This window comes from Eublepharis macularius, chromosome 12 (genome assembly GCF_028583425.1).
Source record: "Eublepharis macularius isolate TG4126 chromosome 12, MPM_Emac_v1.0, whole genome shotgun sequence".
Classification (NCBI taxonomy): domain Eukaryota; kingdom Metazoa; phylum Chordata; class Lepidosauria; order Squamata; family Eublepharidae; genus Eublepharis; species Eublepharis macularius.
Window position 1 is genome coordinate 79285462 of NC_072801.1, and position 121896 is coordinate 79407357.

General features: G+C 50.6%; 2 protein-coding genes across 2 annotated transcripts; both read left to right on the top strand.

Moving 5' to 3' along the window:
• Positions 1 to 52892: 52892 nt before the first annotated feature.
• Positions 52893 to 98710, top strand: DLG4 (discs large MAGUK scaffold protein 4). The gene is made up of 21 exons (XM_054995150.1): positions 52893 to 52937; positions 66671 to 66736; positions 82364 to 82417; positions 83354 to 83404; positions 83876 to 84000; positions 85218 to 85387; positions 85778 to 85914; positions 87469 to 87613; positions 88050 to 88188; positions 88576 to 88732; positions 88821 to 88923; positions 90829 to 90943; positions 92626 to 92802; positions 92917 to 92953; positions 93736 to 93763; positions 93982 to 94029; positions 95375 to 95476; positions 95577 to 95749; positions 96525 to 96634; positions 96973 to 97064; positions 98506 to 98710. Exons 4-21 carry the CDS (start codon positions 83375 to 83377, stop codon positions 98610 to 98612), a joined length of 1995 nt encoding a protein of 664 aa, XP_054851125.1. The 5' UTR covers positions 52893 to 52937; positions 66671 to 66736; positions 82364 to 82417; positions 83354 to 83374; the 3' UTR covers positions 98613 to 98710.
• A 6664-nt stretch (positions 98711 to 105374) lies between these two features.
• On the top strand, positions 105375 to 121582 carry LOC129340411 (asialoglycoprotein receptor 1-like). Its single transcript, XM_054995200.1, has 9 exons — positions 105375 to 105540; positions 110769 to 110873; positions 111941 to 112066; positions 112236 to 112331; positions 113158 to 113229; positions 115987 to 116079; positions 116894 to 117042; positions 117195 to 117301; positions 119913 to 121582. Exons 2-9 carry the CDS (start codon positions 110804 to 110806, stop codon positions 120061 to 120063), a joined length of 864 nt encoding a protein of 287 aa, XP_054851175.1. The 5' UTR covers positions 105375 to 105540; positions 110769 to 110803; the 3' UTR covers positions 120064 to 121582.
• The last annotated feature ends 314 nt before the right edge of the window (positions 121583 to 121896 follow it).

Genomic DNA, 121896 nt, shown 5'->3' on the forward strand with positions numbered 1-121896 from the left:
GGGGGGCGTTGAGGGATTGGGGGGAAAGGTGACACTTAGAGCCAAGCTACAAGTGACGAATGACACTTGAACGGCAAGTGAACAGACTCACGTGTATTCTTCACTGTTCACTTGCACTCCACTTGCACTCCACTTGGTTGGAACGCAAGTGAACAGGGAGGAATACGTGTGAGTCTGTTCACTTGCCGTTCAAGTGTCATTCGTCACTTGTAGCTTGGCCCTTAGGAAGAATAATGGAGGTAGGTCAGGAGCTAGAGAGGACGTTGAGATGCTATGTGCAGTTGTGTGGAGGAAGGTTTGGCAGAAGTTGAGTGTCTGTTTGCCAGAGGTTTTATAGGCTGCTTTTCAACAACCTCCAACCAGTTTACAAAATATGAACAAATACAAAGGACTGAAAACCAGTAAAAACAAAAAATAGATCCAGTGTTGTATAGCGGTTAGAGCATCAGACTACAGTCAGGGAGACCCAGGTTCAGTCTCTCAGTCGCTGGATGACCTTGGTGCAGATGCACTTGTAGCCAACCTACCTCACAGGGTTGTTGAGAAGATGAAATAGGAAAGGAGAGAACCTCCGCCTTCCAGAACAGCCTAGCAGAGGGGACTTCTCCCCACTCCTCCACGAAAGATCACAGAGAGCCAGTTTGGTGGTGGTTAAGAGCACGGGACTCTAATCTGGAGAGCTGGGTTTGATTCCCCACTCCTCCGCTTGAAGCCAGCTGGGTGACCTTGGGCGAGTCACAGTTCTCTGGAGCTCTCTCAGCCCCACCCACCTCACAGGGTGTTTGTTGTTGTGGGGTAATAATAACACTTTGTAAACCGCTCTGAGTGGGCATTAAGTTGTCCTGAAGGGTGGTATATAAATCAAATGTTATATTATTATTATTGCCCCTGAAGCTGCCCAGCAGCAAGGAAGACAGTTTGCCCAATTCTTGCCTGCTCTTCAGAGCTGCACCCATTGCCCCCGCCCGCCACCCAGGGTGGGGCCTGCTTAACTGTACAGATGGCCAGAGACGGGTCACTTGGCCTGGCCCCGATCCCCTCTCCCATGGCCACAGACCCAGGTCAGCACCTCCACACCTGCAGAGGGGGTGTCGCAGGCTGGGCGGCACCTGGCTCTGTCCCTGGTGAGTCTAAATATAGGACTTAATCTAAGTTCCGTAATGGCCTCTGAGCTGGGCCCGGGAGCAGCCAGCAATCACACTCTGAGGGGACTGGCAGGAGCTCGGCACACCGGGGAGGTTTAAAGCCACACCCCAGGCGGCCGTCCTGCTTTAACCCTCAGGCCCAGATTGGCCTACCCTGCAGGGTGAGGTGGAAGGGGATTTTTCCAGGCCTCTTCTGTTGGGAAGATGCTCGCTTTTTAAACTCGGAACTGGGGAAACTCCTGTTATGGCCACCAGCTGACTCTCCTGCCTGCTCTTCTGCCTTTTGGGTCTAGACATCCAGGAGTTCTACGAAGTGACAGTTTCAGAAACCCGCCCCACCACCGCCACGTCTTCACGGAGGCTTCGGTCTAAGGTACACCCTTCTTTCTCTCCTTTGGCTTTTTCTTTGTCCTTTCACTCCACTCTGTGCAGCCTCAGAAAATGCCTCATGGCTCAGCCTGGGAGTGGATAGTTGCCTATAAGCTCATACAAAGTGCATTTCTTTAATCAACAAGAAACTACAACCCATCTCCACCTACCTGGGATCGGCGTCCAGGCCCTCAGTGTTTACACTCATTTGTTTCTTTTTGAGAAGTTACTGCCTGAGTGGGAAAATGGATGCCGGAGAAATCTCTGCAGGTCTTGTTGTGAAGATACTAACAACACACTTCGTAAACCGCTCTGAGTGGGCATTAAGTTGTCCTGAAGGGCGGTATATAAATTGAATGTTATTATTATTATTTTTCTGGACTGCCTCTCTTCTGCTGCCCTCCAGGGCCAGTCCAAGTGTACAAGCAGGGTCTGTGACACACCGAGGGTGTGTGTGCTGGTGTGCTGCAGGGGCTCCGCTTGCGCCCATCAGCCCCCTGGCCTTGTGTGGCCACAGGGGCCTGGCTGGGACCTGTCTGGTGATGGCGTGGACTTTACTTGGGCTGGCAAAATAGTAAAGAGTCCAGTCGCACCTTTAAGACTAACCAACTTTATTGTAGCATAAGCTTTCGAGAGCCACAGCTCTCTTCGTCAGATGCAACTTTATTGTAGCATAAGCTTTCGAATGCCACAGCTCTCTTCGTCAGATGCAACTTTATTGTAGCATAAGCTTTCGAGAACCACAGCTCTCTTCGTCAGATGCAACTTTATTGTAGCATAAGCTTTCGAGAACCACAGCTCTCTTTGTCAGCGAAGAGAGCTGTGGCTCTCAAAAACTTTTACTACAATAAAGTTGGTTAGTCTTAAAGGTGCTCCTGGACTCTTTACTACTTGATTTTAGTGCCCCCTCTTTGCCCTCTGTCTGTCTCCCTGCCTCTTGATATGCCAGCCATGTCTTTTGTCCCCGACTTGGCCCCCCCCCCGCCTTTTCATCTCCATTTTGCTCCCTCAAGACTGGTTCCGCCAGAAGCAAAATGTGCCTGAGAAGCTCCGTGGCCCCGTCTCTCTTGTGAGAGAGGCTGCAGCTGAGTGCCCTTCTGCTGGACTTTGCAGTCCCGTGTTTCCTTCACAAGTCTCTGCGTGTGTGTCAATGCGGTGAGAAGCAACTGCCCATTGAGTGGGACCAGCTCTTTTTCAGCAGCTCTGGGGAAGACTCCCAGTTGCCTTTGAGACAGGGAGGGTAGCTGATAGCACCGAAGAGGCCGTGTGGAGTCACTGCCTGGGCTGGAGGGGATCTTTGGAGGGCACACCTTCAGCCCCCCCTCACCCTCTTATTGGAGGCCAAGCCAGTCTCTCCTTTGCCATGCCAGGGCACCAGCAACCCCTGCCCCCCAAATGCAGACTCGCAAGGGGGTGCATATTAAGGAAACAACTCCATGATAAGAAATGCAAAAATAAAGCCAGAAGAGGCCTGGGGTGATGGGGGAGGGAGGTTGGAGGGTGAGCTGGGAGGGACCCTTGGGGGATCTTCTCTCTAATTGAGTGAGCTTCTGGTTAATTAATTTTTAGCACTTCTGCACTGGCAGAACGGAAGGAGGGGAGGGGGCGGGAGTGGCGACTCTTCCGTCTCTGGGGCTGCTCCAGCTGTGATCCCAAGGGGCCCATTTCACTTGCTGGTCTCAGCCATAGCCAATCAGCAGCCGCAGGAACATGTCCAAAGGAAGGAGCGGGGCCAGGGTCCATCCCTGACCAGCTGATTCTCTTGATATGTGAGTTTGTTGTTTCGGCGGTGGCTGCCTCGCCTGTTCCTCTTCACCATGTAACCATCAAATTCTTTTGCCTGTGCTCATTGCAGTATCTTGTGGCAATATGTTCCAAAGACTAATCTCTGGTTTGGGGGAAAGGCTTTTCCTTTTGTCTTCAAACACCTCCACCCCATCCTGCTGTTGCTGAACAGGGGATATTTCCCAGGGGCCTCTTCCCATCTCCCCAGCACCCTCAGGTGCAGGTCCTTTCAGGGGGAGAGAGAATTTATGCCTGCCGCTGTTGCAGGGTTGGATCTTTGCCCGGGTCCAGTTGGGCCAAGGCTGGACTCACTGGCCACTTTTGCATGGGCGATTTTTGCCGCTTTTGGCCCCCTACCTCTTGGGGGTTTCTTCCGAATTCCAGACTATTAACTCCCCCTTCAGATTTCGATGCGGCATTTCAAGGGTTCTCTTTGAAGGCTTCTGCACTCGGAAGAGAACCCTTGAAACGCCGCATTGAAATAAGAAGGGGGAGTTAATTGTCTGGAATTTAAAAGAAACCCCGAAGAGGTAGGGGGCCAAAAGCGGCAAAAATCGCCCATGCCAAAAAGGCCACTCTCTGTGGCAAATGCAAGGGGCAGGCCAGTTTATTCAAAAGACAATCTGGGAAGAATTGGAGGGGGGGGTGCTAGTGAGGCCAAGACTGGCAGATCCATACGCGGTAGGGCAGAGCCTGTGAGCATCGTGCAGTGAGTGTTTCATTTTGCTATTGAGAGCGACTCTAGTGTAGCGCAAACAATTTGGTTAGCCTGATGCTGCAAGAAAGGAAAAGACCGAAAAGGTGTTTTGTGGCAGCAGTTTAAAGAGTGATGGATTTATTGTGGCAGAATCTTTCATGGGCAATGGCCAACTTTGTCAGATGCATGAAGTGTGCTCCCAGTTCACTGACAGATAAAAATGTATGGTGTTAGAGGAAAAACCATAAAGAGCAGAATCCAGCGTCCATGCAACGCAAGAGGCCCCGCCTGTGGGATTTCTTTCTGCATAGCAGTTCAGCTCAGTAACCTTTCTCGAGCAGCAGCCATCAGCGGTCTTTGTGGGATTTGCTAACTTAACACCCCAGTAGCAGGAGAGGAAGCCACTTTTCCAGCTATTTATTTATTTATTTGTTTGTTTGTTTAATTTACAGTCCGCCTTTCTCACTGAGACTCAAGGCGGATTACACAGTACGAGATCAGTACGATCAGTAACAAGTACATTGCAATACAGTATCAAGGACATTTCCATAAACAATGCCATAGGGTAAATAGATACAAGTTTAAAAGACATAGTATTAGCAAGAATCCAATACAGAGTAGAAAAAATACTGAAACGGAACATAATCATTTCCAGGACTGACATCAAAGAACAACCTCAGTTGGGACAATAGTTTCCTTTCCCATCACAAGCAGGGACTTGTCTTCCTAGCTTGACTCTGGTAATGAAATTGCTGAGCAGTCGGGTCAGAACGGATAAAAGGAAGTCCTTCTTCACCCAAAGGGTGATTAACACATGGAATTCACTGCCTCAGGAGGTGGTGGCAGCTTCAAGCACAGACAGCTTCAAGAGGGGACTGGATAAACCTATGGAGCAGAGGTCCATCAGTGGCTATTAGCCACAAGGGATAGATGGAACTCTCTGTCTAGGGCAGGGATGCGCTGTATTCTTGGTGTTTGGGGGGGGGGCAATCAGTGGGAGGGCTTCTAGTGTCCCTTCCCCACTGGCAGACCTCTTGATGACACCTGTTTTTTTTGGCCCCTGTGTGACACAGAGTGTTGGACTGCATGATCCAACATGGCTTTTCTTATGTTCTAACTCATCACATCCTGTGGCTTTGCAAATGGCTGGTGCCCTAGCATGGCTGAATGGAACCTCCATGCTCAGAGGCAGCGTGCTTCTGAATGCCACTTACTGAGGGACAGCAACAGAAGTGGTGGGTCTTCTCTGGGCATCTATTTTGCCACAGTGGGAAGCAGGATGCTGGACCAGGTGGGCCTCTGCTCTGACCCCCCCAGAACTGTGTTTAGGCCACAGATTGGATTGTTGGCACTTAATTGTCTGCTGACTCCCCCTCAGTGCCTTGACACGTATGCATGCCATAGCGGAGTGGTGTGTGTGTGCGCGCGTGTGCATATGCATGCACGCATGCGTCTTGTGCCCAGGGACATGCTTCATGCGTCTGATGTGGTGGGCTCTGGCACTTGGCACCACCTGCTAGTTTTTATGGTGCCACAAGACTCTCTTGTTTAGCATGTCTCTGTAGCCACGACCCAGCCAGTCTTCAGTTTGCAGAGGAGTTAGCTGTGTTAGTCTGTGGTAGCAAAATCAAAAAGAGTCCAGTAGCAGCTTTAAGACTAACCAATTTTATTGTAGCATAAGCTTTCGAGAATTCTCAAAAGCTTATGCTACAATAAAATTGGTTAGTCTTAAAGCTGCTACTGGACTCTTTTTGAGTCTTCAGTTTGATTCCAGACTGAAGACAACACTTCCAACTACTTTGTCAGACTGCACAGGGAAGCCATTGAAATTCACAAGCATAAGCAAAACTTCAACAGGAAAGAAGAAACCTTAAGAATGAACAGAGCATGGGCTCCAGTTCTGAAAAACACCAGGCCAACAAAACACTCCACACCCGACAATAGCCCTGCAGAGAAGATTAGCACATCAAGCACCAATCCATATGCAAAAGACCCTCCTCAGGATACAGTGAAGCCTCCCGCCATTAGCATTCCACACCCTGGGAAACTCCTACAGGATGACTCAGCTCAACCCCACCCCTCCTGAGTAGATATAAATGACCTGCCCACACCTTTTCCACACTGTGACACTGAGAGATCTCTGTCTTTTGGTGCTACACCTCTGAAGATGCCAGCCACAGCTGCTGGCGAAACGTCAGGAACTACAATGCCAAGACCACGGCAATACAGCCCGGAAAACCCACAACAACCATATTACAATTTTGGTTACTGGTGTGGCATGTGACTTGTGTGTTTATCCTGTTGGCATGGAGTAGGGAAGGCAGGAAGCCAAGGGCTGAGATGGAAGGAAGATCAGGTTTCATCCCTTACGGAGCAGGCGGGGCCTTTGAAGGAGCTGCCCAAGGGGAAGGTTTCCACGTAAGCCTCTGGACACAGTGACCGGAAGGCCGAGCTGGGTTCTCCCTGCTTCACCAAAGCATCTGGCCTGGCCGAGGCTGGACAGCAGAAGACAGGGCTAGATGGGCTGTTGCTCTGAAAGTAAGGGTTGGTTCAGAAGACGGTTTTTGACCCCAATGAGTCCTTGGCCCTCGATCTTTCACTCTGCTTTGAGGCTCGGTTTAGAGGCCAAAAAAGCTGTGGCTGCGCAGACCGATGATCTCTGCTGACAAGTGGACGAAGGCAACGTGTTGCTGATGGAGTCTTCTCTTTTTTTGTCAGCAACTTGCAACACAGAATATGGGGAAGGGAGTAAGTCTTTCTGGTAGGATTCTCAGTTGGTGCCAGTCTTGATTCTCTGCAGGGGCACAGGAGTTATCATTGGAGAAGTCAAGTCTTCTGTGCAGCGGTTATAAAAGCAATCTATAAATACATGAAATAAGAAGAGCCCTGCCGGATCTGATCACCGTCCATCTGGTGCAGCGTCGTTTTTCACACCCTGGCCAACCAATTGTCCCGGAGGGCCAACAAAGAGGGCGCGGAGGCCGAGGGCATATGGCATCCTATCACTGGGAGGGCATATGGCATCCTAGCATTGGGATTCAGAGGTTGGCTGCCTCTGAATATGAATATGAAGGTTCCCATGGTTCATAGCCGTTGATGGACCCTCTTCTCCAGGAATCTGCCTGACCCCCTTTTAAAGCCATATGAGAACCTAATCATGACCGTTAGCCCACGGCATCGCCCCAGGCTTGGTGTTCTCCAGTGCCGCTCATTATTTATCTCATTAAATGAGCTCATCTAGCCTTCAGAAACATGGAGCTTGGAGGCTATTAGTCAGGTGGATGAAGGGAGCAAGTGAAAACGGAATCCAGCCGGTGAGAATGGCGGTGATGCTGGTTGGCAAGGCGGGTGTTCTGGTGGAGACCGACTTGCCGGTCTTGGCGAGTGTGAAGTCTTTGTGGATGGGTCAGGTCAAGTGTCTGGGAGCTCTCAGGAACCCAGCATCAGTGGGCACACAGGTCGGAGCTGTGACCAGGGGGGCCTCTGCAGATGAGCAGAGTGCTCAGGCAGGTTCATATGGGAGTAGACAGTGGTCCTTCAGGTCATCTGGTCCCAAGCTGGCTAGGGCTTTAAAGGTCAGTACCAGCACCTCAGATTGGCCCTGGAAGCTGATTCTAATCCCGCGTAGGGGGAACAAGACTGGCATAGGTGGTCCCTCCAGCCCACATGAGTCAGCCTTCAGTTGCAGCATTTGGTACCATCTACCGCTTCTGAACACTCTTCAAGGGTATCCATGCATACAGCACATGTGTGTGTTATGTGCCATCAAGTCACCTCTGGCCTGTGGCAACCCTATGAATGAAAGACCTCGAAAATGTCCCATCACTAACAGACTTGCTCAGATCTTGCAAACTGGAGGACGTGGCTTCTTTGATTGAGTCCAGTCATCTCATTTTAGGTCTTCCTCTTTTCCTCGCATTATTGACTTTTCCAGAGAATAGCTGTAATATAATCTAAATATTATCAGGGCATGTACCATGGTGGCAAGATTATTTTTTTCTTTGCCGTCTCAGTGAATTGGGATAAAATGTTTTAAATAAAATAATAGGCAAACTATGGCTTGTTTGAGCTATGATTAGTTTGTGAAACTAGGATTTGGTTTGTCTTGACAAATGCTAGTTTCTTGGCCTCTGCACTCATCCATTGCATTTCCCTGTGACACAAACCATGATGAGGCCAGAGAATGAAGCAGCAGGATGTTTGTGGTTTGCATGTCATACTATAGTTAAGACTAGCTACCCTCTTCAGACCACGGCTTTATATTCTGGATCGAAATCCGGCATTCAGATGTTGGACAGCTGTGCTCAGGTACTGCCTGTTCTCTTGCATGTTTCACTTCAGTGAAATTTGTACAAGAGAAATGCCCCATGGATTGTGCCTGATGAGTCAAACCTTTCTCCCTCTGTGTGCCTTTTCCAAAAAATGCAGGTTGGATCTCTCTCCCCAAAGGGCTGGCCTCACCCCTGGGTGTTAATGTGCTGGGGTTCCATTTAACAGATCATCTAAAGAAAAGTGTGAACTGAACTGCTGGCACCTGAAACTTAGTTTCAAGCCTTGTGAATGATCTGAGAGCAGCCGTAAGTGGGCCGTGACCCCGCATCAGCATGGAAGGAGCTCTGAGCTTAACTAAAGGGGAATGGAGCAAAAATGGAAGGGGCCAGGGCCCTCTTGAAGAATACCCACTTGGCATGCAGCAGACCCCCTCCTCCGTCCTTGGCATCTCCAGCTAAAGGATCTCACAAAACAGGTCTTGAAAATAGACCCTGGAGAGCTGTCAGAGGAGAATATATATCTTTTGTCAAGGGCACAGAGCTGGTAGCCTGTCTGTTTGGCTGAGGGATACATACACACGTACATCCACCAGCATTTGAGCACACTTCCCCCCCCTCTCTGTTTCCAGCCGATCCTTTTTTGCCTCCCCCTCACTCCTATGATCAAGGCATTTTAACTGCATTTTAAAACGCTACTCCCACCCCAACATCCGTCAGACCATATATTTCTGTCTGTGTCTCTGAGACATGCATGCATTTTCCTGGCAGTTGGTCCATTCTCCTCTTCTTCCTCATCCCACACCCCAGATCCAAATTTAACCCTATTTCATCCTACTGGGAAAAGGGGGGGGAGGGGAAGAGGGTAAATCTAGGGAGATTGTGTATGCAAAGAGGGTGCTGTGCCCCTCTCCTGGCTTTCAACCAAACCCACTTCTTTCTGATCAATGAGAGAAGGGCAGCCAGGTGGAAAATTAAATTCTGTGTGTGCCTATGATACTTGTCACATTTTCTCACACGCACACTTGTGATGCCGGTGTGTTTTCCTACCCTTCCACAATGCAGAAATTCCCACATATTCCCTCTTCTGTCTTTCCTTTTCCCTCACAATTTTTGTTTGAGCCTTTTTTCATACTAGATTGATTCCCCCTATGCTATGTGTATTTATATGAGAGGAATTAGACACATCTAATTATTCTTTCAGTCACTCTCAGTTATCAATAATATTTATTCTCACACTATTCAGGACTGTTTCTTCTTTCTTCTTTGGTTACCTCTGGCACGGATTTGGTTTTTCGGAGATGTTCTCCCCACTTCCCTTCTGAGGAATTGAACATGTGCCATCTCCCCCTCCTCCACTGCACTTACACACACACCTAAAACTTCTTGAACTTCGCAGTTCTGGACTCTCCTAGCCCTTGGTGAGGGGGCTGGGAGATGAGTGTGTGTGTTGTGCGTCCATCTGAGTGTTAAGGGAGGCATTCTTACACATAGTTGAAATATAGCGTCTCTTCCCTCTCCCCGCCATCAGCCCCCCTACACTTCAATCTCTTCTGGCACTTGGAGAGTTAACCTTGGGTGACGCTGCTACCTCCACACACCGCCCACCTCCCTCGCTGGCTGAATCCTTTCCAGTACTGTAGAGGTTAACCTTTTCTATCTCTTTTTTTCTCCCTCCCTTTTTCTCTTTGTGCCCCCTTCTCCTCCCCCCCTCCATATTCCCCGTCCCTCTTCCCCCTCCTCTGATGGGAAACTGCAAGAGGCTTCTGCTTCTCTCCACCAATTCACTCCCCAGATCTTAGAAGGCATACCTCTTCCTGGCCTTCCCCCAGCCTCCCGCCTCCCCCCTCTCCCCCCCTCTCCACCTCTGCACCTCTCCCCGGCTGCCCATCTCGAAGGGAGAAAGGATTCTCGGGAGCAGCCTGCGTCCTCTCTTCCCTCACGCCCTCCCCTTCCTTTTCCACATTCTGTCACTTCCCCCCCTCCACTCACTGCAAGCCTCTCTCTCTTCCCCCTCCTTCCCTTTCCTTCTCTCCTTTCACACACGCTGCCTTTCCTCCTTGCACACTCGCACATCCTGCAACAGCCTCCCCCCTCCAGTCAAATGTCAGCTTCTGCACCCTTAGGAAACATAAAAGGGTAGTGGGGTGGGACGCAACAGCACCAGCATCCCCTCCTCCACGTTAAAGCCAAGGCTACCCACGATCAATTGGAAGGGGGCAAGCAATAACCCTGAACCCCGGAATATCTGATGTTCTACAGACCTTTCCCAGCTAGGTGCTTGAGTCAAGGAAGGGATGGATTGTTTGTGTATAGTCACTACCAAGGTAAGATTGGGGAGGGGGGGCTAGATTTGTCTTTGTGTGTGTGTCTAACTGTGGTCAGTTTTGCTCGCCTCTGCAAAGAGTGGGGGTGGGGGGAGAGAAAGCTGTACAGAGTAAGGTGTGTGGGAGCGGAGGAGGTTGAAGGGAGAGATGCTGTTGCTGACTTGGGTGGAGTGGGGTGCCTTGGCACTGCCAGGGTGCCAAGGTGGTCATTGGTGTTGTGTATGGGGGAGAGATGGAAGACTGCCGTTGCTAGAAGTGGGAGGAAGGTTTCAGAAGCCAACCTCCCCCCGCTTCATGAACAGTTTCCATGGAGCTGATGATTGCGTGGGTTAAGGCTGTTTAGGGTGATATGGGGGAGTTATGGGGCTGGCAGAGCTTTGACTGTGGGGTAGAATTGGCCCTCTCGGTAGAGGGGGGCTGGGACTGTCCTGGGTGCTGGAACGAGGGAGCTGCCCCTGGTGCTGAAGCCTTGGTGCTGTCCGTGGTGCTGAAGGCAGCTGCCGGGAGGCTTGTGTTCTGTAGAGCTTGCAGCGAGGGATGTGCTCGTGATGGTGCTGGAGCACTGGACACAGCACCAAAAGGGCTGAAGCTGGGTGCAGCTTTTGTGTGGGAATTCTCATTACAGAGATCCAGGGGTTAGCGGGACTGGAGCAGAAGAGCACCCCCCTTCCACTTTGAAATAGATTCAGGAGAGTGGTATCTGCTACCTAGAAATAGGGCTAGGGAGAAAGGAGCTCACTCCATAACTAGGGGAATGGCTGAGGGTCCCTTGCATTTTTCTGTCTTCCTAGCAATGGGTTGAGTCTTCTGCCATCTAAGAGGAAGACTTGAGGAAAGGGGGCCAGGGAGGGATGCTTTGGCAAAGTGGTCTTGGTCGGGAGATGGTCAAGAAACCTCAGTGCAGAGCTGTGTCAGTCCAAGTATTATGGGGGTGGTGGCCCTCACTACTGGCCAGGGCCACTGGGTTGTGAAAATGGTGTGCATACACAGAAGAGGAGGGCTGCCTGCTAGATTTGGGCCTTGGTGGACTTGCCAGAGTCTCAATGGAGTCGGGTGGGGGATTTTTCATTTTGCTCAAGTTGCAAAGACACCAGTGGCAACGGGGAGAGAGTTCTTCTTGTCTGCTGTAGATCCCTGTGGTATGGGGAGATAAGGTTGCTATCTCTGTATTTTTACTGCCTCCCAAATCCTCTTCCAGATGTTCTCTCCAGCTTTTGCTTGGCTTCCTTTTCTGAGGAGGTGTCATGGAGAGCTTCAGGCCTCGTTTGGGGCCTGGTTTTATATGGTGGTGTTGGATTGGTATCTTCTTCCACTACAGCCATGGAGCTGTCCTTTCTCTTGGACACTGTGTTAGAAAGCCTTCCCATAGGCATATGGTTGACCGCGTGGGCAATTCAGTGGGGTGAACAGGAAAGAGATTAGAGGCCTGTCTATGCCAAGATGGGCAGTGAGAGGAAGGGTGGGAGAATGGGATCGGCTTTGAATGCAGAAGGGATGGCCAGGAGATGGGAAAGAGCGTCAACTGAGAGCCACCCTTCTCATTTCTAGGTATTTGGCTGATCACAAACTTTCATTACTTCCAAGGGCAGGAGATGAAAGAACCAGAGAGCATCACCTAGAAAAAGTGTGGAATGCCAGGTCTTAGAGAAAGCAGGGCGAGAAATTATCTCCTTTTGAAAAAAAGAAACCTCTTTGCATTTGGTTGCTGTCTGCTCCATGGAAACATAGAGCAATTCGACATCCCATCGGGCCTATGGAAACAGAATGATTCAATCCTGATTAATCAGGGTGAGGCAAATGCTTAATTATAAAAGAAGGCAAGCGGGGAGAGAGAGCGAGAGCGAGCGTGTGGGTTTCCAGGGGTGCCCGGCGAACAGGTGTTTGATTCAGACTGGGCTTGTTGAAACGGTCGCTGTTCCTTGGGGTTCTTGGGAGGAAGGGGGTGGGGAGCACATCACAGAGGTGTATGTGTGGGGGGAAAGGAAGCCAGAAATAGCACAAAAAGGAGCCATTCCGTTCCGCCCGTCAAACACACGCAGTGCGTGCTAAATACCACACTCAAACTGTACTTGAATGCTGATTTCAAGGGGGGGTGCCTTGCGTGCCTTGTAGGAACTGGTGGTAGAAACTGCAGTGGTTGTCAGCTTCCAATTGGTTAGAGAATTGGGGGGTGGGGGTGGAATTAGAGAGGTCTAAATGTGAGCTTTGAGGTGAAGAAACAAATAGGTTGTTTTTCCTATAAGCTTGCTTGGAGGGGGAAGAGTTGCAGGGTGTCGATTTGAATTGGTCCAGAATAATTGGGGTGGGGGAGGTCAGCAACAGAATGGGGGAGTCTGAATTTTGCTGTGAAATGTTAAAGGGTGTGAGAGCTGTTATAGGGCTTTGTGCAAGGGCAGAGTTTCCTATTGGGGTGTGTGTTTCATTTTGGGGTGACAGGGTTGAATTGTCCGTTTCCAAACGGATTTGGGTGGGGGGCAGAGTTGGCAGGATCATTATAAATTTAATTCGGGGGAGGGCAGAGGTGCTACAGATGTGCCTGAACTCCCCCTGGGTTGGGAATTTAATGCATTTTTTAAAAAGTAGTATTTGAGATGGAGTCGAGAGAGACTGTGTGGCGTGCGTTAGGACTTGTGGAGAGCAGCCAGCGGGTGTGAGCACCAATTAATTTGGGGATGCCGAAGCATGGTTTGCGGCATGGCAGCACACCCTTCATGGAAGGAAGTCATTTGTAGGGGGCTGACTTCCACTGTTGCAAGCCCCCCCCCCACTTCATAAACTGGCAAGGCCCATTAATAATGGATGTAGGCAGGGCGGGATTGATCGGAGGCCGTTTCTTGCAGCGGATCTGTCTTGGCTTTTACCGGATCTTCTCAGGACTGGCCTTGAATTTGTTGCTGGGCAAGGGGGGGTGGGGGGTGGAGGAAGGTTCCCGTGAGGTTTATTTGAATGGATGTTGGCTTCCTTCCTTTCTGAGCTCTGGGCTGAGGAGGTGACCGCAAGCCTCTTCCTCCTTGGTACCTGTTTGACATCAGGTAGATCTTGGCTCAGCAGGGTAGCAAAAAAGCCTCCTTTCAGCATCCAGAAGAGAAAGCAGACTCCAGAGAGGGGCACATGGAAGGCCAGAGTGGACTTTGGGGGAGGTTTCATTCACAGAAAGGTGTCGGAGCAGGTGATGTGGGTGGGTCCAAAGAGGGGTTTTTTTTCCGGAAAGGTGCCTCCTGCCGTCACTTCAAGATGTGTTCAGAGTGGCATCTGGCTGGGTTTTTTTTTTCTTTCAGTCATTGAGTGTGTTCTGGAGAGAATAGAAGAGTTCTTTAGCAGCGGGAGTGGATTTTTGCCAGTGTGCCCTGAAGCCTGTGTGGAGGTGGCAATTTGGAAAAATCTAGACAGTGTATTTTGTTTTCACCAAGCTTCTCTTTTTAACTACCTCTTTATAACTTTGATAGTTTTTCAAAGCAGTTTGTGACCAAATTAACAATAATTGTAATACAACATTCTAACAACTGTTAAAGCAAAATCACAATGAAAATATAATAGGAATGCTGTACAATGAATGGGGCAGGGACACAACATACGTTGACCCGAAGAGCCAAGCTGGAGAAGACCGCATTGAGCCCATGAGAAGAGGCCTTAGAGCACATCAGGGCTGTGGAGCCAGGACTACCACCTGGCCTTGTCTGACTGGCAGCGGCTCTCCGTGGTCCCAGGTTTTTCCCAGTATTGATTGCCCGACAGGTCCCTTAAGGGAGGTGCCAGGGATTAAATGGGGTCCTTCTGCCACTGAGTCATAGTTCTTGTCTCTTCATGAGACCACAAGCCACCTTCCACCCATCTATCTCAGCCTGGTCTGCTTTGTTGGTTGTCAGCTGTTCTCCAAGGTCACAGCTGGAGAAGGGTGGGTCTTTTCCAGCTCTTGGGGCTGGAGCTGCTGGAAGCTGCATTCAGGACCCTCCACATGCCGAGCAGGTGTCCTGCCACTAAGCCAAGTCTTATCTGTCTCATTCAGTCTTGTCCCTTGAGGTTGGCAACAGCTTTCTAGGATCACCTCCCTGCGATGGGAGATCCTCTAACTGGAGATCACAGCTGCTGAGCCTAGGGCCTCCTGCTTGCCAAGACTGTTCTCCACAACAGGGCCACCTTCTCTGACTAGGCCCAGTGGCTACAGGTGGCCTGGATTCCCCCCTGCCCAAATGCTTAGGGGTGGGAGATGGCTTTCTTGAGCCAGGTGGAACAGGTATAGGTAGGTGACATGGCACAGGAATTCAGCGGGGTTTCCTCCAGGGCTTTGAACATATTGCAAAAAAAGAGGCTTGTCTCTGAGCTGGGAAATCTCAAACTGACATGGCCGCTTCAGAGATGGTTGCCAGACGGTTTTTAAGGGACGAGAATTTTATTTTTCTTTAGGAACATGGAAAATGGTGGCTGGGTATTTTGTCTGTACAGGTAGGAACTGGGTGTTTGTTTTTAAATCCTTGTAGTGGATCAATACTTTCTGAACCAGACTAGATGGACAGTTTCCGCAAAAGGGGGGGGCAATTGCCTCCCCGAAAGATTCTGGGTGTAATTCCTACATAGAGGTTCTACACTGGCTCCTTCAGAGAATACTGGCAGATGCACAGAGATTTCCAAAGGGGCTCTAGTAGACCCAGGCTGGAAGGTACTCAAGGTGGAAAATCCCAAACCATCTTCACCTTCTGCTACTGAAAACAGGGCAGAATATTCACCTCTGCAAGCCCCATTGTGCCCCCACAGAGAGCAGCGCACCCGCAAAGCAAGTCGCGTATGAGTCGTCTTGGTCTAGAGGAGGGATTCATCCTCCCCCACGCTGTCCATGGGCATGGGTTCCCGGAAACAGCATGGCAGCCCTTTTGTTAGCAGTTTGGGTGGGGGACATCCGGTTGGTGGGTGACACTTCCGTGTGTGCGTGGCATGCCTGTGTGGCTTCCACCATTGATAAGCCGGGTAGGGAATGAGTCATCGGTGTTGGTGATGGTGGTGGTGGTGGGGTGTTTGTGTGTGAAACTAAATATAGGAGAGACATTGTGAACCAGGAAAATGCTTCTGAGATGTGGTGAGCAAACCGGGATTGGCCTTTGGCTGCCCCCACACAATGGGTGGGTGGCTAGGAACTGCGGTAGACCCAAGAAAGGCTGGAGGAGCTTTTTATGGGCTTGGGAGGGGCACAGGAAAGGTTGCAATAAACACCCCCAAGGGGCATCGCCTTTGAAGGGAGGGCTCAGGCCCATTGTTCGAGCCCACGAATGACTTCAGGAAGGCTGTCGCCCTGGCGTGTCATCTTAGAAATGATGCTTGGACTGTGGTTGCAGCCTGCAAATGCCTGCCCGGATAGCCAACCCCACAGGTATAGAAGTATACAAGCAAAGTGGTTTGTGTTGGTTTGTTTTTGTCATTGGAGACTTCCATAGCCTGCTTTTCCTGTTGGATCCCCAAGCCACGGTGCAGCAAGAACCTGCTATTCAGAACCTGTACTGCAATATTTGAAACTGCAAATCAGTTTAAATCAAAGCCACCCCACTGAATTGTAAAACCAGCCATCTCCAGTGCATTGAAATATTAACTAGTATTGTAAGCTACTCCGCCATTTGGCAACAGGGGAAAAAAATTCTTTTAGCTGGCCTTCAAATTACAAGTGTTTTCTGCAGCTGTGGAACAGCTAGGGGGGATGAGCCCACGTGGGCCTCCCGGAGGAGCACATTCCAGGGGCGATAGACACCGGTGCTCCTCTCCAACCAAACTCTGTGCCAAGAAAAATGACTGGATTCTATGACCCATATAGATTATAGGAAATAAACAGATCTATACTCTCCTCTCTGCCTAATGTTATTTTGCTTTAGCTAGTCCATGGGGGAGAGGAGGCAGAGGGCTACGAAGTGGCTGGAAAACCCCAGTGCTCCATTAGAACTGACATCCCAGCCCTCCCCCTTTCCGCAGCTGCTCATGCACTTTGGAGCCTCTCTGGTGTCCAAGGGACTAGCCACTTGATTTCCAGAAAGGCCTGAGAAACGGCCCTTTGGATGCGGAATGCGCCTGTAGCTCCTCTTTCATCGTCCTGCAAGGAGCGGCTTTCGCTCTCTTCCTACCTCCTTCCACTTGTGTTAGACCCTGTGTGGAAGGTCAGGCAACTGGCCCAAGGTCACCCAGTAATCTTAATGGAGAGCAGTGACCTGAGCCCAGCTCTCCTCAGTTCCAGGCACTTCACCACACTTGGAATATTATGAAGAATAGCTTGCAAAACTGTAAAAATGCAAACTGCAAATGTTTTTTTTTAAATGTCGTTAAAAGTAATCTGTGACCGATGGTTTCTTTCTGTGTTTAGCCTTTTGAGGGGGGGGATTGTTATTTTCTGCTTTCTGACCTTCATTACAATATACTTTAATGTGTAATGTTTACACATTAAAGTAGCAGGCGAAGGGTTCCAAGGCACTTGAGCGTCACGTCTGTAGGCACCTGGAATCCAGGGGGCTTGCGGAGAAAAGCCAAAGTCAAAGCCAGCCTGAAGGGAGAGACCCCAGATCGTTGGTAGAGAAAGACCCTAAGCTCAGCCCTGGGCGCCTCCAGTTAAAACGGTCTCAGGCCCACCCATCCCTTCTCAAGACCCTGCTGTCGACCAGCTTCGACCAGCCGTCTTCAACCCTTCCAGAAGCAGGCCTATTGAGCTGCAAGCCCGACACCACAGTTCTGGAAGAGGGGCACCAGAACTCTGTGGTCCACAATGATGTCAAAACCAGGCAGTAGCCAAAGGGAGCTGGGGCAGGAAATAGCAGCGGAGCACCAAGTGCAGGATCGAGACACGGGCCAGAACCCGGAAGGACGGTCCCCGTTCCTGAGCTGCTGCCTCCTTATCAGTCTGCTGTTGCTTCTCCACACAGGTGCTCAGAGAAGCAGGCCAACCACCCAGCCCAGGTTGCCAAACCCCTGGGCAGGCAACGCTGCGCTGCACAGACAGGCGGTCTCTGGCTTGGGCGGCTTCATAAGCTTGGGGCGGCTGTGGCTCACCAGCGGAGCGCCCAGTTTAGGCCCGGGAGGATCAGGCCCTCCTGGACAGAAGGTTTTCAGGTACCAGACAGGGAAGGAGAACCAGGTCAAAACAGAAGCATTCAGGGAGCTCAGGCCAGGCACGGCCCAGCTTTTGTGGGCTGTGCTACCCAGTAGTGGCACTTGTGTGGATGGTGGACTGCGTAGCTATGGACACATGTTTTAAAAAATTAAGTCTGGGAGCCACGCTGACTCCAAAGGGGGGTGGAAGGGGTTGTGTCCTCCCTCCTTGTTTGGCCTGTGTGGAGCTGCCTTCTGGCAGAAGAGGCTGTGCCCTGGATGAAGGCTCCACATTTAGGCGACTTGTGTGGTGGCGTGGCAGGATCCCCCAGGTCCATCTTACTGATCCCGGTGCCTTCTCCTGCATCGAAGGAAGGCATTGCCCTTACCTGGACAGGTCTTTGCAATCTAATCAATGGTTAGAGCATTACTTTTCTTAGACTCAGAGGAGTTAGCCGTGTTAGTCTGTAGTTGCAAAATAGTAAAGCGTCCAGTAGCGCCTTTAAGACTAATCAACTTTATTGTAGCAGAACGCTTTTGAGAGCCACAGCTCTCTGCATCTGACAAAGAGAGCTGTGGTTCTTGAAACTTATGCTAAAATAAAATTGGTTAGTCTTAAAGGTGCTACTGGACTCTTTACTATTTTCTTAGACTGGCTCTCCTTGTAAGAGAAGGTTGTCCAGAGACCGTAACGCTTTGACCAGCCCTTGAGTGGTTCATACTTCTATTATCCGCTTTACTTGCTTTGGACTGCTAGTTTTTGAGTTGCTCAGATCTCCCCTTCAGCAGACTGTGCTAGTCTAATGGAACAGCCCCTTTAACCACTGAGCTGCTGTAGCGCAGTGGTTAAGTGGTTTGGCTGCGAATCAGCACTCTACTGGTTCAAATCCCACTCCCGCCATGAGCTCAATAGGTGGCCTTGGGGAAGCCACTTCTCTCAGCCCCAGCTCCCCAGCTGTATTGGTGGAGAGTGCCTTCAAGTCATAGCTGAGTTATGGCGACCCCTGGTGGGGTTTTCATGGCAAGAGACTGACAGAGGTGGTTTGCCATTGCCTGCCTCTGCAACCCTGGTCTTCGCTGAAGGCCTCCCATCCAATTACTAACCAAGACCGACCCTGCTTAGCTTCTGAGATCTGATGAGATCAGGCTCACTTGGGTTATCCAGGGCAGGGCTGCCAGCTGTATTGTGGGGATAATAATAACACTCATTTGTTCACCCCTCTGGGTGAGGCACTAATCTGTCTAGAAGAGCGGTATATAAGCGCCGCTGTTGTTGTTGTTGTTATGAGTTAAAGGGGGCTGTTTGGCCATCTCTGTGGGTTTGAGGGGCAACTTTTGGGGAACTTGAATGAGCAGGTGGCTTACAGTGTTGCTGATGCCACCTGGGCTAAGGAGCGGGATTGCTGAGCGGCTGGGGTTCCTGTCTGTCTCTCTGCAAGGGAACCCCAAAAGTAAGCCTGGTGGGAGTCATTCCCAGGTTCTCTACTTGGAATGAAAATGTGCAGACAAAGCAAAGAGGTGCACCTTTGGAGGGCTGAATCCTTCGTTTCTGTGGCAGGCATTCGCTTTCCCAAGAATGCGGGATTTGCCTGAAGAGGGAATAGAGGAGCAGAAATAGGGGGTCTGTATCAGGGACAGAAAGCGGGAGCAGGCTGCTCCGGCTTCCAAACCTTGAATAAATGCTTTCTTTCCGCTCTAACAGACGTGTGATGCCAGGCACAAATCAACAGGCAGAGCTTTGCAGCGGTGGGAGTGCTTCACCCGTGGGCTTCAGCCTGTCGTTTTGCAACTTGGGCTGGGTTCCCTTCAAGTCAAGCACAAGGCAGGGAGGGGACCCATTCCTGCCCCCACTGAACGTCTGTGCTCTTTCCCAGGAGTACGCCCCTCATTCCTGCCCAGCTGTACAAGGAGCGTCTTGGTTTCCATGTTCCAAGGAAAGAGCAGGGGGATCCCTGGTCTCTGTGGCAGCTGCTGTGTGTTGGAGGACCAGCTGCCCTGCCAGGGCATGTCTGTAGGCACAGGCCAGGCTGTGTAACTTGGGCGCACCACAGGGCAGTGAGGGGGTGCCTTCCTGCTGGAGAGGCCCCTGAAGGAAATAAGAGATTGGCCCAGGTGACGCCTCTTGGTATGAATGGTGTTGCAGTTCTCCATGCGCTGGTGGGCCGGAAGTGTGTGTTTTCCATGCAAGCCTCTGTGAGGTGGGAGGGCTGTGTGAGCACAAAGGGAGATGAGTGTGAGCTATTTCAAGAGAGGGCAGGCTAAGCCAGGCCCTGAGCAGGAGCCTTGCGCCAGACGCGAGCTTCCTTACTCCCAAACCATGATGAGAAACCAGCCAGCTCAAGATGCAGCGAGAGGCCTGTTCCAAGGGGGCAGGCGTGCGCCCTGTGGGTTGCATCTGTTTCCCCCCCTCCTCCTGAGCCAAGCCCTGGTGGCAGGGCTGAGGCTCCATTAGCCCCGTTCCCGTTTATGCAGCGCCCAAACTGCGGCCTCTGTCCGTCTACATCAGGCCCAATCCGGTGCTCTTGTGCGGGGGGCAGGGGGTGTTCCTATACTGGGCTCCATAAAGCAGGTCTGTCGACCTTCCACTGTGGCACCTTTAACTGGGACTCAAATCCACCACATGGGGTCCCCCTCCTTTGGCACTGGGGGGAGGAAACCTTTCCTAAAAGAGTTCAGATAGAAGTGGGATTGGAGCCCGTTACTGAAGGCCTTCCTTGAGGCCTCCGGAGCCTGTGTTTCCTACCGCTTTATCTGTCTTCTTTCTCCCACCCCCGTCTCCCCTTCTTTCTTCTTCCCCCGGTGCCCCCCATTATCTCTCTCCCCGGTCCAATGCACCCTTACGCCACGGAACCCCACGCCTCCCCCACCTCCCCATCAATCTCTGCTGCCTTTTGGGTGCCATGGCAACCTGGAATAACTGGAATGCAAATGCTTTTGGGGGGGCTTATTTCAGGGAATGTACATCAACAGACCCCCCCCATTCCACTCCCTAGACCTTTCAGCCCCACCTCTTGGTGACCACCTGTTCTTTCCCTCCACAGCCCCAAACAAGGAGGGGGGGCTTGCCAGTGAGGGGGGGGGCTGCTGGAATGGGCTTAGGGTTGCCAACCTCCAAGTGGTGGGTGGAGATCTGCCAGAATTACAACTGATCTCCAGGCCACAAAGATCAGCTCCCTTGGAGAAAATGGCTGCTGTGGAGGGTGGTGGTGATGGCATTATTTATTTATTTAATTCGATTTATACCCCGCCCTCCCTACAGATGGGCTCAGGGCAGCTAACAACATTAAAAGATACATTAAAATCACAAAAACATAAAATCAATAATAATTTTTAAAAGTCATTAAAATAGTCCAGGAGCAGGCTATTTAAACAAATATTGGGAGTCCGTATACGGGCATAGCAGATGGCCGAGGGCAGTCCCAGAAGAAGTGGTGGTCTTAGATGGAAGAAGGAGGACACCCGCTGGCACTCAGCCGAAGGCCCGGCGGAACATCTCCGTTTTACAGGCCCTGCGGAACTGTAACAGGTCCCGCAGGGCCCGGATCTCCAGCGGGAGAGCGTTCCACCAGGCCGGGGCCAGGGCAGAAAAAGCCCTGGCCCTGGTTGAGGCCAGACGGATATCCTTCAGGCCGGGGACCACCAGGAGTTGCTTGTCTGAAGAGCGCAACACCCTGCAGGGGACGTAATGGAAGAGGCGGTCCCGCGGGTATGCAGGGCCCTCCCCTCCCCAAATCCCACCTGCCCAAGGCAGTACCCCAAATCTCCAGGAACTTCTCATCTTGAGCCGGCAACTCTACTTGGAAGGGACCCCATTCCTGCCAGTTTTCAAAAAAGACAGCAGGATCCCTTTGTGTCTCCTTCTCAGACAAGTAGTGACCCAGTTCCCCAGGCCTCTGGGCTTGGAGGTGGGCCACAGGTCAGCGTGTGCGCTTGCCTCTTCCACTGAGCTCCGGCATCCTTTCTTTACTAAGGTGGTATTGGCGCTTGGTGTGTGTGAGGGGAGCTCTGAAGGGGAAAATTGGAAAGGCCGGAGTCTGGCACACGGAAAGCCACATTAAGGGTGCTGCTGCTGAGCAAAGGGACGCTTTCACCAAACGGCCTGAAGGACACTGCTGAAAAGGTTTGATGGGCCGGGGAGGCAGCTGCAGAAAAGGCCCTGCTCCGAGCATCCACCACAAAATCATAGCAGGGGCCTCTGCTGGCCATCTCAAGGGCCAAAGACGTTCCTCGCACAGGAGAAGGTGCTCCAGCATATGAAGTCTTTGGAGCTCTTGAGTTTGTGAAGAAAGATGGTTCCGAAGGGGACAGAAGAGGCTGACAAATTTATGGGGGGGGGGGGGGTGTAGAGAGAGAATTGTTTCTCCCTCTTTCAAAACAGGAGAATTTGTGGTCACTTAATGAAACTGGTGAAGAGTAGATTGAAACTGGGCACGCACAAAAGGTCCTCCTTCGCATAGAGTCATTCATGTGTAGGACTTCCTGCCACAGGATGCAATGGTGGCCATTAGCTTAGCTGAATTGAAAAGAAAATTAGACCAATTCATGGTAGAAGAGAGGTTTCGCAGCCATGCTTGGTGCACTTCTTTAACGCCAGTTGCTGGGGGAGGGCAGCGGAGGGGGCTGTTACTATCCTGCCCTGTCTGTGGGCTTTCCAGGGCACCTGGTTGGAGGAGAGATGCCAGACTAGGTACGCCTCTGGTGTGTTCTTGTGGGGCTCCTCTTGCAGGGGCAGACGTAGAGACCCGGGTGACTTCTCATGAGCACACTGTTTAAGCCTTGCATGAAAGAAAATGGGTTAGAAAGCTGAATCTTCTTATGGTTTTCATTTCTGACCACAGAGAGATGGGGGAGGGGGGTTGTGAGAAAAGCCACCCATGTTTTGAAATTCTTCTAGTTTGCTTTGAAGCATGAGAGTCTGAATTCAACACCTTGAAAAGTAAGATTCACTGTTTTAAAAAAAGTTTCTAGTCCCTGTGAGTTGCAGGAAAAACATGCAGATCTTGCCACATCTTTACGTGGCTTTGAAACTATTTGGGGAGGGAGAGTAATTCTGATCAAAGCATATCACTTCTGGAATAGTGTCATCTCAGTGCCTTGGTGGGGGGGGGAGGCCCAGGGCACCAGCAGCCAAAGCCTGGGCCCCTCCCTGACACAGTGGGGTCCCCTCCCTCTGGCCTGCTGCCATTTCGAGCAGCCCTCTGCTTGCCCCCAAGCGTCATGCTGGGCTCTCAGTGAGCGTTCCTAGGAGGGAGGTGAAGATGGCTTCTCAGAGATCATGCTTTGCCAGAGGGCTGCAGTCCTAAACTGCAGTGATTATTTTTGGAGAGGAAAAGGACCCGTAGATCCTTTTGTGGCTGTTCCCTGTAGCTGTAAACTAGTGGAGGGGTTTGTTTTTATACCAGCCAGTAGGGGGCAGTCTCTGTCGTGTTAGTGACAAAATGTTGTCAAGTCTCAGCCAACTTATTGTAAGCCCCTAAGGTTTGCGAGGCCACTTCTGCTCAAGTGGTTTGCCATTGCCTGACTCTGCGTAGTGACTCCGCACTTCCTTGGTGATCTCCACGTACTACTAACTAGGGCTAACCCTACTCGGCTTCTGACATCAGGCTATCCTGGGCCATCCAGGTTGGGATTAAGTATATAAATTAATGTAATAACTGGCATTTCGACATAGTGCTTCACTTTATCTTCTTATACTTACAGCAACAACAATGCTCTAAGGTAGGACAATGACGTTATATATTGCAGATGGGAGAGGCTTAGGTTGAGAGCGCATCTTGCTGAATAGATCCAGAGGAGTTAGCCGTGTTAGTCTATAGTTGCAAAATAGTAAAGAGTCCAGTAGCACCTTTAAGACTAACCAACTTTATTGTAGCGTAAGCTTTCGAGAACCACAGCTCTCTTTTGTCAGATGCATCTGACGATGCATCTGACGAAGAGAGCTGTGGTTCTCAAAAGCTTTACTATTTTGCATCTTGCTGAAGGAACTCATGGCAGAAGCAGGGGCTTCTTGGTTCACAGCTGAATCTTAAGCTACATCATGCAATTAAAGTGAGACATTCAACTATGCGTGTGTGTGTGTGTGTGCTACAATGTTATAAGAACAATGCAAAGAAAAAAAAGAAAGAAGGACCAGAATAACACATACAACAAACGATGCAATAAAAGGGAGTTACACGATTAAAGAACAGTGTGGTTTATTTATAGTCTGCCTTTCTCGCTGAGACTCAAGGTGGATTGTATGGCATAAAAATGTATGAGAGATCCAGTAAGCAACGCAATAGGACTAGGTTTACAAAAATTGGAAACAGTGCAAACAAGTATTGGATGTGATATGTCAAGAGACACAGAAAACGGAATTACAAAAGTAGAACCCAGCAGAATAAGAACAGGATAGTAATACAAGAAATGTTTGAAAAAGCATACACAGAGGCATAGACTGTTTCTCAAAAGCGCCTTCCTGAACCATTCTTTTTTACTGTTGTCCCTTTTTAAAAACACCTTCTTAAACAATTGTGGAATGACAGAATTGTGGGAGCTTTCCTGACTTCCTCAGGCAGGCCATTCTACAAAAGGCCTCAGCAGAGAAAGCACAGGTATTAATTTGGCAGCTGTTATTTGACCCACTTATTTATTTATTTATTTACATTATTTATAGTCTGCCTTTCTCACTGATGCTCACCTACATAGTGTAGGTTAAACAGAATCAACAGCCTGGGTCGTCCAACAAAACATATCAGTAGAGCTAGGACTGCAGAAATCTGACAACAAGAAAAGGAATGAAACAGAGTTCAAACAACCTGAAACAAAACAGGAACAATTTAAACATGACATGTTAAATGATACAGAAATGACATAGTAGGAGCATACCTACAACAACAGGCAGAGCACAGTAGTATAGTCTACAGTCCCCACCCCTTCAGAGAAGCATCTTTCAGAACCATTTCATTACTGTATGGCCCTCCAACCTGTGTAAAAAAGACCTTCTGAATCATTCCGTTTTGCATAGTTTGCAGAAAGCCAGGAGAGTGGGGGCTTCCCTGACCTCCTCTGGTAGGCCATTCTAAAAGGTGGGGACCATCGCAGAGCATGCACGTGTACAGGCAGCTGTTGATTTTGCCCATCCGTAGGGTGGCACCTGCAAAAGTTCCTGTTCGGAGGAGCGAAGTTGCTGTGGCAGAGCATCAAGAGAGGGGGGCAATCCTGCAGATATGATGGACCGAGACCATTTGCAAGGTGGTGCCCTTAGAAGGCAAAGCTCCCTCTGTGGAGAGGCAGTCCTGTTAGGTATGTGGGCCCAAGGCCTCGAAGGGGTAACCGGTATTTGAGTTGAACCCAGTAACTTATAGGTAGCTACTGGCCTGGAGCGACTGCAGATCTGGTGCCATGTGCCTCCTCTGCCTAGCTTCTGATAGTAACTGAGCTGCGGCATTCTGTGACAACGGGAGTTTCCAAGTTGACTTCTAGGGTCTGCATCCAGACTGAAGGAAAACGAGAGAAAGGCAGTATAAGCCTACGGGATGTGTGGTGTGGTGGCGGGCCAACCCCAAGGGTTCCTGGCTGAAGCAGGTTGCTTGGATCCTCTCGGTTCCAGTCTCAGGCTCGGTGATGGGATGCCTTGGTCACCCCAGCGGATGACTTGTACAGGGAGGTGGAGAGAGGGGATGCGACTCTCTTGATTTTCCTGGCCCTCTCAGCAGCTCCCCACACTGTTGATCATGGCATCCTTCGGGGACTGCCTTCCTCGGCTGGGATTAAGAGGCATGGTTTTGCCCTGGTTCTGGTCCCAACTGGAGAGAAGGTTTCCGAAGTGGGCACTGGAGGCTGCCGTTCAGGCCCTTGGCCTCTGGCCTCTGGGGTCCCGTGAGGTTCCCTCTTGTCCCCCGTGCTTTTCAGCTTCTACACGGCACTCCTGCATGAGGCCCTCTGGAGATGTGGGCTGAGCTGCCATCAATATGTGGTTGACTCTCAGCTCCGTCTCGTGGTTTCACTGGATCTGAAGGAAGTTGTGGAAACCTTGAGTACGTGCCTGGGGACAGTTTGGGGCTGGATGAGGAATTTGAGGACCAATAAACGGAAGCTTAGTCTTGGCAAGATGGTGGTATTACTGGTGGTTGGAAGGCTGACACGGGATGTGGGTTTCTCTTGTTCTGGGTAGGATTACTTTCCCCCGTCAAGGGCAGGTTTGCAGTCTGGGCATGCTGCTGGACTCAGAACTCCCGTTAGACGAGCAGGTGGCAGCAGTGGCCTTCCACCAGCTTTGGGTGGTGAGCCAGAAAATATCTGGCTAGTGTGGCCTACAGCTAGATTAGATTACTGCAATGCGGCCAATGTGGGGCTGCCCTTGTAGAGTGTGCAGAAGTGACAACTGGGGCAGAATGCTGCAGCCAGAATTCTGGAGGGAGCGGGTCAAAGGGATCATCTCGCTCCAGTCTTGACTCCTTATTTGCCTCCAGGACTGATTCAAGGTGCTGGTATTGCCCTTTAAAGCCCTATATGGATTGAGGCCTGCATACCTTAGGGACTGCCTATTCCCATATGAACCTACCTGAATGCTCTGGTCATGTTTGGAGGCCCCTCACCACTTGAGGCTGAATGGCTGAACTCAAGCAAGGGCCTTCTTGGTCATGGCACCAAAATTATGAAATTCCCTCCCCGGGGAGATTCACCTGTCCCCCTCAATTGTTGCCCTCTGCCAGCGGGCAATGCCTTTGTTGTTTTTACTGGCACCCCGTTATTGACCCTCCTTCTGGTTTGTTTTAATTGCTAGTTTTATATACATTTATCATTTGTAAAAGTTGGTGTTCAATCCCTTTTAATTATTTGCCACATGGAGAGCCCTAATTGGGTGGTATGGCCACATAAAAATGTTTTAAATAAATAATCTCACCAATAAACAATGCATAGAGAACATAAGAAGAGCCCTTCTGGATCAGACCCGTGGTCTATCCAGTCCAGCATCCTGTCTCACACAATAGTAAAGAGTCCAGTAGCACCTTTAAGACTAACCAACTTTATTGTAGCATAAGCTTTCGAGAACCACAGCTCTCTTCGCCAGATGCAACTTTATTGTAACATAAGCTTTCGAGAACCACGTCAGATGCAACTTTATTGTAGCATAAGCTTTCGAGAACCACTGCTCTCCTTGTCAGATGCAACTTTATTGTAGCATAAGCTTTCGAGAACCACAGCTCTCTTCGTCAGATGCATCTGATGATGCATCTGACAAAGAAAGTTGTCGTTCCCGAAAGCTTATGCTACAATAAAGTTGGTCGGTCTTAAACGTGCTACTGGACTCTTTACTATTTTGCAACTATAGACTAACACAGCTAACTCCTCTGGATCTGTCTCACTCAGTTACTCTGGAGGGCCAAAAACAGGGCATTAAGGCCTTCCCAGACGTTGCCTCCTGGCTCTACTGTTCAGAAGTTGACTGCCTCTGAATATGGAGGTTCTAGGGTTGCCAGCCTCCAGGCAGTGGCTGGAGATCTCCCGGAATTACAACTGGTCTCCAGGCCACAGAGATCAGTTCACCTGGAGAAAATGCCTACTTTTGAGGGTGGACTCTATGAAATTATGCCATGCCAAGGTCCTTCCCCTCCCCAAACCCTACTTTCCCTTTAGGAACTATGGCTAGTAGCCACTGATGGGCTTGTCCTCCATGAATCTGTCTAATCCCCTTTTAAAGCCCTCTATTCTGCCCTGTGGCAGCATGTTGTGCAGTATGAAAGAGGTGGGGAAAGAAAGCTGCCCAGAATTTCCACAGGCAATTAAACTCTAACACCGTTACCTTTATGGGGCCTGTTCCCAAAGGTGCTGGGAGCAAATTTTAGACCAAGTCCCAAAAGCAGGTGCTGTGGCTGAAATTCTGATTCCTCCCCCATTAAAAGTCCAGGGGAATTGCACAAGAATGGCAGCCCTGTAATACCAGTTCCTCAGGTGCCTTCTTCAAGCCCTCTCTGCCCCTTGGCCTGCACTCCCCCTGGCACCGCTGGGCCTGGCTGTCCGAATGCCTCTGGCCCGGCTGCCTGCTGCACGTTTGGATAAATAAGTGGGGAACTCTCTAGGGCCCCAGAATCTCAACAGACCAAGCAGCTCCTGAGAAGTAAGAGGCATCGCACTTCTCCAGGTGGCTTCTGCCCTTTGGCCTGAAATGTTGCTTGGAAAGCCCGCCAAGCAGGGACCCAGGCCTGGTGCCTCTTGTTCATTGGGCTTGCGGGTGCAATCCTCCTGTGAAGACCTCTTGCCAATGACGAAATCCTGATTGGTTAATTGAACAGTTTTATGGAACTGATTTTAGCCTGCCCGAGAATGAAATGATCCGGCGGGGGGGGGGGCTGTTCCTTGTTTTCTAAGTAATGTCTGTATGTATGGCTGCATGCACCACTGGGGCGGGGGCACCCCCTCACCCACGTTGGACTATTTCATTTAAGATGGGCATTAAAAATCTGCCATCTGATCAGTTAGGGAGGGGGGCACCTTAGGTTTTTATTACATAATTTTTTTATTCAATCTAAAATTTTAACAATCTATTAAACACGTGTACAATAATAAAGTACAATTTTAACAATCTATGTAGTTAACATATTTATACATTGATAGCATATGTGTTACATCATTGTCTCATTTTACTTTTTTCTTAAATGTATACGCTTCTTTAGCATTGTGAGGACAAAGTATTTGAAGCTTAAATAGTGGTATAAGCTTAAATAGTGGTATACATTCACTAGGTATACATTTTATTATTTCAAAGTTCTAGTTTCAAAAATTTCCTATATGACATTATTGCACCTTGTGAGTCTTTGATAGCAAGGTAATCTATAAATGGCCGCCATTTTTCTGTAAAGTTTATTACTCTAGCATAGTCAGTTGATTGCTGTATGATACTTGTCATTTTTTCCATTGCTATAAATTCCCATACTTTATTAAACCATGTAGTTGTCTCAGGTGGGTGAGATTTCCAACAAGAAGCAATAGATGTTTTAGCTGCTATTAAAACAGGGGCGGGGGGCTTAGTTGATCGGAAGAGTTTAAAAAAAAACAATTGGGCCTAATAAATGATGAGGTTTTTGTGGCTCAGCTCAGCAGCGCCCGTTTCTAGAGTCTGTAGCCCGTTCCTTGCAGATGTGGTCCCTGCCTGTAGCAAACAGTTGAAAGAATAAATGATATTTGCAAAGTTAATGAAGCTGAAAGATAAAGAAAATTCAACACTTTTAGATGGCAAAACTACTCGGGAGTTGGGGCAGGATCTTCTGTCCCCTTTGGTTGAGGTGGGAAGCATTGATAGCATCTTTGCGAAACAATAACGGTGATCTACCATGCACAAGTAACACTGTCCTTGGTTATAATTTTCATACGCTCTTTCCATGCCGATGTCTTGCTCCGCCTTCACTTCCTTAGAGTGGTGCTTTGTTCAGAAGCATTGGTATAATGTCCTGCTTTCGTGTTTTCCCTGCTTTGCTGTGATCTTTCCCAAACTTGGTTTGGTATGATCTTTTTGGAAAGATCACAGAGAGCCAGTTTGGTGCAGTGGTTAAGAGCAGCCGGACTCTAATCTGGAGAGCCGGGTTTGATTCCCCACTCCTCCACTTGAAGCCAGCTGGGTGACCTTGGGTCAGTCACAGCTCTCTCAGAGCTCTCTCAGCCCCAACCACCTCACAGGGTGTTTTACTGTGGGGATAATAATGACTCTGAGTGGGCATTAAGTTGTCCTGAAGGGCAGTATATAAATCAAATGTTGTTACTAGTATTAGTATTATTATTCAAAGTGCCTTTTGACACTGTGTGGATGAGAATGTGTGCATTTTTGCATGTCTTCCCCACCTTGGTGCCGTATTTCTTGTCTTAGCACCTGCAGCGGCCATTTTTCCCACATACACCCTAGAGGAATTTTTTCAGACTTTGTGGAGGGAAGTATCAGGAATTGTTAGATCACTTTAGCATTATAACAAACTATTGCCTTGATCTCCTAGTTCTTAGATTTTATTTTTTTTAAAAAAAGCATCTCTAGCCCTTTTTGTTGTGGTGTTATAAGGAGAAAGGAGGAGGCTACTCATTTCCCCCTTCTACATCCACAATAAAAATACAATGACAAGTTGACTGGTGAAAAAGTCCAGTGAGAAGCTGACCTCACAGACAGGTTCCTCTGGAAGCCAGTCATCCCTAGAGATGAACAGCCGTGCAGTTCTTCTGTGCAATTGCTCATGTCAAGGCTGCTGCTGTTTGTTGCTTCTGAAATGTATCTCACAGCTGATTTCCAGGGTGTTTTCATTTGTTCATTTATTTTTTATATATATAATCAAAATACATTGAAGCCTCAATACTCAATAGGCACAAAACCTTCTTGGCACAAAAGCATCCTAGTTGCCAACTGACCCTTCCTTCCTTGTGGGTGTGGTCTGTGAAGGTGATTCTCACAGAATGTGTTCCAAGAGGGCTGGACCCCTGATGCATCCTGTAATGTCCCTGAGGGGGAGTATCTACTTCTATATGACACCCCCTTGTTTAAAATCCTCTCAAAAGGCCCTGCTCAGAATTTCACCCCTGGGAAAGCAAATTTGGTGCCTGTCCAGTGCAGGGCTCTCTCAGTGGTGGCTCCTGCATTGCAGAATCCTGTCTATTCTGCTTGCTGTGTTTCAGAAGCAGCCAAAAAGGCTCTTCTTCCACAGGTGGTTGAAGGTGATGGATTTGTGACATGTCCTTTCTGACGAGATTGGTGTTTTTGGACGGATTTCCTTGTGAATGGCTTTGGGAACTAGAAAGTCAAAATGTATTGTCGAAGGCTTTCACGGCCGGAGAACGATGGTTGTTGTGGGTTTTCCGGGCTGTATTGCCGTGGTCTTGGCATTGTAGTTCCTGACGTTTCGCCAGCAGCTGTGGCTGGCATCTTCAGAGGTGTAGCACCAAAAGACAGAGATCTCTCAGTGTCAAAAAGTGGTATCAAAATACCATGTGTAGAAAGAAGCCTGCTGTGGTGGGGGGAGTGCTGATATTGTGTGTGTGTGTGTGCGTCTCATTTTAAACATGCAAATTATATTCTGGGATTTGCTTCCTTTAAAACCTATCTTTTGAATTCACCCCTTTAAACCTCCTTTTAATTAATGGTGACAACTTCAACAATAACTTGTGCCTTTCCCCCCCAATGACAGCCCAACTAAAATTACCTCCTTGAGAATTCACAGTTAATGAACAGGAAATGTCAGTATAAGAATTTGGGGAAACAGACAAACCCAGTGTCACAAATACCCTAATGAACTTTTACTGTTGAATTTGTTTCTGTCAGAGAGAAAGCAAAATGTACGCTCTGGCATGTGATACATCTGGGATGTCTGGTGAGCAGGCCTTTGGTGGGAGGAGATCCCTCAGGCCTGCTGTTGCGGAAACTGGCCACACAAAACTGGCAGCATTTTCCAGAGCTGCGTTCCTCCTGCTGAATGAGGGAGGCCCTCAGGACTTCGTTTTACCCGGGCCTAGCCTGAGACTCGGGGTGAACAAACCTGATGCATGCTAGGGGCGGCCAACTGAGAGCAGCCAAAGCTCCCCCTGGTGTTTTGAAAAGGGCCCCACACACCTGAGAATTAAGCTTTAAAAACCACGGGGCGGTCTGGACCTAGAACTCCCAGCACACCTCTGATCTGGCCCCCCGTATGGTAGGTTTGCCCTGGGAAGCCTCCAGTTTCCCATGCTGTCTAGCCACATTTCATGAGACACAAAAGCACCGGCCCTCCCTCTCTTGCCTGGGGCTGGGGGGGGCGTACTCCAGCTGAGCATGGATGCTTCTTGGCCACCCTGACTAATTCTGCAGGCAGGCTTCTATGGATCCACTGGTGAATCATGCTTGCATCTAAGGGCAAGTTATATTTTTGTGAGATCTCATGTCTGTGATGCTTTAACATTTTATACCAAACTTTCCGCTCTGTCATATTTAACTGTTTTCTCCAAACTCTCTTTTTCCTTGGGACCAATGTGCATCAAAGCCAAGCTTCTTTAGTACTCTACTACACTATTTCAGTCCTTTTGTATGAAAACAACTTAGTCCCTGAGGCTATAACAGGAATGCATGAGGGCAATTGTTTATACAATCAAAAGACTACAAAATCCATGATTCAGTGCAATTATAAGCTTGTGTGAAACTAAATCTGTGAAAATTGCTGGGTTGTCTAAAGTTTGCAATTGGCAGTGGATATGGAAGAGAAGTACAAATGGAACCAGTCAACACTAAAAGAGGCAGGGAGATCGAGTTGTCAGGGCTGGGGAAATAGGGTAGAGAAAGATTGCCATGCAAATATGCTCCCATATGTACCTTCGCATCCTCCTCTACCTTTTTCACCTCAAAGGCTAACCTTCCATATATCTGCCTCATCTTACTGATGGGATGAAGTTTGAAAGAGTTTTTTTTTAATTGCCTGAAGTTTTCACCTGTCCAGAGAAAGATTTCCCTGTAATGATGCTTCCTAATACTTTCGTTAGAAGTCAACGTGTGCTGAGATACCGTGGTGGGCTAAGGAGTCTTGCAACACTCAGCATTGAAGATCAGAAAAGACAGAATTGCATTTTCACCTTTCTGTGTTTGTTGAGGCCTATCCTGGGCTTAATTTAAAGCCAGAGTTCTCTCTTGATGCCTGGGGTTGACCTTGGAGGGTTTTTGAAGCAAATTAGTACCTCTGAGCATGTGCTGAATGTCATCTCCATCCACTGAGCTACTGCAGTCCCTCTGACATCCAGAGGATGCGGCTTCCAAGATTGCTTGTGCTCCGGTAGAAATTAACCATGCCAGGAACGTTTCCTTTACTTTCTCAGCGGTGGCTCTGCTGCTGGATTCAGTTTTCAGGCTTCTGAGCCTAATTCTCATCAGCTGATGTTTGCAAATGCTGCTCCTGTTTATATGAAAGTGTTCTGTTCGGTCTCAAATAAGTCCCGCTTGTGTTTAGGGAATAAGATTGTGGTGGCAGTGGGATTCTTTTAAACAGAAATTGGGTTTCCTTCTGCCGATGGCTTTGAATCCAGGTCAGCTTCCTGGTCGAGTAGTTCTATGTAAGTCTGTTGCAGCCACAATGACACGGTGCCTTATGGTGCCTCAAAGGTTACCTAATGTATCCTGGCAGAAGGCTGTGGTGAGTTCATTCATGCTGGAGATCTTTAAGGCATCACAGGACTCTTAGACGTTTTAGTTTTGAATTTTGAATCAGGAGTAAGGCAGAAGGTTTCCTTTGGGGCCCAGACTTGACTGCGTTCTGATCCCTACATTGATTGAAGCCTTACGGAGTGTGTGTGTGGGGAGGGGGCTTGGTGTCCACTTCAAAAGAGTGGGATATCCCTGTGAGTCACTTGCACTGAAAACAAGAGTTTTGTGGCACATTTTTTGTAGCTGAAGCAGATGCTTCTTTCGCCGGACAACGGAGGGGATGAGCTTATAGCACTATAGACAATGGGCTGGAAATACAAGAAAAAGATCACAGTAGCCACTTGCGCTAAGTTAAACTTACTGTGGCTGTTTTCACACTGCTTACCAGCCATGGAACATGGTGCTGAGCTCCCGGAATGACAGCGTCTTCCTGGCGCGACTTCGTGCGAGTTGTGCGAGATCGCGCCAGGAAGATGCTTTCGTTCTGGGAGCTTGGTGCGATGTCCCGTTGCTGGTAAGCAGTGAAAACGGCCTGTGTCCCCACTTGGATTTCTGCTTGTGCACGATCTTGTGCATCCCATTTCTGGGCACTATAATATGTACAGAAGGAGGCATTGGATGTTGCACAAGATCTTTGTTGAAGCAGAGCTGCATTACGTCTATGCTTCTGGTCAGGGCTTTTTTTGAGGGAAAAGAGGTGGTGGAAATCCATGGGTTGCCCTTGGTCACATGGCTGGTGGCCCCGCCCCCTGATCTCTGTGCTGAGCGGCACAGAGGGCAATCTCAACTTCCCTCTGTCTGGAGATCAGGGGGCGGGGCCACCAGCCATGTGACCATTTTCAAGAGGTTCCGAAACTCCGCTCCACCGCATTCCAGCTGAAAAAAAGCCCTGCTCCTGGTCATACAGTGCTGGATCCAAGCTAGTGTTCAGGGTTTACATTTTTTACATGTTCGTAAAATATACATTTCTGCATTTGCTTATTTGGCATAAACCAAACCCGTATAATCCCATAACTTCAAAAGGCAAGAAAGTAATCATGAAAATTATTTATGGATTGTCATCAGCTATTCTTGTATTATGAGCCACCAATTCAAATACATGATATTTTTTCTTCATACAAAAGTCAAAATTGTTAATTGGGGGGCTTCTGTGCAGAAAAGCATTGAAACGTGGGTGCATAGAGCTTGCCTTTGAGCTGGTGGAGTGGGGGGGCAGTCTTCTGTAACATGTGAATTCACGACTGTGTGTGTGTGTGTGCTTGGCGCTGCGACACGGATGAAGACCTGTTGTCAACACGTGCTTGCTTGTTTCTTACTTGTCATAATTGTATTTCACAAACTGGGTATGTATATATTAATAGATATTTTTGATTTGTATACTTTATGAGTATTTTCTTTTAGGGATGAATGTTTTGATTTTTATACGTGTGTGCTCTCAGTTTCTGTGTTCGGAGGTAGGCCTTTGCTTTCCTGCAGCATCTCGTTTTTAGGGGGTGTTTTTCCCCTTGGGTTCTGATTGTTCCCTTCTTTCGCTGTGTCTCTACGTGAAGCAAAGACTATCTTGTCTTGTCCCTATGATTAGATGGTGGATGTAGTTGTGAACTAGCACACTTTTAACACAGCTGGGGGTGTCTCTTGCTCAGTGGAGTTTCTTCTGCCTCGATTCCGTCTCACGGCAATAGTTCGCTGCCGGTGGCACGACATCTGTATATGGTTTGCGCTCACATTATGTTTGTAGTGGAGGCGGTGATAATGATGATCCCCCCTTGAACCTTGTGTTGTCTCTGTTGTTTATTATATGTTTAATATCTAGATGGTTTCTGAGTTCACTGCTCAGAAACTCTGCCCTGCCACAGCAGTCAATGGCTATAGCCATTTGCCAGGGGAGAATCACCTGGGTTAGTCATATGTGAACACACACCATGTGGTGTTGCTTGAACCACAACATGAGGAGGGGGGGAGCCGTTGTTACCCTTCTGATCTGAAGTTGTCGTAACAACTTTTAATAGGGCAGATTGACGAGTAAAAATCTTCTGCAGACCCCCGGCCTGGAAAACTTTGGAAAAATTGGAAAGCATCTGATTGGCCCCTCCCTGCCCCATCTCTTAATGGTACATTTTAGCTGTTTATTTGGTTTCCAACTTTTGTGAACTTAGTAGCAAGGTTCTGAAAAGAACCAAACCAGTTCAGAGTTTGGTTACAGCTAGACTTTACACACCTTCAATCCCAGAACCTATTTCCTGTTGCAAGGTTCAATCCTAGATCTGCAGAGTGCCCCTGTAAAACCTAATCTGGGTTCAGTGTTTGCTGTTTTAGAAATTCAGTTCTTGTTCCCATGGCATTGTCTGTTTTGGAACAGGTGGGAGGCTGTGTTGGTCTGCAGTAGAAGAGCAAGATTTGGGTCCAGTAGCACCTTAAAGACCAACTAGATTCTCATTGTATGAGCTTTTGAGAGTTAAAGCTCCCTTTGTCGGATACATGGGGGGGGTCTCTTCGTTAGATACATGGAGGGAGTCACTCCATGTATCTGATGAAGGGCGCTTTGACACTCCAAAGCTCGTACCCTGGGAATCTGTAAGGTGCTACTGGACCCGAATCTTGCTCTTTTGATTTAGAATAGAATTCCTTGTAGGAGAGTCAACTTTACATTTTCACAGATTACTTCTGCAGGCAGTTCTCTGTACTGCCTCAAACTTTTTCTTTGAGGGAGAGGACTTTTTAAAAATTTCACCAACAAATGACATATTTCAGAACCTGACTTGTAGAAAATTTCTATATCTAAAATACGTAAAAGTCCCCTTTGAAACAAGTTGGGTCTTTTGGAAGAAACAAAGAGACGTGGGTCAGTAGCATATTTCTGAGATGTGCGGAACGTCACTTTCCTGCCCGGCCAAACCAGTCCACCGAAGCTCAAAAAATGGCACGTCCAGCAGGATTCCGGCGCTCTGTCCGTCTGCTGCAACAGAAACAAAAAAAGAGTTTTGTGGAACCTCAAAGACTAACAGACGGACTGAAGATCAGTTTACTATTTTTAAGCACTTTGGCAAAAGGTAGAATTTGGGGTGACATTGGCTGGAAACCAGGGCAGCAAATCTCCTCGTGATCAACCCACAACAAAAGAGAACTTGGTATGTATCCCTTTGGTATCAGATCCCCTGTGCGTGTGTGTGTTTGTGTGCATGGCTGTCCTGTCAGACCACTGCAGCAAAACCAAGGGCTCCGTGGCACGTCCAAGATTTATGGCAGCCAACACTTCCATGGACAAGTGCCCAGTTTGTTCCAAGCTGACTGGCAGTCTACCTGGGGTGCAGCAGCCACACTTGCTTGGGGGGGGGGTGTCCCTTGGTGAGCTCACAAATGCAGCTGGTTCTGGGGTGGGACCATAACTCTGCAGCTGCAGGAGGAAGAAGGAGACTTGATGAGCGTTCGCTGGAGATATGCGGGAAGGGCTCCTTGACTGATCAGCCCCCTGCTGTCATATTTCCCTCCACCCCTCCCGCCCCTTTGGCTTCTCTCTCTTTTAAACCTCCTTTCTCACCAGCCTTTGGCCTCCCATGTTTTTTATAGCCAACCATTATTTTTTCCCCTTTTCCCTTTATTTTTTAAACTGGTTTCCATCCCCCCCCCGCCCTGCTCCATGCAGGAGCCTGTCGCCATGACAACCCCAGAGCCCTAGTGGCTTGGTTGCTAAGCGACCAGGAGACAGCAAGGCCGGGATGGATGGAGGAAATGCATCAATGCGGATGAGGAGGGAGAATGAGGCTGGATCCACCCCCTTGGTGTGGGGAGGGGGGAGGCTGCAGGGGGTATTCTTGGACACCTCCCCCCCCATTTTCCTGAAGTTAGTTTCTAAACTAACTTTAGTTTCTAAAGCCTGATGGGTGGGGTTTGAAAATGGCTTCTCCAGGCCTGAGGGTGGGGTGGAGGGGGCAAGGATGCCCCCTTTGGGGCCGAAAGAGGGGATTGTGCCTTTTGCTTCTTCATAGGGAGGCAACATTAGCGTGGAAATGGCAGGGCAACCTTATCCTTGAAAATAGTGGGGAGGGGTCTCCGGTTTCCCTACCTAAAGATTCCGGTCCTTGTAGGAAAGCAAGGATGCAGGTAACCAGGTAGCCCTAGTAAAAAAAACCAGGCGCTCGTAATTTACCCCCTCCCTGTATCATCAGTTTTCCTGGTGGGGGTGCTGGCCTCCACCTGATCCTCTTGTGAGTATACGCATAAAACCTTGTGTGCATTTTATAGGGACGCAGGCACTGGCCTGTAGCCCGCAGGCATCCTCTGCCTCTTTCACACACAGGCACGCCTCTCCCCCACCCAAAATTTCAGGTATTTATTTGGGCAGGTAACTCAGATACTTCTTGGAAGGCTGTGATATCGCCTAGCTTTGTAGTTCTCTGCACACATTTTCTCAGTCGACCCTGCCGACCACCTTGTGAGGTAGGTTGGTATTACTTGTGCATTATGGGATGGTGATGGGTGAGAGCAAGAGGCTGGGTGCAGTGGCTTGCGCAAGGCCACCTCATGAGTTGGTGTGGGGAAGGTGCACAAGTTGGGTCCAAGCCACGTGACCTTTTAATTTGCACCCATGCCCAGTGCCTGGGTGCACTCCCTGAGAAGCAAATATGAAGGCAGGTGGCTTCAGGTGTGGGGAGAGGCAGTGGATACCCGTTATGAGCCCAGGTTGGGTCTGAGCAGAACTGTGGTGCCCCTGTGCCACAAAAGCCACACAGCTCTGCTTGCTCCTGGGCCGTTTTGACATCTAGATTGGGCACCTGGTGGGCTACAGGTTGTGCCAGTCTGGTTGAGCAGCTTGTGCCTATGAGAGATGGCAGGGAGGCTGTTCTCTGGTCAGAGGAAAGCCCCAAATGAAAGCAGGCACCTGTCCTGGACGCAGGCTTGTTTTGTACGTCCTGCAGTGTAGCACAAACACACACACAGGCAGTTTTCTTTCTCACACACTGGCACATAGGATTTTCCATTTACTGTTGCACCTGGATTTGCGTGTCTGTGCCTCTTGCACTCTTTTTCCTTGAAGGAGCATTCACACAGGCATGTCCATCACACTGCGACTGCAACATCAAGAAGGAACTTCCATACAGGAAGCGATTGTGGCACCTTGTGGTAGCACTTTTTACAGTTTTGGCCCTGCAGGAGGCTTAGCGAGGAGAGGACCGGGGGCTGTAACAGGCCCCTGTGTGTGAATTCCCTGTGGGTGCCCCCCTCACTCCCAGCCTTGTTGCGTACGGCTCCGTTCTGCAGCTTGTTCTCTCTCTCACACACATGCACATTTCCCATGGTATTCTTGCCGCATGAACTTCTGCATTCGACGACGTGTTTTGCAGGATCCTTGAATATCCTAAACATCCGCAAGGTCTCATGCAAGCAAGACCCCCCCCCCCCCATGCACATACATTCATACCCTCAATATCAGCTGCAGCACCCGACCACTGCATGGGGTTCGGAAGCCCCTCTCCCTGCCCTTTCAGAGCCCGATGGAAGGTCTAGCGCCCCCCCCCCCCCATACACACATCGCATCTCTGCCGCTGCATCCTCCCCGAAGCACCGCAACGGGTCTCCCTCCCGTTCTCGCGCGCACCCCCTTCCCTCCCAGGGTTGCACCCCCCCCGTCCCTCCCCCCGTCCCTCTTGCATCAATTGGAGCCGCACAGCCCCGGCACCCTTCGCCTTTCGTCCCCGCATCAGCGCAGCATCCTGGGCTCTCGCACGCTCACCCACAAATCCTGCGACTGGCGCACACCCACACTGCATCCCTCGCGAGGCGCCCACAGCCTCGGCCCCTTCCCGCCGCCCTCCTCTGCCCGCCTGCCCGCATCCCTCCCTCCCGCTCTCTCCCTCTACAGACTCGCCTCCCTCCTTCGCCCTTTCACGTTCCCTCCGTCTAGTCGTGACGATCAAGCCCCCTCCTCCCTCCAGCAGCCCCCCCACAACGCCCCCCATCTCCGCCCCCCCACACCCCCATGAAGACGAAGAACAGGCTCTCTTCCATGTGTCTCTGTGTGGTAGGTGTCGCCTCTTCTATCTTTGTCAGGACCCCCCCAGCCCCCAAGCCAGAGGAACACCCCCCTCTTTAACCCCTTCTGCCAACCCCCCCCCCCCCCCAGCAACAGGTCCAGGAAAGGGAGGGGGGCCCCGGGACACACGCAGGTGCCCTTCTGGATGGTCAGGCTGGGGGGAGAGAACCCCCAGGTGCGTCCTCTCTGGGCCTCCACTGGAAAAAGGTGTGTGAGTGTGTGTGTGTGTAGGGGGGTAGGCACAAGGCCACATGTTCACCCCTCCCCAAATATTCGGCATCTGCTGTGTGACATATTTAAGTGTGCAAATATATCCCAGGAAATATATCTATTTTCAACTGTATTGTCTTATTATTGATAATGCTGATCATGATGATAATATGGTTTGCTAATTCAGGATGAATCCTTAAACGCCAGGTCTCTTTCCCTGGGAACGTCAACACCAAATCTGACTTTTCTGTGCTCCCCCCTCCCCAAATGTTGCCCGCAGCCTCTTAAGGCCCCCTGCGCTTCTCACCCCACCACAGCTATTCCAGCCATCAAAATCCTGGGGCCTGGATAGCCCAGGCATCTTTGGCACCCCCAAAGCCAAGGCGGTCATTCCATGCTGAGCCCCAGAAGGAAGGCCGTCTGGGCAGGCACTCCTCCCGTGGACCCCCCTTCCCAGGAAATTTACCTTCCCATTTTCTGGCTCCAAGGGCATCATTTCTTCCCCCTAACCCAACCAAGTGCTCAGGTTTTGCCCCCAGAGTTGTTGGGAGCCCCCCCCTCACAGGTATAGTTAAACATCCTCACAGATACTTGGCTCCAGTGCACGCCTCCCCACCCACTGTTGCAGACACACCCTAATCCCCCCCCCCGGAAAGGCTCCCTGGATTGACTTCCTCTTTCCACAGGGACCCCCCCCCCTAAAAGGATCCCCTTTTAATATAAGCAAAGACCTTGAGCAAATCACCTTCAACTCCCCCCCCTCCGATACCTGTGCTATAGCAACCCCCAGACCCATCCCTGGCCACTGGGACAGGCAGTGCCTGCGGTTCCTGCTTTTATTGACCTAGCAGCCTCCACTCCTCCTGCGCTCCCCAAAGGGCAGGCATTGCAGCTGGAGACTTGGAAACGGGTACAGCTTGTGGGTTCATGCCAATGAAGCCTTGGAGTATTTCTGCTGGCTTTGTGTGTTGCATTAAAAAGCAGCAGTGCACTCTCCGTTTGACCAGTTGTGCTGGTGGCGAGGCGCTCTTGGGTCAGGAACTCTGGTGGGCAGCCGTGTGTGGCTGGGATGGGGTGACTTTTTCCTTATCCCTGCCCCCCCCAACACCAAATCCTCTGATATTCTGCCATTTGCTTTTCTGGTTTGTAAGGTCTCAGCAGGGGATGTTGCCAAGATGCCCTGTCCCCCCCCCCAAAGACACACACCCTTGGGATAGGGCTGGGTAAAGGACCTGCCGGGCCGCCTCGCTTTGTCTACAATGTTTGCCAGGTTGATAAGGAAATCCACTTTGCAAGATTCTTCCTTTCCTCACTAATTGATAAATACTTTTTTTCCAAAATTTCATTCATTAACTGAACAGGAAATTAAGAGTCTTCTGAGGCGTCTATATATGATTTGCACATTTCCCAGGTGAATGATAAATTTATGTTTCTGGCTGAAACAAAAAGTTTTGAAGGAGCAAATACATTATCGGCAATCATCATATAAAACTGATGTCAAAGGTGGAAGGTGACGCTCAGCCTTCCCCCCCCCTTTAGTTTTTGCTTTCCAACTCCTGTTTGCGAGGAAGGCCGACTCCGTTCCTTCCGGTGACAACTAAGTATTTCTGTTTTGAAGGGAAATGTTGGCAAAATCAAACGGCTTACATGGAATATTTGCAAATATTTCAAAGCTTCCAACGGAGACTTTAGTGTATGATTTTAAAAAAGCAAACTATTTTTTTTGGGTCTGATGATTGACAGTCTTTTTATTAATAGCTTTGTGTAAAATCTACCAAACATTAAATGGAATAATCATGGGTTTGTTTTCAGACTTTTATCTAATTCCAGAAAAAAAACAGTTGTAGAGACTTCAAAATCAAGCACTATATACTTCTTACTTCTTTAAAATATTCATGGGCTGTCTGTCCTTGAGGAGCCCTACAATCATACCTAACACTCACCATACTATGTTAACAATAAAACATGGAATCATTATAAGAAAACAGCAGATCAGATACCGTGGCCTCCAATAAAACTCTGAGAGAGAGTGTGCGCATGGTGTGGGGAGCAACTGCCCAAAATAGCAAGCATTTCATCTAGTGCCAGGCAATTGGGGGGCTGTTCTATAGGTGCCACCACCGAAAGGCCCCGCCAGAAGAGCTCAAGCCTCTGATAACTGTTTAGTCATATCATGCCTTGTGTGTGTGTGTGTGTGCGTGTGCACTGGGACTGTCTCTCTGTCTCTGGACTGAGTTGTGCTTTTCTATGCCATCTAACTGTTCCTGTTACCTGGGGATGATCTTATTTTCTGGGTCCTGACTACAGCTTTGCCTTTGGTGGAATCGGGGCTTTTTTTCAGCTGGAACGCAGTGGAACGGAGTTCCGGCACCTCTTGAAAATGGTCATGTAGCTGGTGGCCCCGCCCCCTGATCTCCAGACAGAGGGGAGTTGAGATTGCCCTCCGTGCTGCTTGGCAGTGTGGAGGGCAATATAAACTCCTCTCTGTCTGGAGATCTGGGGGGGCGGGGCCACCGGCCATGTGACCATTTTCGCCGAGGGCGATTTAAACTTTAAAAAACTCCCCCCTCGTTCCAGCTGACCCAAAGTGACGTCATTGTGCGGTCCTGAGTTCCACCACTGAGTTCCACCACCTCTTTTCCCAGAAAAAAAGCCCTGGGTGGAATAATAGGAGTTTTTGTTGTTGTTGTTTTCAAGTATGTACACAATCTGTTTTTTGATGGCTGGGCTTTTTATGGTATGTTAATTTTAATGCTTCTTATGCTTCTTATGTTTTTATGTGTTACTATGTGAGTCACCTCAAACAGGTTTCTGGAGCAGCAGCATATTCATTTTTCAAATAAGTAAATAAAAGCATAGAGTAGATCTTCCTTCCCTTCCTCTCCAGAGAGTGTGTGTGTGTGTGTGTGTGTGTGTGGAGAGAGGAATACGTTTTGAGTCTGGCACAAGTAACTGCACGCACATGGGTGGGCAGTGCACCATGCTCCTTCCCTCCCCTTCCCATAAGCACCTCTCCAAGTAATAAATGTTATTGAATATGTTAGAATTGCAACAATTTTATAAGAAATGCAAACAGATCTATATTGTGAGGTTACTTTTTTTTTTTAAGATCCAGAGGAGTTAGCCGTGTTAGTCTGTAGTTGCCAAATAGTAAAGAGTCCAGTAGCACCTTTAAGATGAACCAACTTTATTGTGGCGTAAGCTTTTGAGAGCCACAGCTCTCTTCGTCAGATGCATCCTAATCTGGCGATGCATCTGACGAAGAGAGCTGTGGTTCTTGAAAGCTTATGCTGCAATAAAGTTGGCTAGTCTTAAAGGTGCCACTGGACTCTTTACTTTTTTTTTTTTAAGGCAAGTGTTTTAGTCAATTTTCTTGCCATGTCCAGGTTCAGAATCGAAATAAGATGGTTGCTTCAGGCAGCAGATTTTTGGAATCACCAAGAGGAAGGAGCCATATCAGATACCCTGGAGAGTTTGCCTGCACTAGCGCCCCCCCCCCCCAGCACACTTACCTTCCTTTTCACACCTCTCAAGGTTTGCCTCTGGTTCTGGGTTGTTTCCCTTCCGTGCAGATTAAACACTGTTTTCTGTTCTCAGTTTAATCCCAAATCCACTCTCAAGGACAGCTGAGCTGAAGCAGACTCTTCTGCGCGGAGGAGGAGATGAAACCCACTTGGTTTGCTCCCCCGCCCTCATTCTGCACCCGCCAGACACCTCGGCAGAGGAGTCAGGCCAAGCAGACAGACCGGTCAGGTGCAGCCCCTGTATTCTGCCCCGTATTTTTGTATGGGAGTGTACTTCATAATGGTCCGTCTCACTGAGGTCTAGTAGTTAGAGGTTTTCAAATGTGTTCATATGTAATCTGTTCGTGCGCCTGCCTGTCTTGGTCCAAGTTTGTCAATGACGCTTGACAGCTGGAAGTGAATGTGTGAATAAACTGCCTCTAAAAGCATGACTTCTGAGGTGACGAGAAGTAATTTGGAAGTTCTGGGATTCACACATGCAGGTTGTGAACGAGGAGCACTGCACCATGTCCAGCTCTTCGCTCAGGGTGGAGATCTGGGCAGCGCCAGCCGTGCAACCGTCGCACCGTTGTCTGTGCTTGTGTAAATGCGGTTCTTAAATTGTGCAGTGGTGCCTGGGATGCAAGACTGTCTGTGTACTCGCTACTGGGAAGCAGCGCTGTGTTTTGTGGGTGTTGCTGCATGGGGGACGCAGCTGCATCTCTGTGGCCTGTTCGGCTGGAGGAGGGGGGGGGTGCTGCTGTGTCTCATCTCCATGGGGGGGGGGCTGCTGATTAACATCAAGGATTTATAAACTTAGATTAGCCTACGCAGACCAGGACAGGCGGACACAGCTGTGGGAAGGAAGGACACGGAAAAGAGAAGTTTGCTAACTCATCTCCCCTCCCCCCCCCCCTCAACAAGGCAGTCCTCTGATTTGAACACACGGTCTCTTTCGTCCCATAGGTGGAGGGTATCTAACCGCTGATGAGTAAAAGGCACTCTGTGCATATTCAGACTCTTCTCTCCAGCAGGGTCAAAGAAGATTAAAGTTATGAGTAAAATGGAGAACAGTACAAATGCTCAGGTAGGGAGATGGAAGTTGCACCCTTGAAATCAAGTGGAGTTGGGCATCACTTCCCTGTCCCCCCTCTTAAAATCTAGTTTCAGAACTTAAGTCTTGGAATTCCAGTTTTGCTATTTGGGGACATATCCCTATAATCTGCCATGATTTCCCACTGCAAATCTCTCTCTCTCTTCTCTCTCTCACACAAAGTTTTTGCAAAATAGGAGAGTAAGATCTGCACCACCTCTGTTTGAGACAGGCCAGAAGTGTGGACTTTGCGTTCTGCCTGAGTCCTGTAGAGGGAGCTGTGCACCCAGGAATAATTGCCTCCCCCCCCCCCATTTTCAGAGCAATCCCATTTCATAGATCCCTCTGGGGTACAGGATTGTTTTGTATCTTGGAAAGGTAAACTGCATTGGAAATGCAAACATTTGTATATCTCTCTGTAATCACGCACGTGTGCGTGTGCGCCCAGGTGAGTTTGCAAGGAGTCTTTCTCTTGCATGTAAAAGTCATTTGTGAGGGTTGGAAATAGCTAATCGTTGTGTGTGCTGCATATTTGTGTTAACTGAATTCATCAGTGTAAATTAGTTCTTTGGCTCCTGGACAGAATCAGTAAACTGCGTTGTGGTTTGAAAGTAGATTTCCGCTCCGTTCTGGACTTGTCCCTGCCAGACCTGAGTGACCTCCCAGTCAAAACAGGCTGAAGTTTGCAAGCCAATTTGTTCTCATTTAGCAGCTTCACCTCTGTGGTGCTTGCTAAGGTCTTCGGTGGGGCAGCTTCAGAGCAAAAGGCCTTTTGTGAAGTGGATGACCCCCTCGCAATCTGGCTTTAGGCTTGGCCGTGGCATGGAGACAGCTTTAGTGGCTCTGGTGGACCAGCTCCGTCTTGGATGACAAGGGAGTGCAGGTTTATTGCTGCTGCTGCTGCTGGACTTAGCAGCTGCTTCTGAAACAGCGGGCCATGCCGGGTGCCTGGACTATGGCACTGGTATTAGAGGTCTGGCACTAAAATAGCTGGTCTCTTTTTTCTCTCTGGATTAAGGAAGTGACCACTGATGATGTAAACTTTGCAGGAAGCTTTTTCTGGGCAGCTCCATGGGACTCCGTATTGTCGCTAATGTTATTTATCATCTGTGTCAGTCCATTGACTAAGACTATCCACAGTGCTGGGGTGGGCTGTGGCCCTGTATGCTGATGGCCCTGAGCTTGGTAAACATCTCGTTGCATGAGCCTCTGGAAACAGCCATCTCCATTTTAGGCCGTTGTCTGAAAACTGCCCTCAAGCAGCTGAGGAATCCTGAAAAGAGGAAGGTGCTGGTTGGGAAAGCTGAAATTCTGGAGGGGAGAGGGGGAGATATGCTGCCCACCTTGGATGGTGACGCTTTTGTCATTAACAGAGTCCATTAAGAACTTGGGAGTTCCATTGAATCCAGTCCTTCTGCTGGAAAAGCAGGAAAACCAGTGGCAGAAAGCGCCACTCACCCACCGTTCCCCTCTTTCAGACTTAGTTTAGCCACACTAATCTATGCTAGGGTTACCTTGAGTCCGGACTACTGTAACCTGCTCTACATGGTGCTGCCCTTGAAGACAACATGGATGCTACAGAGTGACTGTAGAAAGGGTTAAGCATTCTGAACCTAGATCCAGAGGAGTTAGCCGTGTTAGTCTGTAGTCACAAAACACCTTTAAGACTAACCAACCAGTAGCACCTTTAAGACTAACCAACTTGATTGTAGCATAAGCTTTCGAGAACCACAGCACTCTTCATTAGATGCATCGATGCATCTGACAAAGAGAGCTGTGGTTCTTGAAAGCTGATGACGCATATGACGAAGAAAGCTGTGGTTCTCAAAAGCTGACAATGCACCTGATGAAGAGAGCTGTGGTTCTCAAAAGCTGCTGATACATGTGACAAAGAGAGCTGTGGTTCTCGAAAGCTTATGCTACAATCAAGTTGCAGAGAAGTTAGCCGTGTTAGTCTGTGGTAGCAAAATCAAAAAGAGTCCAGTAGCACCTTTAAGACTAACCAATTTTATTTTAGCATAAGCTTTCGAGAATCAAGTTCTCTTCTTCAGATGCCTGATACAGAGACTGTATCAGTCTCTGTATCAGGCATCTGAAGAAGAGAACTTGATTCTCGAAAGCTTATGCTAAAATAAAATTGGTTAGTCTTAAAGGTGCTACTGGACTCTTTTTGATTTTACAATCAAGTTGGTTAGTCTTAAAGGTGCTACTGGACTCTTTACCATTCTAATCCTGTCACTCTGAGTTTAAGAACATTATACTGGCTGCTAATTTGCTTCTGTGATCAATTCAAGGTACAAATTTTAAACCCTTTTGCCCTGGGTCCCTCATCTCTGCAAGGCCACCTCTACCACATTTGCCTTACGCTGCTAAGATCACTCGAACTGGAGCAGTGAGTGGTTCTTTTGTTCAGGTCTACAAGAAAGGTCTCTTCCATCTTGGGCTTTCTCAGTGACTTCCAGAGGATGTGAGGAACGCCTGACCTTGCCCAGGTTTGGGGGGCTTTTCTCTTCCCCTGAGTGGATGCTGAGGCCTGCTTCCTTCTTGATGGAAAGAAATGTGAGAGATACATATCTAAAATAAATTAAACGCACTGCTTTTTGCTGAAAGCAAATGATCCTTCCTTCCCAATGCTATTGTTTAGACTAGTGGTCTTCAACCTCTCCAGGTGTGGGAAGCACATAGCATGAGACCCCTTAAGCTGTCAGCTTTCAGTCCTGTGACATCCGAGTCATGTGGAAGGAAGAGGGGGAGCCAGAGTTATGCTCAACACTCCTGGCCAGGAGATCTGGCACGAGGAAACACTAACCAAGCAGGCAGACCCTAGTGAGGAACAAGCCCCTTCCCTGGTCATCAGTGTGCATGCAATGGTGGGCAGGACAAGACATGGCTTGTTGTCTGCACATGCACACCAGCAGTGAGTCTTTCCAAAAGGCAGTGAAAGAAGATGGCCCTGGAGGACCTCCGTAACCCACTCCAGGGTCCCCACTCCAGGGTCTCAGGCAGAAAAGAGCCTCTTGCCTCACCTCGAACCTGAGCCTCGTCACTGGAGGTGCTGGGGTGACAGCAGATGCTCCAAGCCCCGTAAGGTAAGTCAGGTTCATGGTGGTGGGAGAACTGAAGGCTGAGAGCTAAACTACAAGAGACGAATTATACAAGGACGTTCACGGGAAGGGAGTCGCAATGTTAGGCAGGAAGCCGAGTTTGAAAAGACAGATCGGAAGGCTCTGGCAATTTCCCCTTGCTACAGAGCCAGCAAAGCTGGCTCCTCAGGGGGTTTATTTCCTCTTTGCCTGCTAGTAGGGGAGGTGAAACTGGCAGAGCCTTCCGGAGGTGAAGCGGAAATCAACAAACCCCCTGAGGAGCCAGCTTTGCTGGCTCTGTAGCGAGGGGAAATTGCCAGAGCCTTCCGATCTGTCTTTTAAAACTCGGCTTCCTGGCAAACATTGCGACTCTCCTCACGTGAACGTCCTTGTGTAATTTGTCTCTTGTAGTTTCTCTCTGAGAGAGAGAGCAAGTTGTCCAGCAGGTAGTTCATAGCTCCTTCTTTTAGCTGCCAACTTTAAAAAGCTGGGCTGGGCCAGACTGGGACAAGAGAGAGGAGGGGGAACTGAGGCCCACATGGTTTAGCTGGTGGTGAGGGGCAAAATCCCTGGCCTGCTAGGCAGGTGGCAGAGCTGTTTACGTTTGGATTCTCTGATCTGTAATGTGGTAGCTGGGCGCTAGGGTGCCCTCTGCAGGACCAGTGCCAGGGTGCACAGCCACTTCAGTGTGGCTCTTTCAGGGGCTTCTGTTGGGCAAGGAGTCATGCAACCCACCCACCCCCCAGGCCCAGTGGCGGAGGGAGGTGTCCAGTGTTTAATATCTGACTGTTCCTCCAGCATCTCTCTGTAGTTCATGCCTGCATGCTAACAGTCTTCTAGGCAAACCAAAATGGGACATATTTATAATTTCCCCTTACACAAAGTAATAACAGATCTGGAAACGTGGAATGTGGTGGAACACACACGCATTGTGAAGCACTCTCTGTTTTCTCTGAACTGCCACCAAACTTCTTGGGGGTGTGTGTGACATAGCCCGCCTTTCTCACTGAGACTCAAGGCAGAGAAAAAATATGAAAAATTAATTCAAATAAGCAACACAAATCTCTAATAAAACAAAAAAGGCAGAGCGGCCAGGGCTGAAGAGTTGGAAGACAAAGCTTTAGTTACCGTGCTCAGTTCAAGGTATTGGTTATCACTTACAAAACTCTTCACGGCCTTGGTCTGGCATAGCTACGGGACCGCCGCCCTCCCTGTGCTCCTCCACGGCAGCTTCACTCATTTGAACAGGGTCTCCTGCAGGTGCCACCCTGCACATGGGCGAAATCAACAGCAGCCCGTACACGGGCTTTCTCTGTGGTGGCCCCCACCCTGTGGAACAGCCTGCCTGAGGAGGTCAGGAGAGCCCCCACTCTCCTGGCTTTCTGCAAACGGTGCAAAACTGAGTGATTCAGAAAGGCTTTTTACTCAGATAGGAGGGCTGTATTGTAGGGAGGGAATCTCAGAAGACCTGCTGATGAGTTAGGAACCATAGACCTCACCGCTGTGTTGTACTGGATTCCTGCTAATGCCATGTCTTTGTGAACTTGTATCTATTTCCCCTATGGTATTGTTTATGGAAATGTCTTTAATATTGACTGTACTAATCTCACACTGTGTAACCTGCCTTGAGTCTCAGTGAGAAAGACAGGCTATAAATGACATAAATAATGAAAAGCTGTCTAAGCCACAACATAGAGAGGGTTGCAAGGAGAGTGGCTTTGAATTGCAGTCAAAAGGGGAGATGCATATAATAAACACTGCAGTAGACGGCAATATTATCCCCTGTAGAAACAATCTAATTATACCCCACTTCTGAACATTTTTGGTTTTCACTTTTTGCAAAATGACAGAAGTGTGGGGTCTTTCTGACAGTCATTCCATGACATGGGAGCCACCACAGAGAATGCCTATGAATGGACAGTCGCAATGTTACCTGTTTGCAGGAGGGCACCTTCAGAAGATGCTGTGAGGATGAGCACAGCTGCCATGGCAAGATAAAGTAGGAGAGGCGGTTTTGCAGGCGTGTGGGTCTGAGGCCGTTCAGGCCTTGGTAGGTGATAGTTAGATCCTTGAACTGAACTCAGTAACTGATTGCTAACTGCGGGATCTTAGTGCCGGGAGGGTCGCATTCTGCACCAAGAGAAGTTTCTGGGTTGTGTTTAAGGGCAGACCCACGTAGAGTGTTACAGTAGTCTAGCCTTGAGGTAACCATAGCATGGATCCAAGTGACCAGATCAAGTGAGCCGAGGTAGGGAGTCATCTTCTGGGCTAGATGAAGCTGGTGAATGCCTTTTTGCCTTAACTTGGTTCTCCAGTAATCGTGTAACTCTACCGGCAGCGAGCACCAGTTGGACCCCACCAAAAGCGGGCTTCCCAACCAATATTACGTCTGTCTTGCCAAGATTCATTTCACTTTGGCTGTTTCCACACGGCTCCCCGCTGCTCGTAACAACCCGGAAGATCGTGCAAAAAATGCGGAAGATTGCAGTTTCTCGCACGAGATTTGCACAACGTCGTGTGACGTCGCACAAATGTTGCGCAAGAAAACATGATCTTCCACTTTTTTTGCGCGATCTTCTGGGTTGTTACGAGCAGCGGGGAGCTGTGTAGAAACGGCCTTTCTTTAACCTTAGCTGTTTTAACTATTAATTAATTTTAATGAATTCTCATCAGAATGTGTTTGTGTGTAGATCAAGATGGGTAGCCGTTTTAGTCTGTCTGTAGCAGTAGAAAAGAGCAAGAGTCCAGTAGCACCATTAATTTATGGTAGGGTATGTGCATTCATGAGCCACAGCTCACTCATCTAAAGAAGTGAGCTGTGACTCACGAAAGCTCATACCCTACCACAAATTTTATTAGTCTTATAAGTGCTACTGGACCAGGGCTGGTGTGTCCATGGAGGTGGGTCCGGCAGCTGCCTCGAGCACTGAGGCCCCGGAGGGGGCGCCGGGGGCAGAGGTGCGTGCCGTGGAGCTGGTGGTGGCAGCACTGGCGGCTGAGCAGGAGGGCTGGGAGGCCGCCCGCATGCCGTCCCAGCTGCCTGCCGCACCAATGTGGCCGGCTTGCAGCGGCATGCTGTGTAATGACCTCACACGCAGTGACATCATCACGCAGTCTGGGTGCGCGTGTACATGGGGGTGGCAACAGCCCTGAAGCTGCCCCTGGCCTCAGGCCCCGGCCCTGTACTGGACTCTTGATCTTTCCTGTTTGTGTGTGTAAGAGAACCGTAAGCATCTCTGGTGTTCCAAACACTGGGGGCATTTGCTCCCTCTGAAGCCCTGGTTATTTTTAAAAATTAGATCCCAAATATTTCCAGATGCTTAAACTCCAAGGGAAGAGGGGCAGTAGAGAAATAGGGTGCTGGGCTTTTGTCCAGCCAGTGGGGGATTCTGTGGCCTTTCCCGCCCTCCCCTCTTTCTCTCTGTCTCTCTGCTTTGGCATCTGCTCTGGTAATCCTATTGTGGCCACAAACATTTCTGATTAAACCGCCAAGGCGTTGTCTACAAGGTTTTATCTCCAGCTGGCTGCCTGAGGGGGGGGGCATGTTGTTGCATGTTAGGAAGGAGCAAAGGAAGGCGGGAAATGCTTTGGGTTATGACTTATTTCGAAATTTCTCACCTCCTAGCATCATTCAATTGCAAAATAATACACACAATAAAATTGATGGTCAGAAAAAGAAGAACCTGCCTGAACACACAATAACATTTGCATCCATCAGCGAACAGTCAACGCTTTTCTATACAGCCAGCTATCAGCAGGCTGTCAACGGGGGCTTCCCTTGGCGGAGGGCTCCGGGGGGCCGCTGGCAAGAAGGCCCCGGGACCAGTAGCCCCTTGGAGCAGGCCTTTGCCCCCCCAAAAGGTAAAGGAGCCACGGCTGTTACGAGCAGAGCTTCTTCAGGCCCGGTCACAAGTGTATTGAGGGTGTGGCCCTCTCCCTCTGCCACCCAAGCCAGACCAGGTTGCGATCCACGTTTCATCCCACTTGGCCACAGGGTGCCCTCCCACTTCCGGCCTTGTGGCCTTCCATAATGGGCTCCTGGCTCAGATCTCAAGGCGTGCCAGCGGCACCTTAAAGCCCAGCAAGATGTTCAGGGTAGAAGCTTCCGAGCGTCCCCTTGGTCTGTCCTACTGCAGACCACCATGGCTACCCGCCTAAAACTATTCCATAGCTGAGGGCAGCTGTTGAAAAGCATGCGACTCGACTGGGAGGGCGTGTGGCAGATGGTGAGCTGACGGGGCTCTTGTGCCTCTTGCGGGACGGGCACGGTAGGACAGGTGAAGGGGCATGATTGCCATTTAGACTGCATGCGCTTCAGGGCCTCGGCCGTCTGTCCGGGCTGTGCAGCAAAGTGCTCTTTCCTTCCCTGGGGTGGGTGTGGGCTCTGGGGTGGGGGACAGGAAAGCAGCATCGCTTTGGAGGGTTCTGTGTGCATCTATGGAGAGGAGGAGGAGTTGGGAAAGGAGGAGGCCAAGAGGATGGGAGGGTGGCAAAGAGACGGGGGGGGGGCAGAAAGCGTGAGAGAAGACTTCTCCGGCCTCAGGGCCAAGAGCATTGCTTTCCTCAGACTTCTGGGGCACAGATCCAGAGGAGTCAGCCGTGTTAGTCTGCGGTAGCAAAATAGCAAAGAGTCCAGTAGCACCTTTAAGAACAACCAACTTTATTGTAGCATGAGCTTTCGAGAACCACAGCTCTCTTTTGTCAGACATGTAAGACATTTCCTTTCCACCCCTGGGCACCCCAAGGTGGCAAACAATCCCACCAAGGCCAGGAGGAGACTGGGGCAGAGGGTTCCAGCTTCGAGTGCTGCATTCCATTAGAAGTTCCCAGCAAGCAGAAAACGAGCACAGCAGGGGCAAAGGCCCTGGTCTCCTCTCTGGCACGATGGGATGGCTTTCAGCCTGCAAGGAGCTTTTAATGTAAGGGAGTGCCCCAACAGGTGACCCTCCAGCTGCAGTCAGAACGGGGCAGTCTTTCTTCCCCACCTGCCCTAATGTGTCTCTCTTGGACATTTTTATCCTGCCCTTCTTCCACAATGCTCAGAGCTTTTCATGATCCTCCCTTCATATTACCCTCACAACAACCGTGTGAAGTCGATCGAGCTGAGAGAGTCATTGGTCCAAGATTGCCCAGTGAGGTTCATGGCAGGTGGAGGATTTGAATACAGATCTCTGCATTCTGAATCCCTGCGCCTACTGCCACTCAGCTGTCGCCCATGCCATGGCCTGAGTGAGTATAGGGGTGTGGAAAGGAATGCTTTAGAGAGAGTTGTGCTGCGGGATGGGGTTGGGGAGCCTTAGGGGCCAGCGGGACTCAAACTGAGCCAAAGCCCACCAGGTCCAGGATCCCCTTTCCAACATTAGGCTTTCTGGAGGTCCACAAGCAAAACGGGGAGGATGACTTTAACAACACCACAGGGCAGCGCCACTGTCTGTCGATACGATCTGGTATTCACAGATAGCCTGGCTCTGTACATGGAGGATCTTTTAGCCAGCCTGGTTATATAATATGGTAAGCGATGACAACAGGCCTCCTCTAGCTCCATGAATTCAACTACGCCTACAGTTCCCAACCTCCCGGGATTACAACTGATCTCCAGGCCGCAGAAATCAGTTCCCCTTTGGAAGTGGAGTCTTTGGCATCGTACTCAGCAGAACCCCCCCCCCCCCGCCACAGGAATCTCCAGGAATTTCCCGACCCAGAGCTGGCAACGATCTGGCCCTCAAGTTGAACGCTGCGCGGTGTGGAACGAAGCCTCCTTTGGGCTCCCCTGGCCCGTTTCAGGAGGCGCCCCGACTTCTCCGCCGCTGGTGCACAGACGGGCGCTGCGCCTCGCCCGAGGGACGCCCGGCTCCCTCAAGCGCTCCCGGGCGCGCCAGCCAAGTCGAGCCTCCCGGCGCCGGGGCAGTGTAACCGAGGGCCCGCGGCCTTCCGGCGAGCAGCGGCGGTCCGAGGCGGCCGGGCTGTTCTGCGCCCGCGGGAGCGCGCTGCGCCCGGGCTGCTGCGCGGGAGGCCGGCCTTGGCTGGGCGGAGGGCGGAGGGAGCGGCGGAGGGCGGGCCGGGCGCAGGTGCGGGGGGCGAGGGCGGCGGGCCGGGCGCAGCCCATGGCGGGCCGGCGGCGGGCCGAGGGCGATGGGCCTCAACGGCGTCTCCCCGCCGTTCCGCAAGCTGGGCTGCTTCTCGCCGGTGCTGTGCCAGTGCAAGGTCACCTGCAGCAACCGCACACTCTCGCTCGTCTTCGGCTGCAAGGTAGGCGCCCGTGGCAGCCAGCGGCCGGCCGGCCTGGCGCGCGAGCGGCGCCCGCCCCAGCCGCCGCCTCCCCTGGCCGGTTTCTCCAGCGAGGCGCTCGGGCGGACCAAGCGCGCCCGGCCCGGCCCGGCCCGGCCCGGCCGGCTGCGGGGAGCCGGGCGCCCGCCTGATCTGGCCCCAGCGGGAGCGGGGGGGGGGCACGGAGCGGGCAGGCCTGGGGGAGCGCAGGGGGCCCCGAGCTGCGGCTTGGCTTGGCGGGGGCCCTTCGGCCGGGCGGCGCGGGCCGGGGCTGAGCCGACGTTAATCTCCGCTCGGCTGCCGCTTGCCCTTGCCAGATCCCGGCGAGAGCGTGCCCGGGGATTAGGCGCTGTAATCTGCGGCCCGGAGCGAAGCAGGGCGCGATCGTGCGCCGGAGAGAAGCGCGGCTGGGAAAGAGCAAGGGGCTCCTCCGGGGCGCTCCCTCCGGCCGGGCCTCCCCGCTCTGGCGCCCGCCCCCTGCGTGCCGCCCGCCTCCCGCTCCCTTTTAAGCTTCCTCATCAAAGCGGGAGAGGGGAGATCAGAGACGGGCGCCGGGGAGTCCCCGAGGGGCGGCGGGGGGGGGGCATGCAGCCGATGGGGGAGCTCAGGTGGAAGTGGGGGGGGGCTGGGAATTGGGGCGAGGCTCCTTTGGCAAATCTCTTCTGCAGCGTGTCCTGTTTTGGAGAGGGAGGCTGCCGGCCTTTAGAGCAGCCCTTAATGCGGTGTGTGTGTGGGGGGGGGGTGTCCCTCCTTATGCAGGGGGCTTTGGCCGAAGCTCCGAGGTGTGCCATGCGAGAAGGGAGGGGGATGCCCTCCAGCTGCCTCCCTCGGTGTTGTGCATTGGGACTGCGGCCTCTCTGCTGGCTTCCCCTCGGGCCAAGGGCTCCTGCCTGCCTGGTAACCACAGTTACAGTGCAATCCAAAAGCAGCGTTGCTCCGGTCTAGGCCCATTGAAATCCATGGGTTTAGATTGGAGTAATTTAGGACTGCACCGTTAGAGTCGGTCTGTTTGCTCCATCTTCCCCAGAGGAGTCTTGGAAATGCTGGTCTTGCCTGTGGGGCAGCCCCGAGAAGCTGGCCAGCCACCGGCTTCCCCCATCCCACCCCAGGCCCCCCTCCAGCCAGTCTCGCTTCATTCAGCTGCCATTTCCTACCACCTTGGCACGTGCAGGCTTCAAAAGGCACGAGAGGTTCTTCCTCTGGACTTGCAGGTGTGCACTGAGCTGAACACAAAGCCATCCCTTGAAGAGGCCTGGAGGTCGTTCACAACCAGAAGCTTGTAGGAGTTGCTTAAATCCTGCACAATCAAGGGCCAGAGCTAGATTCCACACCCAGGCCTAAGGCTTCAGCCGCAGCTTTGTCTAGGAGTGACCAGTAGTTGGATGTTATTATTGCTGCCAGCTAGTCAGAAGTTGTATTAAGCCAACCCACCAGATAGCCAGAGAAAAGGAAGTTGAATTCTGATGTGGTGAGCAAATGTTGCTTTGTCGTGGGGCTCACCTGGTTCCTTCTATACATTGCCAAGAGTGAAGACTTCCTGAACTGGAAGAAAGTGCAGCCTGTCTGACGAGTTTAGATGCGTTAACAAATTGTGGGGTTTTTTGCATGCTTTTGAAGTGACATTATAACCGTGGTTGGAATGTGTGAAATTAGATGTTATAGTAAAGCTGTAGATCCAGAGGAGTTAGCCGTGTTAGTCTGTAGTAGCAAAATAGTAAAGAGTCCAGTAGCACCTTAAAGACTAACCAACTTTTTTGTAGCATAAACTTTTAAGAATCTTCATCAGATGCGTGGAAGGCATGAAGAAACTGGCCAGATATATATAGGTGGTGAGGGGGGAGTAGATGCAAATCAGCTGCAAAAATCATGAAAGAGGTGGAGTGAACAATCCAGGCTGGGTCTGACCCCTCCTCTCCATAGCCGAATCTGAACAGAATGCCTGAGAGGCAGTTGCTTCCAATAATGAGATAACCATCCATAGTCTCTATTCAATCCAAGTCTGACTGAGTCAAATTTACATATGAATTCCAGTTGGAACTGTGCATAAACTTTCAAGAACTGTGATTCTCGAAAGCTTATGCTTCAATAAAGTTGGTTAGTCTTTAAGGTGCTACTGGACTCTTGACTATAGTAAAGCTGTAGTCTCTTTCAATCCAGGAGAGATTCAAACAAGATGAAAATGATTACTTTTTTGTGATTCTTATTGAGGCTAGGCAGGTATTTGTGTGCTCTTTGTACAGAAAGAAGAGGGCTTTTGTGTGGGTGTCATCCTGACAGCCCACATTTATGCTGGCGTTGGCTTCCTGCAGCAGGTTTGAAATAAAATATTTGCGCGTGCTAAGCATTTCACAGCCCTGGGTGTCGCGTGCCCTGTCGAATCTGCTGTTCCATCTCTCTTGCAAAATTCTCTTGTGCGTATTTTCCTTCCCTGGAATACAACATCTGCATTCCACCTGGGGAACGTCTTGTGCCTGGGAGTGGGTGATGCTGAGCTTTTATGGGTGCGCCTTGCTCTGTTTCTTTCTGTTCTGAGGGTTCCAGTGTTACCTTTCCAAGGAGAAACTTCCTTCTTGCTTCATAGAGCTGGCTGTTCTCATAATCTGCAATGAGACACGGAGGGGGAAAAAAGGTAAAGGTAGTGACCCTGTGCAAGCACCGAGTCATTACTGACCCATGGGGGAAGTCGCATGGTTTGCCATTGCCTTCCCCAGTCATCCACACTTTATCCCCAGGAAACTGGGTACTCAGTTTACCAACCTCAGAAGGATGGAAGGCTGAGTCAACCTTGAGCCAGTTACCTGAACCCGGCTTCCGCCAGGACCGAACTCAGGTTGTGAGCAAAGCTTGGGCTGCAATACTGCAGCTTACCACTCTGCGCCACGGGGTGAGTGTAAATGCTCACCTGCTGTCTGTGCTGCTGAACTAGATTTCCTGTATTGATCTTATGTGGCAGAGCCGGTGGGGGGGGCGCAGTGGGGTCCTGGGGTCCCTGAGGGTCCTGCACAGCCACATAAGGTAGCAGAGCAGTGGGGCTGAGTACTCCCCAAAGACAGGGGGCTGGTCAAAACTCTCTCTTTCTCTCTGTCCCTCAAAGTCCTTGGTTCTAGTACCACAACAGCCAGCACCAGCCACCTCCCCCCGCCCCCGGCCCAGGTTTCTCCTTCAGCTACTCTGCTGGACTGCTTCCTCCCCCCCCTAGTTGGGCTTAGTTTGGTTCCGGTCTTCAACAGGCCCACCGAGGGTCACGAACCAAACTCGTGAATCCAGTTTTTTTGCTGCTCAGCATGACAGCCTGACTCCAGAGAGGCTGGTCTGTTCCGGTATGGGCCCAAATTCTAGCTGCCCGTCGAGCTGCTGCTACTCAGCAGGCAAAACTCAGACTTGCAGGGAGCCTCTGGCGCTTGTTCAGGGCCTGGGAAGAGTGAGATTCGGACAAGATTTTGTGGGCAAAAGCTTTCCAGAGTCAAAGTCCCCTTTGCCAGATTCTGGGCCTGTGGTGTGTGGGCGCTAGGCACTGTACAAACCCCGACTCCAGGGAATTTCTGCCTGAGTAGTCCGTGAAGCTGCTTGCCCGCCTTGAGTGGTAGGGAAGGTAGAGTACAAAAAATGTTACCAAATAAAATAGAATAAATCTGAACGTTGTCTAGACGTCTTTAAATGGCGTAAGCCTTTGAGTTTGCTAGATCTCTTCAGTCTTTTCCTCAGGGTCAGGGTGTTTTATGGGGTCTGCATTAATCACTCGCTTGGTCCTAACGCAACTCGAGGGCCGTGCCTTCTTGTTTGGACTCATTAGAATAAGCAGCAAGCAAGCCTTTGAGTTCCTCAGATCTCTTCATCTAGTAGGATTTTCAGTACAGAAACGAGAGGGCGATGCTCGGAGCCTGATGGAAGGAGAGACCCCCGGGCTGCAATCTCTTAAGTTCTAAAATGGAATGCAGAGGTGGTATTGCAGACAATGAACATCAAGTTTGATGAGAACTTCAGAGCTGCTTGCTGTTCTGTGATGGTTTGGTTGGTCCTAATAAAAAAATAGTGCGTGGCTGTCGGATTGGATATTTGGCTGAGGTCTGACACAGCTTCCAACCATTTTTGTCGGTTGCTTCAGTAACTGGTTACTGCTTCCCCTGAAGAAGCACTTCTGTTGTAGGAAAACCACGTCACTCCTAGGAGCTGCACTCCACTGCTGGGAAAAACGTGATTCTCCCTTCCTCTTAGGCTAGGGAATGCAGTCTGGATGGTGCTGCAGCCTCCTCCTGGCCAGTGTCTATGACATCCACCAGGCTGCGCAGCTTCTGCCCACTTCTATACAGGGTTTTATAGGTTATCTCCTGAATCTCGGAGAGAGGGCAGATTCATATGTGGATATTCATTGCGTGGGTAAAGCATCCCTTAAGCTCAAATAATTCCATAGGGTGCTTCAGGAGCAGCTTCCGTCAGCCCAAATGGAGTGGTTTTCCACAGGAGCAACTTCGGACCAGGTACAGCCCAGAGAGTGTGGGTCAGCCCTTGGTGGCAGAGAGGCTCCAGCCAGCCAGTGGGGGGAGCCAGCCATGTGCCTGCTTTCCTCTGCGGAATGGGGATCCTTCCATCTTCCCCCTCCAGCCCTGTGCTTCCCCCACGCCGATCTGTTTTTCTAGGCAAATGTGCCTTTTAAAATTCCCAGGCTAACTGTGTTCTTCAAGGCTTCGGTGGCTCCTTTACTCTGGAGGATTGAGCTGAGAAACAGCCGCTGTAATGATTTTCTTCTCCTGTGGGTCCGTGGGGGATGGAGTACTCAAGAATGCGGCTGAGCAGAGGGGCACTCTTACAAACACCCACGCGCACCCCTCCTGTGCCAGTCTGGTGTTGCACACCAGTTTCTTCTTCGGCAGTGCTGGTGTCTTGGGGCGATCCAAAAGGGAACTGCTGATTTGCTTTGAATTCAGCCTGCTGTAGGAAGGGCCTGCTCACACCCTTGTTTTGACACATCGGAATCCTCCGTGCGTGCCCACTCAAGGGTGGGGTACAGAGCTTGTGTCTGGAGGTGACCCCCCCCCTCCATGAGGTAAGGTGAGGTGGCCACCTAGAGCCATTGAAGAAGGCGGAGTGTGAGAGCCCTGTGGGAGAATAGTCCGCTGGGAAGTTCGGCCCCCCCCCATGAAAATGCAGCTGTGCCAGAGTGGGGGTGGGTGGGAATAGCAGCTCCCTCAGGCAGAGAAGGGTGCTCTGTGCATGGTAAGAGTGCTTCACTCTTTCCCACATATCTGCACATATTCTGAGCATTAAGGGAAGACTCCTATTAAGCCTAGTCCGAGGTTATTGGATACAGAATGGGGAGTAAGAGATGGCGCAACAAGAAAAGAACCAAAAGTCTTTGGGTGATGGCCAGACAGAATGACACCACAACATCAGTGTGGAAGAGAGCTTGTGTGTGTATTTGTGTGTGAGAGAAAAAGAGAGATCTTGAATTCTCAGAGCAGGGGAAGGGCAGGTGCTGGCGCGACTTGTGTCTTTGTGCACCGGTTGACTTCTAGGCTCTACTCGGGGGTCTTTTTGTCCAGCCTCTCAATCAAACTGGGGAGCTGCTTGGTAGCTGTGATACCTCCTCTGATCTTGGGCCTCCGCTTTGAAGCCAGTACTTCCACCTGCAAAATGCCAGGTATTCATTTATTTACTGGACCCCCGTAGCTCACTGCACTCGCAATATTCTTTCACGTGGGCTCTGCCTCTACCGTCCTTTGATGTTTGGCCATATTCTTCTTCTGTAATAAGTATTTTTTGATACAGTTTCTTCTTCTGATGCTTCCTGTAGTGTTATTCCAGTAGGCGTCCTGCTTAAGGAGGCCTCTGAATGGCAAATTGTCTGCAGGCTTCTCGTGTCCCAGAGTGGGGGGTGGGGTCTCCTCCGTCGTCAGTGTCTGGTCTGCCTGAACTTTCTTGGCTTCCTACATCCTCGTTTAGGTTATTTTGTGAGCCGTTCACCTCCCTTGCTGGTCTGCCTGAACTTTCTTGGCTTCCTACATCCTCGTTCAGGTTATTTTGTGAGCCGTTCACCTCCCTTGCTGGTCTGCCTGAACTTTCTTGGCTTCCTACATCCTCGTTCAGGTTATTTTGTGAGCCGTTCACCTCCCTTGCTGGTCTGCCTGAACTTTCTTGGCTTCCTACATCCTCGTTTAGGTTATTTTGTGAGCCGTTCACCTCCCTTGCTGGTCTGCCTGAACTTTCTTAGCTTCCTACATCCTCGTTTAGGTTATTTTGTGAGCCGTTCACCTCCCTTGCTGGTCTGCCTGAACTTTCTTGGCTTCCTACATCCTCGTTTAGGTTATTTTGTGAGCCGTTCACCTCCCTTGCTGGTCTGCCTGAACTTTCTTGGCTTCCTACATCCTCGTTCAGGTTATTTTGTGAGCCGTTCACCTCCCTTGCTGGTCTGCCTGAACTTTCTTGGCTTCCTACATCCTCGTTCAGGTTATTTTGTGAGCCGTTCACCTCCCTTGCTGGTCTGCCTGAACTTTCTTAGCTTCCTACATCCTCGTTCAGGTTATTTTGTGAGCCGTTCACCTCCCTTGCTATTTATACCCCACTTTTTACCCCAGTGAGGACCCAGAGTGGTTTCTAACAGTCTCCTCTTTTCCATTTGATCATCACAACAGTCCTATAAGTTAGGTTAGACAGTCTGTGGTGAGAGAATAACTGACCCAGGGTCACCCAGTGAACTTCCCTGGCAGAGTGGTGACTCAAACCTGGATCCCAAAATCATCCTGAAGCTTATGGCCAATTTTGAGGCTCCTAGCTTTATTTCTTGATGAGTTATGACTGACAGGTACATCCTTTTCTCTCTGTATAAAGACAAGTGCCCTGACTGACTCATCAAAGCCCAGCCCAAACCTCTGGACCTAGAAATGTGACATTTGGGGAGAACATTCCTTTCATGATATAAACACCCATTAAGAAGAGATTTTGAGAAATTTGCCCCTAAGGGAGTAAAAAGGGGTTAAATGTATTTCCCCAAAGGGATACAGCTTCCCTGTGTGGCTGGCAGGCTGCTGCCTGCTTGCATCCCCGCCCAATGCCAGTTCAGCCACTCTTCCCTGATTGGGCCAGCCTTTCAAGATCATTTGCATATGCAGCCTGATTGGTCCTCACTCCTCACATTCTAACCAGTATGCAGTTGCTATTGGGAGTCATTGAATGTGTCCTGAGGTAAAATGCACCTCTGTCATCCCCTAAACGTTCACTAGGGTTGCCAATCTCCATGTGGGGCCTGGATTCCCTGTGTGGCTGGCAGGCTCCTGCCTGCTTGCACCCTCCTCTCTCTGATTGGTCAGCTGTGGAACTCTGTGTTCTGAGGTAAAAATCAGGCAAAGGAAACTGCAGACAGTTGAAGAAAGACGGTACAAGACTCCTGAATAGGGATTTTATATAAAAGTCAGTATGGCAACTGGGTTTTTAAATGTTCATGGGGAGATGGTACATGACCTTTCTAGGGGCCATTTCGATGCAGGTCTCTCACATGAACCTGCTGAAGTGCCCACCACACCGCCCCTCCCTCAGTCCAACTCCGCCTCACACCTCTCGCAGCCCCCTAGAAACCTCCTGGTAGACTAAAAAAAACAACCAAAATGTCACATGCCCATAAGTATTAGAACTGGATTTAAAGTAGTTAAATACTGTAGCGAAGCACGGGTATCAAGCTAGTATTTTTTATAAATTTATTAAACAACTGCTATCCTGGCTTTCCCTGTGGTCACTGCATAGGAAGGCCTGCCTGTCAGGTAACAAAAATGGAAACCATAAAACACCCGCATTCAAAGCTTGGATGCTGTAAGGAGTTTGGACCCTTATCCCTGAGGCTGGATCTTTCCGATATGGCAAAGGGGGTGATCATGTGACAACTGCAGGGACCCCCCCCCCTACAGCCAGAGGAGGGGTGAATATTTGTGGGGAAAAGAAATACTGTTCCGAGACTGCAAGAAACAAGCAAGTGGGAAGCCGTTGCGGAAGCTTGGGGGGTGCAGGATCTCTCTCTGGGATCTGATATGGGTTAGAACGTCAGTCTAGGAGCTGTGAAAGCCAGGTTCGAATCCCCTCTTTTCCATGGACACTCGCTGGGTGACCCTGGGCTGGTCACATGCTCTCAGCCTAACCTACTTCATAGGATTGTAGTGAGGATAAAATGGGGGAGGGGAGAATGGCACAAACTGCTTTAAGCCCCCATTTGGGAGAAATGCAGGGTATAAATGTGTGTGTGTGTGTGTGTGTGTGTGTGTGTGTGTGTGTGATGTGCCGTCAAGTCGTTTCTGACCTATGGCAACCCTATGAATGAGACCTCCAAAACATCCTCTCATTAACAGACTTGCTCAGATCCTGCAAACTGGAGGACGTGGCTTCATTTATTGATTCAAACCACCTCGTTTTAGGTCTTCCTCTGCTGCCTTCCACTTTTCCTAGCATTATTGACTTTTCCAGAGAATCTTGTCTTCTCATGATGTGACCAAAGTACCTTAGTCTTGTCATTTTAGCTTCTAGGGAGAATTCAGGCCTGTTTTGATCTAGGACCCACTGATTTGTCTTTCTGGCCTTCCAATGTACCTGCAAAACTCTCCTCCAGCACCACATTTCAAATGAATCCATTTTCTTCCTGTCAGATTTCTTCCCTGTCCAACTTTCACGTCCATACATGGTAATGGGGAATACCATAGTTTGGATTATTTTGATCTTGGTTCCCAGAGAGACATCTTTATCTTTAAGGATCTTATCTAGCTCCCTCTTATCTAGCTCAGGGTATAAATATCCAAACAGATTTTGATGAATTTTAAAAAGCCCTCTAAGCTTCCTGTGCGCTCTCCAAAGGGCAGCATGTGGGGTGAGGCTGACTCCGGAACGTCGCCCCACTCTTGGCCAAATCGTTCCTCGATAAACCACTCTCTTTCTGTCTGAGTCACGAAGGCCCAAAGCCCATCGGAGTGATATGTCTCACATCCCGTCCCAACGCAGGGAAATGGGGGGACCCTCCGCACATCTGTGGGGAGGTATGGAGAGGGCCGCTGCTGAGAGAGAATGGAAGGGCTGGTTGAACTTGGGGGGCTCTGCCTGGAGAAAGTGCTCCGAAGGGTCTGCGTTGGCCCCTGGGCTCAGCACAGGAGATATGGCACTGGAAGGTTGCTGGCCCAGACTCTGCACCGGCTTTAAACCGGCACCTTGAATTGGACCTGGAAACACCTCAGCAGCCGCTCATCCTGGATAGGCAAGAAGGGATGGTTCGTTCATTGAGCGTTTTTCTGGGCTCTGCCTTTCCTCCAGCTCAACTGGAACCTACGACTGGTGTCAGCTTTCAAGAACCACGAGAAACAACCCATCACAGTAGAAATTGTCATATCAATAATATAGCTAAAAATCTCCTAAAAACAGCAAAGAGCCAGCCAAACCCTCCTTCCAGAGTAATCAGCCTGCTGGAGAACTTCTTAGCCCAGGCCAAATGCCCCCCTGAGTAGCCCAGGCCAAATGCCCTGGCTGCCTTCTCCTGAGTCTTGGTCTATCGAGGGCGGTATTGTCTCCTTGGGCTGGCATTGGGTCTCAGGCAGAGGTTGCTCACATCACCCCCTCTCTGATCCTTTCAGTGGGAGATGCTGGGAATTGAACTTGGGATCTCCTGCATGCTGGGCAGATGCTCTGCCACTACGCCGTGGTTCCTCCTCCCCTGAAGGCAAGCGAGTAGCAGGCCCGCTTGGCACCTCCCGTGTGGAGGGATTCAGTCTGAGCAGCATCTGAGTGCACTCCGGCCAGAGCCAGAGGGTTTTGTGGAGCAGAGGGGAATTGTCACGAAGGACCAGAAAGTGAGAGGTAGTCCTTTAGGTCTGCCGGTCCCAGGAGGTGAACAGCTTTCCAGGGACGCATGAGCACCTAGAATTGGACTCAGAAACAAAAAGGCAGCCAGTAGTGAGAGCTCAAGAATGGCATGGTATGCTCACCCCGGGCATTGTCTTCAAGGGTAGACCCGTGTAGCGTGTATTACAGTAATCAAGCCTTGAGACTACTGAGCGTGGCTGGAGCTGGTACCTACAAATAAAAGAGGCAAGCTTCTGAGCCAGAACGCCGGTAGGAGATCAGGGTGCCAAGCTCCTGAGCCCCTGACAGAGGCCTTTAAGAACAGCTGCCCACCCACCCACCCCCTTGTTGGAAGTGAAGCTCCGCCTCCCCCAGGAGGGCCCCTTCCTGACCAGCATGGCCTCTGCCTTGAGTGGGAGCTGCTTCCCTCTCAGCCACTTACCCAAAACACTCAGGTGGCACCTGTAGGCTTCTTCAGCATGAGGGACACCTGTGTGTCACCAGCACGTTTACAATCCCCCTCCCAAAGGGGTCTGATGTAGGTGCTAAGAGGCTAACGCTGGCCCCTGCAGAACGCCCCCTGCCACGTCCCCAGGTTCCAGCTTTGCCTGACCAGTTTGTCCGATGAAGCGAGTTCCCAGCCTTTCACCATGACACTCTCCCACCATAGCCACCTCCAAACAGTTCGGAAGTATGGCATGACCTGTCATAGTGGGGGCAGCAGACGGATCCAGGCATGAGGCTGGGATGCTTCTCTTGTCCGTGGAGATCATCCGCCTGAGCTACCAAAGATGTCTCTGTCCCGAGACCAGACTGGGAAGGGTTACCTTGTTTGTTTTACTTCATTTATATCTCACTTTACTCTCCAGTGGGGATGCAGAGGGTCTTGCATCATTCTCCCGTCTCCTGTCATTCAGCTGCTTGAGATAGGTTGGATTGAGTGTGGGAGACTGGGCCAAGGTCGCCCAGCAAACTCCTATGGTGGAGTGGGGATTCGAACTTGGGTCTTTCAGATCCTGCTGTGATACTCTATACCACATTAGCTCTCAAGGGCAGATGCATCATCCAGAGAGCCCTGGCGTTGCCCTGACACAGTTGGTGGGGGCGCATTTCCAGTATGGAGTTGCAATTGTTTATGCACGAGCCCTCAAAAAGAGTGCTGATCTGGTTGGCATGCTCAACCCCAGAGGTGGACAAAATCATGGTGTTGGAAAGGACTTCCAGGGTCATCTAGTCTAATCCTGCACAGTGCAGGAAATTCACAACTACCTCCCCCTCGACCCCCAGTAACCCCTGCCCCGTGCCCAGAAGATGGGAAAAAATCACCAGGATCCCTGGAGAAAATTGCTTCCTGACCCCAAGGTGGCAATTGGCATTATCCTGGGTGTGTAATCAGGGCCATGAGAACTGAACACTGATGCAACCCCTTCCTGCCCTCCCTCTTATGATCTGCCCAGGTTCACAGAATCAGCATTGCTGTCAGGTGGCCGTCTAGCCTCTGCTTAAAATCCTCCAAAGAAGGAGAGCCCACCACCTCCTGGGGAAGCCTGTTCCACTGAGGGACCGCTCTGTCAGGAAGATATTAACCTCATACTGTGTAATCCACCTTGAGTCTCAGTGAGAAAGGCGGACAATAAATGATGTAAATAAAATAAATAAAAAATAAAATAATAAAAGCACTTTTGATTTAATTTCATCCCGTTGGTTCTGGTCTGACCTCCTGGGGCAATGGAGAACAACTCCATGCCATCCTCTATATGACAGCTCTTCAAGTACTTGAAGATGGTTATCATATCACCTCTCCGTCGTCTCCTCACGAGGCTAAACATACTGAGCTTCTTCAACCTTTCTGCATAGAACTTGGTCTCCAGACCCCTCAAAATCTTTGTTGCCCTCCTCTGAACGTGTTCCAGCTTGTCTTTATCCTTCTTAAATTGTGGTGCCCAAAACAACACAGGTGCGGTCTAACCAGAGCAGAGTAGAGCGATGCCATCACTTTGCGTGATCTGGACACTGTGCTTCTGTTGATCTGGCCCAAAACCACATTTGCCTTTTTAGCTGCCACATCACACTGCTGACTCATGTTCAGTGTATGGTCTACTAAGACCCCTCGATCCTTTTTGCACATACTACTGCCAAGACAATTCTCCCCCATCCTATAATTATGCATTTGATTTTTCCTCCCTAAATGCAGAACTTTGCATTTATCTCTGTTGAAATTCATTTTATTTGTTTTAGCCCAGTTTTCCAGCCTGTCAAGATCATCCTGTATCCTGACTCTGTCTTCTGCCGTATTTGCTACCCCTCCAATTTAGTATCCTCTGCGAATTTAATAAGCATTTCCTCTATTCCTTCATCCAAATCATTTATAAAAATGCTAAACAGAACAGGTCCCAGGACCGATCCCTGAGGCGCTCCACTTGTCACTCTTCTCCAAGAGGATGAGGAACCATTAACTAGCACTCTTTGGGTGCGATCTGTCAACCGATTACAGGTCCACCTAACAGTAATAGGCCCCAAAGCACATTTTACCAACTTGTCAAAAAGGATATTATGTGGAACCTTATCAAAAGCCTTACTGAAATCAAGATAAACTATATCGACAACATTCCCCTGTTCCAGCAAGGTAGTAACTTTCTCAAAAAAAAAAGAGGTTAGTCTGACATTATCTCATGCTTTTGAAAATGAGGTTCTTTTCTTTAACCCGAAAGCGCAGGATCTTAGCAAGAAAACTTCCAACATGTTTAGTGTTGTCCAGGTTTCTATTGGGAGCAGTTTCTCCTTCCTCCCCCCACTCCTTGTTGTGCCATAAATATCTCAGAGGTGCAGTTTCAGGTTAGGGGTTTGCTTTGTACCGATTCAGACCCTAAGCTGCAGCCTGCCCCACATTCTTGGCCCTGAGGGGGGCAAGACTCCCGAGTCCAGGAATGACCCAACGGGATGCTAAAACGGCCCTTTTGAGGTGTGAGCTGTCCATCCGGCATGGCTTCTCCCAAAGAATCTTGGGAATTGTAGTTCAGTGAGCATGCTGAAGAGCAAGAGCAGGGCCCAGTAGCTCCTTAAAGACCAACTAGATGGCCAAGGTACTTTGGATCTCTGGAGGCACCCTAGTTCTGAGCCCACTCACCCCCGCCGAGAACTCCATTTCTCAGGGATGATTCTTGGGAGAGATTGACTGTCTGACCAGATGGCCCTGGAGGTGAGAATTTGGTAGGCGGGCGAGAGGGGAGAGGGCAGCTGCCAAAGCCGCCTGATCCTGGACCTCTGTTGTTTGACATGTGAACTCATCCTCTCACTCACGTTCCGGCTTTCTCCCCAGTCCCCTGGGCTGTACTGGGTCGGGGGTGCTGTGCTCCAAGGCGGGGGTATGCCTCATGCTGCCTTGATGATTGTTGCCTCGGGAGACGTCGTGTATCTGCATGAGCTGTAGGGGTGAGCCACTTTTGCAGAGCAAAGCAGCAAAGGTCTTGGATCTAAGCAGGATTGGGCCCAGGGGACCAGAGCCAGGGGCACTAAATTGCTCAGGCTTGGCCCCTTCCCCTTCTCCACTCCTCCCTCCGCAGGCCAGCCGTGACTGTCTCCTGAGTCCAGTGGCGTCCGTTGAATTTTTTCTGCCTGTCCTGTAGCTCAGAAGGGCAGAGGAGGCCGGCCTGGAAGAGCAAGAGGACAAGTTCTCCAGGCGGCCGCAGCCTTTGGCTCCCTTTGCAAAGGCTTCTGGGAGGAGGCTCAGGCCAGAACGAGCCAATGGGTCCTGGCTGAGCCCTTGTTCGGAGTGCAGAAGGCGAGTTTTGGGTGCGGATCCCAGCGGGCTGCAGCAGAGGGCCCTGCCGGGCCTCCGGAGACGTGTTCTGCTTCTGTGGCTTCAGCCGCGAGGGTGCCGTGCCGCTGACGCTCTGCCTCTTCCCTTTCAGAAATATCGTTACCAAGATGAAGACAGCCCCCCGCTGGAGCACAGCCCCGCCCACCTCCCCAACCAGGTAAAGGCCCCTGAGCTGGTCCACGTGGCGGAGAAGAACCTGTCCCAGATCGAGAGTGTCCACGGCTACGTGTCCCACTCGCACATCTCCCCCATGAAGGTAGGAAGGGGGGGCGCGGGCGCCCTGGCCAGGAGAGGGGACACCGCCCAGCTGCTGCCGCCATGGGCATACCTGGCCCCGCCCACCCCTGCCACACACATCCTCCACCACGCCTACACCCACTCGTGGCCTGCATTGGAGCCTACGGGCATTGCAAAGTCCCCGTGGTGCTTGTGTGTCTCTGTTCACATGTTGGTGTGTGCAAGGTGCAGGTGGCGTGTCGGCATGTGTGTGTGTGTGTGTGTCTTGATATGTATGCTTTGCTGTCTTTGGGGTTGAGTTCTGGATCTGGGTAATGGTCTGATAAATAGAGAACGTTTCTGGAAGTGGGCGAGTGTGCAAATAGGACTGTGGCTCAGTGGGAGAGCATCTGCTTGGCGCGCAGAAGGTCCCAGGTTCAGGTCCTGGTGTTGCCAGTTAAAATGATCAGTTAAGAGGTGATGTGAAAGACCCTTACCTGAGGCCCTGGAGAGCAGCTGCCAGTCTGAGCGGACGATACTGACTTTGATGGACAAAGGCTCTCATTCCTTATACGTCGAGGGGAGTCAGCCGTGTTAGTCTGTAGTTGCAAAATAGTAAAGAGTCCAGTAGCACCTTTAAGACTAACCAACTTTATTGTTGCATAAGCTTTCGAGAACCACCGCTCTCTTTGTCAGATGCAACTTTATTGTAGCATAAGCTTTCAAGAACCACAGCTCTCTTCATCAGATGCAACTTTACTGTAGCATAAGCTTTCGAGGACCACAGCTCTCTTCATCAGATGCATCTGACGATGCATCTGACCAAGAGAGCTGTGGTTCTCGAAAGCTTATGCTACAATAAAGTTGGTTTGTCTTAAAGGTGCCACTGGACTCTTTGCTATTCCTTATAAGGCAGCTTCATGTATTCGTGTGCAGCTGGCAGCCCCCTCTGGTTTGTTTCGGAGTACAGGATTGTTATTTGTGTGTGCAACAGTGTTTGCATACATGGGTGTGTGTATGTTTGTGTTTAGCATATCTGTGCGTGCTTCTTGTTCTAATGCAATGAATGAGTCAGCTCAAGGTAGTCATCTCTGCTAACGTATTTGAGTTTCACACTGTGAGCCTGCCGGGGTGTGTGTGTGTGTGTGTGAGTGTGTGTGAGCATGTGTTCACCAGGAAGCGGCAGCCAACCGCAGCCCTCACCTTCCTAGCACATTCACTTCTACCATGCCTCTTTTCATTATACAGCATGTTTTTATGTATGCGTAGTAAACCATTTTGCGGGTTTTGATCTAAAAGTGCTTTTGGAAAGCAATGCAGGGGCCGGAGCAGACTAAGTTTGGTTGGTGTCTGGTCTGCTGTCTTGGCGAGAGAAACGTTGGCATCCAGAAGTGTGCACTGAAGGCATTGAAAGAGTGTCTGGCATCTGTGTGCACAAAGATGTTTCAGAGACGCTATGATTGGGTTTTTTTGCAGGGGCGGGGACACCTTTTTGTATTCTTGGCATGTGGAAGAATGTGGGTTTTGTGCATCTCATGATTTGGAGCTGCATTTGTGTATTTGCCTTGTCCTGGCCTAGATAGCCCAGGTGAGCCTCAGGTCTTGGGAGCTAAGCAGGGTCAAGCTTAGTTAGCAATTGAATGGGAGACCTCCAAAGAAGACCCGGGTCTCTGTGCAGAGGCAGGCAATGGCAAGCCACTCCTGTCAGTCTTTTGCCTTGAAAACCCCAGCAGGGGTCGCCATAAGTCAGGCATGCCTTGATGGCACTTCCCTCCTCCACCACTTTCATTAGTGGCTTATTTGTGCAATCCTGGGCTAGAAACGATCTCATTTACCTCCAGGCCTCTCGACTGGAATTCTTCGTTTTGAATGACATCGTCATGAGTTTCGCACGAGCCCTCCTTTTACAGCTCGGCCTTCATCGCTGGAACATGTCAAAGTATTTCCACGATCAGCTCTCGCATATGAGGACCTGAACATTATTGGGCTATCATAACTGGACAGGAAAAGTCCAGGAGGAGAGCAGTTATCTTGGGATGGGTGAAGCCAGTCTCTGTGGCTTCGCTGTTTCCGATCATGGGCTCAGCTGTTCCCCTGAACGCATGCACATAAACCCACACCCTAAGGAGAAAAGGTGTGATTTTTAAATCCGAGGCAACCAAAATATGAGAACGAATTCCAGAGGGGTTGCCATGTTGGTCTGTGGATGCAGGAATTATAAAGGAGTCTTGTGGTTGCGGTAGAAGGTTTTGTGAAGAGATGAAGTGGACTGCAGAAAACTTCCACCTCAGGAGTATATATTCATTTTTATGATGGTGTGAGATTCTCTTTTTTTTTAAAAAAAATGGAGATGTTAATCCCATTTCAGATCACTGTGCACAGAATGAAAAATGGCCACTTAGGGACTAGAAGCATGTAATTTTTTTTAAAAAAATAAAAAAATAGAGGGCCAGAATTTTCAGAGTCTGATGGATGTGCACTGTACACAGTGCAAGAAGATGGATTGTATGTTTTGTGGAGGCAAAGCAGGAAATGCCATCTGGATTTGGGCTGAGCGCAGATATATATGTGTGGCGGGGAGCTCTTTTCTGCAGGCTTTGCATGTGCGTACTGTATGTGTGTGTACATCTGTCTGTGGCTTCTTGTCTCTAGACTCTCCTGTTGTATCTGTCATGTTTGAACCAACACTCACACAAACACACAAGACCTTACACCATACGTAGCCTCCGCTCTGCCCTTCTGAGAGGTATTTATGCTCGTGGGGTGGGGTGGAGGGTGGAACAGCCACACGACAGGGGTGCATTGTGGACTGAATTTTTGTATGTGGCTTCTAGAACATTTCTGTGGGTTGTAGCTATGGTGTGGGGAAGTCACAATTTGAAGGGGCTGCTAAATTTGTGTTTGTTCATATGACTCTGGGAGAGGGGAGTAAAGAATGGGGGAGACGTGTTGCGTATTGCCCCCCAGAATACTCTTTTGAAGTGTGGAGGAGAATCTGATGCGTGTGGTTGATGGTTGATGCTGGCTCTCGGTGGTATCCAAGATTCTCAAAGGGACGAACTGATCTGCTGTCGAAAGGGCTGTAATCTTGAGCGTGGCTTTTCAGAGCGGAAATCATAATAGCCACTTAAATATATACGTTCAGAGTGACAGCATGGCTTAACGATATTGGATCAGTAATTCTTACAACAGTCCTGTGAAGTCAAAACGGAGTTTTGTTCTGCCCTGTGGACCCTCTGCAAGGCATCAGGTGGAGGGGAGGGAGGCTGTTTGACAGGCATGGGATAACTGGATTTGTGCAAAATATTTTCTAAAGGGGATAGATAAAGATGGGTAGCCAATGTTAGTTTGTCTGTAGCAGTAGAAAAGAGCAAGAGTCCAGTAGCAACTATATGATTAACAAAATTTGTGGTAGGGTGTGAGCTTTCGTGAATCGTAAGTTCCTCAGTGAAGTGAGCTGTGGCTCACGAAAGCTCATACCCTATCACAAATGTTGTTAATCATATAGTTGCTACTGGACTCTTGCTCTTTTCTAAAGGGGGCACATCTTGATAAAGATGTGTGTGGGGGGGACTTCAGTCATTCTGCTCTGCTTGAAAGATGACAGCTAGTTGGGACTTCAGTGTATCCAAAGTGGGGCAGCACTTGACAGGCTTAGAGGAAATACGCTGGTGAGCGCAAAGCTCTCGTCCTCGATTTTATAAGGACATGTGCTTCAGACGAGTTGGGTCAGCTGGGGAAACTGTAGATCTGAGAAGACACGTGGTGTGTGTTGTCCATCAATTGCCGTGTCTTGGAGACCTCGGCAGCTCTTTCACCAGGCTGGCTGGGCCTCGTTGGAAAGTCAAAGAGGGGTGTGCACTTAGCTGTCCTAGCTAGCTGAAATTGCAAGTTATGTTTTCACTTATATAACAGACATCTGTCTCAGGAAGGCACCTGCTTTGCGCTTTGGCATTGTGGAGACGCATTTCCCTTTGGTCGATCAATCGTGAAAAGACTGGAGAGGGCTAGCTGACTGAAAATATTTTTCTCAGTTGACAGTTTTTTAAAAAAATATTAACGTATAAAACGACTAAGAGTGCAAAAGCTACACGCCGCACATGGCATTCGCATAATTGTAAATACCCTAAATGAAACAATATCCAGATTAAAACACATTTTCAGAAAGTTAATGAAAGAAGTCCTGCTCAACAAGAACGTTTTAAGTGTTTCTTATCATTGAACTGTTGAAATTTCAGTAAGTTTAGTCATTACATCTGGAACCCAAGATTTAACTAACCATTCCCAGATGCCTGGTAAACAACATGGACGCTTAAACTTGGCTACTAACATTCTGACAGATTCCTGGTCCATTTAAAATACAATTATCAATCTGCCTTAAAGTCTGTTGAGCGGTTCAGACAGAGTTTGATTGTGTCTCACATGCTTTATCAAAGGATTTAGTAGGTCAAACCACCTTGCGGCAAACCCGTCGTCGGCCAGCCCCTTTGAGCTTCTGTGATGCCACGGAGTGTTCACAAAAATTCAAGATTCATTGCCTTGCTGGTCCAATTTTAAAGGACTTTGCCTACTTTGTCCTTTCCAAAGAAATTATTCATCCTTTAAAAACACATATGCACACATGACAAGGAAGTCTGTACCATGCTTCCCCCACCCCATACTTGTCTCCACAAGGGGGGGGGCAGGAGGTGTTGGGAACCTGGACTCCCTGCCCATAATGTAGCCTGGAGCTTGGCGCCTCATGAGTCGATGAACTGCAACCGTGTGCCTGTTTTTGTACTGCAGAACTGCAGCTGTTCTGGTCGCTGATATCTCTTTCATTTAGTTTGCTGTCTTACTTCTGAGCTTGAGCAGTGGAGGGCATGTGGCATAGCGGGCACAGACATTACTGCTCTAACCTGACCCGACCTCCCCGTTCTTCCTGGGGCTTCCTTCCTGTTTCTAATCCCATCGGAAAGGTTACCTCAGAGGTCGGTCCAAGCAGAAAGTTCTCTTTTGCAATCCAATTAACCGGAATGCCAGAGCCAGGAGATGAGGGAAGGAAGGACAGAGAATAGGCAGCTTGGGGGTGAGGCTGTGTTGTGTGGCAGAGGTGCACTGTCTTGTGTGATTTAGATCTAGAGGAGTTAGCCATGTTAGTCTGCAGTTGCAAAATAATAAAAAGTCTACTAGCACCTCTAAGACTAACCAACTTTATTGAGGCATAAGCTTTCGAGAACCTCAGCTCTCTTCATCAGGTGCATCTGACGAAGAGAGCTATGGTTCTCGAAAGCTTATGCCTCAATAAAATTGATTAGTCTTAAAGGTGCTACGGGATTTTTTACTGTTGTGGTGGTTTAGAGGCACACCTGCAGTGGAGTGGCTGCCCCGTGATGTGGTGTCGGCTCCTGCTTTCCCAAGCCTTAGTGAGACTCTGTGCCTGTTCTGCAAAGCTCACTGTGGCAAAGGTGTGGCCCAAGCTGTGCTTTTGAGCTTCTCCTGCACAGACCATCTCCCCAGTAGGAAGGGCTCCTCTGTCTCCCCCTCCTTTCTCATTTGAATCCTTACCCTGGAGCTGGTGTCTCCCCCCCCCAGCCCCCCACTCACTCCTAAAGCCTCGCTGTATACAAAGGCAGGACACGCACTCCACCTTGTGGCTTCTCTGGATGGCTGCAGCCCTCGGCTGAATTTCATGTCCAGGACCCAGGAGTTCTGCCCCTCCCCACCCCCACCCCAGGCAGGCGAAGGGTTTGCACGCTGAAGCCCTCTTAGGTGAATCATCTCCCTCCCTCCACCCGCCCCCACCCCCCGCCGCCCCAAGAACCCAGGAGTCCGAGGACCCATTTGGAAATCCGTTCCGTTTCGCTGCGGCTGGCTCCCCAACCGCCTTCGTTCCAGAGAGCCCAGGCAAGCTCTGCTGTCTCCCAATGCATCCTTTTCCGTTCCAGAGACACCCCCCCCAACCCGGCATCCCCTCCCTGACCCTCCCTCTGCCGGAAGCCCGGATGCCTCCCTCTCTCCCCCTTGCTGCTTTCCCTGGAATGGGGGGGGGACTCTTTGCAGGGGAAGGATGCTGGGGGGGGATGGAGGGGACCCATAGCTTCCTCCCCCACCTCCCGAGCGTGGCGTGGAGCAGCTGCCCTCCTCCTGGGGGGGGGGCTGGCATCCAGTCCAGCCAAGCGTGGGGGCGGCACTGCAGAGGAGAGCAGGGAGCCCAGGCTGGGGGGGGGGGAGCCGAATTGCTGCTGGCCTCCCTTGCTGGCGCCTCTCTTTGCAGAGGAAAAAGGCTTTCCTCCTCTTCCAGGACAAAATCACCCCCTGTCTGGGTTTGCAAACAACGGGGGTACCCCCTGTCCAGGCTGGGGGGAGCCGCTCTGGTCCCCCTTCTGCATCTGGTCTGTTGGGCTGCATCTGGACCCTGGACCCGGTCCCCTGTGAAGCCAAGGGGAAGAGGCGGGGGGGGCACCGATCTCCCTCCCTCGCTGGAAATTTCCCATTCCACCTGTTCCCCCCTCCCTCTCCCTCCCTCCGTTCCCTCCCTCCCTCTCTTTTCTATTGAATTCTTTCTGGCCCATTGAACAGGGAGAGGAGAGATTTGTTTGGTTCCCGTGCCTCTGCCGGTCCGTCCACCTGCTGGGGTCCAGGATGGAGGCGAGCAGGCCGGTTGCGGAGGAGGAGGAGGGCTAGCCACCCCAGGCGGCACGGCTGGCTTCCTGCCCCTCTGCCCCTGCTCTGCCCTGGGCCGGGCATCTGTGCTCCAGCAGAAGAAGGGACGGAGCAGAGAGGCCGGGGAGCCCCCAGCCCAGCCCAGCCTCAGGCCCCCCTGCAACTGAGCACCGTTGGCGGACCTTTTTGCCCCTGGAGCAGAACTCGCACCGGCCCCCCGGGGGATCATGTTCGTGTCGGTGTGGTATGCCAAGAAAATGGGCCGGCGCTTCATTAGCAATGTTCGCAAGGCTAAGAAAGAGAGGCGCCTGCTCACGGTAGGGGGGGCACCACTCTAATGTGTGGGGGGACGGAAGGGGGGACCTTGGGCGCTGGTGCGTTTTTTCTTGGGTTGGGGTGCAGGGAAGGAATAATCCTCCCCCCTCTGTAGCTTTGAATACTGGAAAGTGATATTTAGAAAAAAGATGGATGGGGGGGGCTGCATTTGGGGCATTTGAGCTGGACAGCACAGGGGGAAGGACGATCGGGCGTTTGTGGAGGGGGGGAAGGAGGACCGGGAGGCAAGAAGGGGTCAGAGGGGACGTCAGAGATAAGCGACGGGGGACTTCTAGATTCCCCACAGGGCTTGGGGTGTATCTGTGGGAAGGATGGAGGGGTCACAAGGGTGGAAAGGCTTCAGGCACTCTGAGAGCGCTCAGATAGCTGAGTTGAAAGGTGGGGGGAAGCAGCCCGGACTCCTGGGTTCTTTGGGGAGGGGTTGTGCCCAGGAGTCAAGAAGGGTCGTTTAGGTTTGTGGTGGTAAACAAACAGGCTTTGATGGTGGCAGTTCTGGAGTGGGGGGAGAGGAAATCAGCCAGCCACAGGCGCTTCCTCCTGTCGGGCCCCCCTGGGCCCCCCAGCCCTGACTCCTACCCTGGGCTCTGACCCAGAAAAGCCATTATCTGGAATATCTTCCCACACCAGCCCCCCCCCTAGCAAAATAAAACTGCAGGAGGGGGTGGAGGGTGGGGGGGAGGTATTGTCAGAGCCATGGGGGAGTCTGGGTCAAGGGCAAGTTGACCAGGGTTGGGATCTAGGTGTGCTGAGCCATGATGGGGGGCGGGGCTTGGCTTGAGGAGATCCCTGGGGGGGAGGGGGGTTGAGATCTTACCTGGGGCCAGGGCGTGGAGGGGAACAGAAGCTCTGGGGTTGGGTCCGGCCTGTGGTCCCCAAGGGGCTAGAATATGGGGTATGGGGGTCGTCTACTCTTAAGGTGCATGTCTGTTAATGGACCCAAAACGATTGACGGGGTGGGGGTGGGTGGGTTAGGGGTGGAGGGGAAGGGGGGCTTGCGGTGGGATTTGAGGTGATCAAGAGGGCTGAGTTTTTGGTGGGGGGGCTCCGGGCATTCACGGGCTGCAGTTCTGGGAATCCAAGAAGCGACTTTGGGGGGGGGGAGGGCTGTTGTGGGCCCCAAGTGAGGCCCCTGCTCCCCGCTGGATCCCCTCGCAGTGTGTGAATGGAGCAGCCTGTGTGTTGGGGGAGCGGGGGGGGGGGCAAGTGCGTCAGCTTCGGAGCCAGATGGCGTCAGTGTTTATACTGTACATTTTCCTGCATTATGAATGGAGCGCGAGGGGCCTCCGTGAGTCGGGTTCCTAAATAGTATTTCTTTTTAAGTGGGATGGGGGAGGAAGAGGGAAAAGGGGCTCCTGCCCCCCCTTTGCTTTAAAGTAGCAACTGTAAAATTTTGCATGATTGCACAAATGAAACTGGGCCAGGATCGGCTTGCTGTGTGGGCCTCCTGCTCAGCTCTTCGCCCCAGACTGCTCCATGGGTCTGCGGTGGTCAGGCATTCCCCAGCCCCCCTTCGCTGGGGGAGTTTGTGAGCGGCCAGAGCCGGACCCCCCCCCCCTGCCCGGGCCGCTGGCAGAGTTGCAGCGGCCTTGCTCCTGATGGGACAGGCCTGGCCCCTTCCCCGTCTTTGCTGCTTTGGCTCTGGATCCCGGAGGAGAGGAAGGGCCTAGAATTTGCATTCGCAGCTCTTCCCTCTCCCTGGCTGGGGAGCGGCCACCAATGCAGCTGCCGCACTGTGTGCCCCCCTGTCCTTCAAGCAGGCCTTTTGCCTGCCAGCCCCGGCTCCTCCCCGGGTCTCCCTGTGGCTGTTGCAAAGGAGCTGGGGCTAATAGTTGCCAAGGCCTTTGGAGGCTGCAGGGGAGAGCCACTTCCCTTTCCACCCAGGATCTCCTTGCCTGGGTTCGGAGCCCTTGTGGCTTCAGGCAGGCTTCTTCTCTCGGAGGGGGTGCTCACAAAAGCAGAAAACCCTCAAGGTGTCTTTTGGGTGCTTAATCCCGGAGGAACTGCTGCTCCCGACATCCGATGTTAATCTTCACCCGGGGAATTGTTCGGCTTCTCTGTTCTGGCCGGTGGGTCGTCCCGATCTGGGCTAGCCCTTCAGATTGCATGTCCTGTGATGAAATACTCGTTCAACCCTCTGCAAGTAGAAAGCTAGCGCATCAGGGCACGGGATCCTAAAACCAGCCACCTTCTAGAGGCAGGAATAGCCCTGAAGCTGCTCCGTCCTGACCCGTGCTGAGGTGGCGGCCTCGGCTGCAGCCGCACTGACCTGAAAGTGGCTGCTTGTGCCGTGTTCTGGGGCAGAAAAGTGGCGTTTCAGCAGGCAGGTCTTTGGAAGGCTTTCTTCCCCAACTACCATCTGGGGGCGGGTGGGGGGGGGGAAATCAGCCCAAAGCCTGGCAGTGCAGACATTTTTTAAAAATTTTATTAATGAAATGGAACTGGTCGTGTCTTTGAAACAGAACACGGCAGCCTCATTAGCAGCTGTAAATAATTCATGCCAGCCCTCTGTTGGAGCCCGGGGGATTGACTGCCAGCCCACCCCCAGCCTCCTCCCCCCCTGCCCTGCCCCGCTGTTCTCATCTGCTGAGGAAAGTGGGTTGCGGGTGGGAAGCCTTTTAAAAATCAGTCCCCGGGCCAGGGAGAACTTCTCCAGGACTTTGAAGCGGGAAGGGGGGGGGAAATAGGCAGGCTGCCCCCTCGGTTTCCAGAGTTGGTGGCATAAGGTGGAATTTGGGCCTCAGCTCAGCCCCCAAAACACACTCTCCTGTCCCCTAATTTTTTCTCCAATATCAATTGAATTCAAAGATGATGGATGACAGGGCAGGGCCAGGCTCAGGGGTTCAGCCTCTGCTTGGCACGCGGAAGGTCCTAGGTTCAATCCCTGGCATCTCCAGGTGAAAGGACCAAGCAGGAGATGATGTGAAAGAGCCACAGCCGGTGCTGAGTAGACAAGATTGGCCTTGATAGACCGCCTGTCTGATTTGGTACAAGGCAGCTTCATGCGTGTGTCGTGGAGTAACAGCAGATGATCTAAAAAAGCAGGGGTGTGCGCACTTCCACAGTTTCTTCACCAGGTACGGAGGGGATTCCTCCCACCTACCCCCTTCAGTATCAGCCGGATTAATATTAATTCCTGGATTCAGGGTAGTAAAAAGTTCAGTAGCACTTTTAAGACTAACCAACTTTACTGAGGCATAAGCTTTTGAGAACCACAGCTCTCTTCGTCAGATGCATTGTCAAAGCTATGGTTCTCAAAAGGTGACGATGCATCTGATGAAGAGAGCTCTGGTTCTTGAAAGCTTATGCCTCAGTAAAGTTGGTTTGTCTTAAAAGTGCTACTGGACTTTTTACTATTTTGCAACTACAGACTAACATGGCTAACTCCTCTGGATTCAGGGTGTAACCTTAATGTGAATTCTCCACATCTGGCTTTTTTGAGCTGTTGAAATTAAAGCACTGAATTCCAAGTGTTGCCCAGTAAATGTTCACAAACCATGTAACGTGTCCTGTCAAGGGGTCATTCTCATTGAGGTGATGAACCTGTGTCTGGGCTATACTACTATACCACTACTACTACTGTGCCTGGGCTATATCACTGCCAGTTGCAGGTTAGGGCACGCTTCCCCTTACACAGAAAGCTAGCATGAAAGGGAGAAGCCATCCTTCACCTTGACTTGTTTCTTCACTGTGCGCATGGTTATTTTTCTCTGGGGAGCATTCAGTCCTGTTGGACTAGTTGTCACTTGAAGTGGTACAGTCCAGCCTCCAGTGTGCCACCATAGCCATAATGCATGGTAGGGCCTCTGTGCACAGTTGTGTAATCGCAATGCACAAGTGTATTGTGTGTGTATTGCTTAGTGCTGGCCTCTTGCCTCGTGTCTAGTTTTGGCCTCTGGTCTTGGTGTCCTTTCCAGTATAGCATCAGCTCTGTGTTTGTGCGCGTGGTGTTCGTGATGTGTTTTCTTGAGATACAATTCACACCATTTTGGAAGGTTACCAGTGCCATTGCGTGAGTTTGGGTGTTCTAACCCTATTTGTGGCTGTCCATGTACAAGTGATGTTATTGTGTGCCTGTTGTGTCGTAAGCACCAAGTGTGTTGCATTTCCTGGGGCAGAATGTGTATTGCTGGTGCAGCGAACGTAGTTTTGGTGTGGTGTGAGCAGCAGGTCCGCTTTGCAGACAGTATTTGGGGTGTGGTGTTTATGTTGTGTAGTGTGGTCATTGTGTTTGTGGTCTGGGGGGGGTGTCCCTTGTTGGATGTTGTGGGCGCCTGCTGTTCAGATGCACGCCACGTGAGCCAGGGGTATGCGGGTTTTCTGTGTGTGTTTATGTGGACTGTGGGCCTGAGTAGATGTGGGCTCACCTCATCCTGCATTTACACAAACACGCACACACGCACACAGAGGCATGTTCCCCACCAAGACGGTTTGAACACAAGGGTGCTCAGTGTTTGAGCTGCACATAGGCAGCCTCTGTGCTGTTCTGCCCCTAGAAAGCTTAAATTCTGAAGTTTACGTATGTGACGAAGATGAAGTCAGTGTGCATCTAAATGTTCGTTAGGCGTAATTCTGTTTCAGCTGGCTATGGGGAGGTGCTGTGCGTGGTGTTCTGCAGTCCAGTTCAGCTCCTTAGCTGGCTTCTGAGATTTCAGCCGGCACTGCCAATGCATTTGAAGCCGCGTCTTCAGGACTAGAATCTTGTTCCATTTTTTGTTTTTAAGAAAACAAAGAGATTTGTTAGATTCCTTGCTTGTGGAATACGCTCATTCCTTTCAATAAAAGGAAACTGAAGATATGTAGACTCACTGCACAAATGGCATGTGTATGCAGAGCCGGGACAGATAGTTGGCTCTCAAAATGCGCGCGTGTCAGGTACCTGCACTCTTGTGTACTGCTGAATGCGTGCATCTCCCTGCAGCCCAGCCCTGGCTTCTCTCGCAGGCGTGCAGGGGCAGCATGAAGGCTGCGAGACAGAAACATGCAGAGAGCATCTAACGTGGCACGCAAATGTGTGCCTCCATAGCTTCCACAGACTTGCTCCCACACAGTCCCCTCCGCCTCCCCCTCCCACCCACTCGCAGCTGCCAACCTGGCAGAGCCCAGAGCATGCCAATCTTCCCCCAGCTCTGCTCCTGAAATGCCACAGACCCCAGGAGAGCCCTGTCCCCCCAATTTGGGAGACCTCTCTTCCCAGCGGGACCTTGGTGCCGTGTACCCCAGAGAGTGCCTGCCACTTGGCCACTGCAGCCTTCTCCCACTGCTCCGCTCAGAGGGCTTACTGGCACCCACGCACCCCTCTGCCCTCCCTCTTCTCCACTAGGCCTCACTCTCTTCTCTCAGCCAAGAATTAAATACTTCTGCCTGGTTTCTGAGAAGTGGGTGTCAGCCCGCTGACAGCCTGGATGCTGGGGTCCCCTTGACATGGAGGGTGATAGATTTGGGCTTGGGGAAGCAGTTGGGCACCTGAACTCCCAGGTTCTTTGAGAAGGGGGCAGCCAGGATTCCCGACTGCTTCGGCAAGAGGTTCAGGCCCTCTTGGGTTAGGCAGAAGGAGGCTGGGGTGGGGGTGGGTGGGAGGGGACTGAAGGCTAAAATTCCACTCATGGATAGTCCCTGTTGGAAGAAGAATTGAGTTTCTCCCTTGCTGTGAGGGGGCCGAGGTGGAGAGGTACATTACGTATGCGCATTTCCCAGGGTTCCTTGCTTCCCCTTTGCCTGAACATTGTGGTCATAAAAATTTGAAGAGGCGAAGATTAAAATGTACCAGGGAAGCCCAGTGCCAAGGAAGCATGGTGGAAGGCTTGGCGAGCAGCCAGAAAGCCAAGCTGGCGAGGGGCATTTGTGGAGGGGGCGTTGTGGGGTGTGGAGGGAGTCCAGCTGCAGCAGAGGAGACGGAGTTTGGGGCAGGCAGCAAGACTTGGCCCTCTGCGGATGTTCCCTCTCCCTCCTGCCTTGCGCCTGCCCTCGTCGTCGTTGTCTTTGACACACGGGGAGACACGTGGGGAGAGTTAATATTCCAGGCTTGTGCAGCAGATGGGGACCCACGGGAGGAGCAGCATAAAAATAAAACATGGTGGGGCGGGCGCTGTGTTCAGAAGCCGGCAAGCGTTGCCTGTTTCCAAACGGGATCTCGAGGTCTGACCCTACAAGGAAAGTTTGGGGCCTGCAAAAAACCCCAGCCCTTCACTTGCCCTTCAGAACTCTGTTTTAGGTAGTTTTCTGAATAAAGCATTCATTTAGACATAAAAAATAATCAAAAAGATCAAAAAGAGTCCAGTAGCACCTTTAAGACTAACCAACTTTATTGTGGCATGAGCTTTCGAGAATCACAGTTCTCTTGGTCAGATGCGTGGAGGGCAAGAAGAAACTGGTCAGATATATAGGTGGAGAGGGGAGGGCGGAGTAGATGCAAACAGTAGCTTCTGATAAGGAGATCACTTTGCTTCTGTTAAAGAAGTCAGTTACTTCTGATAATGAGATAACCATTCATAGTCTCTATTCAATCCCAGCCTGACTGAGTCAAATTTACATATGAATTCCAATTCAGCAGCTTCCCGCTGGATTTTGTTTTTGAAAGGTTTCTGTTGAACTAAGGTGACCTTTAAGTCCTTGATGAAATGTCCTGGTAGATTGAAGTGTTCTCCCTCTGGTTTCTGGATGTTGCCAGAATAATCAACAAGTGTTGTGTGAATCTTAGTGACTGTTTTTTCTAAAGGACAAAGTAAGCTTCTAGTTTTCATGTGGTCTGGGGTTGGGGACATCCCATGGGGAAGGCTAAATTGAAATAGCTAATATATTTGCTCTTCCCTACGTAACATTCATGCCCCATACAAAGCTGTCCTGGCTCTTGGGGTGTGTGTGTGTGTGTGTGTGCGTGCGTGCTCAGTTTAAGATCCTGGATTGATAATGCCCCCATATGCTAAATGAAATAGGATGAAGAACCTATTTGCTTCTAAATGACTGTGTGAAATGACAGATAGTACGTGTAAGAAGTTTGGAAGAAGAGGGTGTTACACTTAAAGCAGGTTCCTAGTCCCTATGGAGGAGAGCTGATAGACTTCCCTTTTAATAACTTGTTGTCTGTCCTGAACCCTCCCCCTGGGACAAAGTAGGAGGTGAACTCAAATTAAACAGAAATAACAGTCATTTTTTAAAAGCTGCTGCAGTCCTGGAGGGAAACTCATCAACTGCTCTTAAATGGAGCTCCCTCCCCCGAAACCTGGTCTTTCCTTTTACTCATCTTTATGCGACAGAGTCAGAGATTTACACAAACATTTGGCATGTCAGGCCACACTGGAGCTTGCATTGCTCTGACGGGCAAAGGGGCTCAGCGCCTTTGCCCTTCAGAGCAATACAAACTCCAGTGTGGCCTGAAAAGCTAAATTCCCTTCAAATGTACCCCCACCCCATCTTGCCATGTTCCCTCTTTGTCATAAGGGATGTGGGCATAGTTGATATGGGAAGGCACTGGTCCACCCAGAGCATCCTGAACTATGGCGATACCCATGTTGCCACGGTAACCTTCTCCCCCGGAGGCACTGATGCTGTTTCCATGGTATTGCCGTGGTTACCGTTGTCAGGCGGATGGTGGAGGTGGGGGAATAATTTTTCTGGAAAAGAGAAAGAATAAGGGGAGGGGATAGGTTGGCTACCACTTGGACAAGAAATTGTATTTTAACACCGCTGGATCGGAGGCATACATATCCTGTAGGGAAACAAGAGGATTTATTTTTTTAATTTAATTTTTTCTCGTTTCCTTCTAAAAGCACAGTGCCCCCTACTGTTGTAGTTTGATATGGCAGTCTGCAGGTGCTGGGTTTCTTCCTTGCCAGTTTTGGGTGACCTTAATTTCACCCCGCTGATCTCTTCTACCCATCCTTAATCCGTATCTGTTGCCCCCTTTTTGCGCCCTTTCCTTGCATTCCAAGAAGGTAGACATGGGAGGATGGGGGGCTGGAGGGGCTCCCTTTCCAAGCCTGTACTTCTAAGCCAATGTCGTCGTCACTACCAGTGTCTGAGGGCATTAATTTGCCCTTCCCGAGGTCTTCGTACGAGGTTTCTTGTGCTTAAAGGATGCAAGAGTCTCTGAACACGTTCTGCTTTGGGGGTATAGGTTTGCGCTGCTTGGGTTTGCATCCTGCTGTGAGCACGGGGGCGCGATCCTCCCTCTTCCAGGAAGATCTCCTGCACAAGCCCTGCTGCATGTACAGGAGCCAAGCCAGAGCCTGTTGGTGCACCCCAAGCATTTGAGCATCCCTTTTGAAATTCACATTTCTGGCTGGACAAGAATTTATTCTGGACCTGGAGGCTCGATGTCTGTCGCACGCAGCTCATGTTAACCTTCCAGAGGTGCAGCCATCTTTTGGGTGTGGCCTCCAAGACGCAGCCAAGCGTGTGCAGGCGGCTGTGGAAGAGGACAAGCTCAACCCCCAGTGCCCAGAGGGGCTTTGACTTGCAAGGGAGGTGACTGAACGGTTATTTTGGCCTCCCTTGTGCTGGCTGGGGCCCAGCTCCACCCCGAGTATAGAAATGACATTGCTTGGAACTGGCATGCCACATAAACATTTCTTTCTCTCTTTTCCCCTAGGCCAATTCCCCACCGGTGATAGTCAACACAGATACCTTAGAAGCACCAGCTTACGTGAGTGACTTGGAAATTCAGTCCCCACCATCCTATTCGTGCCCTTCGCTGTCTTTCCTTCCTCCAAAGGTCTGCTTTCTCCTGTACTTAGCCCAACATCTTTCAAAACATTTTGCCCAGTGGCATCATTTTAATATTGTTGTTGTTATTAATGATTGATAGCATTTGTGTGGCATTTGCATTGTTCAGAGTCCTTCACATACAGTATTTTGTTTGTAGCACCAGCCCTGCCAGGTAGGTCAGTCTACGTAATGACCCCAGGATTGGAGACTGGAGCGGATGAGAGAGAGAAACTTGCCCTAGCGTGTGCCCGGCTGAGCTGTGGGCTTCCTGATTCATAGCTCAGCCTCTTGGCAAAAGAAGCTGATTCCACTTCAGACTCACCTCCCGCCCCCCTCCGGTCCTCGTTTTCACTATCTGCAGATTCGGTTGGGGCCAGAAGAAAAGGTGGGAGATATTTCCAGCCCCACATTTGCGTTTTAAGAGGAGGCCTCAGTACATATGCCAATGATGCAGGCAGCACTGGAAAAATATTTCTAATTCCTAACTACCCTGACTGGCTGCTGTTATCCCTCCCTCCTCCTAAGGAGCTCACAGCAGCTTACCTGGTTCCTTTCTCCCCCAGTGTATCCTCCTAACAGCCCTGTGAGGTAGGTGAGTCTGGAAGAGTGACGGGGCCAAGGTCATCCAGCAAGCTTCCCTGGCAGAGTGTTCCCCTGGCCTTTGCCTGATGCTGTCACCACTGCACCACCCTGGCTCTCTGTGGTGGTAAACATTGGATGCCTGGATTTGCCCAGTTTGGTTTGAACTTACCCCTTGAGTTTTCTGCCTTGTCCCCTAATGCCCCCTCCAAATTAGCCTGCCTGAAGCCTCCTTTCAGGGACCCCGCATTAACACAGCTCCCCCCCCCCTGCTCTCTGCTTTCTCTTTCTTTAGGTAAATGGAACAGAAGGTGAAATGGAATATGAGGAGATCACATTAGAACGGGTAATTCCTGTGGCAGGAATCAATGTTGGTGGATGTGGGGTGGGGGGTGAGTTTTAGCAACCGGCCCAGGGGGAGGGGGTTTCCAAGCATAGGTTATAGATCCAGAGGAGTTAGCCATGTTAGCCTGTAGTTGCAAAATAGTGAAGAGTCCAGTAGCACCTTTAAGACTAACCAACTTTATTGTAGCATAAGCTTCAAGAACCACAGCTCTCTTCGTCAGATGCATCGTCAGATGCATCATCAGCTTTCAAGAGCCACAGTTCCCTTCATCAGATGCATCTGATGAAGAAAGCTGACGATGCATCTGAGGACGTCTCAAAAGCTGGCGATGCATCTGACAAAGAGAGCTGTGGTTCTCAAAGCTTATGCTACAATAAAGTTGGTTAGTCTTAATGGTGCTACTGGACTCTTTACTATCAGGCGTAGGTTCTAACCCTGGCTTGGGGGGCGGGGGGCGGCTCTCTCTTTCAGGGTAACTCCGGCTTAGGGTTCAGTATCGCCGGGGGCACCGATAACCCCCATGTTGGGGATGACCCCAGCATCTTCATTACCAAGATCATCCCTGGAGGGGCAGCGGCACAAGACGGGCGGCTCAGGTATTGGGGCCGGGGGCTCTTTCTCCTTCGCCTTTGGGCTCTTTTTTCTCCATGTGCACGAAGAGTCCTCCCCCTTTGCTCTGGGTTTTCCACAATAGATCTGGCTTAGCCATTGCAGTTGGCTGCTCTTGTTTTGGAAGGAAGCGGCATGGGCCAGGACGGGCCGCCAGGCCTCTCTAGCCAAATCCCTCTTCTCCTGCCTGGAAACATCTTTGAAGTGGGAGGGCAGCATGCTCAGTGGTTAGAGCCCCTCCTTGGCTGACAGGAGGGCCCTGAGCTCAGTGCCTGACCCCTCTGGCTCCAAGAGCAAGTTCTGGGGAGACCTTTCTCTACGTGAGACCCTGGGGAGCACTGCCGGAGTAGGCCATGCTCACCCAGAAGCAGGTGCTGCCATGTGCAGCACTTCCCCAAGGGGCTTGAGCAAAGGTCCAGGGGTCTGTGGCCATGCAGTGCCTTGCCCTCCTCCCGCCCAGCCAATGCGACTGTAGATCCCTTCTAGCCTGAGGGCAGGAGTGAGCCTCCAGCCAGCTGCCCGGGCGTGTGCGTGTGCACCGAACAGAGGCATTTGTGGCTGTTGGGCAGTAGGACCGCTTGGCTCAGCTTGAATCCCTGTGCCTTGGCCTGGTCAGCAGAGCCATGCCATCTGCTACTAGACTGGGATTGCCAAGTTTTAGAACTGGGGCGGGCTAGAAATGCGCACACGCCTCCCAGGTCAGCAGTATCAAGCAGATCTGCATGCGGAGCCAAACTCCCGTTTCGGCCTGGCTCGTGAAGAGATGGGGAGTCTTCTTTCCCCAAAAGTAATCTTCCTGAAACAAGGGGCCCTCAAGTATTGTGAAGAGGAACTGCCAAGTGTGAAGATCCTAGGCCTCTAGGCTCGTAGCAAGGAAGCTGGTTCCAAAGATCTTTCTGCTCTGAAATTTCGGGTGCAGGGATAGGGGACACGGGCTTGCAAGGGGCCTGAGAAGCATGGCAGGGAAGAGAGTTGTTGGTACACAGGCTTGCTTGTTGCTGAGTCCCCCCTCCCTTTGCAGGGCACATTTGAGGAGGAAGGGGAGGAGGACAGGCAGCTGCAGCGGGAAGGCAGAGACCTGTGGGTTTTGCCTCTCTGCAGCCTGCACCAACCTCAGCTCAGGGTCCCTCCCCACCCCCGGCCTGGCCAGCTCCAGCATCTTCTCCCACTAAAGGTCCCCCCTTCCAATCTCTGTGTGGCCCAGGGTGAACGATAGCATCCTTTTCGTGAATGACGTGGACGTGCGGGAGGTGACGCACAGCACAGCCGTCGAGGCGCTGAAGGAGGCCGGCTCAATCGTGCGCCTCTACGTCATGCGCAGGAAGCCTCTTGCAGAGAAGATGATTGAGATCAAGCTGATCAAAGGGCCGAAAGGTGAGGGGGCCCCGGCTCTGGCGCGCTCCCCAGGAAGGAGGAACTGCACCCAGAGTAGTGTCGCTTAAAAAGATGGCTTCCTAGAGGCTGTTAACAAGGGGAGCTCAATGAAACCTCCATGTTCAGAGCAGATCGCTGGGGGCAGCCGCTGTGGAGGATTCAAACTCTTCGTGCATTTGTAGGCAATAGGGATGCTATAAGGATGCTGAGGCAGATGGACTTTTGGTCCAGCTTTTTGGGATGCTGACGTGAATTCTGACGAGACACTTCCGCCTGGAAAGGGACCCGCCCAGTGGGAGTGCCTGCCCCTTAAAGACATCACAGCCTCTGCTCGGTGCTGGTCCTGCCGTCCAGTCAGTCACTGCCTGGCTTCTCCCTCCTGCCTCACAGGTCTGGGCTTCAGCATCGCAGGTGGGGTCGGCAACCAGCATATTCCTGGTGACAACAGCATCTACGTAACCAAAATCATCGAGGGTGGTGCAGCTCACAAGGACGGGCGCTTGCAGATCGGGGACAAGATTTTGGCGGTAAGGATGGACGGAGCAGACCAGCTGGGCTCCTTGGCGTGGTGCTCCCCTTAGCGGGAGGGCGAGGGCGAGCTCACAGCTCGGAGGATACAGTTCTACACATTTGCAAGCCTTGCTCGGTTGTCGTCAGGGGCAGGAAGCGGGTATTTCTTCTTCCTGCCCTGTGCCGTTCATGGAGGCTGCAGTTAAGAGACAGGAGTCTGGGTGGTGAAGCTGCAGCCTCTTGATTTGGGTGGTGGGATATATAGGCTCTATTAAAGCTCTTCACTGATCACCAACTTTGGAGGCAAGGGAGAATTCCCACCCATCCCCAAATCATAAACTTCATTCTCATCTGTTTCTGGGCTGTAGCATGTACTACCTAGACTGTACCACATTCTACCTTCTTTGTGCAGGAACGTTGTTTTAGCAGCCGGGCTTTTTTTCAGCTGGAACACGGTGGAACGGAGTTCTGGCACCTCTTGAAAATGGTCACATGGCTGGTGGCCCCGCCCCCTGATCTCCAGACTCCTGCTGGAGCAGCATGGAGGGCAATCTAAACTCCCCTCTGTCTGGAGATCAGAGGGCGGGGCCACCAGCCATGTGGCCATTTTCACTGAGTGTGATTTAAACTTTAAAAAACTTCCCCCTTGTTCCAGCTGACCCAAAGTGACGTCATTGTGTGGTCCTGGGAGCGTGCGCACACTTTGCGCACACGCATGTGGTACCAGGGGTACTACCTCCCACCAAGAGTTGCCCGCTGTGCTGGCAACCCACTGAGTTCCACCACCTCTTTTCCCAGAAAAAAAGCCCTGTGGAAGAGTATTAAAACATGCAAGTCCTCATTTATCCCAAGGGGGGGGGGAAGAAAAAAGACCCCTGCACAAAGAATCCCTTCTAATAGGAAGAGGTTCTAGCCCCACCTAACATCATGACACGCCTATTTCCTAGGAGGAAGAGCATCACCAATGCCATCCAACGCACAAAACTGTAGACTTTGGTTCCTGGATATTCAAGTTCTCCACCCCACCCAACCCCCCAACTCAGGCCTGTTTCACACCAGCAGGACAATGGGGGGGGGGTAGAATGAACCACACAGTTTTTGGAGATAGAGGGTGCCATTTTGAGAAGCTCCCCTATGCTCCAAGTTCTCTTCAGATAGAAAACCAGTGTAGTAAGCCAAGAGAAGGGTATATAAATTTTCTCCCTCTTATGCTAGATTTCTCTTTGCATGGATTTTTTAAATGGCAAAGCTGGACTCGTCCACCTGCAGTCTCCCCCTCTGTGTGGCTTGTACAGGAAACGGGCTCCCTTGCCCTCTCTGTAATCTAGTTTTGGTTGATTACCCATATTGAAGCGCTGGGAAGACATTCCCTGGTGACCCTGCATTCTACAACATGGGGCCTGGCTCACTCACTTGAGTCACGTGCGGTTTTGGACAGCGCCCTGGTTTGTCCTCATTCTCTGTTTGTGGTTTGGGCCATGTAAGTTGGTTTATGGTGATCGTATGCATTTCGCCTTACCTCTGGTCCAAAAGGTTATGTGACAGTTTCTCCTTCTTCTTCCCCCACCCAGGTAAACAATGTGAGCTTGGAAGACGTGATGCATGAAGATGCCGTGGCTGCCCTGAAGAACACGTATGATGTGGTCTACTTGAAGGTTGCAAAGCCAACAAACGTTTATCTAAACGACTCCTATGCCCCGCCTGACATCACTTCCTGTGAGCAATTTTCGTTTTCCCTCTCCAGCCGCTGGCTGTGTGTGTTGCATTGCGTGTGTGATTGTCAACAGAGGGAGCAGTCTGGGGGCTGAAAAGAATGTGAAGGGGGGGGGGGTTCAAGCAGATGCAAGGATGTTCCTGCAGAAACACTGGCTTGTCGCCCCTGCTCTGCTCAGCCAAGTGGAAAGCCCCTCCCTCCTCTGATGGAAAAGGAAAGGCTCCCTCCAGCCACCGGAAGAGCTTCCCGTTGGGCTGAGCAGAGCTAAAATACAAGCAACTGCACCCCCGTTTCCTTCCTTTATTATTTGCTTTACAGCCTTTGCCATGATGAGCACGGCAGACTTTTGATTTGAATTTTGGCAAGTTCCGGATCTGTTTTGTTTCTTCACCTTCTTCCAAAGTTACTTTAAAAAACAAAGCACTGTTTTCTTGGCAGCGTACTCCCAGCACCTGGACAATGAAATTGGCCACCAGAGTTACCTGGGCAGTGACTATCCACAAGCCATGACCCCCACCTCGCCTCGGAGGTACTCTCCCATCCCTAAGGAGCTGATGGGAGAGGAAGATATACCCAGGTAAGCTCTGCCCCCCCCCCACACACATGTTGGCCTCCCTTCCCCCCCTCCCTTGGATGTTCCTGTCTCCCACCTCGTTGCCTCCACTCTCCCTGGTGTGGAAGACACCACAGCAGTGTCTCATTTCTCTTCATTGCCCACCCACCAGGGTCCGCCCATCATCCGTGCCACCCTCCAGTTAGATATCTCACACATCCCATGTCTGGCTCTTTCCAATGGCCCTGGAGCCCTCAAGTTCCAAATATTAGGGGCCCCCAACTTGCCCTTTGTGGTGAACGTTCAGGCTGTGACACTCTTTGGACGCGTGGGGCAGGTGTCCTTTGCTCCAGCAGCAATGGGTTAAGAGTCGGTTTCTGATTTCCGACTGACCTTTCTGCCTCTTCGCAGGGAACCCCGCCGCATCGTCATTCACCGTGGCTCAACGGGATTGGGCTTCAACATTGTTGGGGGGGAGGACGGCGAGGGAATCTTCATCTCCTTCATCTTGGCTGGGGGACCAGCCGACCTCAGTGGGGAACTCCGGAAAGGGGACCAGATCCTCTCGGTAAGAAGGGTCACCTGGTGGTTGCTTAAGGCTGGCCAGCCTGCCCCACCACTCAGGTTGAGCCACCCTGGTGTCTTTCCCTTCCCAGGTCAATGGTGTGGATCTCAGGAACGCGACGCACGAGCAGGCGGCCATTGCCCTGAAGAACGCGGGCCAGACGGTCACCATCATTGCGCAGTACAAACCTGATGGTGAGTCCTTGCCCATAAGGAGGGGTCCCAGTGGTGGAGGGGGGGAATGCTGTGTGCCTCCAGGAAGACTGAGGCCAGCCCTGCCAAGTCTGGCTGTCTGCATCCACGTGAGGGGCCATGAACGTGGAGAAGAGAGCCAGCGTGGGGAGTGTGTTGGATTATGCCTGGGCGAGACGCAAGTTCAAATAACCGCTTGCCACCAACCTCATCTTGGGCCAGTCATTCTTCCTTTCAGCCCAGTCTTCCCCGCAGGGTTGTTTTGTTTTTTTTTTTTGAAAAATTTTTATTAGGTGAGTACAGGTTACAAATAGAGTTTTTATTTAAAAACCTAAATATCAATTTCCCCCCACCCTTTCCCTCCCCCCCTTTTCTCGGACTTCCAACAGCTTTCCAACCCATATCTTATTCTATTACGTACTTATCTATTCCCTCTATATGTTATTAGCCCATATTTCCTTAATAAACTAAATAATATCCATTAAAATCAAATCTATTCAAAACTTAAACTTAGCAATAATTAAAACTTCACTTTAAATGGTAAAGATCCCTATCTCTAGTAATTCCCCCAATTAATAACTTTCAAATTGCCATAATTTCCCCTTCATGTCCCACTTTTTCTCCAAATACTCCTTCACTCTCCCCCAGTCATTGAAAAATTCTTCAGAATTCTGGTCTCTCAGCCTTCCCCGCAGGGTTGTTGAGAGGATGAAACAGAAAAAGCGAGAATAGGGTCCCGCTCCTTGACGTAATAAATACATGTGTGTCCTCATCCTACTGTCAATGTTAGGGCTTAGCTGATGCAAAAGAAAGATTAGATTTGGTGTTGAAAGAGGGGGCGGCTGGGGTTTTGTGTCTGGCATGGATGGACAGGGGAGCAGACAGGGTGGAAGGCAGCTGCCCCGGGGGGGCGGGCCTCCGGGCATGCAGGCAAGGAGGGCAAGAGATGGCCTGAGGTGGGGCTCTCTAGAGGAGTGAGGAGTAGGTGGGCTTCTGGCTAAGGGTCGCCAGAGGAGGTCCTGCTAAGAGGGACAGGAGGAGGGGTCAGCTCTGGCTCGGTGGCCACGGCACCCAAGCAGCTGCTGGGGCGGGGGGGCGGCACAGGGAGTCACAAGTGCACCACAAGGGCGCGGCTGGCCTGGCCTCTGGGAACCGGTGCAGCTGCCGTTCGGGTCAGAGCCCCAGAGCTTCGCTTGGACCTGAGCAGCCGCAGCATGAGAGGGAGGCAGTGTGAGGGGGAATTAAATACCTGGACCTGGTTGAGGGGGGGGGGGTCCTTTGTGAAAAGGCCGGTGGGGGGTGGGGGGTTCTGCGGAGTTGGCACTCGGAGAGAAGGGGATTTGTTGGTCAGTTTTCAGGTATTTAAGAGATTCACGTACCATCTCTCAGAATTAATTACCCAAGGTGGTTTCCAACAAGAATGCACAATCCCAAAACCGTAAAGCTGTAAAAATAAACAGAGATTGTAATAAATACGAGGGAAAAGGTTTAACAATCAAATCAGACAGCGTCATAAATCAGGCCTGGCTGAGAGCCGCCATTTTCAAATCAGTGCGTTCAGGCCAGCCTGACACGAATCCAAAAGCACAGTTGAACCGTTAACGCCAAGAGGAAAACACACCTTGCAAGCGGGGCAAGAACCATGGCCAGGTAAAAGCGTGCTGGGATGCAGATGTCTTACCTGAAGAGTAGTCATAGCCCCTCAGGTGGGATCCTAAATGGCCCCGTTGTGGTTGGGACAGGTTTGGGGAGCTTGGAGGTGCAGCTGAAGGCCACGGAGATGGATCGTTGGATGGGCAGGTGGAGGTCTTGTGGGGAGACCTGGATGCTGTTCGAAGAGCAGTGCACTGGGGGGGGGAGGGGGCTAGATGGTGCTGACTCTCTTCTCCGTCACCCACCCACCAACAGAGTACAGCCGCTTTGAGGCCAAGATCCATGATCTCCGCGAGCAGCTGATGAACAGCAGTCTGGGCTCAGGGACAGCATCACTGCGGAGCAACCCCAAAAGGGGGTTCTACATCCGGTGAGATCCCACTCTTCCCCCCTCCTGAGGTCGCTTTTCTGGCCTCAGGCAGCTCTTTAAATTCATCCTCCAAGCACCGTCAGAATCCACATGCCATGGACCATGTGGAGTTCATTCTGCTGGGAACAGAATCAAAGAGGGGAGGGAGGAGGGAGGTCGCAACACGTCTTTGTCCTTGAGTGTTGCTTCTCAGCCTGAGGCAGAGCTCCAAATTCAGTAGATCCATACACATGGCTGTTGTGGGTTTTCCGGGCTGTATTGCCGTGGTCTTGGCAATATTCCCACGGCAATACAGCCCGGAAAACCCACAACAGCCATCGTTCTCCGGCCGTGAAAGCCTTCGACAATAGATCCATACACAGTCCATAGGCTTGTTCCCCCCATCCACCACCCCCATCCAATTTTTTAAGGTGGAAAACATTCAGCACTGGAGTTCCTAGAAATGCCACATCTTGTTCCATGTGACCAAGAGGCAGGGACTTTTCTTCAGGCCCTCAGCTGCCTAACAGTTTTATTTATTTAATTCGTTAAAACATATTTCTTTGCCTGGCTTTCTTCTGAGTATCTCAGGACCCAGGATAGGTAACAGTGGTATAAAATCAATTTGATAAAACACACCTGAAAAAGATAAAAACATTGAAAACCAATCTAAAAATACCTTATGCCCCCCACCAGCTGAGGCTGCCCCCAAAGTTCTCCAGAACAGCTCTGTTTTGTAGCCTTACCCAAAAGCCAGGAGGATAGGAGCCCCCCCCCGACCTCTTCCGGGAAGCTGTTCCAGAGGAAGGGGCGGCCATGGAAATGACTCCAGCGTGGACTATTCGGAAACATGCCGTAGACAAAGGGGGTATCTGACAATGCATCGGACGAAGAGAGCTGTAGTTCTCAAAAGCTTATGCTAAAATAAAGTTGGTTAGTCTTGGAAGTGCTACTGGACTCTTTACTATTTTGCAACTACAGACTCACATGGCAAACTCCTCTGGACACAGGACGCAGCAGTTCACAGTAGTGAAGTCTATGAACCCTGTCTCTTTAGCGGAGTAGGCCAAACAGAAGGTGCAGGGAGAAGCAGCCCTTCTGGCAGGGGAGCTGCAGGCAGGTCAGGAAGAGCTCCCCCCTCCCCCACCCCGGACTGTTGCACCAGGTAGCCCACTGATGCGCCCCCCCCCCAAACTATCGTACCGCTTGAGGGCTGCAGAGATCAGAGCAGAGGGGCCCCTTTCACGCTACATACCTGCTTCCAGAACATCGCAAAGTGCAGCACAAAAACCGCGGAAGATCGCGTCTTCTCGCAAGAGTTTTGCGCGATGTCACGCAAAACTCGCATGACGTCGTGCAAAACTCTCGTGAGAAGACGCGATCTTCCGTGGTTTTTGTGCTGCATTTCGCGATGTTCTGGAAGCAGGTGTGTAGTGTGAAAAGGGCCAGGGTCACACTGAGCGCTGTTTGCTTTTGAGAGCGGTGAGTCGTGTGCTCAGAGTCGAACTTGGAACTGTTAGGAGCAGGTGGAAACCCAGGCCGCGGCCCATGGTCCGAAAAGCGTGCCCACTCCAGTCCTTGACCAGGTCCTGTTTGCAGAATTTTGAAAATCCAAAGCCTGGCTTCAGAAGGCAGGCGGTTCTCTTGGGGAGGACCCCTGAGGCAGGGCCCGTGGGGTTACTGTCTGCCTCCTGTCTCCACAGGGCACTCTTTGACTATGACAAGACAAAGGATTGTGGCTTCCTGAGCCAGGCCCTGAGCTTCCATTTCGGCGACGTCTTGCACGTGATCGATGCTTCGGATGAAGAATGGTGGCAGGCGCGGCGCGTCCATCCAGACGGGGACAGCGATGAGATAGGCTTTATCCCCAGCAAAAGACGGTAATGGGAGGAAGGTTGGCAAATGGTGGAGGGAGTGGAGGAGGAGGAGCCTGTGCACCTCTGGGGGGGGAGGGGTGCTTCTTTCCCTGTCTTACCGTCTCACATCTTTTGCAGGGTTGAACGACGAGAGTGGACGCGGCTAAAAGCAAAGGTACTCCTGAGTGTTTACCCTCTGGGGTGAGGCAGATGGGAAAAGCAGAGCGGAGTATGTGCACACGCGCATTTGGGTCTGAAAGAAAAAATCGCCATCCCTTCCCAAGGCATCTCCCACCCCAGCTTGCGCTCTGCTGCGTGCCCAGGTGGTTCTGCGTGCCCAGGAGCTGTAGGCGCCAAGGAACGGGCCTGCTGCTTGTGTGGAAATGAATGGGATCGCTGTGGGCTGGGGAGGCCAGGAAGCCTCAGCCTCAGCGGGGTGGGTTTCTCCAGCACACGCGGTGTCTTGGCTGTAGCAGGGTTCCTCCTGCCGAGCCTTCCTTTGAGGAGGGAGAACTTTTCTGATTGAGAAAGACTCTCTCCGTGGGAAGAGGTCTTGGCAGAAGGGATCCAACCTGTCTATTTGAAACTCTGTGCTAAAGAACGTGGGATTCTCTGACGGGCATGCAGGGTGCAAATGAAGCGTTCCTGTGTTTTGCATAAATACATTTTGCCTCTCTGCATCGTGCGGAGAGGCTGAGGCCAGGAAGTGTTCAGCCTCTCTCCCTTGCCAACTCCTGTCAGCTGGAATGAGAGGGAGGCCCCTGGCCTCTCCCCAGTCCTGCACTTCAAGCTCCTTGCCCGAGCCCCATCTCCTCCCCACAAGGTTGTGCCCCGTTCCTTCCTCGCAGGGGGAGCAGTCTCCTGGCGGCTGGCTGGCCAGCTGGCTTCTTCCTGTCTCTTGTCTAGCTGTCGCCTCCTTGCTTTCTTTTCTTCATTCTCGCTTTCTTTCCCCTCCAGGATCGGGTGCCGGGATCAGGCGCTCAAGGTGCGTGTCGCATCCCTCTGCACCTGTCCTTTGCGGGGAGGTCCCCGTTGTCTTGCAAGGGAACCCCCTTTCTTTCTTCCTCTTTGCTGCCCTGCTTCCCTGGAGCCCCTAGCCCGGCCATTCAGGAGAGGGAAAATGGGAGAGGGAGGGGCTCAAGGCTTAGGACCAACCTGGACAGGTAAGAGAGGACTCTTCTCTTCTCTGTCCCCTTTCCCCAGGTCGAGAAGATGCAGTCCTGAGCTACGAGACTGTTGTGCAAATGGAAGGTAAGGAGGCCCCTGAGCCCCTCCTCCCTGAACCTCCATCCCCGGAAAGAAACCCAGCGCACATCCCTGCTGCTATTAAGATGTTCCCATTAGCGAGGTCAGAAGGAAAACCCCATAACTAGCCTCAGACAACAGTTCAGAACAAGCCAGTCGTGAGAGAAAGAGCGAGCGAGCTCAGCAATTAATCCCATCCTCCTTTTTTCCGTTTTTACCAACCAGAAAAATCCAAGAACTGTAATAAAAGTGTTTATGTGGCAAGGAAATAAAAGAGAAGTGATTAGGAATCTTTTAAGGGGGGAGGGATAGAGTTTATTTTGGTTTTAATTTGGAAATTTTAAAATAATTTTTAAGCTGCCTTGAACTTGTGGAATGGTGGGGTATAAATGTTGGAATAAATCAATAGAAGAGTAAAAGAAGTTGCTATAAAACCATCTAAGTTCGAGTCCAGTAGCACCTTAAGGACCAAGAGGATTTTCAGGGTATAAGCTTTCGAGAGTCAAAGCTCCCTTCGTCAGATATCTGACGAAGGGAGCTCTGACTCTCGAAAGCTTATACCCTGAAAATCCTCTTGGTCCTTAAGGTGCTACTGGACTCGAATCTTGCTGTTCTGCTGCAGGCCAACACAGCTACTCTCCTAAAACTCTAAAAACCACCTGTGGTCAATAAATCAATGCAAATTCCTGGTTTGGGCCCTCTGGACTCTCTGGCAAGGCAGAGTGGCAAAGAGAACAGGCTGCGATCCAGAAAGTCGCTCGTTCACATCTGGCCTCTGCCACAAACTCATGAGCAGGCGTCAACCTCTCAGCCCCACCCTCCGTGGCAGGGGGGCTGAGAATGCAGACCTCCCACCCTTATAGACGGTAGTAAAGACCGAAACAAGAAGTGTGTGTAAAGCATTCTGAACTCTGAAACAGCAAAGTCTTTTTAATCTATAGTAACAATGACAGAACTGGCCCAGGGTCACCTGGCCGTGCCAGTTTTTGATACATCAGTTTCTCCATTTTAAAATTATATGACAAACTTAAGTTCAGAAATGTCTCAATATGCCTTTATTCAGCGTTTATTCAGTCTAATGATCTCCTTCGTCTGCCAAACTGTCCCTCTAGCGGACCTCCCGGTCAGCTTCTAACGTGGAATCGGGTCCCATTCCACAGCCCCCTCCTGCTCTGCTCTCTTAGTTTAATACGCAGCTTCAGGAAACGCCTCTTTTTAACTTGGAAAATTGCTTGCCGCCTCGTGATTGTTAGCTGGCCCTAATGAAGGTATTGTTTCAATGCCCATGTGTGGGTTTCATTTTCTAATCATGGAGGGGGGATCCTTCTGTGTCTCTCTTATGTCTCCCTAGTGCATTATGCTCGCCCCATCATCATCTTGGGCCCCACCAAGGACAGAGTCAACGACGACCTCCTCTCTGAGTTCCCGGACAAATTTGGCTCCTGCGTCCCACGTGAGTCTGCTGGGAGGGTGCCTTCCTGGGATGCATGCGAGGAGGGCGTTTGCTGCATGGGGAGGCGTTTTTGTGACGGAGGCCATGACGCCCCCTGTAGACACCACACGGCCGAAGCGGGAGTACGAGGTGGACGGCCGGGACTACCATTTTGTGGCCTCGCGGGAAAAGATGGAGAAAGACATCCAGAGCCACAAGTTCATTGAGGCGGGCCAATACAACAGCCACCTGTACGGAACCAGCGTCCAGTCAGTGCGTGAAGTGGCTGAGCAGGTAAGATGGGGGGAAAGCTCAGGGAGGCGGCAGAGGGAACGGGGGGGGGCACTCTGCCACAAGCAGACGAGGGGGAGGGGTTGAGACTTCCGAACCTCTGGGCTTAAACCTTAACTGACCCCTGAAATTGAGGTTGACTCGGGCCAAAGCAGTGGGCAGCTTGATTAGAGGAGGAACGCCAAAGAGAGGATTGGGGCACAGGGTCTGAGGGTAAACAAGTAGGCCCTGCTGCCAGCAGGGCACCTTTGCTGGAACCCCAAACCCCGCCTGGGGGGCTGTTCCAGGGTCCTTTGTTGTCCCAGGCAAGCCACCTGACCCCATCCCACGTTGCTGCCTGCTGGGCCCAAGCAGGCTGGCCACGGCAGAGGCCGAGGACACAGTGCCCTGGCCTCTCCCACCACTCACGGCCCTGAGCTGGCTGAGCCGTCGCAGTGCTTGTTTGCCCCCCTTGTGAGGGTGGGTTGCCTGCAGAACCACGGTTCCCCACGGGGCTGCCTCTTCCCCCAAGCCTCGTTGGCTTTCTGGAGACGGCTGATGGCCAGAGGTGACGGGCCGAGAGTTGCTGTGGCCGGCAGCTGGCCCTTTGTGGCCTCCGTGTGTGTTCTGTCCAGGGGGGAGGGTCCGAGTGCAAGGCCGCTTGCGGGAAGAAGGAGGCTGGCAATGGCCTAACCCCTGGTGGGGCAAAGAAGGGAGAGACGAATGCTGCCGGTGAGCTCTCCTCCTCAGCTGCTTTCTGACTAACTCTCTCCCCCCCCCCCCGCCCCCCGCAATCCAGGGCAAACACTGCATCTTGGATGTTTCCGCCAACGCTGTCCGGAGGCTTCAGGCAGCCCAACTTCACCCCATTGCCATCTTCATCCGGCCCCGATCCCTTGAGAATGTTTTGTGAGTGGCTGGGATGGGACGGATTGCACGTGGGGAGGGGGGTGCTATCCACCTGGAACCCTGAATGGGCCGGGGGTAGCTGTGGTTGGAATGTGCAGAAGTGAAAAGGGCTGGAGTGTGCCAGTGAATGGAGTGGGGGGGGGGCAGGGGAGTGCACCAACACGGCAGCTTGGAGTTGGTCTCGGGTGGCAGTGGGGGGTCCAGCTGGAGTGAACCTGTGGGGTGCATGGCCGGATGTGGGTATGTCTTCCAGGGCTGGGGTGGGGGGCAAGTTGCAGGGAGAACCGTTTGCAGCGAACACAGACTCATTCTGGCCGGCGTCTCTTGTTCATCCCCAGAGAAATAAACAAGCGGATAACGGAGGAGCAGGCACGGAAGGCCTTCGACAGAGCTACGAAGCTGGAGCAGGAATTCACAGAGTGCTTTTCTGGTGGGTTCCCCAGCCTTCTCTTGTATCCCAGACCACATGCATGCTCAACACCTGAGGCTTAAGCAGCTGCACCAGAGGTGGAACTGCCTGCCTGCCTCTTGCCTTTGCTCTTTATATTCTGCATTTACACCAGACTAGATAGAAACATGGTGCAGAATTCAGGTCCTCAAGTTCACCACAAGTATTATTCCTTAAAAATTATTATTCCTTTTGGATCTGACGATAAGCTTTAAATCCCACAGGGACTAGGGGCCCTTTTCTTTTTGCTGTTACCTGCCCCCTAGGGCTCCAGTGGCTAAAGGCACTTTGCACTCTGCGCCATAGCAATGTGTGTACATATATATTTATCCATATATATACTCTCATATATATTTATATATATTTATATATATTTATATACATTACTTTAATGCCATATTGCTTACCAGTTCCTTTTTTTGTCCATATCTCTATTCCAATGTTCAGGCGAGAGTAATAAAAGGCAGGAGTACGTGCTCGAACGTTCCCACAGGCTGTTGGGACCAGCCAAAACAGTTATTTATAATTTTTTTTAAAAGAACAAATGGTAGCCAACTTCCTTATTGAAACAAATTGCCTCTTATATTAAAACAATTATCTATAAATTACATATATATTTTAATAAATAATTTAAAAAATTATTCACTTCTAAATATTACAGTATTGAACAATTATACCCCCAAAACGTGCTTTCCTGAAGAGTTCTACTTGCACAATAAAAATACTTTAAAAATTGGGAATAGAATTCTTCAGGAGACCCTCAAAATGGATAGAGGGCTATGTACTGGGGTCTAGTGCCTACCGTACCAGGGTCAGGCTGTCAGCTGTAGTGGGGTAAAAGATCCAAGTGCCGGAGGGGGCCCAAAATACCTGAAAGCCTAAGGGCCCAGCCTTGGGTTAAAACGGCCTTGCACATGGGTGGGGTAAAAGCACATGGTGGGATGTGCGCATGGAAGCTTGAAAGGCCCGGGGGAGTCAGGAGCGTCAGTCCTTTTGCATCGCCCTGCAGTCCCTCTCTCCTGACCCAGCTGAGGTGCAATAAATTAAGCACAATGAGCATTGAGTGTTGCTTTGTCAAGGGCATGGCATCCTGAGCAGTTGGAATTTTTATTAGCATTCCATGACATCACAGCAGCTCCTCCAATGGCTTTTGGGACCTGACAAGCAACTTCTGTCTTGGGTAGTAACCAGCTGCCCCAGGACTGACACTGCCAAGAGGTGGGACGTTGTTGCCCAGCGCAGTCCCTTGCCCGGCCCTCTAACCAGCATTAAATTTGTATGAATTAATCAGATGAGCCACATTAGAATGATTTGTGCAGGCTGTAGAGAGACGGGAGCCCCGTTGCGAGGAAGGGCCGCCGTCCCCTCGGTCCACCCCTGCAGCTCCCAGCCGCAGTTGTAGCGTTTCTGTCTCTTCCTGCAGCCATCGTAGAAGGAGACAGCTTTGAAGAGATCTACCACAAGATCAAAAGAATCATAGAGGAGCTGTCCGGCCCTTACATCTGGATCCCAGCTCGGGAGAGACTTTAAGAGCTACAAACTGATTTTTCCAGAAGGGATCGTGAAAAGCAAAGAGCCACCGACTCTGTGACAGAGCAGTCTCTGGAGAGAGGGGTTGCCTCTGTCTATTGCCACTGAACTTAGCTGTTTGGTTAATATTTTGGGGGTGGGTGGGAATGTCTGGGGCTGGGCTTCTTTCGTTTCTTCTTAATATTATCTTTTTTTCCTTTTTTTTCTTCTTGCGTGATCCAGCCACCCCACCCTGGTCCCAGTTTCAAATGCTCCCTTTTTTATTTCTGCAGTGGGGGGGGGTGTCCATCCTCAACAGCGCTAGCGCATGCGTGCTGTAATTTGGGGGCTGGTGGTGGCCGGGGGAAAGCAGAGCAAGGGGCTGTTTCTAAAATTTGAATATCTTTGTTTTATGAGGCAGCAAGGTGGACAGGTGCACACGCATATAATGAACCAGAGAAAGACGTGAGCAAAGCTAGGGGGTGGGAAATATATATATATTTTTAAACGAAACCTTTCTGCAGACAGAAGCCACTTTACCTTCGATGGTGGGAGGGGCAGCTGGACGCCTCCTTTGCCAGGAATCATGACAAGGACAAAGTTTAGCAAGCAGTTACAAGCCGCCGCCTCTTTAACTTTGGTTGGATCCCCAAGAGAGCAGAAATGGGCAGTTTGAAAGAAAAGTACCTCAGTAGAGAAAGAAAATGTGAAACAAATCTCCATATTTAGTTTTGCTTTTTAAAAATGTATTACTCCCCCCTGTTCCCCCGGGAAGTGGAAAAAAACCTTTCACTTCTCACTATTTTTGGCAGAGTTTGTGATTCAAACAAGCACAGATCTAGGACTGGGACATTCAAGAGTCCTTGCTTGGAAGTGTAGCTCCGTTGACTTGGGGATACCTAAGAGAGAGAGAGAGAGAATTATATTTTATTATTATTTTCCCGTTCAGTTTCCTCAACTTTTTCTCTATTTTTTTTCTCTTCAGTGCATGAAGGTTATTTGTGGCTTCAAAACTTAACAGAGAGGATGGACAGAAAAGAAATTTAACCATTTGCTGATCTAGCAATCTATATTTTTCTTTCCAGGGAAGGGGGAGGGGAAAGGGAGAAGGGAGAGGAGGGAAAAAAAGAGAAGATAAAAAAAGAGTTTTTTCAATGTCCTGTGACTATTTTTGGGGTCATATCAAGTATTTTGGTGCGGCTGTATGTGATGTATGAAAAAAGAAATACCCAGAAGGAACAGGGGGTGGGAAATATATTTCGGAGGGACTGGTTTACTTTCACATTTGAAGACTTTAATTTCCAAATCTAATGGATTAATTATTATTTTTTGTATATAAAGAAAAAAAGAATGGACTTGGGGGTTAGAGACCTTTTGCCCCCCACCCACCCCCACCCCCACCGGCACTCCGGCCGCGCTGGCCCCTGGCAAGGCACGCCTTCCCCCACAGCTTAAGCCAACCTACACTTGGGGTGGGAAGGAATGTGTAGGAGAGAAAGTCCTGTTGCGTTTTCTAAATAGGATATTTATTTAAGTAGCTGCTGGGAAGCAAAGAGGGACTTCCGTCTGGTTGTCTGAGCTAAGAAGCTCCAGTTCCAGTTAGGGCTGCATTTGCTGCACCCTTCCCCCCTGCAAATGCCAAGTTTCTAGTTCTCACCATTGTAAGAGAAAAAATGTTAGTGGAAGGGGGGGGGCGGTCAAAATTTTAATATTTCAAGGCTGCTTAGAAAGCAGAATCTTGGCCTGGTCTCAGATTAGAAATGATCCGAACCTGGACACGAAAAAGTTTCTCCCCGGCTGCTCTTCCATTAAGCCTCCAGCTGAGCCGAGTTCCCCTGCTGGGCAAAATGGGCGGGGGGGGGGGTGGGGGGGCGGTGGTTAGAGAAGAAAGGATGCAGAAGGGGTGGGGGGGACCTGCCAAACCCAGGCGACACATGGCTGCATTTGGCCTCCCCCAGCCCACACCATGGGCCCAGAGTTCTGGGGGAAGGTTTTGCCCTGGGTCTGTAACGGGAGGTTGCTGTGGCAGACGTGGCTGAGGCTCGCGTATCAGGCCCAGCCTGCTCCTGATCAGACCGCGGCGGCCTCACCACAGCTAGAGACCCTTCCATGCTTTGTCTAGGAGAAGGCAGAGCCTGGACTCCTTTTGAGTGGGCTAGAAGGGTCCAGGTGCGGGGCTCTCTTCTGCCTGGCCCCTCGCTTGGTTCTGCGCTGGAGAGGTGCCTCCTATTCAGCTGACTTGTCAAGGGCTTTTTCATAACTGACAGTGTCCTCCCTCCCACCCAGCTGTTTTGCCACAGAGGGGCTGGCAGGGCAGGCACGAAGGGCCCCTCCCTCCCTCCCTCTCTGCCAGGGTGTTAGAAGAGCCAGGATGCAGTCTGAGGCTGTTTCTTGCTGGGGGCCACACGAGGTCTGTTGGGGGTGGGTGGGTGCGGGGATGGGTGGGGAGATATAAGAGAGTATTTTGCATAGAAATATTATCGCCTTCGGCAAAAGAATAATTAAAAACCAATGAAAACCCGCCTGCTTGTCTGACTATGTCCTTCTCTGGCAGGGCAGGGGATGGAGACGGGGAAGGAGGGCAGGGTTGGTCTTGGCTTTACTTCACAGGAGCTGTTCAACCAACTTTTGAAATTCCCAGAGATTCCCAACTTTTTTGGAGCAACGATACCCAATTGTTGCCCATTGATTTCACAACAGTTTGGCTTCCTTTTAGAGTAAATAAAAATTACTTGCGGTATTAATTTTTTTAAAAAAATTCGAACACCACCGCCAAATTTAATTTGGCTAGGAACAATGGGACGCATTGCGCTTGCAATTAAAAGTTGAAATCGGAAGCTCTGTTTGCGGAAGGGAATTCTGGAGCTGTACCTTGAGGGCCAAAGGGGTCGATTGCCACCGCTCCGGCAACCGCTAAGATCCCTGGATCCAAGCTGAAGCATTTGCCACAAAAAAAAAAAAGACCGTATGGCATATATTTTAACTTTAACTTTAATTGAATTTTTATACCGCCCATCTCCCGAAGGACTCAGGGCGGTTTTAAAATTAACGTCCAATTCTGTATTGTGAGACTTTCACGCACTTCTCCACGCGCCTGGCAACAATGGGTGACGGTCGGGGAGGAGAGGGGGGCAGAGCTGGGCCGTTGTCTTTCGCAGGGCCTGCCAGGCCCTCCCCAGATTGGCTCAGAAATCTGGCCCAGACTTGTGTGGAAAGTTTCAGGAAAGTTTCAGGAAAGTGGGCACGGCCATTTTCCAGGGGGACATGGTTGGGGGAGGTATTTATTCCCACCTAGAAACAGCTGCCACCAAAGCTGTGAGAGCTCCCTTACTTACGCATTTATTCATAATATTTACATGCTGCATTTCCACTTAAAATAGCGTCCCCAAGGTGGCAGGCCTTGAGTTGCAGGCCTCTTGCCAGACATGGAACTAATGTGGCTCTTTGGGATCATGGCCACCCTGAATGCGGCTCTCCTCAAGCTGTGGTATGAACATCACTAGAGGTTAATGCTAGGCATAGATGCCAGGGTCTTGTGTGTTTAACCCAGACACAGTCTCCAAGGGGTGGGCCAGTCTGCGCTGCTGAACAGCAACAAGGAGGTGTGCAGGGCCAGATTCAGGCATGCAGAGGCCTTAAATGATGTCAAATCTAAGAGGTCCTAAAGCATTGCTCCGGACAATATTTGGAGGTATTTAAGAAAAGGCTAGATGGCCACCTGACAGCAATGGTGATTCTGTGACTCAATATGATTATATGTAGGTCAGAAGAGGAGGGCATAACGGGATGAGCTAGTACAAGGAAGCACAAATACTGGATGAGGGATACACTTCTGGGCAGTAGTATATGTGAAAGGGATCTTGGAGTAAGAGTGGACTGTAAACTAAATATGAGCAGTCAGTGTGGTGCGGTGGCAAAAAAAGGCTAATTCAAGCCTGGGTTGTATCAAAGGGGCCATAGCATCAAAATCGCAGGAGGTCATAGCCCCTCTCTATACTGCCTTGGTCAGGCCACACCTGGAGTATTGTGTGCAGTTCTGGAGGCCTCACTTCAAAAAGGATGTGGACAAAATCGAGAGGATGCAGAGGAGAGTGACAAGGATGATCAGGGGTCTGGAGACTGAGCTCTACGAGGAAAGGCTGAGGGCCTTGGGAATGTTTAGTTTGGAGAAGAGGAGGTTGAGGGGGGACATGATTGCTCTCTAAATATTTGTAAGGCTGTCATTTGGAGGAGGGCAAGGAGCTGTTCCAGTTGGCAGCAGAGGGTAGGATGCGAAGTAATGGGCTTAAATTACATGCACAAAGGTACCGGCTGGATATTAGGAAGAACTTTTTCATGGTCAGAGTAGTTCAAAAGTGGAATCAGCTGCCTAGGAAGGTGGTGAGCTCCCCTTCCCTGGCAGTTTTCAAGAAGAGGCTGGATGAATATTTGTCAGGGATGCTTTAGGCTGATCCTGCACTGGGCAGGGGGTTGGACTGGATGGTCTATGTGGTGGCCCCTTCCAACTCTGTGATTCTGTGAAGGCTCTTGTGGTCCTTTCTTATACGCATAGAGTCGTGCATATGAGAGTAGGGCACTTCCTTCCAGGCCAGGGGATCCTGGCTGTTTTTTGCCTTCCTCTGGACATAGAGCAGGGGTTCCTGGGGGAGGTGAGGGGGCAGATAGCTGTGAATTTCCTGCATTGTGCAGGGGGGTGGGCTAGATGACTCTTGGTGTCCCTTCCAGCTCTATGTTTTTATTGTGCCGCCCATGGCAATGTATTTTAACTGAAACAACCTTCATACAAAATATAAATATGTGACAGCAATAGATCTACATACAAGCATCTATAAATGGTTTCCAAATATTTCCAAAAATAAGTTTGTCCACAATTGTCATCTCAATGCCATATGTTCAAATACTGATAAAGTTGTAAGGTATTTGATCCATTGAATTACAGAAGGTGGGCAATTATCTCTCAGGTGTTGTATTTAGCCTCTAAAAGACAGGCAAATAGTTTAAAAGTACATAAGCATCCTTGAAAATCAATATTGTAACACAAAGTTGATACAGTTGTTGTTGTTGTTGTTATTTATTAACTATTAATAACCTGCCTTTTCTCCCCAATGGAAACCCAAAGTAGCTTGCGTCATTTCCCTTGCCTCCATTTTATCCTCATAACAACCCTGTAAGGTAGGTTAGATTAAGAGACTGTAACTGGCCCAAGGTCACCCAGCAAGCTTCCGTGGTAGAGATTTGAACCTGGGTTTCCCAGATCCTAGTCAGACACACTAACCATCACACCACACTGGCTTTCAGTAATGATTTCCTTCCAAAAAAGACCAAATAACTGGACATTCACAAAGCTTATGTGTAAGAGATGCAACCTGCAAGTTACAATTCCAGCAAGTAGACACTCGACTTAGACTTTTACTAAAAAGGCCCTGAGGTATCCAATACACCCTAACCATAATTTTTTGCTGAACAAGTCGCAGCTTGAGATCCATAGAAACAGCAGATACAAAGTTTAAGGCCGTCTCCCACGTTTTGGCAAAATCGGATGATCCGGCTCCTTATTCCATTCATGCATGACTCTGCACGTCATATTTATAAACAAATATTGTAGGTTTCCTTTTCTGCATTGATTCAATGAGGATTTCCAGGAGTAAGGAAGTCCAGTAGCACCTGGACGTATCTGACGAAGAGAGCTGTGATTCCCGGAAGCTGACGCTACAATGAAGTTGGTTAGTCTTAAAGGTGCTACTGGACTCTTTACTATTTTGCAACTACAGGCTAACATGGCTAACTCCTCTGCATCTATGACCAGGAGTAAGGGAGACTCCGAAACACGAAGTAAATAGTAATGTAGTCGGTTTTTACTCTTTTTGGGGGGGGGGTCTGTTTTATTTATTTAGAGGCTGCCGGTAATCTGAGACCCAGCTTGGGCTGCAGCTTTACTACAGCTCTGGAAACTAAAGTGAGCAAGGCAGGATTTGCTGCTCCCACAGCCACTTCCCCGCCTTTTCTCCAATATCACAGTTCCCTGGGAGAAGAGCGGGGGGGGGGGGGCAGGCGTGGCTGGGCGTGGCTGGGCTGGTGAGGGGCTGGACTCTTCCTCCCCCGCACCCGGAGCTTGCACGTGCCCGGCAGGCAAGGGTAGCGGCCCTGTTTGAGGGAAATGCTGGGCACATGCAAAGCCACTGGGGGGAGTTTTTTGGCCTTGTCCACACTGGGTTTCAATTGATCCTGGGTCGGACCGTGGAAGGGACCCCTCGCCTGCCGCTTTCCTGCTCACCAAAATTGCCCCGATGGGGGCAATTCCATGTTTCAACGAGTTTACATTCCCTTGGGTCCTGCAATGCTTGGGGGAAAGACAAGTAAACATATATATTTTAAATAACTGTTGCCAGCTCTAAGCTGGAAAATCCCTGGGATGTCCATCCTACGGCACCTCTCAGGCAGCAGGTCTCAGGCAACAGCAGTTCCTCCCTGGGGGCGGTGCCAAGTCTGGGCTGGATGGACCAAGGCCCTTGCACCATTCGGCGTTCTGGCACACACACCTGTTGCCTTCTTGCGCATGTTCGGCCTGGCAAGGTGGGAGCCCAGACTCCAGAGGGCTTGCACACTGAGAGCCACAATGGCAGCTCACCTCTCCAAAGTCCCAAGTTCATTGCTGTGAGGGGCTGGCCTTGCTGGAGATGGGTTTGTTTTGTGCAGTTTGGGGTGTTTGTTGAGGTGGGGTTGGAATCTGTTCACCTATAAGAGAAGGCAGATGGCAAGGGAGGAGGGACCGGTTCACTTTACTACCGCGGGCATTTCTCTGTTTTTGGGAAGTGCTACATTTGATAGGTCTGTGGAAGAAAAGTCCATGTTGACAGACCAAAGATCACCGGAGGGGTGACAGCATTAGCGTAAAAGGACGAGAGGGCCAGCTGACAGAGCTTTGGAACCCCAGCGCTACAAGCACAAGGTAATCTGCACCCCAAAAGGTCCCCACCCCTCTCCTCATGGCAGCGTGTTCCCACACATCTGGAAAGGGGGGGGGTCTTCTTGGGAAAACCACGGGAGGAGAGTCGCTTGGTAGTTCAACCAGTTGGCTTGGAACAGCTTGAGGATGTGTTTGTCCATTCAGAAGAGTGCCTTCCAGTTGGCAGCAAGCCACCCATAGGATAAAAGGAAGGGAACCACTTGGAAATAAAACCTGGCTTTATTCCAGACAAGGAGCCATGTTGGCCTCTTCTAGCAATCAAACCATAGAGAATCTTGCAGCACCTTCAAAAGATTAACCAAATTGTGAACCTGTTTTCATGGGTGTTTAGAGGCAGGTGTGTGTACATGCTGCAGGAGGGGCCATACATGCAATGGGTCCAAAAGGCCAAGGAAGCCAGCCCAGATGGGCTCTTTTTTTTTTTTTTTATAACTACAAAACACTACACAAGACTATCACAAGGAAAGGGGAGAGGGAAGGGACAAAGGGGGGTGGAAAAAGAAAAGGGGGGGGGAATGAACTACAAACACTAAACACTACACTTCAATGTTTCCCTTCATACTGTCATAATACAAAAATAGCTCCATAGGATAATGATGGAGTGGTTAATCATACAGAGAATAAACATTTCAAATTCTGATTAAACTTTCCTCCCCCTTCTAGGTCCCGGACGCAGTTCTCTCTGTGCAACTGCTGTTGCGGTGCTCTCCTCCTCCTCCCCCCCCTCCGGCTCCTCCTTTTCTTCGTTCTCGGTGCAGCAGAGTTCTGGGTTTTTATTCTCAAAATCCTTTAGTTGATCTTCTGATAATATCTTATAGGCCTGATCTTTATATCTGAACCATATTCCTTCCGGGAATAACCATTTGTACTTTATTCCATGGTCCCTCAGAAGAGCTGCAAACTTTTTATATTTAAAACGCCGTTTCCGGGCTAGAAATGGAACGTCCTTCAAAATCTTGACTTTCAAACCCATAAAGTCCAAATCCGCATTGTATGAGTTATATAGGATGGTGTCCCGAATCTTTTTAGATGAAAAGTCAATAATGATCTCACGAGGCAACTGTCGCTTTGTTGCATATTTTGAAGAAGCCCGACGGACCTCCAAAATGGCGCTTTTAACCTCTTCTTTAGTCGTCCTCGCGGGTATCGCCAATAGTTCCGAGACCACCTCCCACAGATCCTCTTTTTCCTCCTCTTTCACGTTTTGGAGACGCAAAATTGTCTGCGTTCGTTCCACCTGTAGCCCGATCAGCTGGTTCTCCACCAACTTCAGCTCCTTTTTTGTAGCCTTCACAAGTGACGCACTTTCCAGAGCAGACTTCTCTGCCCCCCCTGCTACTTCCTTAATGGTTTTCACTTCGCTTTCAATTAAGCCCACCCTTTGATCAGTTTCGTTCAGCTTGTCAACAAAGGGTTTTATAGCTTCCACCACCGCCCTGCGCACCAACTCTTCGAGCGACTCCCCCTTCTGCAAGGTAGCCGAGATTGACTTACTGAGAGTGGGACTTTGCTTCTTTGCTGCCATTTTGGGGGGGGCGCCAACAAAATTCTGGAACTCAACGAAGGGGAAGAGCGAGTCTTCTTCAGATCAACCTCTCCTTCACAAACGCTTGTAGAACAGAAGGGATTCGCTTGTTTACAGGCTTCCGCCTGTTTCTTTTACTTGCCGTTTCTCGTTGCCCGGCGGCACTCGAGGCGCCGCGCACGTCTGCCGGCCTCCATAGGGACAAACGGGCAATTCCCCCCCCCCCGCATTGATTTCGGGGAGTTCTTCCCGCCGCGTCCCGGACCCTGGCTCCCTCCCTGGGAGTCCTGGGGGCTAATCCTTGCGGATCAGCCGCCCGGTCAGGGTGCCCGGTCGTTTCCTCCCGGACCAGCCGAGAGGAGCGTCCGGCATGGCTGAGAAAACGAAACCGAATCCAGCCCAGATGGGCTCTTCATTTGTTTTGCAGTTACAGGAATGGCCAAAGGCCAATTTCCCTTCCTTTTTTAAAGGCCTTTGTTCACAAGGGTTTCTTAATGAAAAAGTACGAGAAAACGCACACAGTAGATTAGGAGTCATGTTGCAGGAACAGAATCTGCTTTGCGGGAAGTGTTTGGCTTTTCAGAGAACTACAAAACTCTTCCCAGCCCACAAAAATACCTTTTAAAAAACTGGCTTGTCTCTGAACTTTCCAGACTTAGGAGAGGCTGGCCAATGGAAAGACATGCTTGGAAAGGGCTGCCATTTTTCAATAAGGAAGGACAAAGGACAAGTGTTTTGGTTCCCCACTTGGGGTGGCTGAATTAGGGAGAAGATTCTGAGCAGCAAAACAGGAGGCAGACTGACCTGCCCAACACTACGCAGCGAATGCACAATTGTCTGCACGTGCCAGTTTGGCTAGGGAGCCTGATGGAGTTTTGCCATCTTCTGGGCATGGAGTAAGGGTCACTGTGTGAGGGGGAGGTATTTGGGAATATCCTGCGTTTTGCAGGGGGTTGGACTAGACGACCCTAGAGGGCCCTTCCAGCCCTGTGATTCTGTGATTCTGTGCCCTTTGCAGCAGCAATGTTCTTGTGCAGCCCCTGTTCATTTCATCAAGGCTTGTGCAAGAGAACTTCCCCACTGGGAAGGACCCCCAAGAGATTGCAAAGGACCTCTTTAAAAAAAACCAACTGAGATCTGGCCACAATTTTTCCCTGCTCTGAGCACATGCAGTCTAGACGAATGTGTTTTACATAGAATTGCCCTTGAAGACTATTCAGGATAGTTTCAGTTGGTGTAAAACATCGTTGTGCGGCTGCTGAGACTGATTTGGCTTCTAAAGAGCAGATAATGCTAATCTAAAAGGAATTTAATTGGTTGTCATCTTGCATCTCAGGTTCATTCAAATACTGGTTCTTTCTAATCCCAAAGTGGCTGGGGTGGCTGAAGGGTCTTGAATGAACTGTCAATTAATAACTGAGTTCTGAAAAAAATACACTTATTGGATTTGGGGTATATTTCTACCCCGAGCCAAATTTCACTGTAGCTTTGGGTAGAAAAATTCCTTCAAACCCTAGAATGTTTGTGGTACTAAAATATCTAGAGCTTGAAAACACACTTTGACACGAAGCAGAAAGTTTCTTTTAGAGAGATTTGCCTCTCTGCTTTTGCTTGTTGAATAACTGGGCTTCTTTGCAAAGCTTTTTTTTAAAAAGAGACAACAAAAAATACATTTGGAACCCAAAATATTAGACAGCTACCATAAACACTCATGAATTTTAAAGGAAATAATCTAAAACGATGGTTTCTAATGTTTTTGTATCTTGGGTATTTTTTCCCCCTTTTACTGCAATAAGGAGTTTTTAAAACCTAGCCCAATGGAAAAATGAATGGATGGCTTAGGGTAGATTTCTACACAGGGTGCTATTTTGGAGCCAGTTTGGTGTAGTGGTTAAGAGCATGGGACTCTAATCTGGAGAGCCGGGTTTGATTCCCCACTCCTTCCCTTGAAGCCAGCTGGGTGACCTTGGGCGAGTCATAGTTCTCTGGAGCTCTCTCAGCCCCACCCACCTCACAGGGTGATTGTTGTGGGGTAATAATAACATACTTTGTAAACCGCTTTGAGTGGGCATTAAGTTGTCCTGAAGGGCGGTATATAAATCGAATGTTGTTGTTGTTGTTGTTGTTATTTTGTTTAGAGAAGGCAAGCTGTAAGTGCTGATGAGATCTAGTTTGGTGACATTTAGTTGGATCTGGACTAAACTCATAATTTCTAGTGATTCCCATTTCCTGCTGTAGACACACACACACACACACACCCATGCAATTCCTCAGTGTCCCCTGCCCCCCAGGCGAAGCATGCCATGGAGAGAGGCCACTGGACTGTAGTGGAACGGAGGACACAGAAACACTCCATTCTTCAGTTGGGAAATAGTCTGGATCTATTATTTGTGTGAACAAGATCTTGGGAAGCTAAATATGAGCAGGTAGTGTAATACAGCACCAATCTTGGGGTGAATCAACACAGGCATAATATCAATGGAGGTCATTGTCCCACTATATATCATGTTGGTCAGGCCCCACCTGGAGAATTGTGTTCGGTTCTGGAGGCCCCATTTCAAAAAGGTGCAGAGGAGAGCAACCAGGATGATTGGCGGGCCTGGAGACCGAGCTGTACGAGGAAAGACAGAGACCTGGGAATGTTTAGTTTGGAGAAGAGGAGATTGAGGAGAGACATGATTGCTCTTTTGAAATATTGAAAAGGCTGTCACTTAGGGGAGGGAAGGCAGCTGTTCCTGTGGGCAACAGAGTATAGGACTTGAAACAAGGGTTAGACTACAGGAGGGAAGGTACCAGCTGGACATTAGGAAAAACTTCATGTTAAGAGCAGAAGAGGAATCGGCTGCCTAGAGATGGGGTGGGTTCCCCCTCACTGGCAATCTTCAAGGAGCAGCTGGACGAATAGTTGTCAGGGCTGCTTTAGGCTGTTCCTGAATTAGGCAGGGGGTTGGACTAGATAGTCTTTAACAGACCTCCCAACTCTATGATTCTGTGATTCTACTGTACAGGTGACAGTGTCCTAAAGCGTACAGCCACTTCTCTATCTATTTGGCCAAAAAAATTAAATGGGGGGGGGCGGGGGCGCTAATTCATCCTAACCACATTAGAATGAGATCACATCCAAGACCCTCTTCGGCATCCCCTCTTCCAACGGAGACGGGGCTTTTTTGACTGTGGCTGCTTTGACGGGCTTGATGATAAGCCACAGATCATTACTTCTGAGAATGCAGCAAATGAGTATTCCAAATAAATAAATAAATAAATAATATGAAGCAATGTTTGGATGTCTGCTCCCACGCAACGTCTGCTCTCCTTGGGGGTCTCCTGAAGGCAGAGCAGCCCCTCTGCCACTGAGAGTGAAATGCCTTCCCCTCTCTGTGAGAAGGGATGGTTGAGTCTAGTGGGGGCAGCAGCCTCAGCAGCTCCTTCTGCCACCGCTAACCGCCTGGCAGGTTCGGGCCCCCTCGTTGCCCTTTCCCTCCCATCCTGGCCCTGTTGCTGCTGGCCCGACTACACTTCCCAGGTAAACTTGCAGGAACCCAACACGCGTTGTGCATTTGGGGCAGCTTAGCCCTGAGGCACAGCTTCTCCACTAGAGGAGGGAGACGGCGTTGCCACCAGTCACTGCCACGGATCGCACCTGCCACTCCCTTCCACAAACCCACGGGGTGTTCTCTGATTCCAGGTGCTTCCCAGCCCCACTGCAGACTCTGCAGCAGAATGCTGAGGGACTATCAGGACATAACCGCCGTGGATGTGGAGGAGGAAAGTGAAACATACATCCGAGCCGGTGGGTACAGCCAAATGGGAACTGGTCTGGCATAGGTGAAGAACTAGCTGACCCTGGCGCTTGTCAACCACAGACGCTGGAAGGTGTTAATGACTAGATGAACCATGGGCCTGGTGCCAAATAATAATAACTGCACTTATATACCGCTCTTCCAGACAGATTAGTGCCTCATTCAGAGTGGTGAACAAGTTAGTATTATTATTATGGGCTGAGAGGCCTGGGAAAAAATGCCCTGTCCCTTTAAGAGAACTTAATGCCTGGAAAGGGGCAGTAGAAGCTTTTCCAAGGCATGGAAGTCAGTAACATCACCTGGTAAATAACAGCCCGTTCAGCTTCCATTAGAGGGGCAGGACATTTTCTCCCTGGGCACTGGGCAACTGGACCACCCCAGGGTTCACAAATGTGTGAGATTCAGACTTCACCTCCACAACTTGCGTTCTCTCGAGCCTCGTTCTGCTACACCGATCCTGCCAGAGGATTTGGGTCTGTGGCCTACTCTGTCCCTTCCCTTCAGCCTCTGTGCCTCTGCCTCTCCCGGGACAGCTCTTCCCAGTCCTTGGTTTGTACCACGAAGCTACTCATGACCTTGGTGTGGGGTGAGGCCACTTCCCTGCACAGCAGTTTTCTCTTCCCCCGTAAAAGCTGGTCTACAAACACTCTGACAATTGTGTTACCTGAGCCTTTGGGGTGTTTGTGAATGTTCTGTGACACTGCAACACCACAGCCAGCCTGTGTCGGGCGCTTCACAGCCATGGGGACATGCAAGAGCTCACTTTTGCAGCTGCCGTGCATTGAGCCGGACCCTTGGTCCGTCTAGCTCGCTGCCGTCTCTGCTGCTGGAGTGCAGTTCTCCAAGGTCTCAGGCAGCAGCAGGTCTTGCCCAGCCCCTCCTGCCCCAACTTCTTTAATGGTCACTCCTGGGGATGGAGCCCAGGCCCTACTGCACGCGAAGCGGATGCTCAGCCACCGAACCACAGCTCCTCTCAAAGAGAGATCGGACTGCTGGCTGCAAGAGAACATGATGGAGCTCAGGGCCGGTCTCCTGATGCCCGTCTCCCTCTCTCCAGCCCCGACCACATTCCCTTTGAGCCGGTCATGGACGCACCAGTTCTGCCCAAGACGTCGCTTGGCTCTCATCCTGCTGGGAGTCGGCAGTGTCCTTGCCATCACGGCCACTGTACTGAATGCCAACGGTGAGAAAGGCGGCAGGGTTGGGAGGCCAAAGGAGCTGGCAAGCGTGCAAGGCGGAGGGGGGAGGGTGCCAGGCCGGGAAGGGGAGGCAGGCAGCCATGGCAGGCCCAGCAGGAATGGGCCTGGGGAGAGTCGGTGCTCTCTCACCCCTCCGCCGCTCCCCATCCTCAGGTAGTGCCTTGGGCTCTCGGCTTCATAGGATGCAGGAGGCGTTCGGAAACGTCAATCACACTGCCGCCGTGGAGATGGCTGCCTTTCAAAGCAGGGGTGAGTGCAAAAGGCCTGGGTTGGAGCAGAAACGGGGAATCTGTGCAGCTGATCATCTCTCAAGTCTTCGGAAGTGCCACAATATTTGAATGTGTTAAGTATCAGCTTGACAGACAGGTAACGTGAGACCTCAAGTGACTTGTCTGCATCTCCAACCCATCAGTTACTAAGAAGGAATCGAGAGCAATCCCTCAACCTCCAGGTCCAGAGCACACTCTCTGGCCAAAGCGGAAAAAACAGGAACTAGACGTCAAGGTATCCCAACCCTGTTTTACAGACCTGTCCGCACAGGACAGAATCGGCTGCATCTGAAGCGTCCTGCTTCTTGGGGCAAGGAAGGGAATAATGGGGATCAATAATCATAGAATCGTAGGGTGGGAAGGGGCCTCCAAGGTCATCTAGTCAAACCCCCTGCACACTGCAGGACATTCACAATCACCTCCCCCAACAACGACTTCAATTGTGCTTCTTCAGAATATCGGCTCTCTCTCTGGGCTGCCGCCTGTTTTAGAGACCAGTTTGCAATAAGAGGCCTCCTGTGGGCTCATGAAATGGGAAAGGAGGACTGGATACTTTGAGAAAGACCTGCTTGAAGCTTCCTTCCACGGGTCCTTTTTCTTTTCCAGTGCTACATAACAGATTAGGGTTGCCAACCTCCAAGTGGTGCCTGGAGATTTCCAGGAATTACAATTGCTCTCCAGGCCATAGAAATCAGTTGTCCCACAATTGTGGGGGGGGGGTGTCAGAATAGAGACAAGCATTATGTAAGGAATGGGGAGGGGTCTTTGGGTCCTTGCTTCACGTAACCCTCTTTTGCACATTACAGAACGAGACACAGTGGCGAAAACAGGGCAACTCGAGGTGTCCGTGAAAAAGATGACTGAGGAGATTGAGTCAGGTGGGTGGTCCTGTGAGGACAGTTAGACACATTTCCTGATTCGAACTGGCCACTGAGCAGCTAATCTGACAGAACTGACATTCTTGTTTGGTTAGTGGAGAAAACCAGAAAAAATCAGGTGGATCTCAGAGGGAAAACGTTTGGCAGAAGCCCATTCCTCAGAGTAAAGCTGGGAAGGTTAACTGGCTTTACGTTTCCCGAGTTACTGTTTTATAGGAGCAACAGGCCCTGCCAAAAGAAGCAGGGTTGTTGTTTGTGACATCTTAAAGATGATCACATTTTTATTATGACCAGGAGCGGCTGTGGTGGATGAACGCTTCTGCTTGCATAAAAATGTGTTTGTCTTGCAGGTGCTACAGGACTTTGGCTGCAGTCGTCTCACAAGGCCTTGTCTCTGGAATAAGATCCAGAGGAGTTCGCCATGTTAGTCTGTAGTAGCAAAATAGTAAAGAGTCCAGTAGCACCTTTAAGACTAACCAACTTTATTGCAGAGTAAGCTTTCGAGAGCCACAGAGATGCATCTGATGAAGAGAGCTGTGGATCTCGAAAGCTTATGCTACAATAAAGTTGGTTAGTTTTAAAGGTGCTACTGGACACTTTACTATTTTTCCCTGGAATAAGTGACTCCTGCCTTTCCTCTCTCCATCTTATTCTCCTTTGTGGGGGGGAAGAGACCTGGAGACTCAGGGGCACCTCTGCAGTCTTCGTTGCTTTGACAATTCTCTACAAGGACAGCAGAGGGGGAGGCCGAGGGAATGACCTCAGAGCCCCCCTCGTATCAGCCCTTCGAGAAGAGAGAGATCCTCCCCGTACAGGCATTTCCCCTTCCACCCACCCTCTCCCTCCTCTCAGGTTCTTCCGCACCTCCAACTTCACCTGAACAAGGCCAGCACCGTTTCGTTCTAGCCAAGCGCTTGCTGGGGGTCCCACTCATTCTAGACCGAGACCATTCACAGAAATCGGGCACAAAGTCCTTCCCCTCCCACAACATTTGTTATTGTTGCTATTATTGCACCATCAATATGCAGAATATTCCTGCTCTGAGGGAGCTGGCGGTCCAAAAGCTGGCCCCAGAAAAGGGGAGATAAACATGGTGTGTGTGTGGGGGGGGGGGTTCATTGTAGGGTTGCCAGCCTCCAGGTTATGACCAACAAAATAAGACCTGAAGGGGTCTCCAGGGATACAGTTAATTATATTACAAAAATTTAGTCCTCATAAATCATCAAAGTGCTAAGTGCTGACTATGTGCAAGATAGTCAAGAAAAATTTCATAGGAAAATCAATGTGCAAACATCATATATACATAAGCCTCTGCTTCAACTGGTACAATAATATAATCAGTACATCATGTAGTCAATACATGGGCTGCTTCCACACACGTTGGATAATCCACTTTCAATACTCTTTAGTGAACATTTGAAACTGATTTTCCATGTGTGGAACAAAAAATCCACTTCTAAAGGATTACGAAAGTGCATTGAAAGTGCATTATTCAATGTGTTTGGAAATGGCCATAATATCAGTAATCAGTATCGCAAACACTCTAATCCAGCTGGTAAACGGAACTACAATTGTACGTTTCTTCTTCAACCAATTGTATCTTAAAGTTCATGCTGCAATAGAAGAGTTCTTAACACAGGTGACCATTCATGCTCCATGAAGGCAACACAGGAGTTAAGAAGGATGAATACTGATGGTAGCAGCCAACGTACAACCGGACAGGTATATTGCCAGCGTGATTGTCAATTCCCGTTTTGTTGTCACTTGTTCACCGGCTATGCCGTAATGAGTTGGCTGGAAGGTTCAGAACAGACAAAAGCAAGTCCTTCCCCTCATTGTTCCGTCGGAGCAGATCTGGTATGGAGTAATTATGCTCTACATCCTGCACTGTGACCTCCTGTATTAAAATCTAAAGCATAGCTGGTACTGTACTGTACTGATTATATTATTGTACCAGTTGAAGCGGAGGCTTATGTATATATGATGTTTGCACATTGATTTTCCTATGAAATTTTTCTTGACTATCTTGCACATATTCAGCACTTAGCACTTTGATGATTTATGAGCATTAAATTTTTGCAATATAATTAATTGTATCCCTGGAGACGCCTTCGGGTCTTATTTTGTTGGGCATTCTTTCCAGGGTGGCTCCCTTGTAGCTAGCCTCCAGGTTAGGGCTGGAGATCTCCCGGAATTACAGCTGTTCTCCAGGCCATAGAGATCAGTTCCCTTGGAGAAAATGGCTGCTTTGGAGGGTGGACTCCATGGCATTATGAGGTCCCTCCCCTCCCCAAATGCTACCCTGTCCAGGATCCCCCTCCCCCAATCTTCTGGAATTTCCCAACCTTGAACTGGCAACTCCATTTCACTGTTACCTGCTCAGATAAGCAAGGCAAAGCAGGTTTTCCTAATTCAAATCTACCCGCCCCCCTCTAAAATACTGTCAGATACAGGCTGTTGGCTTTAATATGTACAGGGTTGAATTTGGCCAATAAATGCTTCATGTTATTGCCATGAAAAACGGAGGAGGTGTCTGTCTGGAGAGGGCCTTCTGCGTCGCACCGGCGGAAGTGGGCCCTGCAGCCTCCTTAAGCGCCCCTGGACTGCTGCTCAGCCACACTGCCGGCATGTGAATGGGAGGGTGGGATAGGGTTTCTGGGGTGGGCCACCCTCCCCCTCGCGGAGTGAGTGGGAGACTGGACCCCCTCCCCTCTGACGGCCTCTCTCTCCCCTCCCCTCCCCTCCCCGCCCCTTCAGCCAGGAAGCGGCTTCTGGCCCAGATGGCTTTCTTGCGGGTCATCGCTAGGACAGTCCATTGCGACCTGGAGGACTTCCAGCAGCACCGGACAGGTCAGGCATGGCTTTGGGAAGCAAGGTGTGTGGCTGTGCATGCGGAGGGAGAGAGGCCAGCTTCAGAGGGCCTTGTTCCACCTGTCAAAAAGAACTGGCTTCTCCAAAGGGCGGGGCGGGGGTCTTCAGCCGGCCTCCTGGCTCCAGCTTGGTTCTGGATGGTTTTCTAGGCCCTGCTGTGCTGCCATCTGGACCCACCCTTGCCCTGCTGAGTCGTCCTTTGGTTCAGCATTCTGTCCTCTGACAGGGGCTGGCCAAAGACCCCAGGGCAGCGTGCCAGCACAGTCCATCTCTCCAGCTCTTTGGAGCCAGCCGTAGCCATCTGAGCTACTTCCATCCCTCCCCTCTTTTGGAGCATTGCGGGTTCCATAAGTTAATTGATACAGGTTAATTGGGGGGAAGCACTTGCTTTTGTCCCTTCTGAACCTTCTGGCCAACTCATTTTTGAGTTCTAGTGGCAAGAGAGCGCCCCAGGCTGCGTCTTAAGAGCCAAGCTATAAGTGAGGAATGACACTTGAACAGCAAGTGAACAGACTCACATGTATTCCCCCCTGTGGTGATCGAGTGGAGCGCAAGTGAACAGGGAGGAATACACGCGAGTCTGTTCACTTGCCGTTCAAGTGTCATTCCTCACTTGTAGCTTGGCTCTAACTTGCTAGAGAAAAGGAGGCAGCCAAAACAAAGCGTCCTGGAGTGGGCTTCCAGCCCTACCGGAAAACATCCCAGCCCAGGCCCATGGGGCTTCCGGGCAAGAGCATCTCCCACTTAACGCAAGTGAGCCTGTGTTTCGGCTTCTGCTGCTCGTCCTCCCCAGGTACCCAAGTCTGCTGCCCTCCAGGCTGGGTTTCCTTCCGGTCAAACTGTTACTGGGATTCCAAAGCAGGGAAGTCCTGGGAAAATGCAAAGAAGGACTGTGAAGATAAAGATTCTCACCTGCTGATCGTCAACTCCTACGAGGAGCAAGTAGGTGGCTGGGGAGACGGCCCTTGGCAGCTGTGCCGGCTCCCCCCATCCCGTGCCTGGTGGTGGGGAGGGATGCTGGAAGGAGAGGGTGCCCGGGAGGGCATTTCTAGCAGCCTGTTTCCTTCTAGGTCTTTCCATTCTTTCTCTCCTAGTTGTTTGTGGCGCAGCGTGTGAGGCCGACGTTCACATGGATTGGCTTGACTGATGCCAGTGGGAGCTGGAAGTGGGTAGATGGGACGCCATATACTGTACGCCAAGAGTGAGTTCAACGTTTGCCCGCTCTCCTTCCTACAATGCCATACAAGACGTGCTTAAAGGTTTGGCCATAGAGTGAAAGTCCTAGCCTGGCCAGTTCCTCACGGCTGTATAGCTAGATCAGGGTCCAGCAACACCTTAAAGATTCATTGGATTTCCAGAGTATGAGCTTTTGAGAGTCAAAGCTGTACAGCTCTGTTCTATGGACCATGCAAGAAGGTGTTGTTGTTGTTGTTGTTTGTTTATAGTCCGCCTTTCTCACAGAGATCCAAGTCGGATTACACACTGCAAGTGAATACAATATAATAAATAATTAGGATAGTCAATAACTAGGACATTCACAGCAAAAATAAAATATGATCAGCAGTTGCGACATTTCGTGAAAAACAGAAGACAATAGGGTATGGTAGCCATAAATTTGAAAAGCAGCATAAAGACGAAACACATAGACAAAAGCTTTCTGAATTAAAGCATAAGTGATTAACATGGTATCTGTAGCAACGTCGAACTACCCAGTAGGAGCGTATCTACATCAGCTGATAGTACCCAGTAGCCTAGTCTAGAGTCCCTGTCCCTTCCCAAGGTATCTCTTTGAGCTCTTTCTTATGCCACAGCCCTTTAATCTGGGTAGAAAGCCCTCCTGAATAATTCAGTCTTGCATGGTTTGTGGAAAGCCAGCAGAATGGGAGCTTTCCTGGTGGGGGCTACCACAGAGAAAGCACGTGTGTGGGCAGCTGCGGATTTTGCACAACTGTAGGGTGGTGTCTGCAGAAGGCCCTGTCCAGGTGAGCAGAGCTGCCATGGCGGAACGTAGGGAGAGAGGGGCCAAGGCCGTGAAGGGCTTTGAATGTACCGGTCATGACCTTGAATTGAGTCCTCTAAGAGGCGGGTAACCAGTGGAGTGACTGCAGAATGCGAGTGCTCTGCGTGCTCCATCCAGCTCCTGAAAGTAAAGAAGCTACAGCATTTTGCACCAGCTGGAGTCTCTGAGTTGCCTTTGAGGGGAGACCCATGCAGAGTGAATTACAGTAGTCTAGCCTCAATGTTACCATGTCGTGAATCCAAGTGGCCAGGTCAGCTTTGTCAAGGTAGAGGCTAGTCTTCCAAGCTAGCCTAAGTTGGGAGGTGGCCTTTTGGGCCACTGCATTTACTGGCATCTCTAGCAGCAGAGCCAACAGACCCCCCGAGGCTTTTCACTGAGTCGGCCGGGGTCAACTGGAGCCCATGGAAAGCTGGAAGCACCATGTCCTTCAAGATCTCTGCTGTTCCAACCAGCGTCACTTCCGTCTTGTCTGGGTTCAATTTCCATTTGTTTCCTTTCAGCCATTTGATCCAATCCCATAGCTACGAATGAGTTCTCCTAAAGGCTTTATATAGAGGTGGAATAACACGGGGGATAAGATTGCGCCTTGGGGAACCCCAGAAGATAATTCCCACATTGAGGATATCTGGTCTCCAATAGCAACCCTTTTGAGTTCGTCCCATGAGGACAATTTAAACCAGTCCAAGGCACCTCCCCCAGTACTTACTTCTGCCTCCAAACACTTTGACAGGATAGCATGGTTTACTGTACTGAAGGCTGCAGATAGATGCAAGAAGAGCAATAATGAAGCATGGCCTTTGTCTGCATTCAGGTGGAGGTCATCAACGAGAGCCACTAGAGCGTTCTCCGTCCCATAGAGTAACCACCTTGTGCCATTCTAGAAAGGCCATTTTTCTTTCTTTCTTTTGAAAGATGGCAATATGGGGAGGGGGTATCTGGGCAACGCCAGCCTCTACTCATCTCCAGTTATAGAGCCACAATCAATTGCCCACACTCCACTAGAGAGTCCTGCCCGCATAATTTAGCTTCACCAGAATGTCTTCATTAAAGGGTTTTGATAGGCTTAATTTTTTTTCATCTCTCCGCTCCTTAAATGGAAGGTCAGCAGCAGTTGCCTGAAGGTCACCAGAAAGCTCTAAAATGTTTCATTTGGACCCTCAGACCCCAAAAAACGTAGTGAGGGAAAACGTTCAACTTTCCCCACAACTTCTCCATGACCAGGTGGTGATTTCCACCTGGAGCAACTTCCCGTCCCTCGGCCTGCTTACCTGTGCCAATGTTCACCCCAGAGTGTGAGAAATGGTCAGGTGACTCCGTTGAGCATGTGCAGAGTGGCATTCTCGTTAGCAGGGCTTTTTTTCTGGGAAAAGAGGTGGTGGAACTCAGTGGGTTGCCCTCGGAGAAAATGGTCACATGGCGGGTGGCCCCGTCCCCTGATCTCCAGAAAGACGGGAGTTGAGATTGCCCTCCGCGCCGAGTGGCGCGGAGGGCAATCTAAACCCCCCTCTGTCTGGAGATCAGGGGGCGGGGCCACCTACCATGTGACCATTTTCAAGAGGTTCCAGAACTCCCTTCCACTGCGTTCCAGCTGAAAAAAAGCCCTGCTCATTAGTAAGGAATCACAGGAATCCAGGGGCCAGGGAAGAGTCTTTAATCGAAGCCCTGACATCCCTTTTCCCCAGGGTCCATGTGCTAAAAGTGCCACCATCTTCCATGCCACAATTTGCAAGACATTGGGGGGGGGGCTGCCCACAGTGGCTTCACCTCCTTCCTCCATCGCTTGCTGTTTCAGGGACTGGCGTGAAGAACAGCCAGACAACTGGTACGGCCACGGGCTTGGCGGAGGGGAGGACTGCGCCCACATGCACGACGACGGGCGCTGGAATGACGACCACTGCTCCCGCGAGTACGGCTGGGTTTGCGAGATGGAGGCCAACAGTTAAGCGGCGTCCGACTCCTGCTGGATCTGACCCACGAGGGCCCGTCTGGTTCAGCTCCCTGTTCCACGCAGCAGCCGACTAGTGGCCCTGGAGGGCCAGCACCTGGAGCCCGGGGCCAAAGGCTCTGCAGCCTTCCCTCACAGGAAAGTGCTCTGGGCCCTTCGCCCTCTCGGGTGCCTGCCCCCCTGCCCATGTCCCTTTCCCTGTCGTCCCTCGACCTGAGAGGACCCTGAGGTCCAGACCACTTGGATGTGTCCCAGGGAGGGACCTTCTCCTGTTTGCCCACCTTTTGGCTTATACTGCTCTCAAGACCCGAGGTGCAACTCTCTGGCTTGCTAGTTCAAATTGGTATATTGGGGACAGATCCTGCAGATCCACAAATGGCCATGCTTTCCTCTTGAGGAGCACCACCGTTGTCAGAAGGGATCTCTGTGATCTGCATCCCCATTTGCCTCCTTGGTTCCAGTGCGCCCCCCCACCACCACCACAGAGGGACCCATCGGCAATGGATTTCTATGGCCTTTGTCTTGTCTCTCAGCTTTCCCTGCTTCCGAGCCTTCTGCCCCCCGCCGCCACCCCATTCCTCTGTCTCAGTGCCTTTGCCCACCTTCCTTCTCCTATCCTCCCTTTAGTGGCTTCAGATTTGTGTGAGGATGTCTCCAAGCCGGAATGACCTTTCACTTCCTTTACACAAGCTGCACTGTCTGTCAATATTGCGTTGCTGACATTTCCCCCTCAGTAGTCATGAGACTGGATGTGACATTGCAGTAGTTTGCTGAAGAGAAGGCTCATTCAGGCAGCTGGTGTCTTAGGAGGCCGCATGAGCGCCTGAAGTTGCCTCTCAGGGCCAGTCTTGTCTCCTCTGACTGGCAATGGCTCTCCAGGGACTCACGCAGATTCTTTCACATCAGCTGCCACCTGGTCCTGTTGCCTGGAGATGCTGCCCGGGGCTGAGGCAGAGACCTTCCAGGTGCAAAGCGGGTGCGGTCACTGATCCACGGCCCCTTCTCCAGGAGTGGTTTTCTGTTTTGCAGTCTTTGCAGCAGCAATGCCCCCCCCCTCCACATGGCATCTGTTCCACCCGCTCCCACCAGTGGGCTTTTTGCCAGAAACAGGGCACTGGTGGTAGGTATGTCTTTTTAAAAAATAGCAAAAAGCAGTGTGAGAAACCCACACCTTCTGCCCCATGAGCATCCCAGGCTGACTTTGGGTCTGATCTTCCCAGAACGAGCAGGCAAAGCAAGTTTGGGAAACCTCACAGGAGAACTGGGGGGGAACGGGAGGGTGGCTCTCGTGTGAAGTGAGCTCTCGGGCAGCTTCTGGCGTATGTTATATTGGATCCAGTCTTGAAAAATCAATATACAGTTTTTATCCAAGTGAGGTGCATTTTGTGCGACCTGCCCTTGGGGGGTCTCCCGCTCCCTTTGTCCGTAGCCCAGGCTCTCCCTACGCTGCATCAAATACAACTCTGTAATCCACAAAGTGGAAATTGTGCTTTCAGAATAAATTATATGCACATTTATTTTGGGTCACGATTTTGCCTTTTCAAAGACTAGGACACAAAAGGGAGAGCACAAAGAGAACGGGTGGGTGGGTGCGTGGGCTGGGGCAAGGTCGTCTTTCAGGTGGGTAGCCGTGTTGAGCTGCGGTAGGTGAGCAAGCTTTGCATCCAGGAGGAGCGCCTTGAAGACCAACAAGAGTTTCCCGGCTTTGGAGAGTCAGAGCGCCCTTTGCCAGGTATGAGTAGGAATGGAGATCCGAGTCTCCCTACCCAGTCAGAAGGTGGGAGGAGTGTTGCAAAGCAGCGGAGGGACAATGTGTAAGGTAACGATGAGC

Excerpts from the sequence above, each read along its gene's own strand:
- DLG4 (XM_054995150.1), top strand. The coding sequence starts at position 83,375 with ATGGAATATGAGGAGATCACATTAGAACGG. Across the intron at positions 88,733-88,820 it reads AAGGGGACCAGATCCTCTCG|GTCAATGGTGTGGATCTCAG; the intron begins GTAAGAAGGGTC and ends TTCCCTTCCCAG. Across the intron at positions 88,924-90,828 it reads TGCGCAGTACAAACCTGATG|AGTACAGCCGCTTTGAGGCC; the intron begins GTGAGTCCTTGC and ends ACCCACCAACAG.
- LOC129340411 (XM_054995200.1), top strand. The coding sequence starts at position 110,804 with ATGCTGAGGGACTATCAGGACATAACCGCCGTGGATGTGGAGGAGGAA. Across the intron at positions 112,067-112,235 it reads CACTGTACTGAATGCCAACG|GTAGTGCCTTGGGCTCTCGG; the intron begins GTGAGAAAGGCG and ends CCCCATCCTCAG. Across the intron at positions 112,332-113,157 it reads GGCTGCCTTTCAAAGCAGGG|AACGAGACACAGTGGCGAAA; the intron begins GTGAGTGCAAAA and ends TGCACATTACAG.